The sequence below is a fragment of the Rattus norvegicus genome, chromosome X (assembly GCF_036323735.1).
Source record: "Rattus norvegicus strain BN/NHsdMcwi chromosome X, GRCr8, whole genome shotgun sequence".
In the NCBI taxonomy this organism is placed as follows: domain Eukaryota; kingdom Metazoa; phylum Chordata; class Mammalia; order Rodentia; family Muridae; genus Rattus; species Rattus norvegicus.
The window spans coordinates 104,825,443-104,969,621 of NC_086039.1; the positions used below are offsets into that span (position 1 = coordinate 104,825,443).

The 144,179-nt window shown below is 41.0% G+C and overlaps 4 protein-coding genes, 1 long non-coding RNA gene and 1 pseudogene across 15 annotated transcripts in view; 3 read left to right on the plus strand and 3 right to left on the minus strand.

Annotated features, from left to right (window-relative positions):
• Positions 1-16,209: 16,209 nt before the first annotated feature.
• Positions 16,210-16,662, minus strand: LOC134484212 (acyl-protein thioesterase 1-like; annotated as a pseudogene).
• An 8,670-nt stretch (positions 16,663-25,332) lies between these two features.
• Positions 25,333-27,282, plus strand: Tceal1 (transcription elongation factor A like 1). Of its 3 annotated transcripts, none has more exons than XM_008773414.3 (2): positions 25,333-25,471; positions 26,203-27,282. In XM_008773414.3, the coding sequence occupies exon 2, from the start codon at positions 26,233-26,235 to the stop codon at positions 26,728-26,730; it is 498 nt and encodes a 165-aa protein (XP_008771636.1). In that variant the 5' UTR covers positions 25,333-25,471; positions 26,203-26,232; the 3' UTR covers positions 26,731-27,282. The 3 variants fall into 3 exon arrangements, with proteins under 3 accessions (XP_008771636.1, NP_001009675.1, XP_008771635.1); NM_001009675.1 differs by having other exon boundaries at positions 25,371-25,467; XM_008773413.4 differs by lacking the exon at positions 25,333-25,471 and adding an exon at positions 25,815-25,846.
• Positions 27,283-49,407: 22,125 nt separating this feature from the next.
• On the minus strand, positions 49,408-60,504 carry Morf4l2 (mortality factor 4 like 2). 5 transcript variants are annotated; one of them, NM_001007714.1, is given in 4 exon segments: positions 49,408-50,973; positions 52,046-52,146; positions 56,520-56,609; positions 60,435-60,504. In NM_001007714.1, a coding segment is annotated over 1 exon segment (867 nt). In that variant the 5' UTR covers positions 50,950-50,973; positions 52,046-52,146; positions 56,520-56,609; positions 60,435-60,504; the 3' UTR covers positions 49,408-50,082.
• On the plus strand, positions 58,217-81,856 carry LOC102555540 (uncharacterized). Of its 2 annotated transcripts, XR_010061546.1 has the most exons (5): positions 58,217-58,669; positions 61,342-61,564; positions 64,250-64,334; positions 79,722-79,762; positions 81,835-81,856. It is a non-coding gene; the product is annotated as an uncharacterized LOC102555540 (long non-coding RNA). The 2 variants fall into 2 exon arrangements; XR_597710.4 differs by lacking the exon at positions 81,835-81,856 and having other exon boundaries at positions 58,220-58,669; positions 79,722-79,782.
• Positions 74,007-97,886, minus strand: Glra4 (glycine receptor alpha 4). Of its 2 annotated transcripts, NM_001191914.1 has the most exons (9): positions 97,807-97,886; positions 94,101-94,231; positions 93,751-93,818; positions 92,822-93,045; positions 92,599-92,681; positions 90,998-91,138; positions 87,076-87,290; positions 82,577-82,726; positions 77,363-77,675 (listed from the first exon to the last, which is right to left on the minus strand). In NM_001191914.1, the coding sequence occupies exons 1-9, from the start codon at positions 97,872-97,874 to the stop codon at positions 77,385-77,387; spliced, it is 1,371 nt and encodes a 456-aa protein (NP_001178843.1). In that variant the 5' UTR covers positions 97,875-97,886; the 3' UTR covers positions 77,363-77,384. The 2 variants fall into 2 exon arrangements, with proteins under 2 accessions (XP_063136253.1, NP_001178843.1); XM_063280183.1 differs by lacking the exons at positions 93,751-93,818; positions 97,807-97,886 and having other exon boundaries at positions 74,007-77,675; positions 94,101-94,211.
• A 10,592-nt stretch (positions 97,887-108,478) lies between these two features.
• Plp1 (proteolipid protein 1) overlaps positions 108,479-144,179 on the plus strand; it is a 59,397-nt gene continuing 23,696 nt past the window's right edge. For 2 of the 3 annotated variants that reach the window (XM_017601913.3, XM_017601914.3), the window contains exon 1: positions 136,003-136,197. The gene's annotated coding sequence lies outside the window, so the exon portion shown is untranslated. Of the gene's footprint in view, positions 108,566-136,002; positions 136,198-144,179 lie in introns of those variants that run through there. The other variant, XM_063279812.1, reaches the window with a different exon arrangement.

The following is a 144,179-nucleotide window of genomic DNA, read 5'->3' on the forward strand; positions in this document are numbered from 1 at the left end:
ACAAAAGTTCTTAATAAAAATGAAAGGGAATTGAATCCAGCAATACATCAGTTTATCCTAACCAGATTGTAAGAAGGGTTTAGTATTTGAAAGTCAATATAATAAACAATTGAGAGAAGAAAAAAGAAAAAAAATGTAACTTTCTCAATAGATAACAGATGCAATTGTGTTCAAATCTCTCAAGACACCTGCACTATAGTTGAATGGTAGATCACATGTTTATATGAGGTTCTGGATTTGTTCCTCATCAGGAAAAACTTTGAAAGACTGCTGAGGAAGCCTGAAGGCCAGCATTGGCTTTGATACACTAATGGACACCACAGATAGCCATTCGTCTTTTCTGCCAAAATGACTTCTTTTAGTAGAGGTAAACCAGCTTCAAAAATACCTGAGGACTACAAGTGCTGGCTTTTATCCAAACACCAAAATTTGGGGAAATGGCGTTTCTTTTGGACTTGACAGTTTATATAGTAAGTTCCAGGCTAACCAGAGCTATACATAGAAATGCTGCCTCAAAAAGATTCATAAATCATATTAATAACATGTAGCCTTGATATGCTGTGTTGTAACACTTTACCTTTGTAACCTATTTCTAAAAAACACATAAATTCAGTTTCACCATGGGAAAAACACCAGAAAGTTTTTCTGACCTGGGACAGTTACAAAACATCAGATCAGTACAATCATGAAGGACTTCAAAAGCAAAAAAAAAATAAAAAAGTAAAATGACAGAATTAAAAGTGACTCAGCACTGTAGAAAGGAGGATCTTACAACAGAAAAAGAATATTCATTAAAAAAGGACATTTCAATAAATTGGTTAAAATGGTAAGATATTAACAATAAGAGAGACATGGTATGATGTACACAGGAAGGCTCTGTACTTTCTTTTCAATTTTTCTATAAAGCTCTAGGTATTCTAAAAAACAAGTCTATTTTAAAATGAAAGAAAAGGCCATAACAAAAGAGAAATGACACAGCAAAACCTTTGTTTTGATACATTTAATGGCTCTTAAAGGGGGAGGGGCTCTATTATCATTTTAAATAGACACAAATTATGGGCCTGGTCCTTCTCCTGTCATCTAATATAATGACTGAGGATATTTGGGGGTGTTTAAGAACCCCCAAGTTGGAGACTAGCAATGAGTTTGCTGGAGCCCAGGAAGATAGGCCAGCCCAAGTGAAGTTCTGTGTTCCAGACTTACCTGGAGTCCAGGAAGTGCTCTGATTGCTTCAATTTGGATAATGCCCCAATTCAGCCAACTTTTATTCCTAAAAGAACCCTGGTTTACTGTGGTGGCATGTGAAGGAAAAGCAGTCTAGACTTGCTTTTACAATAGGCTGACCTGACTTCTAGGGAGGCTCCTCTGTGTGTGTGTGTGTGTGTGTGTGTGTGTGTGTGTGTGTGTGTGTGTGTGTGTGTGTGTGTGTGTGCAGAACCTCCAGTTGGTGCCTAATACCATGAATTCTGCCCAGCCCCCCAGTTTGCTACTGGCTTCCATATGTGGTCCTGTGGACCCACCTTCTCTGGCCCCATGTTTCCAAAAGCTCCAGTTGCTACAACCCTTCTCCAGAGGCCTTGTTCCTCTGGAAACATGCATGTGTGCATGTGTGCATGTGTGCATGTGCTTGTGTGTGATGTGTGTGTCTCCACACCTCAGTTAACAGCAGAAGTAAAATAGAGAAGACTCATGCCATTGCATTCCTGTTTGGACACCCCTCCCCTAAGCCAGGACACAGGGGGTAGGGACGCCAAGACGGACGGAGAACAGGAAAGCCCAAGGCTGGGCAGGGCCTGCTTCAGTGAACAGATCCTTAGTCTGACACAAGAGCTGCCGCCCAAGGCTGGGCAGGGCCTGCTTCAGTGAACAGATCCTTAGTCTGACACAAGAGCTGCCACCATAACGTGTCTTTAGGAGAGATTGCAGAGGAAATGCAGAGGAATTGAGCAACAGAGCAGCCTTGGCTGGAGGAACCCAGGCAGACAGGTCCTGCTGTGTGAAAACAAGGGGGTAATTAGAGGGAGGACAGGCTCTGTTCCTGCCACTGGGGCAGGAAACCCTGGGCCAGAAATTCTCCCTGGACTCCCTCAGATTCCAACAGAGCAAGTCAGGGACCTAGAGACTGTTGCTATGGCAGCAGTTATCCAGGCTGACAGCCTCTTCTCTGCATGCATGGCTGCTCTGTCTGTATTCTGATACCTTTGGTGCCTTCTTCCAGAAAAGGCATTTTATCCTGCCCTTGCTGTGTGTTAACATGGCTTGAACCATTCAGGAGCAGTTTTTTAAAAGTATTTAAGTGCAAAATTATTCCTGCCACAATGCCTAAGTGCTGTGTTTTATGTTGTTTCTTTTCAGTGATTTGTGTCTAACCCTTCACAGATGCTAGGTATGTATTCTACTATTGAACTGTGTTAGCAGCCTCTGTCCATTCTCTCTCTCTCTCTCTCTCTCTCTCTCTCTCTCTCTCTCTCTCTCTCTCTCTCTCTCTCTTGCTTTGTCTCAGAATGTGTGTGTATGTGTACACATGTGCATGTATGTATCCATGTGGGTACAGTTTCTTTCTCCTGTGTAGGTGTACAGCTCAAGCAACCACTTCATGTACTGAGCCAGCTCCCCCAAAACCCCATACCCCGGTTTGACAACACAGTTTTTGGGAGGGGATAGTATTAGATTTTATTTCAAATTTGTATAAGGTATAAAAACAAATAGATTTTCTCACAACAAAGCAAAATTGAATGAACCATTTCTTAGCCCAAATAAGACATTACTAATGTGTATAACTGAAACAAGTTTATATCTTTGAAGCTAAAGCAAAATAGTAGATGAGTGCATTAAAAACTTTACATCCAGACATAAACATATGATGATTTCATTAGCATCCTATTCACCCTATTATTACATTTTCCATTATTAGTTAGCACCCATTTATAATAGATCCACTCTTTTATTCTATTTCTCCTTTATTGAAAATACGTTTTCCATACAATTCTGATTAGAGCCAAGCCCCTAGTGACAGGCTGGCCATAGACACCCCAGAGTTTCTTTGGCTATCATGTCACACTGCACAGGCAGGCAGAGAACACCTAGAGGCCTGCCAGCCAAATAGCCTGCCCCAGCGGGAGCCACTAAGATGTGAAAATATATGGTTGAGAAATGAGAGAGAAAAAGAAGACTGCTTTGAGCACTGTGAAGAGAGGCAGAACTGGAGACTCGAGGGTAAAGCGGAACAACCTGATGCGAGTATCCTGCCCCGCCACCTGATCCACGGTGACATCACAGCCTTGATCCTGCTGAGAACCATATCTCAGTCCCTGGCCATACAGCAACAGGTGTCTGTGTCCATGTCCATGGTTCGTGTTACCTCTAAAGACCATGTGGACATCCCTGGTCTTGGCTGCCACCTGGCACCATGTTGATGTCCAAGAGTTGTGCAGAGCTGGCCCTGCCCCTCACTGCCTGTGACATCCTGTATACCTAGCCTCACCCATTGCCAGCTAGAGCACTCCGGAAAGCAGTCTCTGCACCTCACCTAGGCAGCACAGGAGACCTGGCCCCAAGGCTGTGAGCACAGAAGAGCTGGCCCAGCAGCTAGTTTGTTATGAGGTGCTGTGAGCGTGGGAAAGATGGCTTCCTCCTGCCCCTGGACACCTGTGGCAGGCAGGACAACTGGCCCTGAGGCCATGAGAATGGAAGAGCTGGCCCCATCCCTGCACAGCTGCAGCACTGGGTGAACTGCTGGAGCACATGGAAAGGATGGTCCTTCAGATCCAAAGCTACAGGATCTCCATGACATAAGGCTATCAGAGATATCAGAGGGATATCACAGGATATTAGAGAGGAGGTCTGATGAGGGTCCCATATTGATGATATAGGGAAGCCATAGATCTCAAATCAGACCAAGGACTCATTGCAATGAACAGTTGCAAGTCAAGTGTGGACAAAAGGGTACACTGTGGGACACACTGTGATGCACTACGCTTCCACCGTGAAGTGTGTTTCATGTTTTTGTTTTGCTTTGCTTTGTTTTGTTTCTCATTTTCTTTTGTGAGGAAGGTTGCAAGGGCAGAGGGTGGATACAAAGGGACAGGGAGATTAGTGGGATTGGAGTGCATTATGGGAAACTCACAGTCAATGAAAATTTAGAAAAATCAGTATGCTCTCATTATGGTTTCCTGTCAACGAGGGTGCTAAGGGTACCTGGAAGAGAATGGAGGACAAGAGATGCAAAGAAGGACACCAAGACAAGAGTCTGATCAAGGCGACAATTTTATTTTTTCCCAAGGCTGAATTTATACCATAACAGGGGTAACAGAGGGAGGGAGCAAGTAGGAAACATTTGCACAGGCCTAGGACACAGTATTCGTGTGGTCAGCTGATGTCAACAGGATGTTGGTTTTTCAGAAATGTTACAGGTCATCATATTGGGTATCTTGACATCAGATGTATTTCTCAGCAAGATCAGAAAGTTATCATATCATTATTCATCTTGACCACCAGATTTGTATTAGTCTTCTGCAGCTGGCTGCGGATTTTCCATGAACCCAGTCATACTTAATGCTAACCATAATAATAACATCAATAATGGAGGGTTTCAGGGGCATTGCTCCCAACAGTTTCCCCCTCCTCACCTCCCCTCCCATCTAGATCTTCACCTTTTTTATCTTTTATTTAAAAAACAAAGAAGCAAGCATCTAAAGTAATAAAATAAGATAAACCAAAAGACACAAATTGAAATAGGACAAAACAAACAAACATAAGAAAAAGCACAACAAATATATAAAGATGCAGAGATACTCAAGTTCACACAGAAAGGAATCCTGTACAAACATAAACCCAGAAGCTTCCTCCTGTAGTAGATAGGAACAAATACAGAGGCCCACGGATGAGCAATGGGTAGGGGGAGACAGACAGACAGACAGACAGACAGACAGACAGACAGAACCTGTAGGGTTAAATTAAAAAAAAAGTCCTGACTTCACATTATGAGACAAAGAACCTCCAAGGTTGCCATTGAATTGGTTTCTTTGGCTGGCCCTCTATTGCTGGGCATGAGGTTTGCTCTTAAGTGTGGTTTATATCCCCAGTGAAAATATGTTGGAGAAAAATAAATTTTCATTTGTGAGTGGTTATCAATTTGAGATAGCTTCTGAGTTATGGATTGGAGCTTGTGTCTCCTTCTCCTCTCAGTCCTGGGATTTCATACGTCACATACCTGTACAGGCACTGTACATCCTGCCACAATTCCTGTGAGTTCAGGTATGTGTCAGTCCTGCGCTGTTTAGAAGACCTTCTTTCTTTGGTGCCTTCCATCTCCTCTGGCATTTACAATCTTTCTGCCTCCTTTTCTTCAGAGTTCTGTAAGCCCTGAGGGAAGGGAAGGGATAGAGATAACTATTTAGGACTGAGTGTTCCAAGGTCTCTGTCTCTCTGTCTCTGTTTCTCTGTCTGTCTCTCCCTTTCTCTCTCTCTCTCTCTCTCTCTCTCTCTCTCTCTCTCTCTCTCTCTCTCTCTCTGTCTGTCTCCATTGTCCATCTGTGGATCTTTCTATGTGTTCCCATCTACTGCAGGAGGGAACTTCTCTGATGATGACTGAACAAGGCATTGATCTATGAGTAACAGAATGCCATCAAGACTTGTTTTATTGCTACATTCTTTTCGCAGAACAGTATTTGGTTTTACCCTAAGTCTCTCAGCTATCTAGTACTTGGTTCTTGATTACCTGAGCAGTGTTGTGTATAGATCCCATCTCATGGAGTGGGCCTTAAGTCCAATCAGATCTTGGTTGGTTACACCCACAAGCTTTGCATCACTATTACACTAGCACATCTTGCAGGCCCGTCACCTCTGTAGATCAAAGGGTTTGTATAGCTGCAATAATCTTGGTTGAGCAAATGTCTCTATAATAGGATGAATTGTCCTTTGGGCATATGCCTAAGACTGGTATAGCTGAATCTTGAGGTAGATCTATGTCCAGGTTCCTGAGGGACTGCCAAACTGATTTTCTTCATTTTTTAATGAAAACTTTTTTATTGGATATTTTCTTTATCTACATTTCAAATATTATCTCCCTTCCCGGTTTCCCCTATGGCAACCTCCTTATCCCATCCCCCTCCCCCTGCTTCTATGAGGGTGTTTCCCCACTCACCCACCCACTGCCCCCCACCTCCCCGCCCTGGCATTCCCCTACCCTGGAGCATTGAGCCTTCACAGGACCAAGGGCCTCTCCTCCCATTGATGCCTTACAAGGCCATCCTCTGCTACATATGTGGATAGAGTCATAGATTGCTTTATGTGTACTCTTTGGTTGCCAGTTTGGTCCCTGTGAGCCCTGGGGTGTCTGGGTTGGTTGATATTATTGTTCTTCCTCTGAGTGTTGCAACCCCCTTCAGCTACCTCGGTCCTTTCTCTAACTCCTCTATGGGGACCCCGTGCTCAGTCCAATGGTTGGCTGTGAGCATCCTCATCTGTTTCAGTAAGGCTCTGGCAGAGCCTCTCAGGAGACAGCTATATTAGGCTTCTATCAGCATGCACCTCTTGTCATCCCCAATAGTGACTGGATTTGGTGACTGCATGTGGGATGGATCCCCAGGTGGGGCAGTATCTGGATGACTTTTCCTTCAGTCTCTGTTCTACACTTTGTCTCCATATTTCCTCCTGTGAGTATTTTTCCTCCTTCTAAGGACTGAAGCATCCACACTTTGGTCTTTCTTCTTGAGCTTCATGTGGTCTATAAATTCTATCATTGGGTAATCTGAGCTTTTGGACTAATATCCGCTTATCAGTGAGTGCATACCATGTGATTTTGTTTTGTTTGTTTGTTTTTGTTTTTTGTGATTGGATTACCTCATTCAGGATGATATTTTCTAGTTCCATCCATTTGCCTATGAATTTCATAAAATCATTGTTTTTGATAGCTGAGTAATATTCCATTGTGTAAATGTACCACATTTTCTTATCTATTCCTCCATTGAGAAACATCTGGGTTCTTTCCAGCCTCTGGCTATTATAAATCAGGCTGCTATGAACATAATGGAGCACGTGTCTTTGTTATATGTTGGAACATCTTTTGGGTATATGCCCAGGAGAGGTATAGCTGGGTCCTCAGGTTAAACTGATTTTCATAGTGGTTGTACAAGTTTACACTCACAAGCAGCAGCAATGGATGAGCTTCCCCTTGCTCCAAATCCTTGCCAGCAGGAACTATCATTTGTTTATTGATCTTGGCCATTCTGGCTGGTGTAAGATAAATATCTCAAAGTAGTTTTGATTTGCATTTCTCTGATGACTAATGATGTTGACATTTCTTAAGTGCTTCTCAGACATTTATGTTTCCTCCATTAAGAATTCCGTTTAGATCTGTATCCCATTGTTTAATTGAGTTATTTGCTTTCTTGATATCCAATATTTCACCTCCAATTTTGTATGTTACAAGTTTTAAATGTATTTCCTTATAAGTCTCTGGATTTCCTGTGTCTATTGTCATCCCTAATTTTGCTAACTTGAATATTCTCTCTCCGTTTTTTAGTTAATTTCACTAAGGGGTTGTCAATCTTATTGATTTCTATCAAGGAAACCACTCTTCATTGCATGGATTCTTTGTATTTTTAAATGCTTGTTTATGTTGTATTGATTTCAGTCCTGAGTTTGATTATTTTTGCCATCTCCTCCACTTGGCTGTTATTTCTTCTTGTTGTTCTTGAGCTTTCAGATGTGCTGTTAAGTTACTGAGACCTTTCCAATTTTCTTTTACTGTAGGCATTTTGTGCTATGAACTTGCTTCTTAGAACAGCCTTCATTGTGCTCCATGAGTTTGGGTATGTTGTGTTGTCATTTTCATTGAATCCTAAAATGGTTTTTAACTTCTTTCTTAATTTCTATCTTGGCCTATTTTTCATTCACTAAGAAAGCACTCTTAATATTATCTGGTCAGTTGGAACACAGCAGGAAAACTAACACTCCATACATAACCATAGCTTTTGCTACATTTTCAACTGTATGGTAGCTCTATCATATATATAAACATGTTTATTAACAGTTAGTACGTATAACTTCATGTTAATATTTTCCCACTATTCTGGATATTTTGACAATTGAAAACCAAATGCTTTTCTATTTTAATATTTACATAGGAGACTAAATTTTGAATCATAACTTGAATAAAATGAAAATTCTAAGTTAGTTCATTATCAAATACAATAAAACTGAAGTTTTTTTTGATCCCGGCCCGCAGCAGCTCTCTGCTCCCAGACCCGGTGAGAGAGAGACCCAACCGCCTGGTCAGGTGGGCACTCCTGAGGCTGCAGAGCGGAAGAGACCACCAACACTGCTCACCCCTGCCCACATCCCTGGCCCAAGAGGAAACTGTATAAGGCCTCTGGGCTCCCGTGGGGGAGGGCCCAGGAGCGGCAGGACCCCTGCCGGAGACACCGCCGGACCCTGAAGGAAACAGACCGGATAAACAGTTCTCTGCACCCAAATCCCGTGGGAGGGAGAGCTAAACCTTCAGAGAGGCAGACAGGCCTGGGAAACCAGAAGAGACTGCTCCCTGCACACACATCTCGGACGCCAGAGGAAAAAGCCAAAGACCATCTGGAACCCTGGTGCACTGAAGCTCCCGGAAGGGGCGGCACAGGTCTTCCTGGTTGCTGCCGCTGCAGAGAGCCCCTGGACAGCACCCCACGAGCAAACCTGAGCCTCGGGACCACAGGTAAGACCAAATTTTCTGCTGCAAGAAAGCTGCCTGGTGAACTCAAGACACAGGCCCACAGGAACAGCTGAAGACCTGTAGAGAGGAAAAACTACACGCCCGAAAGCAGAACACTCTGTCCCCATAACTGACTGAAAGAGAGGAAAACAGGTATACAGCACTCCTGACACACAGGCTTATAGGACAGTCTAGCCACTGTCAGAAATAGCAGAACAAAGTAACACTAGAGATAATCTGATGGCGAGAGGCAAGCGCAGGAACCCAAGCAACAGAAACCAAGACTACATGCCATCATCGGAGCCCAATTCTCCCACCAAAACAAACATGGAATATCCAAACACACCAGAAAAGCAAGATCTAGTTTCAAAATCATATTTGATCATGATGCTGGAGGACTTCAGGAAAGACCTGAACACACTTAGGGAAGCACAGGAAAACATTAATAAACAAGTAAAAGCCTACAGAGAGGAATCGCAAAAATCCCTGAAAGAATTCCAGGAAAACATAATCAAACAGTTGAAGGAATTAAAAGTGGAAATAGAAGCAATCAAGAAAGAACACATGGAAACAACCCTGGATATAGAAAACCAAAAGAAGAGACAAGGAGCTGTAGATACAAGCTTCACCAACAGAATACAAGAGATGGAAGAGAGAATCTCAGGAGCAGAAGATTCCATAGAAATCATTGACTCAACTGTCAAAGATAATGTAAAGCGGAAAAAGCTACTGGTCCAAAACATACAGGAAATCCAGGACTCAATGAGAAGATCAAACCTAAGGATAATAGGTATAGAAGAGAGTGAAGACTCCCAGCTCAAAGGACCAGTAAATATCTTCAACAAAATCATAGAAGAAAACTTCCCTAACCTAAAAAAAGAGATACCCATAGACATACAGGAAGCCTACAGAACTCCAAATAGATTGGACCAGAAAAGAAACACCTCCCGTCACATAATTGTCAAAACACCAAACGCACAAAATAAAGAAAGAATATTAAAAGCAGTAAGGGAAAAAGGTCAAGTAACATATAAAGGGAGACCTATCAGAATCACACCAGACTTCTCGCCAGAAACTATGAAGGCCAGAAGATCCTGGACTGATGTTATACAGACCCTAAGAGAACACAAATGCCAGCCCAGATTACTGTATCCAGCAAAACTCTCAATTAACATTGATGGAGAAACCAAGATATTCCATGACAAAACCAAATTTACACAATATCTTTCTACAAATCCAGCACTACAAAGGATAATAAATGGTAAAGCCCAACATAAGGAGGCAAGCTATACCCTAGAAGAAGCAAGAAACTAATCGTCTTGGCAGCAAAACAAAGAGAATGAAAGCACACAAACATAACCTCACATCAAATATGAATATAACGGGAAGCAATAATCACTATTCCTTAATATCTCTCAATATCAATGGCCTCAACTCCCCAATAAAAAGACATAGATTAACAAACTGGATACGCAACGAGGACCCTGCATTCTGCTGCCTACAGGAAACACACCTCAGAGACAAAGACAGACACTACCTCAGAGTGAAAGGCTGGAAAACAACTTTCCAAGCAAATGGTCAGAAGAAGCAAGCTGGAGTAGCCATTCTAATATCAAATAAAATCAATTTCCAACTAAAAGTCATCAAAAAAGATAAGGAAGGACACTTCATATTCATCAAAGGAAAAATCAACCAAGATGAACTCTCAATCCTAAATATCTATGCCCCAAATACAAGGGCACCTACATATGTAAAAGAAACCTTACTAAAGCTCAAAACACACATTGCACCTCACACAATAATAGTGGGAGATTTCAACACCCCACTCTCATCAATGGACAGATCATGGAAACAGAAATTAAACAGTGATGTCGACAGACTAAGAGAAGTCATGAGCCAAATGGACTTAACGGATATTTATAGAACATTCTATCCTAAAGCAAAAGGATATACCTTCTTCTCAGCTCCTCATGGTACTTTCTCCAAAATTGACCATATAATTGGTCAAAAAACGGGCCTCAACAGGTACAGAAAGATAGAAATAATCCCATGCGTGCTATCGGACCACCACGGCCTAAAACTGGTCTTCAATAACAATAAGGGAAGAATGCCCACATATACGTGGAAATTGAACAATGCTCTACTCAATGATAACCTGGTCAAGGAAGAAATAAAGAAAGAAATTAAAAACTTTTTAGAATTTGATGAAAATGAAGATACAACATACTCAAACTTATGGGACACAATGAAAGCTGTGCTAAGAGGAAAACTCATAGCGCTGAGTGCCTGCAGAAAGAAACAGGAAAGAGCATATGTCAGCAGCTTGACAGCACACCTAAAAGCTCTAGAACAAAAAGAAGCAAATACACCCAGGAGGAGTAGAAGGCAGGAAATAATCAAACTCAGAGCTGAAATCAACCAAGTAGAAACAAAAAGGACCATAGAAAGAATCAACAGAACCAAAAGTTGGTTCTTTGAGAAAATCAACAAGATAGATAAACCCTTAGCCAGACTAACGAGAGGACACAGAGAGTGTGTCCAAATTAACAAAATCAGAAATGAAAAGGGAGACATAACTACAGATTCGGAGGAAATTCAAAAAATCATCAGATCTTACTATAAAAACCTATATTCAACAAAATTTGAAAATCTTCAGGAAATGGACAATTTCCTAGACAGATACCAGGTATCGAAGTTAAATCAGGAACAGATAAACCAGTTAAACAACCCCATAACTCCTAAGGAAATAGAAGCAGTCATTAAAGGTCTCCCAACCAAAAAGAGCCCAGGTCCAGACGGGTTTAGTGCAGAATTCTATCAGACCTTCATAGAAGACCTCATACCAATATTATCCAAACTATTCCACAAAATTGAAACAGATGGAGCCCTACCGAATTCCTTCTACGAAGCCACAATTACTCTTATACCTAAACCACACAAAGACACAACAAAGAAAGAGAACTTCAGACCAATTTCCCTTATGAATATCGACGCAAAAATACTCAATAAAATTCTGGCAAACCGAATTCAAGAGCACATCAAAACAATCATCCACCATGATCAAGTAGGCTTCATCCCAGGCATGCAGGGATGGTTTAATATACGGAAAACCATCAACGTGATCCATTATATAAACAAACTGAAAGAACAGAACCACATGATCATTTCATTAGATGCTGAGAAAGCATTTGACAAAATTCAACACCCCTTCATGATAAAAGTCCTGGAAAGAATAGGAATTCAAGGCCCATACCTAAACATAGTAAAAGCCATATACAGCAAACCAGTTGCTAACATTAAACTAAATGGAGAGAAACTTGAAGCAATCCCACTAAAATCAGGGACTAGACAAGGCTGCCCACTCTCTCCCTACTTATTCAATATAGTTCTTGAAGTTCTAGCCAGAGCAATCAGACAACAAAAGGAGATCAAAGGGATACAGATCGGAAAAGAAGAGGTCAAAATATCACTATTTGCAGATGACATGATAGTATATTTAAGTGATCCCAAAAGTTCCACCAGAGAACTACTAAAGCTGATAAACAACTTCAGCAAAGTGGCTGGGTATAAAATTAACTCAAATAAATCAGTTGCCTTCCTCTATACAAAAGAGAAACAAGCCGAGAAAGAAATTAGGGAAACGACACCCTTCATAATAGACCCAAATAATATAAAGTACCTCGGTGTGACTTTAACCAAGCAAGTAAAAGATCTGTACAATAAGAACTTCAAGACACTGAGGAAAGAAATTGAAGAAGACCTCAGAAGATGGAAAGATCTCCCATGCTCATGGATTGGCAGGATTAATATAGTAAAAATGGCCATTTTACCAAAAGCAATCTACAGATTCAATGCAATCCCCATCAAAATACCAATCCAATTCTTCAAAGAGTTAGACAGAACAATTTGCAAATTCATCTGGAATAACAAAAAACCCAGGATAGCTAAAGCTATCCTCAACAATAAAAGGACTTCAGGGGGAATCACTATCCCTGAACTCAAGCAGTATTACAGAGCAATAGTGATAAAAACTGCATGGTATTGGTACAGAGACAGACAGATAGACCAATGGAATAGAATTGAAGACCCAGAAATGAACCCACACACCTATGGTCACTTGATTTTTGACAAAGGAGCCAAAACCATCCAATGGAAAAAAGATAGTATTTTCAGCAAATGGTGCTGGTTCAACTGGAGGGCAACATGTAGAAGAATGCAGATCGATCCATCCTTATCACCCTGTACAAAGCTTAAGTCCAAGTGGATCAAGGACCTCCACATCAAACCAGACACACTCAAACTAATAGAAGAAAAACTAGGGAAGCATCTGGAACACATGGGCACTGGAAAAAATTTCCTGAACAAAACACCAATGGCTTATGCTCTAAGATCAAGAATCGACAAATGGGATCTCATAAAACTGCAAAGCTTCTGTAAGGCAAAGGACACTGTGGTTAGGACAAAACGGCAACCAACAGATTGGGAAAAGATCTTTACCAATCCTACAACAGATAGAGGCCTTATTTCCAAAATATACAAAGAACTCAAGAAGTTAGACCGCAGGGAAACAAATAACCCTATTAAAAAATGGGGTTCAGAGCTAAACAAAGAATTCACAGCTGAGGAATGCCGAATGGCTGAGAAACACCTAAAGAAATGTTCAACATCTTTAGTCATAAGGGAAATGCAAATCAAAACAACCCTGAGATTTCACCTCACACCAGTGCGATTGGCTAAGATCAAAAACTCAGGTGACAGCAGATGCTGGCGAGGATGTGGAGAAAGAGGAACACTCCTCCATTGTTGGTGGGATTGCAGACTGGTAAAACCATTCTGGAAATCAGTCTGGAGGTTCCTCAGAAAATTGGACATTGAACTGCCTGATGATCCAGCTATACCTCTCTTGGGCATATACCCAAAAGATGCCTCAACATATAAAAGAGACACGTGCTCCACTATGTTCATCGCAGCCTTATTTATAATAGCCAGAAGCTGGAAAGAACCCAGATGCCCTTCAACAGAGGAATGGATACAGAAAATGTGGTACATCTACACAATGGAATATTACTCAGCTATCAAAAACAACGAGTTTATGAAATTCGTAGGCAAATGGTTGGAACTGGAAAATATCATCCTGAGTGAGCTAACCCAATCACAGAAAGACATACATGGTATGCACTCATTGATAAGTGGCTATTAGCCCAAATGCTTGAATTACCCTAGATCCCTAGAACAAACGAAACTCAAGACGGATGATCAAAATGTGAATGCTTCACTCCTTCTTTAAATGAGGAAAAAGAATACCCTTGGCAGGGAAGGGAGAGGCAAAGATTAAAACAGAGACTGAAGGAACACCCATTCAGAGCCTGCCCCACATGTGGCCCATACATATACAGCCACCCAATTAGACAAGATGGATGAAGCAAAGAAGTGCAGACCGACAGGAGCCGGATGTAGATCGCTCCTGAGAGACACAGCCAGAATACAGCAAATATAGAGGCGAATGCCAGCAGCAAACCACTGAACTGAGAATAGGTCCCCTATTGAAGGAATCAGAGAAAGAACTGGAAGAGCTTGAAGGGGCTCGAGACCCCAAAAGTACAACAATGCCAAGCAACCAGAGCTTCCAGGGACTAAGCCACTACCTAAAGACTATACATGGACTGACCCTGGACTCTGACCCCATAGGTAGCAATGAATATCCTAGTAAGAGCACCAGTGGAAGGGGAAGCCCTGGGTCCTGCTAAGACTGAACCCACAGTGAACTAGTCTATGGGGGGAGGGCGGCAATGGAGGGAGGGTTGGGAGGGGAACACCCATAAGGAAGGGGAGGGGGGAGGGGGATGTTTGCCCGGAAACCGGGAAAGGGAATAACACTCGAAATGTATATAAGAAATACTCAAGTTAATAAAAAAAAAAAAAAACTGAAGTTTTTAACTGATTGCTCATCATGTACAATAGGTAGTTTTTCAAAAAATATATATACAGGAAAAAGCTTTTTAAGTTTCTTTATTGATGTTTTGTGAACTTCACATCATGGGCTAGAATCCCACTCATTTCCCAGTCCCTTCATATCTGCCCTCCACCCTTGTAACTCCCATCAAAAGAAAATAAAAAATAAACATTTCACCCAGTATATACCCTTTCATCCAAACATCTTACTTGTTGTTTATTTCAGCCAGACATTGGTCTGGTTTGCAGCCTTTGGTTTCTGCTACACCATCAATACTAGATCCTCACCAGGACTCCTCTCAGATATCCTGTTGTTGCCCTGTGTCATGAGATCCGGCAGCTTTGGATCTGCAGGACCAGGCCTTTCTTGCATTCCACAAGCTCATAGATAGTGGGTGGGTCACCTCAAGCCCAGAATTTGGGCCTGGGTGCTAGCTGAGTTGGTGAACCTACCAGCTCTTCCATGCCCTCGCCAACAGATCCAGCTCTCCAGTGCCCACACCACCAAGGCCAGTTCTGTTGAATTCACACCACCAGGGCTAGCACTCCTGAGTTAACCAGGGGAGCAGCAGCAGGACTAGAGAGATAGCTCAAAACCAAAATAAACTAAAAAGCCCTTTCTAAAGGAGATCTAATCAATTTAGAGCCTGGTTTTTAAAACCTCCTGCACAAACAAAAATACTTTTGAACACACAAAAATATTTAACTTTCAGTTTTTTATAGAAAAATAAGACCACAGAATTATTACCTGGACTGAAGATTCTGAAAACTATATAGGTCTAAATATGGGCTAAGATGTATTTATTTGAAATATGTAATGAACTTAAGCAATATTTTTCTTCTTTTGAAGTTATACTGATTTGAAATATTATATGTCTGTGGATAGTAATATAAAATTATAATATATGTTGATAAATTTCTATAGCAGAGAGACAATATTTGATATGTTAAAGGAAAAAAATCAAAAAGAACATAATAATTTTCCTTGAGAAGAGAAAAAATATTAAATAGAAGTATTAAAGAAAAGAAAAGCATGATCAAATAAAAGACCATTAACTGAATAGAGCAAATGGCCTTTTTGGTATTTGAATGCATTTTTCCTTGTACACTCATCTAAGGCATTACAGTCATCATGAGTGCATTTTAAAATCTATAGACACTGGTGACTAAGCAGTGCTGAATTAACATCTCAGTCTAAACCACATAATTAACAAGTCACTTACATCTTAACTCATTGTTTATTCCTGAATGATTTTTCAGTGAACTTTCTAGTAATTTTCAAATCATGTAATAAAATCTCTGGTAGTAGTATTTTATTTTCCTGACTTGTATTTGAAAGGAAGAACTTAGCTATTTCACCTCCTTTGATCCTAGTATATTTGGGATTCTATAATACAAACATATGTATAGAAACTTAAAGGATCATATATTCTCCATAGAGATACATCGTTATCATTTAGTCTGTATCATTGGTATTCATTTGCAAAATGTTTTAACACTGTAAACATCACAGGTTTTAAGATTGGGTATGGGATATGTAGTAAGATTATGTATTACTGCAATGAAGCTGGTATAAGTCTACACAAGGCCTTGTAATGACAACAATCAATTTGAGGTACAAGCATATCAATAAAATTGCTTGACATCCATCATTTCTTGCTGACATGAATTGTGTGTCATGCCTCCATAGACTTTGAAGATTGCATTGGCTGCTTTTACCAGTGGTTTTAATTATAAAACAGTAAGAGAAAAACTCTTAGGAGAACTAAAAGGTCACAATCTCTATGGCATTCGAGGATAGAAGTAACTCTATTATCATCAGTAAGAGGGCCCTGAGTAGATTCTCCTAAAATGACTGTTAGAAGAATGCCATTTTTCATCTCTTGATCTATCAGAGCTTTTCCATTTTCTGATGTCTATTTAATTACAGACTCATCTTCTTAAAGATGTGGCTAAAGTCCAATATAATCAAACCAAGAAGGCATAGTCAAATTCACATTTAATGTAACCGGTCAAGTGGACAGAACATTAAGAGCTGTTATATCCCACTTTGCAAACTTATTATCATGAATATTTTTATGGGAACAATTTGTTCCTAGAATTTACCATTCAAACAAACACATTTTTCCTTATCGTACCCTGCAACATACCATGTGCTAACTAAGTAAATTTTATAACTTTGGAACTTTTCTCAGACAATTATATATTCTTGTATTATATATTTTCCCCTCTACCAACTCCTCCTAGGTACTCCCCACCTCCCCACACATCCTACTCCATGCCTCTTTTCTCTTTCACTTTAGATAGCAAACAAGCAAATAAAACAAACAAATCAGATTTTTGTTTTAGAAAAAAAAGAAGTGTGTGCATGCACAAACCTCCCCCACACACACACAAGCCTAAAAGCACTACATCAGAAACCACAGTGTACAATAGACCAGTAATATGGTTTTTAATGCTCAAACAAAACAATATGAGACAAAAACCTTCAAAAAATACCATTGAGTTAGCTTTAAATTGGCCATCTACTACTGGTCATTGGGCCTGTCCTTAAGTATGGTTTATATAACCAGTGAGACAACATTGGAGAGAAAGAGTTTTTCCTTTATTACTTCTAACTGCAAAATCAGAAAACAAGTGTCCCCACCCTGAAAAACTGCACTTAGAAATAAGAGGATGCTGCTCAGCCATTCGATATTCCTCACTTGAGAATTCTTTGTTTAGCTCTGTACCCCATTTTAATAGGATTATTTACTTCTCTGGAGTCTAACTTCTTGATATATAGATATATAGATAGATATAGATAAGATATTAGCCATCTATCAGATGAAGGGTTGGTAAAGACCTTTCCCCAATCTGTTGGTTGCTGTTTTGTCCTAATGACAGTGTTTTTTGCCTTACAATTGCTTTGCAATTTTATGAGGTCCGTTCTTGAGCTTAGAGCATAAGCCATTGGTGTTCTGGTCAGGAAATTTTCTCCAGTGCCCATGTGTTTGAGGCTCTTCTCCACTTTTTCTTCTATTAGTTTGAGTGTATCTGGTTTTATGTGGAAGTCCTTGATCCACTTGGACTTGAGCTTTATACAAGGAGATAAGAATGGATCGATCTGCATTCTTCTACATGCTGACCTCCAGTTGAACCAGCACCATTTGTTGAAAATGCTATCTTTTTTTCCCACTGGATGGTTTTAGTTCCTTTGTCAAAGATCAAGTGACCATAGGTGTGTGGGTTCATTTCTGGGTCTTCAATTCTATTCCACTGATCTATCTGCCTGTCTCTGTATACAGTACCATACAGTTTTTATCACTCTTGCTCTGTAATACTGCTTGAGGTCAGGGATGGTGATTCCCCCAAAATCTCTTTTATTGTCGAGAATAGTTTTTGGTTATTCCAAATGTATTTTCAAATTGTTCTTTCTAACTCTATGAAGAATCAAATTGGAATTTTGATGGGCATTGCATTGAATCTATAAATTTATTTCATCAAGATGGCCATTTTTAATATTAATTCTGCCAATCCATGAGCATGGGAGATCTTTTCATCTTCTGAGATCTTCTTCAAATTCTTTCTTCAAAGACTTGAAGTTGTCATACAGATCTTTCACTTGCTTGGTTAGGCACACCAAGATATATAATGTTATTTGTAATTATTGTGAAGGGAGTCATTTCCCTAACTTCTTTCTCAGCCTATTTACACTTTGAGTAGAGAAAAGCTACTGATTTGTTTGAGTTAAGTTTATATCCAGCCAGTTTGCTGAAATTGTTTATGAGATTTAGGAGTTCTCTGGTGAAATTTTGGGGGTCACTTAAGTACTGTGGGAATCAGTTTGGCGGTTCCTCAGAAAATTGGACATTCCACTACCTGAGGACTCAGTTATACCACTCCTGGGCATATACCCAAAAGATGCTCCAACATCTAACAAGGATACATGATCTACTATGTTCATATCAGCCTTATTTATAATATTCAGAAGCTGGAAAGAACCCAGATGTCCTTCAACAGAGGAATGGTTACAGAAAATGTGGTACATCTACACAATGGAGTACTACTCAGCTATCAAAAACATTGACTTCATGAAATTCATAGGCAAATGGATGGAACTAGAAAATATTAACCTGAGTGAGGTAATACAGTCACAAAAGAACACACATGGTATGCACTCACTGATAAGTGGATATTAGCCAAGAAGCTTGAATTACCCAAGATACAATCCACAGACCACATGAAGCTCAGAAGAAGGAAGAAGACTAATGTGCAGATGCTTCAATCATTAGAAGGTGGAACAAAATACTCGTGGGAGAGACAAAGAGTGGAGTAGAGACTGAAGGACAGGCCATCGAGAGAGTGCCCCACCTTGGGATCCATCCCATACACAGATATTAAACCCAGACACTATTGCTGATGCCAAGGAGTGCTTGCTGACAGGAGTCTGATATGGATGTCTCCTGAGAGGATCTGCCAGAGTCTTATTGATACAGATGAGGATGCTTGCAGCTAACTATGGGACTGAGCGCAGGGACCCCAATGGAGGAGTTAGAGAAAGGACTGAAGGAGTTGAAGGGGTTTACAACCCCATAGGAAGAACAACAATATCAAGGAGCCAGACCGTCCCAGGGTCCATCAATCAAAGAGTACACATGGAGGGACCCATGGCTCCAGCTGCATATGTAGCAGAGGATGTCATTGTCTGGCATCAATAGGAGGAGGAGCCCTTGGTCCTGTGAAGGCTCATTTCCCCAATGTATGGTAATGCCAGGGTGGTGAGGTGGGAGTGGGTGGGTGGGAAGGGGAACATCCTCATAGAAGCTGGGGGAGGGGAAGAGAGAGTGGAGAGGGTGGAACTGGGGAAGGGGATAACATTCGAAATGTAAATACATAAAATATCCAATAAACAAAAAGAATTAAGAGGATGGAAACCAGACTGGCAGGGGTGAACTATTGGATCACTCACATAATAAGCAAAATATATTCTTTTTACACAGAGTCAAAATTTTATGCTGATATTTCTCCTGAGCATTTGGGCTTTTTCTTTTTGTTTGGTAATATTAGCAGGCTTTAAATGAATACTGTGTGTCTGGTGTTTTGGATAACAGAATCTGAATTCAAAGAATGAGAGAACATCTTTAACAAGATATTTGCCCCACTTGCAACCCCATAAGAACAACAAAACCAATCAACCAGAGTTCCCAGGGACTAAACCACTACCGAACGACTCCACATGGACAGTCCCATGGCTCCAACTGCATATGTAGCAGAGGATGGCCTGGTTGGGGTACCAGTGGAAGGGGAAGCCCTTGGTCCTGCCAAGACTGGAACCCCCAGTGTAGTGGAATGCCGGGGGAGGGGGCGGGAAGGACGGTGGTTGGGGAGGGGAAACACCCTCATAGAAGAAAGGGAGGAGGTTGGAATGGGGGCTGATGGCCAGGAAACTGGAAAAAGGAATATCATTTGAAGTGTAAATAAAAATGGCCAAAAATATATATTATATTATTATATACAAAATCATATTATAATATTAATAATCATTAATAATTATAATAACAATATTATATAATAAGATTAATATATTAATAATATTGTAGTTGTAATATATTATTAATATTGGTAATTATTACTATTATATCATAATATTATTATATATTGTGTATATATATATATATTTGACCCAGAAAAATGAAAGCTTCTATATTTAAATAATAATTTAAATGGTATACAAAAGTGTATGAATGTGTTTTTAAAGTGAAGGGGGATGGCATTATACACTACAGTTTGAAGGGAATTCCTTTGTATATTTTGGTATTAACAAAAATATCCTTCCTATAAGCTATCTTCAATTGATAGACATCTACAAATGAAAAATGAGTTTTCTCCAAGGGAGTCTCACTGGGGGAAGCAAACACTTTTAAAGGTACACACCATGTGCAGGAGTAGATGGCCAGCACAAAACAAACTCAGTAGCAGCTTTGCAGGGCTTTCCCCCTCATAATATTAAGTCAAGGCATTACTACTACTACTACTACTACTACTACTACTACTACAACTACTACTACTACTACTACTACTACTACTATTTTATGTTTTACCTTACCTTGTGTGTATATTATGCTTCTGGTTGCATTTTTTATGGGATTCCTGTGTGTTCAATCCTGTATATTTTTGTGTATATATGCATTCTTTGTGTTTTTTCTTTGACTCTTTTTTTCCCAAATTGGTTGTTCGGTCCTATTCAAATTTGGTTTGTTTTTTATTTTATGTTAGTTTATTATTATTCCTTAGAAGCTTGTTTGTGTTCTTAGGGATACAGAAAGGGTGTGAATGTGGATGTGGGAAGACGTGGGGAAAACTGAGGAAATGGAAGGCATAAAGATGGAGAAAATATAATTAGAATATATTGTGCATAAGACAACTATTTTAATAAAAGAAAAGATACTGCTAACTAGGCATTGACAGGTATGTAGTGTCTAGACTAGAACAAAGAAAATGAAGAGGATTTTTGCTGTGTGTTAAGCAGAACATGCAGTAGTGTACAGAGAGCTACAAATTCAGGGGGATGTAAAAATCTGCTACTTCCTCAGTTCCATGGGTTTATTCAGTTGATCTGACTGGCTAGGTAGGAGTAACTTTCCTCACCATGCCATGTGGATTCCTTCCTGAAGTTCTGCACTCAGCAGAAGAAGGCAACCTTCCATAACAGACGAAGACTGTTCTTTGGTTAAGACCACATGAGTACCTGAGTACCCCTGCTAGAACATCCAAACAAGCTCAACAACTCAGGAGCCCATAGCGAACACCCTTGAGCATACATGTAATTTTAGAAATAACCGAAATGATTAATTGGGGGTAAATTAACTCCTTAAAATGAGGCCTTGGAGTTACCATAATCATATAAGGATTGCATAAAATATTACATGAAGTAATATTGTTACTCAACCTGAGTCCATTTCTCATATCTGAAAAGGGACCAGAAGAAACACATGGTCAGGGCTAGAGAGATGGCTCAGTGGTTAAGAGCACTGACTACTCTTCCAGAGGTCCTGAGTTCAATTCCTAGCAACCACATGGTGGCTTACAACCGTCTGTAATGGGATCTGAAGACAGCTACAGTGTACTCATATACATAAAATAGATAAATCTAAAAAAAGAAAAAAGTTATTGGGAGAAGAAAAAAAGATTTATTTGTAATACCAACAAAATGAGAGCAGACTAGCACTTTGCAGTCCATGTTTCAAGCTTTTTTTTATCCTTAGAAAAGAAGAAATAAATGACCGGAGACTGAGGCACCCCTTCAGTGGTCTAAAATGGGGTATTGTGAGACCGGCTTTGGCACACACATAAGCACAGAATTGTGATGCTTCTGTGAATATCGTAAATATTTTGGTTGCCTCTGCCTTGTTGTCTTCTACCTAAGAAGGAGCAAACACCAGACCGAAGAAGTTTCTTTGGCAGCTAACGTGACTCTGTGCTGAGTTGAACAGAATTCAAATCCAACAGTTGAGATAGCAAAAGAGACATACAACATGAACATAGAAGTGACAAGCGTAAAAAAAACCCCACCACCACCACCACCACCAACAGCAACAACAGCAACAAAATACCCTTGTTTTAGTCATTATCTGCAGGCTCAGGCAAAGAATTACTTTTTTTTTATTAACTTGAGTATTTCTTATATACATTTCGAGTGTTATTCCCTTTCCCGGTTTCCAGGCAAACATTCCCCTCCCCCCTCCCCTTCCTTATGGGTGTTCCCCTCCCCATCCTCCCCCCATTGCCGCCCTCCCCCCAACAATCTAGTTCACTGGGGGTTCAGTCTTAGCAGGACCCAGGGCTTCCCCTTCCACTGGTGCTCTTACTAGGATAAAAGAATTATTTTTCAGCAAAGAATTACTTTTACTAAAAGTGACCTTCATGTCCGTAAAAAGTATCTTGAGCAATGGTTATTATCAAACTTCACTCGTCAGAGGTGTTATCTACACCAACAATAGTGGTAGAGTCATACTCTTCAGCAGTGTGACCTTCAAATGTAGTGACTTTTAAAGTCAACCAAAAGCAAGTGAACCTAGAGAGATTATTTGGGTTTTCTTTTGGTTAAAATATGTATTGCAAATCCTTTCCTACCTTCACCTCTTTTCCTCTTTTGACTGGGCCTTTGTATGTAGATCTAGTGACCCAGAACTCTCTATGTGGACCAGGCCTGCCTCTCTGTTTGCCTCACTCAGTGCTGGGATTAGAGAGTTGCACTGTTTACAACTGGTTAACGGTACTTAAAGTAAAAGAAGAATTAGATAATATGGTAATATGTCATGTTATTATAATTACCCATATTATATTAGAGTTAATAACTTACAGAACATGTTCTATATGCTAATCACTATGTCAGTTGGTATAAAAGTACTAATTAATTAACTCCTTCACTCCTCTCACGGATCCAATAGGGTAGATAGTATTACTGTATTTACTTTTATCAATGAAGAACTGAAGTCTACTAAAGATTGCTCACTGTACCTCAGAGATGGAAAAGGAAAAGAACCAAATATAAATTCTAGCAGTTTCCACAGCATCAAGTGCACCTACCAAGGCTAAATGTTATTTTTGTTACTTTATGCATTTTTGTAACATTCTGGAAATGAGAACAAGAGGCAATATTTGTGAACAACTGGGAGTCAGATTTCAACTGGAAGCAAATGAAAGTAATCACTAATGTATGAACATTGAATGTGAAAAATTCAGTGCAAATGTTTTATAGGCTGTCCGGTGTTCATCACAGGATGTCAGAAGGAAAAAACAGGAATGAAGAAACTAATAAAACTGGACTTCCCTAAAAAAAGAAACCACAAAAAAAAACAAAAAAAAATCCCTTTATGGTAGATTAAATAAAGCATGGGTAAACTTTGTTTTAAAGTCACTTGTCACAGAATAAATGGAAAAAATCTAAAGAATTTTGGGTAAAATATACAGGTAAACTAACTTCTATCTCAATACAAACTAAATCCGATGCTGAGGAAAGTGACTATGTCACATATGGATTTCTGTTCACAGTCAATAGTCAAGGTTTTAACAAAAGAATTCAAAATCCTTGCAGATCTGATATTTCAAATATGAATCTGTGTTCAGAAACATCACAAAAATGCCTTAGGTTTAGAGCAAACGTAGATTTCATAATCCTTAGAGACCTGATGGCCACTTACCCTGGAAGTATAAAACTGAAAAAAAGTGTTCCCTCTCTGCAAGAAAAATCTGTCTGAGAATAGCATTCATCCTTTCTAGATAGATGAGAAGTAGGCTAAAGGTTAAAGATAATAAAAAGGCACATCCCAAAACAGGTACCGGTTATGATGACAACAAAAGATGTATACATGATTTGAATCCTACTACTAAGTATGTGGTGAGCAGAATTATTACATACATAGTTTAGTATGCAATGTCCTATCTGATGCACCTATGTTTTGAGGTTCAGATATCTCAAGACCCAAATATTTGTTGATTTAACAAATTAATTTAGGCCTTTTCACCACAAAATCAAGAGCTGGGTACTAAGAATTTGGGGTTCCTATGAAATACGTTCCTTCTCCTATGAATAGTAACTGTTGAATGATAATGATATAGGGGAGAAAATAGTAGGTGCTATAGTACCTACTATTGCTAATAGTAGAGCAAGTGCTCTCCTACTTTACATAATACGAGAGTTCTCTTGACTATCTTGAATGTAGATGGACACATGAGTATTTTAATTTAGGACAGTACCAAGTTATTATATTTACATAATTTACAGACTTAAATCTTTATAGAGGTCTAGAACCGGACGAGCACTCATTTATCCCAGAGTTTCTATTTATGACATAGTCAAGGAGTAAAATAAACATAAATAAGGGATTGACAAGAAAAAATGAAAGTAACTACCAAGGAAATGACAGGAGATTAAAAACATGATGTGATGAGGATATGGATTAAGCACAAATATTCGTACTTGAGAGTTTTTTAATTTATTTATTTTATTTTATGTGTATGTTTTACTGCATGTGTGTCTCTGTGCCATGTGCATGCCTGCTCCCTCTGAAGGTGGAATCCCCTGAAACAGAGCTACAGGTGACTGTAAGCTACCAGGTGAGTGCTGGCAATCTCACTGATATCCTCTGTAAAAGCAAGTTCTTCTAACTGCTTAGCCATCTCTCCGGGGTTCAAAAAAAGTTTTGTTTTGTTAATGGAATATTGCTATGTAGTTCTGTCTGGCCTAGAACTAGCTGTGGAGAACAGGTGGCTCTCCCACTTGAGGCAATCCTATCTTCTCTATATGCCTCCCCCACCTCAACCCCACCCTGAGTGCTGGGATTACAAGCATCTGCCATGTTGTCTGACCTGACCATGTTGCCTTGTGAAACGGAGGAGAAACAGTGAAATTTCAGGGCAGGGTCTCAAAGACGGGAGGGGGCGGGGGAAGGGGGCGACCTGTAGCCTCAGTAGCTGAGCGAGAGTGGAAAGTGAGAGGTAGGAGAAAAGAAAGATAATCCTGGGGAACAAGGGAGCAGGGAAGAAGGAATAATCCTGAGGAACTGGATGTTAATCGTCTCTAGTAAGCAAAAAAGGCAAATAGAAACAAAGAGAGGTGACTGAAAATTCCCGTTGTGTCTGAGGATTCTGGCAAGTGCTGGCAAATGGACGCCAAAGTGGTTACTAGGGATCTGAGCCTAGCCGTGACGCGCGCCCCTCACGTGACCAGGAGCCTATGTCTGCCCAAGACCCTCTCTGGTCCCGGTCCTTTTTGCCTGTCCAGACACCGTCTTTCTATTACCGTTTGGTCGAGAAGGAAAGCAGAAGTAAGTAAGTTCCCTGGATCCTCTAGGTTTGGTGATTGTCAGAGGTGCCTTGTAACCTGCGGGATCGGACCTGCAATGCAGAATCCTGATCTTTCACTATGCTGCAGCCCCGCCCCCCCGCCCACGGTTTTAGTACAGAAAATGGTGGTCCTGGGAGTGGGGTGAGGTACAAAGAACGATGTTCCACGTGAGGTCTGAGGAAGGTGAACCCCAATGGAGCGGTCTTTGGGCGGTTAGCTGGTCCCCACATAAAGGGGTGTGCGTCATTGCTGCTGTTTCTCTTCCCTATCCCCGCCCCCTACCCTGCCTAGCGTCTAACTGTAGATTTGCGGGTCTCACTTAGGCGACTCAAAGGGGAGCACACCGGCCGGAGGTTGGGGTAAGGATGATCAATGGGACAGGGTCGGGGTCTGAGAATGAACACTTATGGTATCAGTCTGTGGACTTTACTGCTCCGCCCCTGTCACTGCAGGAGAGGCCTGTGGCAAGGCCTGCTGGGAAAAATGGTGGTCTTTCGGGAAGGAGGGGGGCTTGCTGCACAGTAGCCGGCCTAAGGGCCCAAGAGCTTCTGAGTGAGCTAAGATTTAAAGACACCGGTCTCAATCAGGCAAAGGCAGAGATTGAAACGCGTAGCTGGGGTGTTGATTCATCCCGCCAAGTATTGTGACTCTGTTCTGTTTTTTTTTTTGTTGTTGTTGTTGTTTTTTTTTTTTTTTTCTGTTTTCTTGTCTCAAGAATAACTGCTTGGAGAAGAAACTTCTCAACATGGAAAACTCACACAATGAAAGTGAAGAACAACCACAGAGCACTCCAAAGGTCGAAGAAGAGCAGCCTGCAGTGGAGCAGTCTCCTGAAAATCAGTGTTCTGAGGATGATCAATCCTCAGAGGATCTGTCATCCGAGGAGCAGTCCTCCGACGAGGAGTTCTTTCCTGAAGAGCTTCTGCCTGAGCTGCTGCCAGAGATGCTGCTATGTGAAGATCGTCCTCCACAGGAGTGCCTCCCACAGAAGAACGCGTTCGAGGACCGTATTCCCATGGAGCAACCTCCCTGTGGGATAGGCAAACACAAGCTAGAGGAAGGAAGTTTCAAAGAAAGGCTGGCTCGTTCCCGCCCTCAGTTTAGAGGAGACATCCACGGCAGAAATTTAAGTAATGAAGAAATGATACGGGCAGCGGATGAGTTGGAAGAGATGAAGAGAGTACGAAATAAACTCATGATAATGCATTGGAAGGCAAAACGGAGCCGTCCTTACCCTATTTAATGTGCCCCACTTTTCATTGTTTTGCTTGCTAATAGCATTTGCTACCTGGCCCTTCTGTTTGCATCTTCTAATATGCCCTGTCCCATCTTAGTTGTAACAGTTGGTATTCAGGTTGTGCAGTTTTATTTCAGGTGTTTGACTTGTAACTGGCACGGTTTTGTTTGTTTTTAATCCTCTAAAATCTGTGTGATCCATTTGCATGGAAAGACAAACATTATATAGGTGAGGTGATAAAAGCAAAAGGTATATACATAGCATTCCATTTTTGTAAAAGGAAAACACATTTATATATTAATATGCAAAGAAAAGCTAAAATCTATATACTTAAAGGCTAACTAACATTGGTTATCTGTGTAGTAAAGATAATAGGTGATTTTTATATTTTTTAAATTTTGCTTTATCCAAAGTCTCATTTTTCATGATGAATACATTTTATTTATGTTGCACAACAAACAATATAAAGAAAAATGTGAAGCAAGTCTAAAATCAAAACTTGTTCATCAGCTTATAAAGACAATGTGCTCCTTAATAAATATTTATCAGAACTTAAAAGTTGATCCGATGTTTCTTCTGAATCTCTTTTCTAAGATTGATCTTATTTTTTTAATTTGTATGAGTATTTTGTTTATATCAGGTGTGTGAATAGTGCCTGCGGAGGACAGATGAAGGTGTTGGATCCCCTGGAACTGGAGTTACAGATGGTTGTGAGCCACCACATGGATGCTGGGATTTGAACCTAAGTCCTCTGGAAGAGCAGCAAGTGCTGGTAACCACTGAGCCATCTCTCCAGTCCCTCTTCTGGATCTCCTAAGCAGAAATAAAAAGCGGGATGTTTATTATCAGTAGGAGTAATATTTTCCAAGTTAAATAGGACTAAGACATACCTTAGACTGTGGTGGTGAAACTAAATGAGAAAAGGATCCTTTGAGCTCTTTCTTTTTTGGTAGGCCCTCCCCCAACCTCTACAGACTTGGTTGAAGCATGGGAAATTAATAGCTGAAGAATATCTCACTTGTGCTCAACAAAAAATTCCTGTGAGATTCCACATGGGTACCACATTCTGTTCCTGTTCTGCTGTACTCTGCCTTACCTGCCAGGTACAACTGCCCCTTCTATGTCCTGCAGTTTTCACTGTTCCTTTTGCAATCACTAGTGAGCTGCAGCTTGTAGTGCAGCTCCTCTCGACCTTTGGAGAATGTCCCTTCTTCCAGCTTTACTGTTAAACATACACAAGTATATATAGTCACAATGCTGTTAAGACTTTGATATAGTAAAAGAGTGCTCAACATTACTTTTAAATGCTAAGCAAAATGGCCTTTTTCCATGATTTTTATCTTAAAGTCCCTTTTTTATCCTCCCTAATTCAAGCATGAGGTCACTGAGACCTGGGATAGGAAGCCAAATTTGTAAGATGGACATCGTGCTGTGTAATTAGAATAGAAACTCCCTTTCCAAATATGAAAAGGGGGCTTCTATCTTGTCTAGTCCACTCGTGCCTTTGAGGCAAAGCTTCCATGCTCATGCTCAGGTTTCTGCATGTGTCTAGCATGCCTTTCTCTCTTCTGTTCAGCAAAATCCCATACAATCAGTCCCAGAAGATGTTCCTAACTGTCACCAAACCAAGTTGTTAGATGTCCTTTCCTGGTGTGTCTAAAGTACCAAGTGACTTCAACTTTTATTGTAGAAGCAACAGCAGCAGAAGCAACAGCAGCAGAAGCAACAGCAGCAGAAGCAGCAGCAGCAGCAGCAGTAATAGTAGTTGTTGTTATGTGTGTTACAATTATTTTAGGCATCTACTTCTGTGAATTGGGGAACTTCTCAAAATAAAAACCTGTATCTTGCTCACTAGCGCATCTAAAAGAGCGCAGAGCAAATACTCATTAAATATAATCTTCTTGAGCCAGATAGCCAAGAGGCTGGTGCTACCTCCTCTACTCCAACCTCTGTTATTCACAGCTAAAGCTGAGGTTGTGTCCATTAGTGAGCTCTTGGTATGAACAGTAAGCTGCTTAATGTGCAAGGCCACAGCAGTGGAAGCCTGGCCGGAGCAAGTGCTTTCTTTTGGGATGATCTGGGTTCCAGGGAAGGTGCTAGCGGCCTGTCTGGAGGCTGTTTCCATAAAGAGTAACTGATGGTTCTGTTGCCTCTCAAAATCTGAGGCATCTTACCAAATAACAGAAGCCAATTATTGGAAGGTCATGGTGGTGGTACAGAATAGATTTTAGTGTGATGAGCTCGGTGATCAGAACTGGCTGCATGATCATCCTAAGGACCACACGAGCTGACAACTTCCAGTGAAGAGCTTACAGAAGAACTCAAAATCGCTCGTTTTTACTTCATATACATGAGTGTTTTGCCTGTGTGTACCACATACATGCAGGGACTGCTAAGGTCAGACGAAGGCCTCAGAACCCCTGGAGCTAGGATTGCAGAACATTTTGAAGTGCCATATGGGTGCTAGGAACCAAACCTGGTTCCCTCTGCAAGAGCAGCACAGGATCTTAACTGCTGAGCCATCTCTCCAGTGCCTTATTTAAGGACTTTTATGGCACTGGACTTCAGCAACAGATGAGTCAGTACCAGGGCACGCATTAATCAGGCAGTAATCCATTTCCGAGGCACATCCTGATATTATCTGAAGGTCACCAGATGTTCTGGGTCCCATAAATTTGAAGGAAGATTACAGAATATGAAGTTTTATGATCAATGCTTCTCTTGTCCCTTTTTTTCCTGGAATCCTTGACCCTAGAAACTAATCTTTTAATCATTTAGGGGCAGATTTTCTTCATAACTTAAAATATAAGCAAAGGTAAAGAAAACAAGCAGTAAGTTCATAAAGGACAATTTGCAAAGGTCAAGTTAACTTACTAGACTGTTTTATTACCAAAAGAGGCCTCTTTTCGGCATGTTGGAAGTGCGACATTTTATACTAGAAGGCACTTCATCTATGCTTCTGCTACAGCTTCATTTTAGGGAACAAGAGGCCATAAATAGAGGCAAAAAGAGGGGTTGAAGACTCTCATGCATTCATTCAGAACCCCCACTGAGGGAATAACAGGAATTCTGTCCAAGCCCCACCAAGATGTACACCACCTTCTCTGGCCCCATGTTTCCAAAAGCTCCAGTTGCTACAACCCTTCTCCAGAGGCCTTGTTCCTCTGGAAACATGCATGTGTGCATGTGTGCATGTGCTTGTGTGTGATGTGTGTGTCTCCACACCTCAGTTAACAGCAGAAGTAAAATAGAGAAGACTCATGCCATTGCATTCCTGTTTGGACACCCCTCCCCTAAGCCAGGACACAGGGGGTAGGGACGCCAAGACGGACGGAGAACAGGAAAGCCCAAGGCTGGGCAGGGCCTGCTTCAGTGAACAGATCCTTAGTCTGACAGCAAGAGCTGCCGCCATAATGTGTCTTTAGGAGAGAATGCAGAGGAAATGCAGAGGAATTGAGCAACAGAGCAGCCTTGGCTGGAGGAACCCAGGCAGACAGGTCCTGCTGTGTGAAAACAAGGGGGTAATTAGAGGGAGGACAGGCTCTGTTCCTGCCACTGGGGCAGGAAACCCTGGGCCAGAAATTCTCCCTGGACTCCCTCAGATTCCAACAGAGCAAGTCAGGGACCTAGAGACTGTTGCTATGGCAGCAGTTATCCAGGCTGACAGCCTCTCCTCTGCATGCATGGCTGCTCTGTCTGTATTCTGATACCTTTGGTGCCTTCTTCCAGAAAAGAGCTGTTCAACCCACCCTGCCTGTTTGGCAATGTGACTGGGGCTCATTTACTAAGGATCAGGCTTAGCAGAATACCTCTGTACCATATTTTAGATTAAAGTCTAGAAGATGAAATGTAAAGAGAAATGTCTTCCTAAATCATACAAATTAGTCATAATCTAGCAGAAATAGCTTATAGTCCACAGACCTTGCTTACAGCTTTAGCTCTTTCTATGTCTTTCTAAGCGAAACTAGCTATTTATTTGATCATTACTTCTGTTTTCTCATTGGCAAACGAGACAGAAGCAGATTTAAAGTATACTGTCCTCAGTATACTATCTTCCCCCTAAATAAAAGGGAAGTGGGTCCTTATAGCATGTGTAAAAATATATTTGTAAATGTTCAGAGTCTAGTCTGAATTCAGAAATGTGCACAAATAACAGTTTGAACTGCGTTAAAATGAGTGTTAGTTTGATTACTAGTAAGATAACAAATATGTCGTGCAAACAATAGAAGGTATAGCCTGTATTCTCAGTAGTGTATGTAAGTAACATGACATTCTCACCAGATCAGAGGAACAGAAGAATTTTAGAGGAAAATCAAACTCCCCCCTTTTTTTCTGTGCTAGACATTCAACCCAGGCCTTGTCTTGGGTGTACTGCTTTTTAAACTCTCAGCCCTTTAAGGTCTCAAAAACAACTTAGATACAGCTTATAAGGGAATTCATCTGTTAGGTATTAAACCATTTCATGAAGGACTGGTATACAATTTCTTGGTCTACAGCTTCTTTCTCAGACCAAACTTGAACAGCATTCCTTCTCTGGTGTTTGCTCTACAAGAGAATTTTCCATGCCTACCACCTTAGGGGCTTTTTATAACAAGTTCACCATAATCTACTGCAGTGGGAGGATGGTTCTTTTCACCTGTGCTCTGTCTGGCAGAAGAAATGTCATAGGGCATTTATTTTGGAGTGGCTAGAAAGAAATGAAGACACTTATAGCTAAGGATCCATGCCAGAATGGGGGAAGAGATCAAAGGTGTTCCAAGTAAAGATCCGTGTGTACCCTTGCAGTGATGAAACCACATACACAGAAGCAGCAACAGGTCCACAGTGTTCTGCAAAAGTATTTTTTTCACAAGCCTGAACTAAACTATCGAGTTCCTCCAAAAATATGTCCATGTTATCACTGAACTGGGTACTAACGGCTCTCGGCCTGTGTGGTCTATTTTAATGCTTTAGAAATGTCCCCTCAAAGAAGCCCATTTGTGTGATGCTGACCTTTAGAGTGCCAGGCTTAGGGGAGCTCCTTATTCTAGAGGAAAGGGTCCAGACAAGAAATGCATAAAATATGTTTGGGTCACACCAATTGGGTGGTCGCTTTTGGCTGGAGCAGAGGAAAATCCATGACAAAGCATAGAATTTATGATTCAATCTGGATTGTTAAAAGCTTTGAGAAGAAGAGGATGACAAGATACAGGAAAAAACACATTTAGTCATTTGTATGGCTTTAAAATAAAAACCTGACTTTAGTAAATCCAGTCTACACTGGCACTAGTTTCTTCAAATTTTTCCTGGCCTGGTAATTATTCGTATTTCACAGATTGATGAATGAGGGAGATGTAAGCTAGCCCCTATGCTCTGCATACAAGAAAGAAGCAACTATCTATCTATCTATCTATCTATCTATCTATCTATCTATCTATCTATCTATCATCTATTTATCTATCTATCTATCCATCCATCCCTAGGCCAGCCACATGCTAAACCCACTGTAATGGTGAAGTTCCCAGAGGTCTCTAGAGGAAATAGGCTGTTCTCTTGTGGTTGGTTTTCGTACATCTATCAGCCTGACATACTCAGTGTTTATATAAAAAATCATTGGGACATTTTGTTGAATGACAAAAATATAAGGATCTACTATCCCCATCTCAGTGTTAGAGCACTTGGGTTCCATCCCCAGCACTGTAAAAGAAGACAAAAACAGTATCCGTCAATTTATAATGTAACATCTGTTAGAATGATAAGCACTAAGTAATCCACAATTATGTGGGACTGAGAGACTGCATATATAGAGAAGTGGGAAAAAAGTGAATGGCTGGTGGGTAATGAACAGGTGAAATTGCCTTGAAATTAATGAAGTATAAGCATAAGCTGTTTGATTTCTACAAGCAGCTAGATGTTAAGTTGTACAGGCCTTTATGAAGGGTTTTTAAGACAAAATATAAGCTGATGGACTCAACTTATGTATGTCTTTACATTGCTATTAGACAGAATCTATGAGTATAACAAAGTATCACACCCATAATCACATTACTTCGCAGGAAGTATTTTAAAAATACAATCAAGGTTCCAAGGGTTATTGCTATATAATCTTGACATAATTATCTTCTTTATTTAATTATTTTTTTTACTTATTCACTTTACATCCCAATCACTGCCTCACTCCCAGTCACCCACTCCCACAATCTTCCTCCTATCCCCCTCCCCTTCTCCTCTGAGTGGGTGGGGGTCCCCTAGGTATCCTCCTCCATGCCCTGGCACTTCAAGTCTATTCAAGGCTAGTTACTTTCTCTCCCACTGAGGCCCAGCTAGTAGAACATATTCCACAGGCAACAGCTTCTGGGATAGCCTCCCTCTCCAGTTGTTTGGGACCCACATGAAGACCAAGCTGCACATCTGCTACATATGAGCAGGGAGGTGTAGGTCCAGCCCGTGTATGTTCTTTGGTAGTTTGAATAGCAATAGAAAATCGATGGACAATGCACTATTGTCTTGCATATTTTTATTGTTAGCAAGCTATGGAAGTGGCTATGAGAGAATGTTAGGAGGAGAGTAGAGTTTCATGAACAATAGTGCCCACAGTTCCAGGGCATCTCTATTGTAACCTTTCTGTTGTTTTCAATAAGATGGATATAGGCATATTGGCGTGAGGGGAAGCTGATTTGGAATTGTGTTTAACTTAGGCTTAGTTGGGTAATTTAGCCCCGTGTTCCTCAGTTCCTTCCATGTACAAACAAATAACTATAAGTTAGGAAGAATTACAGGGTAAAGCCATATAATTGAAACTAGGATCATCTAACTCCAGTGCTTTTGAGCCTAACTACTCTTCAATTGCCTTTCTTGGACTTAGTAAACGATTGTAAATTTTATGCCTCAGTTAGAATCATGGTGGTCTATCATCAGCCTTTTGCCAGCATTTGATAGTAGGTCTTACTTCCTTACCTGATTCCAAGACATCTTTTTAGTCTCAGTGAACACTACTGTCAATATGTACCATCAGGCCATCAAAAATGGAGTCTTGGACTGGGCATAGTGGTGCACGCCTTTAATCCCAGCACTCACGAGGCAGAAGTAGGCAGATGTTTGTGAGTTTGAGGCCAGCCTAGTTTTTACAGTAAGTTCCAGGACCTCCAGGGCCACATGGACAGATCCTGTCTCAAAAACACTCCTCCAAATTATGGAAATTTGTCCATACATCATATCATCTATAACTTTTCCTAGTTCATCTACATAGACTTAATTTTGGTGATGTGCCATGAAATATTTATATTTACCAAGGTAGTATAAAACTCAAAACACATTACCACAAAAAGGCATTAATGTCAAACTGGATTATGAACACTAAGAATATTTCTGATCTGTTGGTTGGGGCTGTAGCTCACTATTCTTTCTTATACATGAGACTCTGTATTACATCCCCAGTATAGCACATGCGCATGTTCTTATGCAAGCACATATGCATGTATAGACACACAGTTATTTAGCATTAGCGTATGCACAAGAAAGCCTGAAATGCTCTGAAATCTTAAACATAAGAAACTTCACAGCAGTTGCTAATAGTGTCCATAAATTTGGCAATAATAAAAGATTCAAATATTAAAATAACAAAAATAAACCTATCATCATTAATGAAATATAAAGCTGAAAATTTTTCAAAAATCAGTAACAAATGACTGTGCAAAAGGAAATACTGAAGTACCTTTTAAGTTTTTTTGTTTGTTTGGTTGGTTGGTTTGGAGGTTTTTTGGGGGGAAGGGAAAGAAATATTACCAAAATGTCATAAGAAGAGAGAATCTAAGTGTTTTCAACCAAAATTTCCTGGTGAAAAAAATCATTATAGAGGTGTGAGAGGCAGTAAGGAAATATATTTTTCCACTTTGAATTATGACATTCTGTATGCCATTGTTAAATTCAAAGTGTATTACTTGTAATGATTTCTCGTTATAGATATATGTTAGCGTGGTTGCCTAGTTGTTTGTATTGCCCATATCATTTATTCACTCATTCATTGCCTTAACCAGTTGGCCATCCTAATCACTTACCCATTGTTTTGAAATACCCTTTTGCTTAAAGAATCTCTTTTCAATTGTAAGTGTTAAACTCCTTAACCTGGGTCTCACCCTTAGTTGGTAAGCAGTAGGGGTTATATAACTGGAAAGAAGTTGTGCCTGCTAAGGTTTGTTTTTATTGCCAATGTGACACAAGAGGATCATCTGAGAAGAAGAAACTTCATTTGAGAAATTACTTTCAACAAACCAGCCTCTGGGCATGTGTGTAGGGAATTATCTTAGGGATGATTGATATGGAAGGGTCCAGCCCACTGTGAGTGGTGGTGCCATTCCTAAGCAAGTAGGCTTAGACTGTGTGAGAAAGCTAGGAAAGAACAAGAAGCAAGCCACACTTTTGTTCAGAATTTTCTATCATAACATCAGAAAAGCAGACTACAACAGGCTGACTGACTGATTAGAACCTCAGTCATCTGGAAAGGTTGGAATGCTGCAAGTCCCCAGCCAGATTTTCTTGGGCTATCTTTAGCCTCTTTAATAGCTATTTATTGCCCTCCTTTGTATATCTTTGTAGCATCGTTGTAATCATTAGGTAAATCCTTTGGAATGTACAAACAGACCCCTGTTTTTTTCACCAAGTGAAAGGCTAAGCCCACAAAAGGAGGCCTACAACTGAGATTTCCCTGCTTTTCTGGAACTTGTCTAAGTAACATGCCCACCAAAATATTTGAAAGCTCTCTTGATTTACAGTTTTCTTTGTTCTGTTACTATAGGATTTCATGGAGCTATAGTCATGCTGGAACATGGCATCTTGGGGAAACCCGAATCTGTCTTTCTGGGCCATGGCCACTGATCTTTGGCTCCAGACTCAACTATTTCTTTTGTTTTTTTGAGTTTTGAGCAGGTCCTTTCATCAACAGTAACAGGCTTTTAAAATCAAAAAACTCACGTTACTTCTGTTCTGTGGCATCATGTGGTCACAAGAGCTGACTTCATGGAAAAGCCTCTCACATACTCAGGGGGACCCCACGGGAGCACCAGCTGCTCTGTACATTTCAAACTTCCAAAATAGTGGCAGCTTAAGAGGATCTATATTTGTATGATCACTGAGCAGCAAAAACAGGTGGCTAAGTTACTTGCTTACCCACATGGACTCTTTTATCCACCTCTTGCTTCCCAAATGAAGACAGATCTTTTCTATTTTCTAATGACAAACAGGATGTAGACTGGTAATAACAGTAAAAAGAATTACTGTAGTGATAAGGACAAATAGTGAAAAGAAGTAGCAGAAATACCTCTCTCTCTCTCTCTCTCTCTCTCTCTCTCTCTCTCTCTCTCTCTCTCTCTCGCTCATTTCCTGAGCCCTGCTTTTTCAGTGTTTATATACGACTGTGTTAGAAGCAATAGACCTTAGGGTCTTGGGGGTGGGGAAAGGAAGAGAGTCTTAGGGAATAAGAAAGAAAAAGGGAGTCATTGTCTATTTATCCCAAGTGCTGATCCTCCCTGACAATCTGAGAAGAAAGGGAATAGAAATTCTAGGAATATAATATACTCTTAGTGTCTCCAGCAGAAACAGAAAGGATTAACAAGAGGGAGGTGGAGAGGGGCGACTGGGCCCCTGATGAAGTGCTGTTGGGTTAATTGAGAACCTAAGCTTACTGATAACACAGACTTCACTGAACAAAGAAAGCACTGGTGTGCATTAAAGTACCATGTAGTCCCAGTCTTCTTTTGTACCTGAGTGTCCTTCGTCTCCCTGTTGCCTTGGAGGCAGACTAGACAGAGTGCATCCACTAGACAGAAAAGGGTAATGCCTGCTCTGGCTCTGAAGTGGTTTTAATGAGCTGAAGGCGCAGGCTAGGATGAAGTCTGGGAGAGGGCTGCTGCATTTCAGAGTAGAAATGTATAATAAAAATAAAATAAAATAATGATAATGCTTACCTTACAGACAAAAGGGGGCATATCTGGGAAAGGGGTTGCATTCGGGTCTACTCATTGAAAGCAGGATGGCTTCCGGCTGAGGAAATGGGGAGAAATGCTCTGGCTCCCTGAAAATCGGGGTGAGAATAAAAACTATTTTGCCAAATTCTGGAATGGAAAAAGGTATGGGAAATGGATGCTGCTGGTCATGTGTGTGCAGTTCATGTAGTGCGGTTCTGGCACCACTGCTAAGCCCGCTGTTCATTTTGATTCAGAAAATGGTGGGTACAAGGAGGATAGTTAGGGAAGTGAACTGAATCCTGCAGTGGGTGTTAGCTTCCTTTTGCAGAGGATGTGGGCATGTTGATCACAACAGGGAAAAAGGTAAGCATACTGAATCCCTGAATCCCTGTAGGTGGGTATGAGAATGGCTGATACCTGATACTCCCTGGGAGGGGTAAGGAAGCTGATCGTTTCCTAGAGTACATTCCCTACAATTTTGCCCCACCTCCTTGTTCCTCTTGGAACACACACACACACACACACACACACACACACACACACACACACAGTGACTTAGAGCAAAGGATTGTTTCTAGCTCCGCCCCCCTGCCTAAGATGTATTAATAAAGGTCAGAGGTGAAAGAGCTCTGCTCCCCTCCCCATGGTTTATTAGGGACCTGAGTAATGGACGGTCGCTCACAACCTGAATTTGTATTCATCACCGTGGCAGGGGAGACCAACGTGAAAATCTTTCTCACTGTTCAATAGTCTAAAAAGAGTCTGTTCCCACTATCCATGGTATGTTAGCTAAGTCTAAAAAAAGTGTCTTCACCTAACCCCAAAGTCTAGAGGGTAGGGAACTACGAAATGCAGGAGAGGTAAAGTATAAAGTGAGAAAAATAACAAAATATCCATGTGAGTTCAAAGGAAAATATTTTTCTAATGAATTTAAAAAAACCTGAAGACAAAATCATGCTTCTATAAAATAAGTAAAAATATGCCCTTTATTCATGCATAACCCCTCCCTTTTCCTTTCTTTTCGCTCTCCTCTCTCATGCCATTCTGGGATTTGTTCCGGTCTCCAGGTCTCTCTCTAAGACTATTGCAGCCTGCTGCATGCTGGAGGGGTTGGAATTTCTTCTGAAGTGAGGTTAGGTTTCTGGGCACGAGTGCCAGGTTTATAATAAGAAAGGGTAAATCCATCCCCTCAGCATTTAAAGGGAGCACTCTCGCAGGGAAGAGCTTTTCAGTCCTGCAGTCCTCTGTGTGCTAGTTCTACCCTTTGGTGCTCCACCCTTCAGGAGGCATCAAGTTCTCCAAGGCTGATGGCAGGGCTGTTCCAAACAGATTTACTGAGAGGAGGCCAACTGTCTTCTCTGATGACCACAGCATGCTGTCTTTCTCCTCATTGCCCTTTCTGCTTTGGGAATTGTTTTATAGGGGAGGAGAAATGCTCCCAAAAGTCCCTCACTAAAAACAATGGTTGAAACTGTCTTCAGATCAAATTGGTGTCTCACTGAGTCTGACTAGACCACTTGGGGTTGCAGCAGAAGTAGTTAGCCCTTCCTTCCTCGGAGTTCAGTAAAGTAGCCTCTAGAGTAACTGGGCTAAAAATTAGCCAGCTGACAAGACCTCGCCCATTCCTCTCCTATCCATCTTGCTCTCAATCTCAGAAGAGCTTAGGATATGCCTGGCCCATTTCAATGACTCTCTGATGACTTATCTCTATGTCTGCCTGGTGAAGACCATCTTCTGTCTATCACTGACTCACAAGTACAAGAGACCCCAGAAAAGTGAGCTCGCCTCTAAATTAGTAGGAAATGCTTGTTACCGCTTGTTCAAACAACACCAACCCTGTGCACTGTGTGTAGCACTTGACTTGTAAACCAAGGCAATCAGACAATAAATTCAATAAATTGGTATTTGAAATACTTGTTTCCAGTTCGCCATCACTTCCTTTCCTACACCAAGTACCCAATCACATGTCCAAGCACTGATTTGCCTGGCCAAGTTCTTGATAGGAGACACTGAGATCTCAGGATCCTAGAAAGGGGAGAGGGGAAGCCATATATGAACTACAATCACCATGCTCATACAAGACAGTATATAGAGAGGAAGCCTCTATGGTGAGGTAGCATAAGACCAGATAGGACTTATGCTCCTAGCCTTGCTCAGCAAGAAGAGTCCCCTGTAACTACCCTTACATAGATTACTCATGAGGCTATGAATCCCTAGGCTCTTACCAATACCGTGACTGAGCACTACTAGATTATTAGAACTAGGGCCTTTATTGCTCGATCAGTGGTTTCTTTCATATTTGCTTACATTTTCTCTAGTCTGTCCCAAATTCTCACTAACGCACTGTTGTTGGAAGCTCCTTCTGCCTAAATTCTTCCTTCTGCCTTTCCCAAGTGTGAGCTATGTAACAGTGCCTGAATGCTTTCCCCATCTTCTCCTGATCTCCCTTTGTTTATCCATGAAAAACATCTCCACTTCTCTTTGGTGTCTGTAGAATTATATCTTGGCCTGTGTCTTTAGGAGGACCTGAAATGTAGAGGGTTAGGGTACTTTCACAGATAGTTTAATATTTTCCATTTTCGTGTAGCTGTGCAAGGTTTCAGGGGCAGGATAGTGTAGTGGTTAAAAGTATTCAAACTGCGAACTGGATTTAAGTATTAAATACTCTGCTGTTGGCTGTGTCTCTTTGGCCTCTGAGTTGCTGTTGTCTTTGGTGGTGATGATTGAACCCAGAGCCTCACCCAAGCTAAATGTGTGTTCTACCACTGAACTATACCTCCAGCTGTTTGGCTGCATTTGAAGTGGTCATGATTACAACCCCTTAGGGTTGTTATAACATTTACATAGATCACTTAACGCCGACCTACAATGTGCCATGTACATCTTCTAGATAGATGATGAGGTCAGAGAGGGAGAAAAAATCCTACTGAGCCTTAAAGCTTCTGATGCGTTTGGAGCTAGAGCTCGTTCTAAATCTATGGAGCTCTAAGTATACATGCTTCAATGTTCTTTTAAACTTAGAATTTAAATTAAGGTTCAGGAAAACACATGAAACAAATACAATGATTGTCATCTGCTATTTTTAACTCTCTGAATGAAATCTTAATGATAATGTTTCTTTGTCTAAACATAATCCACCATAAAATGTATTCTGGAATACAGAAATGCCATGGAAGATCATATCTGGGCTTTCCTTCTCTTGTCATATCATACTAACCATTGGGTCACAACCCCTTTGGGTGGTCAAATAAATGGCCATTTCACAGGGGCCACCTAAGACCACCAGAAAACACAGATGTTTACATTATGATTCATAACAGTAGCACAATTACAGTTATAAAGTAGCAATGAAAATAATTTTATAGTTCTGGGTCACCACAACATGAGGATTGTCTTAAAGGGCCACAGCATTAGGAAAGTTGAGAAGCACATAAAGGAAGGGAAGAAGTAAGTTAGGGGGAAACACGTGCTTTAGTGCCCATCTATGGGTACCTGCATCATTTCATGTTCTATGTTGCTTTCCCCTTTAATTCTTGTAAAAAAATTTCTATAAAGTGGTAATAATTGTGTTAAACAAAGAATGAATGGAACTCAGAGAACTGTCTACATAAAAGTCCTTAATCTAGTAAATTGTAGATCTTGGATTTTTTTTTTGCAGTTTTTTCATATTTCAAAAGCCCATACTTACCCCTCTACTTGGTCTTTTAAATATCACTTAAACACTAAATGGTGACTTTCTAGGACCAGAAGCCTAGTTGGCTTAAATTCACATGACAATATGTCAAATCTGAAGTTTCCTCTCATGTATCAAGATGTAACAGTTATAAAATTAAATCCACATTTAAAACAGCAAGCCTTTGTGTGATCTAAAACCCACAAGGAGAATTTGAAGGGCCAAGAACAGAGCTACGAAGAGGGATGCTTTGATAAGTTTTTAATTTCCCTTCCTTGGGGTTATGTTGGATGTTGGGGATGACATCTGGGGCAAGTCCCCCATTGGGATATATTCCCAAACCATTCTGAAGAGGATTTCTCTTGGATAGGTCTTCAAGGCTGAAGAGTTGTGGTGCTTTCCCCTTAATCCCACAGGTTCGGGTAGACATCTTGAAACTGAAATTGAGAGGCATAGCACATTATGTTTGTAGCATGAGAAATCTTATTGGCTAAAGAATAGGACTGTGTGGGTGAAGTATAGTGGATGTGCCTGTATTGTGACCTGCCTGCATCTCCAATTCATCAAGAAAAAGATACATGGCTTTTCCTGTGTGCCAGAGATGGATCATGGAGGAGAGCAAACTGCTTGGTACTGAAGACGTCCAGAAAAATGTCTGGGTGTGCTGTGAGTCTCAAGAGAGAAACTGTTGGGAATGCATAGGTGACTGGGGAACAACAATAGGTTTCTCTGTTGGTATACTCAGTCCAGTATCCTGTAATGAGAGTCTGCCTTAAATAAAAGTAGAACCAATAACCAAGACAGTTTTGCTGTGTCTTAGGGTTTTACTGCTGTGAACAAACACCACGACCAAGGCAACTCTTATAAGGACAACATTTAATTGGGGCTGGCTTACAGGTTCAGAGGTTCAGTCCATTATCATCATGGTGGGAACATGGCAGCATCCAGGCAGGCATGGTGCAGGAGGAGCTTAGAGTTCCACATCTTCATCTGAAGACTGCTAACAAAAAACCGACTTCCAGGCAGCTAGGATGAGGGTCTTAAAGCCCACACTCACAGTGACACATCTCCTCCAATAGGGTCACACCTACTAATAGTGCCACTCCCTGGGCCGAGCATATACAAACCATCACACTATGCTACAAGGCAAGAAGTTAACAGTCCCTGTCCTGCTTACATTCTCTTCACTACAATGGTACACAGTCCTGAACTCAGTATCAGTCCGCTAGGGAAGGAGGATGGGCCAAGAGAATGGCGTCATCTAAAGTTGGTGCAAGCTTAACAGAGAATGTTTGATCCTAAATCAAGTTCAGCAGGCCCTTTATTATTCAACACTGTGTATTCTAATCACTTCAGGCTCAATTTGTAATTTAAAAATAAGCAGTTGTATATAGCTCTTTGGAGGACAGAAAAGCCATGAGCCTGAGAAAAAAATTCAGTTTAAATGTATCATATTTGACAAGTTTGAAGCTGCACTTTCATGACATCTTCTCTGAAGTGTTTTTGTTTATATGGTGACTGCATTTGCTTGATACATTATCCATCACATGCCATGCTCCCGTGGATGAATAAATACTGTTAGCGATTTAACCATGAGTTTGCCGTTTCAATTTCTGCCTGCTTACTTTTGCTGGCTATATGTTTTTCCATCTTACTTTTTCTTACGGTGCTAGGGACTGAACTCAGGGCCTTGTACATGCTAGGCAAGCATCCTTTCACTGAGCTACACTTCCATCCCCTTTCCATCGTGTTATTTTGAACTCTTCTGGGTGCTTCTAATTATACCTTAAAATTAATAACCCTGAACTCCATGTCTAGTAAAATAATCCGGCCCGAGGTTTTCTTTTAATGAGAGTTTAATTCACATGGGTTATTGACTTATTATTGATCTATTTCCACCTTCACGGTTCTTTGTGGTTTTTGTTTTTGTTTTGTTTTGCCATGTATTGTCTTTGCATCTTTCCATCCCTTCTCTTTCTTGCCTTTTGAACCAATGGACATTTCTTTGAAATTTTGAAACCTTTTTTTTTTCTTTCTTTCTTTTTGTTTCTTGGTTTCTCAAGACGCGGCTTCTCTATATTAGAATTGCACCACACCACATCTTATTTTGTTTTCAAAAGTAGGAAGCTAACTTTATTCAAAGGAAGCAATAGTGTAGATTAGAAAAGGATACACTGTCAAAATTGACAGTAGGCCAAGTTGAGTAATGGCCCCAGGTTACAGCCAGGGGTTTCCTTTTATGAAGTCTAAAAAAAAGTTTTGTTACTTTGGACATCTGTTTTTAATTTCCAATAATTATTTAAGAGTTTTCCATATTGTTTTTCTACCTATATTTTTAGCACATCCTAAAGTTAAATATTTCCCAACCCTATTCTTCCTTGTACAGATATTTATATTTTGGCACATATATATGTGATATATTAGTGTATGTGTTATATAATATGATATTAAATTGGATACTTCCATAAGAAGCTCAGTGAATTATACAATTTAAAAATATATCATTTGGCATAACATAGGCCCTCTGCATGCATGTTTGAGTTGAGTAGTTTGGTCTTCTTGTGGGACTCCCTACAGTGGGAGCAGGGGCTGTCTCTGACTCATTTGCCTGCTATGGGACTGCTTTTCTCCTACCGAAGGAAGGCCTTGTCTAACCTTAATTTGATGGGACCTTTTCCTTCTATTGGGTGGCCTTATCTGGCCTTAATAGAAGAGGAGGTGCCTAGTCTTACTGCAACTTGATATGCCATGGCTGCTTGATGTCCCTTGGAGGTCTGCCCTTTTCTGATGAGAAACAGAGGGGGGGAAAGGGATCTTGGGGAGAAGGCAATTGTACATGGGGAGGTGACTGGGAGGAGAGGAAAGGGGAAACTATTGTCAGAATATATTATACGAGGGAAAAGTAAAAAGCATACATCATTTAATTTTAAGAAATTCTAAACTAATTCTTACTTTAAAAATTAATTTAAATGACAAAAATAAATATAAAGGGACTCTGCAATTTTTTGAGACAGAGTCTTTTTATGTAGGTCAGGCTTGAGCCTCCAGCTTCCTGAGTGCTGGCATTACATGTTTGCACCGTTATGCCTGAATTCCTTCAAGTCTTCACATTATCTTTATAGATCCCTGTGGTCTGGAGACCCCAGACTAAGGACGGTATCTCGTGGGGATAGAACTCTCACACGTTACCTTTTGGAAAGGGAGAAAAGAGAGAGAATAGGGGTTGGGGATTTAGCTCAGTGGTAGAGCGCTTGCCTAGGTAAGCGCAAGGCCCTGGGTTCGGTCCCCAGCTCTGAAAAAAAGAACCAAGAAAAAGAGAGAGAGAGAGAGAGAGAGAGAGAGAGAGAGAGAGAGAGAGAGAGAGAATAGTCATTTCTGAACATTTATTCTGTGCTAAAAACTATGCCTTAGACAAAGTAAACTATTGTTTTGTTGTTGTTAGTTTGTTTTGTTTTGTCTTTTTGAGAGAGGGTTTCACTATGTAGTCATGGCTGTCCTGGAACTCATTCTGTAGATCAAGGTGGCCTCAAACTCACAGAGATTCACCTGCCTCTGCCATCTGAGTGCTGGGATTAAAAGTATGTGCCACCACTGTCCCAGAGTAACTATACTTAATAGCTACCTTTTCTGTTTTTTAAAATGTATTTTGAGGATCATCTGAATTATTTTACATTAATCTTTCCCAATCTACATACATTCTCCTGAATGGAAGACAGGATTATTTGTGCTTCTGTTGATGTTAATGACCATAATAAGTAACAATAGCTTTTTTTGTGGGGGGTATCATGTTAACTAAAAGCTGAATGTCATGGGAATAAAGGGATTCTTACAACTCTGATTCACTTTTAAAGCCATCTGGCTAGATAAAACTGTATTATCTATATAATTTCAATATAGTAAAACTTGTTAAATTGGGATTTTTTTAATGAACAGGATGGTTCAATTTAGGATCAAATAAAGTACACTGGGCCTTTCCTGAAGTTTCACTAAAACTTAAATAAAGAAGACGCAAGGTATCCAAAGTAACAAGAAACTACCATGAATTAAACTACTTTGTCTGGCACTGATGTTGGCATCCATGCTGTTTTCCTTATAACTCCTCCCATTTCAGGATAAAAATTCATTGATGAAAACAAGCCCCATGTCTCTGGATGGGAATGGAGGCACTGAAACAGCAGGTGAAGAAGCCAGGGTTCATATGTCATTTCAGTAGCAGAGGCATGTAGGACACAAGAAAAACTGGTATAGCCCAGGGAACTAAGGGCACCCACTCTTGACAAAGTGCCCCCTACTCAGAGAGTTGGGAGTAAGGAACAAAGATCTAAAGATATGCCATTTCAGAAAATGTGAAATTTATCACCAACTACCATAGACAGTTAATCATAGCAGGAATTCATTATCCCAGGTTTCTGTGCCTGATAAGATCATAGGATGGTTTGTGTCACTAGGAGAAAAGGGAATCAACCAATAACAATGAAATAGATTTGCCACCATTGCATAATTTATTTATTTATTTTTAAAGATTTTTTTTGGAGACATGGTATCATTATACTGGGCTGGTGTGACATTTTCTATATAAGCCTAACTGGCCTTAAACTCACAGAGATCCTACTGCCTCTGCTGAGATTAAAGCCGATTTATTTTAGTTATGCATATTAATGCATGTCTGTATGTGGGTATGAACATATGAGTACAGGTATCTGTGGAGACTAGATAAGGGCGTCAGATTCCCTGGAACTCGAGTCATGGGTGGGGTTGTAAGTCTTCAGGCATGGGTATGGGAACTGAACTCAGGCCTTTTGCAAAGGCAGATGAATTCATACTGCTGAGCTCTCTTCTCTGGTCCCTAAAAGCAATTTAAAAATGTAATACCCCTTACATGCTTAAGTGTGTGAGATTAAACCCCACTCCTGGTAAACCTCTCAACCAAAGTTTTAATAACAAATTATGTGCATCCTTTAGGAACTTTCATGAGTATCATTCATATAATGTTTTCTGCACTGGATTAGAGTCTTTCTTAAGACCTCATGTGTTTGGTCTGTTAGCATATACTTTTGGCAATTTTATTGGGCTCTTATATCTCTACTTCCAACCCTTCCAACCCTCATTCCACCTGAATCCCTTCCAACCCCCTAACATTAGGGAGGAGAGAAAGGTTAGAGGGAAAAGGTGGCATAGAACTCTTTAGACTACTTCCTGCTGATTAGGGATGTTTAGTTCCTTGGGGCAAGTCCCATCTTTGTCTTTTTTTTTTTTTCCGGAGCTGAGGACCGAACCCAGGGCCTTGCACTTTAGCTAGGCAAGTGCTCTACCACTGAGCTAAATCTCCAACTGCACCCGCCCCCCCCCTCTTTGTTGTTAGGATGTCACCAACTTCTTCCAGTCAAACTGCAACAGAAACTAGAAGCAGCATGGGAACAGCAGCCTTCACAGGCCCTCTCAAGCTCTTTCACTTATACCCTCCCCAGAGTCTCCAGAATTAAACTATCTGCAGCTGGCAAAAATCATGCCCCTGGCTAGTGCAGGAGGCAAATCATAATCACCTGCTGTGAAGCAGCCTCTTATCCCATACCTGGGATTCAAACAAAAACCTATTCACATAAAATAAGTGGGATTTAAAGAAACCAAAACTCTCACTAGTCTAACCCTAGATCCCATAGAGGATGTGAAGACAAAGGGTCTCTAAACCTGCCCATATAGTCACCCTTCAATCACCAATTCAGAATTTGAATATCTTAAGTCATCTGATCCAGAGAATTCACTAACCTAAATAAGGCACTTACTATGCCACAAAGACTATATACTCTATTAACAAACCATTCACATGTTCTATGCACCAGGGTTAAAGAGTGATAGTAATTAGGTAATCAATACAGTACATTGAATTATCAACAAATCGTGGACCCCATAGATGCATGCTTTGAATGCTTGGCCCACAGGAAGGGGCACTATTAGGAGGTATGGCCTTGATGTAGTAGGTGTGGCCTTGTAGTAGATGTGGCCTTATTGGAGGATTATTACATATAATATATATTATAACTGCTCAATTTTTTAATGAACAAGGTGGTTCATTTTAGGGCCTAATAAAGTACCCTAGGTCTTTCTTGAATATTCTTTAGAACCTAAAAAAAGGAAACTAAGTATCCAAAATAACAGAATCAAAGAATCCAGTAACGAAGTATCCAATAGAACACAATACCAGCAGTCAGGATGCAGGAGTAGGCAGATCTCTGGGATATCAAGGCTGTCCTAGTTAGGATTATTACTGTGGTGAAGCACATGGCCGAAAGCAGGTAGGAGAGGAAAGGGTTTATTTGGCTTATACTTCCACATTGTAGTCTGTCTTTTAAAGGGCAGGAGCCTGGAGGCATGGGCTGATGCAGAGGCCATGGAGGGTGCTGCTTGCTGGCTTGCTCCTCCTTGCTTGTTCAGCCTGATTTTTTTATCTTTAATTTTTAAATTATTCTTCTCTCATATACTACATTCCAACTACAGCCCCACCCCCACCCCCAAAGTCCTCCTTCTCCACCTTTCCTCCCTCCATACATCCACTCTGTTTCCATTTCTCTTCAGAAAAGAACAGGCCTCCCATGGATATCAAACAGGTCAGCCTGCTTTCTTACAGAACTCAGGACCACCAGCCCAGTGGTGCCTCAACCCACAATGGGCCCTCCCCCATGAATCACTAATTAAGAAAACGTGCTATAGGCTTGCCTACAGCCCAATCTTATGGAAGCATTTTCTCAATGGAGAGTCCTACCTCTCAAATGACTCTAGCCTATGCCTAGTTAATATAAATCCAGACAGCACAAAGGCCATCCGAGTCTGCATAATAAGTTTCAGGTCAGCCAGGGAAACATAGAGAGATGCTGTCTCAAAAACTTATGTCTAGAATAAAGAAAAGCTACTTTTAAAAATCAGCCTCTGTTTAGCTTTACTTTCCTAGTTCACTATTACTTGGAGAAAAATCATAAAGGATATAAACTATTTTATGGATATGTAACTGTGCTACAGATATAGAACAGGTTATTTATGTCTCACAATTTCCTCAATGTCGTTTCCTCATGGAGATAATGTAAATATTTATATATTTAAATCTACCCATTTTGATGAGCACTTGGTCAATAATTTAATATACAGAAAGGGCATATCTGAGTTAAGGATATGAAAACCTCTAGTTTAGGGCAGCATGCTTTGGTCCCACCAATGAAATGTCAACCATTAATCCATTTAGAATGTATTTTGTAGTAAAATGTAATGCAAAAACATTCTAACATCATCACTCCCAGAAATATTTTCTTAGCACGGTTCTTGACTATATTACTCTTTCATTTACCCAAATGTTCCAACTTATGAAATAAATATTCAGACATTTATATTCTGTTCCTCTCTTTTGGTGGCTAGAATATATGCTACAGTTAATGTGGCAACTTACGAATTTTGCTCTGCAGCAACTCATTTTTTTAAGGAAGTTTCTTTTATGTGTATTCTGCTTGCACGTATGGCTTCCAGAACCGAAGTTAGGGATGGTTGTGAGCCACTGTGAGTGCCAGAAATCAAACTCAGCTCCCCTGGGAGAGCAACAGGTGTTCTCAACTGCTGAGCTGGCTCTCTAGGCCCCTCGTTACCTTTTTTTCTTTTTCTGGAATTTTCCCGTTTGACATTTTATTCCCATTCACTCATTTTAAAGCAATGAGAAAAGACCATGAATTTGACAGCAAGCAAGGGGTACCTGGGAGGGTTTGAAGGGAGAAAAGGGGGAATTTTTTAATTATAGGCTCTAAAAGAAACAACCTTTTAAATAAATAAATTTAATTTTACTTAATAAATCTTTTAAATAGAGAAAAGCAACCCCCACCAAAAAACAGAGTCCTTTTCCTATTAATCTGGGAAAAAACACTTAAACTAGATGTATATTCTGATCTCACCTTTATAAACACATGTATTCATAATTCTATGGGTATACGGTAAAAGAGTAGCTACGGTTATTTCAGGTATGCTAGACATCCTTGTGTTATACCTCACCTCCTTCACCCAGCTCTCCTTGCTCTGTAAACCCCAGGCTTCCCAATATACTACATGTAAGGTCTTACTTCTCTGGCCTTTAGTTTGGCAAGAGGGAGGACTACTGTTACATACACTTCTGATACAGAACTGAAACACTGAGGTTAGCAGTTTCTTTTTATCTTGTCATCTCTTTTCAGGGTTCATGTATGCATCACACCTGTTGTCAGACGGCCCTTCTCAACCCAGGTGTACACCATTCCAAGGTAACCTTTGCCTAGGGATCCTAAATCCCATGGAACGGACTGAACTATAAGCCACTTCTTGTAGAATTGAGGAAATGTGTTTCTGTTTACCCGTCTATAGCACTTTGTTCTACCTGTACAAAATGAATAGAGCCTCTCTGCAAAGAACTTGGGAAAAGGCTACAAGGACTCTCATTTCCTATTTGTCCTTCATAACATATTCCTAATTTCAACAATTTGCTAAAAGTAAAGTAGTTGGGGGTGGGGCATGACTGGGAATTCCATGGTAAGATTTAGAGAAATCCACGTTATTTATGATAGAAACGCACAGGGTGTGCTTCGCATGTTTCCTCTGCTAAGGATTAAAGATTTGGGACTAGTACTGGACATAGTTCACAAAATAGTAATAAGGGGCAATTATGACTATGCGTACTTATCCTGAACATCAGGAACAAACCAGGCTGTTACGAGTGTCACTATTAATCTGCTCAGAGAAGCCACACAGAACAGGGGAAATGACTTGCTACAGCAAGAATTTTTAAAAAGCCTTTTACTTTTAACTATGTGTATGTGTGGAGGCATATACATGTCCACAGAATTACCTGAGATGGCCAGATGACACCAGATCCCCTAGCTGGAGTTGGGTGCTTGTGAGCTACTGGGAAACAAACTTGGGTTCTCTGAAAAAGAAGAACAGGCTGAGCCATCTCTCCAGGCCAAGAAAGGAATTTCCCCTTGAGAGCCAGTTTTCTTCTGTGCCACCCAAATATCTCATGACCTTGTATTTGCCAGTCTCAGGAACATAAAAAGAACACCACACTTTTTTTTTCTTTGCTTTGAAATTTAGAAACAAGTTTTATTTAAGATCTGAAATACAATTCCTAAAATATCAACTTTTCAGAAAACTGTGGCTACACAATAATGCATTGCCTCTATCATGTTAGAACGTGCATTAGACTCAAATACAAAAACCAGGAAACAAATCACCATCCTTCAACAATTTGAGCAAAGATAGAATGAATGCCTAAGGAACAACAAAGATGGACTTGCAGAGGATGGGCTGTTTACAGACGTCAAGCACCATAAAAAAAAAAAAAAGAAGCACAAATGCGTGGGTTTCCAGGTATATACAGTAAGTTGAACCTTTGGCACTAGGAACCAGGGCATCTCATCACGTAGCATTAACACATATTAGAAAACTGTGTAGTGTCAAAGGGATAGAACCACCAGCATTCAAGCAATGTTGTCAACTAGGCAATAAAATGGTCTACTGAACTTCTTCTTTGTCTAATTACTGCATACACTGGTAGCAACTTTGAAATGAGGAAAGGAGCTGGGCACTCCTTTTATTTTCTGTCTACAACAGAACAGGAAACAAACTGAAACATAAGCCCTGTTTTACATCGACAGTTTTAAAGAACATCAATTATACAATGAGAGGGACTAAACAGAAGTGTTTACAGATACCAGACAATAGTGAGCGGTCAGTAGACCTTCACAGGGCTTTGCGATGATAGTCAGCAGAAGCCACTTTGTAATCACTGGCAGTAAACAGAGAGGCAGAATTCTTTGCCAGATACTTAAGGAAATCATGCAGATAGCCCAGCAACAGTGCCAGGCTTTTCTCATCAAGGGGCGTATAGGCCAACATTGCCCCAATTCTCACAAATAATCTCAGCAGGTGTGGCGCCCCATAGATCTGCGACATTGGCGCATCAGGGTGAGCCAGCAGAATCTCAGCATACTGAGGCCTCTCAAACTTGTACAGCAGCTGAGTGCCCAGCATCACATTGAAATACTCTTTTATCCCTCCCACAACCTCATTAACGGCATACTCCTTATTATCAACATTTCCCTGTGACTTCTTGCAATTGGCATACTCCTCAAGAATGGCATCTACATTCTTCTTAGCAGGGAGCTGGAACAGCTGCTTCTGCCTAGTAACCAAGTCCCAATCTTCCACCAGCCATGGTTTTAATTCTTCAGGGATCTTCACCTTCACCTCCATCCTACTCTTGAATGCTTCCTCGCTCTCCACAGTGGGGTCAGCCCGTGCCCTTTTCTTCCGAGGAGGCTGGGGGACTTCACTGGTACTGCCACCGTCTCCGTTGCCAGGAGTCTTCTGCTTGTTCTTCCTTGTCTTCCGCACAGAACCAGAAGGGGGGTTCTCAGCAGAGCGACCTCCCCATCTTCCTGGGAGGGCTGGATCAAGATTCTTCGGCTGCGAACCAGCTGACTTCTTTCCTGAGGCAGCTCCTCTCATCTTACTTCTCTGCATATTGCTGCGAGTGGGTTTCTTAAAGTTGTCTTCTTCAGCAGATTGTTGTCCACGAGTTTGAGAAGCCTGCTTTCTGGAACTCATTCAACCCTGTTTTTATTCCAACCACTGTAATACATAAAGTATTGTATTTGGTTGTTTACTATGGTGATTTTATGACCCATCAGACCACAACATATGCTAAAGTCTGTTGGAATATAGATTTCAGGTCCTATTTCAGAGGACCATTTATAAATGCTTTTCTGTTTTCTATCTCAAAATTCTATCCTAATGCCCACAACTCTTGCCTCACCTAATAATTCAATAAACACGCCCACAAATATATCTCTTGATGCTATTTAAAAGATAGGGATTTAATTTTAGAGAAATTTTAGAGATAGAAGGAAGCAGAGTTGAAATGCAAGACTTTGGAACAAGAATAAGAATTTGAAAGGAATAAGGAAGTTGGAGGTGAATTAACAGAAAAGGTTTGTGTATACAGGTCTAGGTAGGCCTTGAGTAGTTCGATGGCACAGAATTCACACAGAGGAATGCAATGATCAAAGGTTAGAGTCAAAATGGGCTCTGCACGACTGAGCCTGGGTAGTTTTAGTAAAGCACAGATTTTTTTTTAAGGATTTGTCTGACACTGTCAGAAAACAAGATTAGTCCACTGATAGTTACATGCATAAAAGATCTCTTTTAGTAACTTTAGAAGAGATGAGAAACTGAGAAAGGAGTTACTGACAACTTTCAGGCTTTAAGGATGGATGACCATCACCATCAAATGAGATGGTATTTATATAAACTGCTTAGAGGAGAAAGGTGATTAGTTTTGGACTTTTTATTATCTTCAGTGTGCACTCAAAGAGAGAATGTTCAAACTCAGAGTAAAGAAATGGAGATTTCTTATCGTGTAGCTTATAGCACACACTATGAACCAGTGAACCTCTTCACTGAAGAAAAAACAGGCAGAATTTCAGACATAGAATTCCAGAAAATGTAAAGAACAAAAAAGTATTTGAGGAGTTAGCAAGAGACCACAGATTAAATGGTGAGCCCTCCATCGGAGAGTAAGAAGATATGTGACTTTGGAAGATAAAGAGGTTGAGTTTCAAGAGAAACAATATTCAGTGAAAATGAATTAAAAAACAAGCCTCCTGCTTCGATGGCTGACTCATTCGACAACCCCTTGACTTACACAATGTTCCTTCTCTCCCTTCCAAGGATTCCTAGTAATCTCCCAGATGGAATCTTACAGATCTCCTAGGATGGTCTGGAAAGATGAAGTGGGAATACAACCTAGAAAGGAAAGTAGGGATATGCAATGAAGATGAACTTTTACAAAATCATGTAAGAAAAAGTTACAAATGTGCCTTACATATAGGAAGGAAAATAGTGTGTGATCTGCAAAATGGAACTGAAGACATGTATATTCAAGCACAAGAAACTATTCCTAGTTGCTATAGGCTACTATAAGAATGTCATGTTACTGAACAGCTAGCATAGTACCGCACATGACCATTTCTACATGTGAATGAGGGCGGTTCACTAAAGTAGCACGAGCAATGAGGAACTGCAGACATTTACAGCTTCAGCAGGGAAAGGGTGATACAAATTACACATGCACACTACAGAATACCCAAGTGACTTAAGCAGAGGCCTATCTACATACTGACACTGAAAACTGTTTAATGTCCTTAGGTAAATGGGTTAGTAGCACAGCTCTTATTAACAGTGTGATTCCATTTGTCTTAAATGAGTGTGCAAATGTGTAAAACATGAGTCTGTTACATATTCAGGGTACCCCCTTCCCCGAGTAAAGGATGGCATTCCAGCTTTAATTTACCAAGGACCACCTCAAAAAACAAAATCCATGTGTGAATGGGGAGTGGGTTTCTGTTTACAGTGCTCTGGAGGACCATAACCCATTTTTCTTAAGAGATCAACACCTACTAAAATAAGCAGGTGTTTTGGAGGCTGCTGAGGTCTGGGGATGTAAGCCAGTAGTAGAGCATTTGCCTTGGTCATCAGTACTTCCTTACCAAGGAACTTATTAGCACATAGTGTGGTCCTAAAATTTTGAATCCACTTTGTGGGTCCTTCCTTCCAATCCCCCACTACTAAACATTGTTCAGTTCAGTTAGCATACCTACTCTACTCCAGACTTCCTCTCCCTCACTTAAATACAATAAAAGTCCTACCACAGGGCTTGTGTTATAACCTTGGATCTTCTGCAGAAGCACAGAGACTAGTAGAAAATTTTTCTAATCAATCTCTAAAGTTAGCTCAAGAATAATCCAGAAAAGTATCATTTTTTAGGTTTGTGAGGTAAGCACGTATTATTAAATCTTAGCTCTCACTTTAAAAAAAAATCATTGAAAGAAAACTATGTTCCCATAGTTATGTTAAGGTTATGAAATACACCTTTTAGGCCATGACATTTGTTTCACTCCTGGCTGATTTATTTAGCGGAGCAAGGTATAAACACATTTAAGGCTTTTACCCTGGTGCTAAATTGCTTACCCTTCAAAAACTCTAACTTAAAATGAGCAATCACACCACAGCACACCCTTTGGTAAGCATCAGCAAGCTAACCTTCATTCTTTTCTGCTCTACCACTGAGTTACATTGCCAACCTTCAATAGCTTTAAAAGACACTTATTGTTGTCCAATTTGCACCTGTGTTAACAGAAATCTACCCCCCCATTTGTATATGCCTTTGTCCTTTTGAGTTGGCTCTTGGTAAATTTATCATTTTCTAGGATCTCTTCAAATTATTTTTGACCAATGCTTTCCCTTGGAGGGCTCTTTAGTGTCTGATGTTAAAGGTTTTTAATGCTCCCAGCTCCACTGTTGTAGACAGTGTTCCAAATGTCATTATTACAAAAAGAACCAATACTAGACATCAATGCATAACTATATTAAGACCACTAGGTAAGTTATCTCTGAAGGATATATTCCAAGAGGAATTAAAGGTAGTTGCCTACATAGAAGCTTTTGTGATGTAGCCCAATTTATCTCAGAACTGTTTTAATATGTATTCCTAGCCAAAACCATGTTAAGTTCATTCTTCCATCTTCAACCACACTAAAGATAAGCAAGCATTTTACTAATTCAACTATACCTCAATCTTCAAACACCCCTTTCACCACAAAAAAAACAAACAAAAACCAAAAAACAAAAACCAAAAAACCCCAACTCACTTGCTAATCTAACTTGTAGTGGGGCATCTTTATTTGAATATGTATGATTTCAAACCACTTTTTATACAATCACTGGTTAGATCTTTTGTTCTTCCATGGGTATTTTTATTTCCTTTTCTATTAGGGTGCTTCCTGTTTCACACTGATCCATAACAAACACCATGGTTTTTTTTCTGTTGTTGTAAGACTTGAAGTGTGCGCTCTTAGTGTCTTATGGACTGGGTACACTTAAACACTTCAGTGTTACAAAGCTGGCAGGCTTCTTTGTAACCCTTGGCTTCGTTTTACTCAGGAAAAACGCTAAACAAATGCTATAGAAATGAATTCCTATACTATCTTTTAGTATGGTTTTAGTTTCCCCCAAATTTATAGCAATCTTTTATCAATGTTCAATACTAATGAGTTTATCCTTTTCTCAATGAGAAATGCTATTTTATAAATATATATGCCTTAGAAATTTATGTTCTTTTTAAATTGCTCTCTTTCTGAGCCCAGTTTGGCCTGGAATTGACCTTAACCCTCCTGCTTTCCTACCACTGGAATTATAGGCATGAGCCACCACACCCATTTCTGGGCCCTTCTGATGATTCTGGTTGTTCTTGCAACAATATCATAATGGTTCCATTATATGATTTAAAGATATTAATGTTGCTCTAGAAAACTTGTCAATGCATATAAAAGGTGGGCAACATAGCATTATTTTAGTGGGAAAATACTGGTGATTTGATGAAATATGATATACTCATAATATGGATTATCTTAGCTAAAGGAATGTCACTGTGAAAGAAATATCACAAAAGTTAGAGATCTATGAAGGAACAAAGACATTCAAAGACCATTTGTTAAATAAACATAGCTAGTTGTATATTGACACCATAGTTTATACAAAGAAAATCATTAAACATAAAAATCTGTACACATTTTAGGCAAGGTTTTAATTAGGTCATCTAGAAGAGAAAATGATGAAAACTGTCGACCGACTGCAGAGAGAACAAGGGGAAAAGAGAAAAAACAAACTTGAGCCACACATCTGATTCATGACTTTGTGATGTGGTCATTCATGGATTTTACATACTTTCATTTTTTACTTCAGTACCACAGTACACTGTGCGCTTTACAGGCATACTACTCAGAGTCCCAAAGGTCCAAGGCAAGGACCTTCTCCTTTTTGAGGCTTTCCCATTTCAGATCTCTCTGGCCCTTGCTTTGCCAGTTCTATGGATCTACTATGCTTCTCTATCAGGAAACTGCCTTCTGCTCAAACACTGCCTTCCAAAGGAGAGAAATTAAGGCCATTATAGAATTCCTTTTAAAATGTAGCTATGAAGAGACTGAGACACACCCCTTCCTTTCATAGCTTCAGGAATCCAGACTCCAAATGTACATTTGTGAGTATGTGGCATAAACACGTGTATTTAATGATTCCAACAATTTGTTGGTGTAAACCTTTTAGTTAAAGGTGATGGGGGCCACATTAATTACATCATGTTTTCATCTCTTAAGTCTCTGGCTAAAATCAAGTATATATCAACTTTCTCATTTGGATAATGGAACATTCCCCAAGTCTAAAAATACTCAATTTTTTTTTTGAAAAAAGGATTTCATGTCCAAGGCTATATTCAAGCTTCCTATATAACTGAGGAAGACCTCGAGTTTCTGAATCCTCTGCCTCTATCCCCTAAATCCATAGATTGTAGCCACGTGCCACCATGCCTGCTTTGGGCAGTGCTGGGATCAAACCGGGACCTTCATGTCCGCTAGGGAAGCACTGTACCAACTGAGACCCATTCTCAACTCAACATACTGTTTTCACTCTGAACAAAAGAGGAAAATTACATAAAAAATGCTTAGCATGCTGGATATGGTAGCTAAAATTATAGTTCTTGGAAATTCCCTTGGAAGTAAATATCCTTAAACCTTTTTTAGGTTGATTGGAAAAGCCAGAAGTCTTAATTTCAGAATTCAGTTCTAGTAGTTAATGGCTGCTTCTGGAAAAATGAAAGAAACCAACAATATTAATTAAAAAAATAATTCCAAGAAAATTATATTCATTACTTTACAAAAATGTGCTTACATACATACATAAAATGTTTCATGAGTATTAAAGCCAAATTAAGTATTACTATAGAAAATACTTAAATACTTTTATGAGGACATTTTGGAACAAAGGAAGTTTTTTTTGCTCATGATTACACAGAAAGTGGCAGAGCCAGTAATCAAATCCATCAAGTCCATATTTGTTCTCAAGAAAAATAATGTAATATTTGAATCTGTGAAGCCTTCACATAGCACTAATTTTTAATGAAGAGACTAGGATTACACATGCCTATATTGTTTATTCTTCCCCTTTCAGAATATAGCATACTTTCTCAGATGGCAGCTTATTAATCTTCAAAATATTCCTACACATCTAAAAATGTTATGTGATGTAGCTGGTTTGTGAAACGAGGCCAGAAGGAAGGCACTTACCCTGTATTCTGCAACCAGGAATGGTTCTGCAACCAGGGTCAGATCTCCTGATCCTTACTGTATAGCAAACTTAGCTTTTCTGATGATGACCTAGAAGGTCAAACAAAGAGATGGAAAAGGACAAAAAAAATATGAGATGGTGATTTTCTTTTCCATCAGTAAATACAATTTTATCTCACACAAAGAGCATCAAAGCTAATAATGTACAAATTTTATTTTCTTGTGGTTTTATTTTCAAATAAATGTACTTTATTGCATGTTTATCAATTTTAGAAAAAAAATAACTAATTTCTATTAAGGATAATGTGAAATAAAAAAATTGTAAAAGAAGAGCAGTACAAGCGGATGCGAATCCATCATCCAGCTCCAACAATTACCAACTGAAGGCCATCTTGTTTCATCTGTAACCCCACCCACTGCTCCCCCCCACACGTTTTTTTAAGCTATCGAAAAAAATGACTTCAGAATTCAGAAAAATTTCAAATATATACCATGGGAAAAAGACAAATACAAGAAACCCCATCTGCCCACCCCTCAGTTTAAACAATTATTAATCTAGGGTCCCAATTATACCCCTCCCATCTCTCTCTCTACCGCTGAAATTATTCTGAAGCAAATCCTAGTCATCCACGTATTTTGAAGCCATTTTGACATTATTTAATCCCTAAGCATTTATATTTATTTCCACAAAATAGAGCAATCTAAAAACACAACCACATCGTCACCATAAGCTTCTAAAAAATAATCTGGCACTGATTTCATTGAAGAATATTAATCCTGCATTTAAAAATTCCCGATGCGTCTTAAAGAAAATTTTACAATTGGTTTGCTCGAATTAGGATTCAAACAAGGCCTACTCCTCGCATGTGCTTCATAAGTAGCTCGTTTTCGTTCGCGTCCCCCTACCTTTCTCTTTTTGACTTAATGTGGGAAAATTCCGACCCCCAGCCATTCTGAGGTAATTCTGGGCTATCAAATTATTTTATTGGTAAGGCTTAATAAATGCCTATCGTCATAATTTCTTCGAAGAAAGAGGATGATGTACAGAAAAAGATATGATATCAAGCAAATTTGCGTCATTTAAAATTTTTCTTCCTCAGAAATATCTATCTTTAGTAACAATTGTTCCTGTCTTTCGGAGACAGGCTTCACGTCGAATGCCTTACACGCACTATTTTACTAGGCACATCTGAATCCGCGACCGAGATAGCTACTATTATCACCATTTTACAAACATGGAAACCGAGACACAGAAAGGAGCCTTGCCCAAGTTGGGCGTTGGCGAGCAGGAATACGCATCCAGTTTTGCTTGAATGTGAAGGCACTAGTTAATCCTATCTACAAGTCAAGAAGGAAAGAGGAAATCATCGACCCTTCCTCCCCACCCCCACCCCGAAACCTGAAACGAGAATCCAGTTCTTTCCAGCAGCCGACGTGTGACCACCGCTGCTCCTCCAACCGCCATAGTAAAGCCAGGTTTCTCTGGCAACTGATATCCATAGGCAGACACGTCACCCTGGAGGCGGGCTTAGCCCTTCAGCCAATCCTAGCCATCTTGTCTAAGTTTTAGAATGTTCCATACCCAAATGATTGGACCACCGCCCCCACGTCAGCAGTGACACTCCGCCGCAGTAAAGGCGGGTGCTAGCAACCTGCTTCTTCATGGTTAGGGCCCAAATCAAACCAATGAGCGTCCTTCTTCAGTGCGGGCTCCGACCAATGACGGTCGCCCTTTTAGGTTCTTAGCCCGCCCTCCAAGTGCGCTACAGCCGTTGGGTCAGAAGTCTATAGGGCAGCGTGTTCACGTGGCCCGTTTTCACGACCCAGAGTTCCCCTGGCCGTGGGTTTTTTTTTTTTCCCCCACCTTCTTTCCCTCGCGCTCTCCTTCTCTCCTGCAGGGAGGCATTATGGGTTTGTGGGTCCGTTCCCCCTCCCCCGCCCCCGCACCACAGGGAAAGGAAGTGCCGACGTGGCCTGCGGAAATAGGATAGGCGGAAATGAGCTAAGGTTCCCGGGAGTGGGAAGAGCGAGGTCAAACCAGCGCCACGCCCCCGAGCCTGTTGCGCAACCCTCAGAACGGGAGAAAAAAAAAAAACCCAACCAAACCAAAAGGAAAAATGAAGGTTTTGAGGTGTATGCGTGTGAGGGTGGTGAGTGCCATCGGGCGGATGCCCGGATGCCTTGAGAACTGGGGTGTATGCGCGCGGGCACGCTCGCGTGGCTGTGGAGTGTGGGTGTGGGCGAACAGCCGCCCTCGTGGCGCCGGGGATGATGGGTGTGCGCAGGCGTGCAAGCTCTCGCGGTGGCGGGAGGGGCCCTGAGAGTGTGTGTAGGTGAGGTCCCTCATTTTGGTGCATTTCTGCCTTTTGATGTTTGCAAACTGCATTAATAAATAAGACCCAAGAAAGTACTAGTACAGAGGTAAAGGCCTTTTGTTAGAAAAGCCTGCTGATTTAATTTAATCCCCCCTTTTTATCTTTCTTTGCTCGCTCTTTCTTTTTTATTTTATTTTATTTTATTTTCTTTATTTATGAGGCCTGTTCTAGCTACGTAGGCTTGGCAGGCCTGGAACACAAGAGACCCACCTGTCTCTTCACGGCCTCCCGTGCGCTGGCATTGAAAGCATCGGCCACCCCACCCAGTCTGATTTAATTTTAGACCCTAAAGATGCTTATTATTCCCACAATTTAGTCCAACAAAATAAACTTCTTCCATGGTGAGCATTCAAAACTATATTAGTAACGTAAAAGGGCGTTTCTTTTAAGTTTCCAAGTGTACACCCCGCCCTCTCTGTCTCCAAGGCCTCACCTTTGCCCCTCACCAAGATTACTGAGAACCTCCCTTTTGCCCCCCACCAAGTTTATTGCTAAATTGGTAGAAATAATTCTAACGAAAACAAAGACAATTAAATTCCCCAGGGGTTGGGGATTTAGCTCAGTGGTAGAGCGCTTGCCTAGGAAGCGCAAGGCCCTGGGTTCGGTCCCCAGCTCCGGAAAAAAAAAAAAAAGAACCAAAAAAAAAAAAAATTCCCCAGTGATACAGACTATGCCAATTTCCCGTGGATGCTAAGCCTCACCTACCTTTTGTCCTAATCTCCAAGCGTAGCGATCCAATATACATTCGGTCAGTTTTCCAGAAAGTTCATTGGATGAGCATTATACCTCTTGAATCTGCCACTAGATGTCACCAAATCCCAGCAAAGGATTTACTGCTGGGTTCCCAGGGATTGTGAGATTTAATTTTTTGCTCCACCCACTTCTTACAGGATCCGTAATCTCTGGATGACTCATATATATATATATATATATATATATATATATATATATATAAAATTCTTAAGAATAAAATCAAGTTCTGTGAAGTAATAATACTAGGCAAGGAATTACATATCTGAATATTTTGGTTAATTTCCTTAAAGAGAAAAAGTCATCTGTTCTTCTTGCATTTCTTTCTCCCTTGCCTTTTGATTTTACTCAGGATTGATACATGGGCCTAAATTCTGATGCTAAAACCCTTTGTGAGCTGTATGAGCACTTGAGCAGAAGGAGGGCCCTAGATTAAAGGCCGCATAGATTATATATTGAGACCCTGTCTCTGCATAAATAAATCCATGAAAGAATATTCTTTTTGCTTTTTGCCCGCTTTTCAGTACTTAACAATTCCTCTAGTCAGTCTGTAAAGGTAACTCGGAGGTAAAGTTAGACCTCAGCATTGCGGATTATCTTCCTCTTCAAACTTATCAGGTATGGGTGTTTACACCCCAATTTTATGTGATGGTTCTGTGCCCTCCTAAGCAAGTAGGTAGAAGCTTAGTATACCAAAAATTCTATTTTATCATGGCGAGAGTCATCACACAACACTCTTGGTTCTTAACTACAGTTTTCCCAAGGGAGCTCACGTTTGTGACGCCCTTACCTGAAGATCAGGCCTAGTCTCCGATGCAGGAGCCCGAGGAGACTCTCTGGCTGCAGGGCAGCTCAAGGTGTGTCTCCAGGTGTGCAGCAAAAGACCGATGCGCTCGATCTTCCTGCTTATATACTCGCTGTGTAGCGGGCGTCATGGGATTCTTGTCCTGTGTCTGGTTATCTTAGTGACTGATGTCATTGGGGGCTGGTTATCAGGTACAGCCTTGGGTGTCCTGGACCTCCTCCTGACTAAGCTGTTTTTGTAAGACAAAGGGCATTTCTTTTTACTATTCTCATTACATTCCGAAAAACTCGGTTGTGTTTTTAGAGTCAGATAGGAAATAGTAAAACATTTCACTTAGGTTTCAGAGCGCATAATAACATAGCCCTGAGGTGTGTGTGGTTTTTTTTAATTTATGTACCTGTGTGGCCTGTGCATTTTGGGGCTAAAGTTCACCTTTCTTTACGTCTTTTCCTCTATTGCTGTTCGCCTTATTTTTTTACAGAAGGGTCTGAGTAAACTCGGAGTTACTCTATGTGCTATTCTGGCTTGTCACTGAACTCCCAGGATCTGCCTGTCTCTACCAACAGCCCCCCTTAAAACACTGGGGTTATAGATCAGTGCCCTGTGTTCAGCTTTTATATATATGCTGGGGAACTGAACTTAGGCCCTCCTGTTTGAGCAGCAGACATTTACCCCTCCCCGGACATCTCCCCAGTCAGACCATCGATTTTTTTTTTAATATTTTCTATATTTCAGATGTATTAAATTCCTTCCCATAGGTATTTCTTTTTCTTAACAGAATTGTACTACATTATAATCAGCCAAAAATAGGTTTCAGGCACTAATTATATGTATTTATCCACCCGAGGGTGAAGGTTTTTTAAAAGATTTTAATTTTACTGTTTTTAATTAGGTATTTCTACACATGTGTATGTGTTCAGAAGTCAGAGGCACTGGATCCTCCGGAGCTGGGATTACTGGCTGTTCTGAGACACCTGACATGGATGCTGGGAACCTAACTCGGGTCTTCTGGTAGAGCAGCAAGTGGTCTTAATGGCTGAGCCACGTCTTCAGCTGCAAAGGGGAAAGGTTTTTTAGAGCGGTTCTCCAAAAATCAGAAGCATCAGTAAAACTCGGTAAGTTATCAGAATATTAGATTCATAGGCCCTGCTTTATGTCTCACAAATCAAAGGTTTTCTGGATGGAGCTTGGCCATCCACTACAAATTGTTCTAGTAAATCCAATGCACTCTAAAATTGGAGAACCACTGCTTTGGAGGGCTACAATTCAACACTCGTTTTTGGACACCACTAGAGGGTGCCATAGAACGTGTAGCAAAATATTTTGCGATATACCCTGCATTGTATCTGTCTTGTTTTGCTGATTAAGAAATTGCACATTAAGTGTCACCATTAGTATTCCTCTTTCAGAGTCTGAAACTATACGTTATATATTGTTTCCCACTTTGACTACTGTTGACTGAACCATTAAAAACACCATTAGGAAAGCAAATCAAATATGGAAAAATAGCTTGATGCTTTTCATATGTTGTCTCTTCTCCATTCTGTAATAGGGCATCACACAAAAGCTCAGGAGTAGTCTCTTTATTTCTTATCTCTCAGTGCTCTTTCTATTCTGTAGTTACCATTTTTTGGTGCATGTCATATGTTTTATGTATGATAAACACAGTTTTGAAAACTCATTTATGAGTTACTCTATTGCTTTATACACTCTAGTCCCACTAATAACTTATAGCTTATATATAGCTTATATACACTAAGTTATAGCTTATAACTTAGGTGACTGCATCATTTTATAGTGGTGACAGCGAGTTCTTACTAGAATAACTTACCAGTTATTTTCATTCATATGTAATTTACAAGTAATAAATGAATACTTTTACTGAATTACTAGATCATTCATGGCATTTGGGATTCTAGTATTGAGCTTTCAAGTTCTCTGGTTTACATCCTATTTAAGTGATTTTTCTTATTTTTTTATTTGTGAGATATTGATGCTTTTGATCCAAGAGGAAATGTGGAAAAGTTTCTCTGTTCTATTTTGACCAGTTTTCAACCTGACACCAGACATGTACTCTTCAGGCTCCCTCCTCTAAGCCATTCCAGTGGCAGGATTTTGGCTCATTGAGCACTGTTAGTACCAATTCAAGGAATTCAACCTTGAGTGAGGCTGACCAAGTACTATGACACACCACATTGTGGTGCTGTGTAGAATAACTATGTGCTTGAAAACAGAAGTGTTTCAGATTTCAAAGTTAAAATTTAAATTATTTCTTAAAACAAGTTCTCCTAAATTTTCTAAACTTTAGTGTCACCACCTATTACATGGAAACAAACATTTCATGTTCTTATCAGCCACCCTGTATAATACAGTATCCAGCTAACATATATGGCTATTTAAGTTAAAATTCATTAGGATAAAAAAATCGGTGCAGTTGGTTGTTCTGCCTATATAATGTTACTAAACTGTTGTCTAAATTTAGATATAGATCATTTTCACCATCACAGAATGCTCTGCTGGGCCACTCTGATTTAGATGAGAGAAGGTATGTAAAGGGCCTAGCATAGTGCATATCTCTTGACAGATGCTCCTAAAAGGTGGTTTGTTTTTTGTTTTTTGGTTTTTTTTTTTGTTTTTTTTTTTGTTTGTTTGTTTTTTTTTTGTCTCTGCTCTTCTCAAGATCAGAGCTGGGGTGCTTCATTTTATTGCTATGTTCAGGAGACAGAGGCAGGTTACCTGAGGTACTTTAAGAAGGGTATGTCTGGCACTGGAATCTACATTTTGACTGCTGGTGCTGCAATGTTCTAATAGATTTATCCTTGTGCTTTACTGAGTAGGATTGTAAGAACAAGAACGTGAATAATGGGAATTAGTGTTAGAGTCAGAGTGGTAAGGAAAAATGGCCTAGAAACAATGTTTCCTGTTTTCAAGATAGCACAAGACTCAGACTTTTCCATCTCTTATCTTAGCAAATCCTTGCAGAAGCCCAGAGAAGTTAAACAGTCACCTAAAGTTGCTCAAGCAGTGGATTGCAGAGCCAGGACAGACTTGTTCCTGACTTTGAAGGCCAGGCTTTTTCCTGTTATGCTGTGTTGCCCCATCAATGCGAATATCCCCCGCGTAACCTTAACTTATTAGTGGGATAAAGCCTCAAGTAGATTCCTGATTTACAGTCGGTTCTCAGAAAATAAGAAATATTCTTTAGAATTTACAGCTGCACTGTTGTCTTTACATGATTTCAACTGGAAAAGAAAGATAGCTTAATTTAGTTTGGTTCTAAGGCCTAAGGCCAGACAGAAACTATTTACGGTCTCAGCCTTCACAGAAAATTCAGTGGCTCCATGAGCCCTGTATTAATTTGCAAGGCCACCATTAGCTCATCCAATGCCTTTGTGGTAATCAGAGTCATAGGTCACCTAAGGGCAGACAAATTGCAGAGATGTGTGCACTCCAGTGGAACAGTGAGGAAAATTCCCCTTTCTTACCCCTGCTGATAACCTCACCAAGGCAGTTAGTTGAAAAAGACATTTTGGCCAGGAATTTTGCTCTTAGTTGAGCACTACTGTGCAGCATATAAGTTGCCTGTTGGTATACATGATTCTTATTTGTATTACCTTGGGAATAATAAAACCTTCCTTAGTCTGAAAGGTAGTGGTCAGTGTTGATCAATGTTTTGTTGTTTATACCCAGTGTCCTCCCATTTCTCATGGGTACTAAACAAAAGTGCTTTTTCCTAAGCTTTTTTTGTTATCCTATCACATGTGTATGCGTGTATAATTTTATTTATTTTACTTGTATAGGTGCTTCATCTACATGTACGTACGTCTATGTATCTTGTATGCGTCTGCAAGAGGCCAGAGGAGGACATCAGATTCCCTGAGACTGGTAATGTAGACAGATGTTAGTCAATATATAGGTGTTCCAGTCTCAGAGCAGAACCACACTTTCAAAATATCAAGTAGAAGCTGGACAGACGGCTCAGCAGTTAAGAAAGCTTGTTGCTCTTGCAGAAGACTAGGGTTCAGTTCCTAGCCCCTTTATTGTGGCTCATAAGCATCTGTAACTCCAGTTTTAGGGGACTTGACACCTTTTTGTGAACCCCTGTGGGCACCAGGCACACATGTGATGTACATACATATATGTAGGCAAAACACTCATGCACATATAAATACATAAGTCTTAAAAAAAGTTTTTTTTAAAGACTGGTTCTGATTATCTTATCTAATTTCTTAAAATGACTATTTAATATACAAGTTAAAAACTAATCCTAATATTTCAAGGCTAAACACAATGGCATTTCTATAATAAGGATATCTTTCTTTTGTTTATTCATACTGCCTCAGTCTATGGGAATTTCATAAAGCCAGTCCTACAAATTTCTCTGGATTTGTATAGCTTGTTAGCCTATGGCAGAAAAGGTTTGTCCTTTTAGTGGTATCTCTTTTCTGTAATTAAGCTACCACCTCATGGCTTCATTTGACATCAAAAAACTTATTTCAAATGACCAAGCTGAGAATTGAACCTTGTCAGTGATGACCTTAGATGACCTTCAGATTCCAGACTTGCACATGATCCCTTGTTTTTCTCCCTCTGAGTTAATAGTTTAGCTTGAATCGTGCCAAAATTCTCGTTTTGTCAGCAATACACTTTACTTAGAGGGATCATGTAAAGCCACCCACAGTATACATTAACTCAGAAAGATAAAGACGATTTTCGCCAGTCATTGTTGATGCCTGTGGTTCAAACTTTGCCTCAGGTAGTTGTATTGAATCATGTTTTCCCCAGCTAAGTCTCTTATGTTTGTAAGTTTATACCTATAGTGTTCAGTTTCCTAGAAGTGATAAAGTTATAGCTTTTGAAGCTATAATAGCTGCCATGTTTAAAAGGACAAGCCAGTAGTACTTGAAAGTACATTTCTAAGTTGTTTAATGGTAGATATAAGGTGGCTTGTACTATTTCCTTACTTTAGTTCTGAATATTCCCTTGATAAAATTATTCCTTAAAGAAGAAGAAATGATCAGTTATGGTTTAGACTATAAACATGGATTTAGAAGAGTACTTATTTAACCAAGACATTGAGTGAAATGTATATTCTTTAGTAGGGATGGACCATGTCAGATTTAGGGAGTGAGTCAAATTGAAAAAAAGAAACAAAACTCTTTTTACTGGAGATTGATAAGGTCCCCTCAAAGGATAGTCTCTTCTCCACCAGGCACCATGGGGAGCCTTGCTGTAATGAGCTCTCCCAATTATCAGGAATTTAGGAGCAGAGAGAGGTTGAAAAGCACAGAAAGAAACCAGCGAATTGGCTAAATTACTAGCCAGAGGCAGAAGAAACACAGGCAAATGGAAGCTAGGGGCAAGGAACTAAGAATGTACTGGAGCTTTTTAGCTTCCAGAAGGCAAAGCTCGTGTGGAAACAGGTCAGACTGTGGAATGTGTGACAGAGGGTGTCGTTACCTATTTGTAGATTTTTTTCCTACCTTGTTTACAGTTTTTAAGAGTAGGACAACCATCAGAAAGCAAAGGCTGTGTGTGAGCACATGTGTGTGAAAGTGCGAGCCTTTAAAGACAAAGTATCTTTCCACTCGACTTGGAAAGGTAGATTCTACAAACCACACACTGAAACAGTGGTTTTGATCTACTTGCAGCAGTGTGCTACCATATGGTGAATAAGTGTTTAAGGGTGTTTATACACTACAGCCAGAGAGCAGATAGGACTTAGGGTATGGGGACTTAGGAGGACATGTTCCTTCCAGACCATGAGGTTGAGATAAGATGGTTAGTAATTAAGGACAGAGAAGAGAGTAAGAACAGCTCCTAAAAGGTACAAAGCTGAGATCCACTCAGCTGCTTCCAGCCTAGGGTTGCGGCTGGGACATTAGGGAGATCCAGGAGGTACAGCCAGCTTTCAATAGAGCTGGTCTGTGAAACTTGGCTGAGAGGACAGAGGAAAATTGATGTTTGCTCCAGAGTGGGGCTGTCAGCTGTGCTTACCAACTCATCAGGCTCCCAGCTGTAAACAAAAGTCCTGGCCCTTCATGGCACTGCAGAGCAGTCCAGGCTGGTGTAAGTCTCTGAGGACAGCTAGACCATTTTCTCATCCTGGCTGACAACCAGGAGACAGAAGAAACAATAGAAGGTAGAGTGGGGGAAGGGGCAGAATTGCAAGGGGGTGAGGAGCAAAGACTATTGGGAAGGAGTTGTCTATTTTAGATCTTAGGTCTTTGGATGAAATTAGTAGAATTCTTTTGGGGAAAACAGACCCCTTTACTTGTGTACATGTGCCGTGTCATAGTGAATTATGAAGGAGGTTTCAGAGACTCCCGTGTATCATCCACCCTTTCATTTACAAACATACATACATGCGTATCACCATTCTATATATCCTGGGTGATGCTAAAATAATAGAAGATAGTTCACATATTCGAAGGTTTGTAAGGAATTTAGGGATATGTGTGAAGTTGAGTCTTAATAATACCAAATAGAATTTTTGTTTGTTTGTTTTTGAGACAGGGTCTCATGTAGCCTAGGCTAGCTTTGAACTTGTTATGTAGCCAAGGATGGCCTCGAATTTTTTACCCCCCTGCATCTACCTCCACAGTGCTAGGATTACAGGCATGCACCACTCTGCTCAGCAAATAGACCTTCTAAAATACTAAGTGACAAATTTGGAATAGAAGTATTGAAGCAACGTTTCTGGCTATGATCCTAGAAGGTGAGATTTGAGAGAATTATAAGTTAGACATGATTTGGCTATGAAGAAAAGGTATCTGGAATTGTGGACAGAACAAAATTATTAGTAAAACTGAGACCTCCTTTGGCCGAATCAGTAAGTTAGTGTGCCACATTTCTCACCCTCTTAAACTCCTCATGATGTCTACTCCAGTATTCAAGTCTCCCTTTAAGTATCACTCCCTCCCAGTAGATCCTACCTTATCTCCAGGACCAAGTTAAGTATCTTGCTTTATGTTCCTATAGCACCCACTGCTTTTGCCCTTTCAGGATGCCACCATTTTTACTTGATAAACTAAGCTTTTTTCAGTACATTTGTTCTCTATACTATAAGCCAGGAAGGGTTGTTTGATTGTATCTTCTCCTGCTTCTCCTCTTCCTCTTCCTCTTCTTCCTACTCTTTCTCCTCCTCCCCTCCTCTTCTTTCTCCTTTTTTGAAAAACTCGTGTATCTGTTCCCTCCCTTTTAAAACTGCTCTACTCCTGCTTGGCTCTGGAGGTAGAGGTAGGTGGATCTCTGAGAATTTGAAGCCAGCCTGGTCTACAGAGTGAGTTCCAGGGTAGCCAGGGCTGTTTATGTAAACCATGACAACAACCAAACAAAAACTGTCTTACTCCTAACTTCTTCATTTCTTTGGATGTTTTTCTTTTTGTTCCTTTCTCTTTTTGCAGTTCATAAGTCTCTGTACTCATGAAAGACTTGTAGGATGTCCGCTTTTCCTAACTTCCACCACAGATAGATTGTCTATAATACCCGAAACATTTTCTCTATTTTTCTACTTTTCTCTCTCATGCCACACTATAGGAGCTCTGAGGGGAGGAGGTTTTTCTCTTCACAATGGAGTCTATGTATTTTGTATAGTACTTAGCATGTGATGGCAAGTACTTCATGAACATTTGTGAATTAATTCAGAGGCGATGACATAATATTGGGAGGTGAAAGCTAGTCTAAAGGTTGATTGTATTCCTATGCATGAAGAGAAATCTTTGAAAATTTTCAACTGTAAAAGGAGAAAAATATTTTAAAATTGCTATTTTATTTTGATACTAGAAATTCTTACATGTTAGGCAAGCACTAGGCTACATTTCTAGCTCCTGAAGGACCACTGACCTCTGCAAAGAATAACATGAATGCAAACCTTAGCATACATACTCCAGACACTTCCTCCCATTGTCTTGTGGTTTCATGTTCTCTACCTCAGTTATTCCTATGACTCCTTGCCTGCACAAAGTAAGAAGATTTATCTCTTGGTCCTCTTAAGCAGAGAGATTTGCAGTATTACCGGATGCTCATGTTGCTATAGCTGCACTTGCTCAGTCAGCTGCGATTTCTTTTGCCTTCCTTCATTTTCCCAAGCATTTTCTGATAGCTACAGATGAAGACCTTCTGTCTGTCTAAATAATGCTCCTAAATGCATGAATACCTCTCACAGGTCACTCAGTGGTAGCTGGAAATTACTGGTGAAGGGTTTAGTGAGGGAGATTTTATAATACTAGAGCCTGCAAAGAAATTCAGTCTCATAAGTAGACCTTCTGTGTAACGGGGACTCGGAGAATTAATACTTACGCCAGTGTACAACACACTTTCCCTCTTCTTGTAGATACAAAATGGCATGGTACAGCATGTCTAGAAGGGCATTCAGGCAGTAGCTGTTCCTTGTCCTTCTGAAAATCACCTTACTAGGCAAATGGTCCAACAAATTTTATCTTTTAATCAAACACAGTAGGGGAACTTACGGGAAAAATGCTTGGGTTTAACAATAGATTATAGGACCTCCCTTGTACTATGAGTAAGTCTAAAGCAAGAGTGTAGTTTTAAAAATAGCTTCCAAAGACAATTAGACATCCTTACACTGGGGTAGGAATTAATGCTAGGCTACGGAATTGGACTGTTTTTAAACCATGCGTCCCAGGTGGCTAAGACACTAGCAAATGGGGTTGTCAAAGGGGTGATGCTTACCTATGATCTTTCACAACATGCCCGTCACCCCGAAGATGAATAGAGAGCATGTAGTAGTGTAGCTAAACTCCTTATTGGTTATCACTTCGTTGAAGAGTAGCATCAGACTAGCATTTTCAGCAAATGGTGCTGGTTCAACTGGAGGGCAACATGTAGAAGAATGCAGATCGATCCATGCTTATCACCCTGTACAAAGCTTAAGTCGAAGTGGATCAAGGACCTCCACATCAAACCAGACACACTCAAACTAATAGAAGAAAAACTAGGGAAGCATCTGGAACACATGGGCACTGGAAAAAATTTCCTGAACAAAACACCAATGGCTTATGCTCTAAGATCAAGAATTGACAAATGGGATCTCATAAAACTGCAAAGCTTCTGTAAGGCAAAGGACACTGTGGTTAGGACAAAACGGCAACCAACAGATTGGGAAAAGATCTTTACCAACCCTACAACAGATAGAGGCCTTATATCCAAAATATACAAAGAACTCAAGAAGTTAGACCGCAGGGAAACAAATAACCCTATTAAAAAATGGGGTTCAGAGCTAAACAAAGAATTCACAGCTGAGGAATGCCGAATGGCTGAGAAACACCTAAAGAAATGTTCAACATCTTTAGTCATAAGGGAAATGCAAATCAAAACAACCCTGAGATTTCACCTCACACCAGTGCGATTGGCTAAGATCAAAAACTCAGGTGACAGCAGATGCTGGCGAGGTTGTGGAGAAAGAGGAACACTCCTCCATTGTTGGTGGGATTGCAGACTGGTAAAACCATTCTGGAAATCAGTCTGGAGGTTCCTCAGAAAATTGGACATTGAACTGCCTGAGGATCCAGCTATACCTCTCTTGGGCATATACCCAAAAGATGCCTCAACATATAAAAGAGACACGTGCTCCACTATGTTCATTGCAGCCTTATTTATAATAGCCAGAAAATGGAAAGAACCCAGATGCCCTTCAACAGAGGAATGGATACAGAAAATGTGGTACATCTACACAATGGAATACTACTCAGCTATCAAAAACAACGAGTTTATGAAATTCGTAGGCAAATGGTTGGAACTGGAAAATATCATCCTGAGTGAACTAACCCAATCACAGAAAGACATACATGGTATGCACTCATTGATAAGTGGCTATTAGCCCAAATGCTTGAATTACCCTAGATCCCTAGAACAAACGAAACTCAAGACGGATGATCAAAATGTGAATGCTTCACTTCTTCTTTAAATGAGGAAAAAGAATACCCTTGGCAGGGAAGGGAGAGGCAAAGATTAAAACAGAGACTGAAGGAACACCCATTCAGAGCCTGTCCCACATTTGGCCCATACATATACAGCCACCCAATTGGACTAGATGGATGAAGCAAAGAAGTGCAGACCGACAGGAGCCGGATGTAGATCGCTCCTGAGAGACACAGCCAGAATACAGCAAATACAGAGGCGAATGCCAGCAGCAAACCACTGAACTGAGAATAGGTCCCCTATTGAAGGAATCAGAGAAAGAACTGGAAGAGCTTGAAGGGGCTCGAGACCCCAAAAGTACAACAATGCCAAGCAACCAGAGCTTCCAGGGACTAAGCCACTACCTAAAGACTATACATGGACTGACCCTGGACTCTGACCCCATAGGTAGCAATGAATATCCTAGTAAGAGCACCAGTGGAAGGGGAAGCCCTGGGTCCTGCTAAGACTGAACCCCCAGTGAACTAGTCTATGGGGGGAGGGCGGCAATGGTGGGAGGGTTGGGAGGGGAACACCCATAAGGAAGGGGAGGGGGGAGGGGGATGTTTGCCCGGAAACCGGGAAAGGGAATAACACTCGAAATGTATATAAGAAATACTCAAGTTAATAAAAAAAAAAAAAAAAAAAGAGTAGCATCAGACATGGTATCAGTGACATTTTGAAGACATTCATTCGTTTTTGACCTGTTTTTCTTAATTGACTCCTATTCTCTGAGCATGACTCCACCCCCAGAATATATCTAAGAAAGCTTTATGTATATAACAGAAGCAAAAGAACTTAAGTCTGTGATTAATTGCTCTTCTCTATTAGGTCGCTTTTGGGTGAAGAAAGTTCATAAACTTGAAATTTGAAATCCTAGTGAGATAAGACAGGTAGTCAACAGTGTATATTTCATAAGAGGATAATGATATTGAGAAACTACATTGTCTCCTCCCTTAAAGGAGCATCCTGAATCTCAGGCCTATCAACTGGTGGTTCCTACTAGAAGAAAGCTAAAAGAAGTATAAATATCATGGATCCCTAAATTCATGAGGAAGCTTTGGTGAAGAAAACTTTGAATTTCTATAAGTAGCGCTCAGTATGACCTTTTTATATCCCTAATATTGTCCTAGATCATACCAAAATTATGTTCTCTTTTTCTTTATATTGTATCAGGCAAAAGATGAGAAAGGCAGAGGTTGGGGGACTAAATGGTCATAAATCACCCCTACAAATTACCATTAGCCAGGGCAGATCCAAAATGAACTTGTGTAGGTAATAAGTGATACTTTGTTGGAGAACAAAGGGAAGTTAAAAGGAGGGCCTGAGCTTTTAGTCAAGCCCTCAACAACCTTATGTTTGATAAAGAGACAAGATTAAATGATTACGGAAGATCCTTGTGTTGTGTCAGGTGCTAGAACTAAAAGGCATTGTGATGTGTTGATTGGGGGTGTCTTACAGGAAAGACTGTAAAATACTAGTTTTCTAAAAGAGTCAGATATTTGTTACTCTGTGAAAATGAGATGAATGTCAAATGCATTGAAGATAACAGATGTATTACACTGACCAAAGTCACAAGCCTTCTTGCTCTTAATTGTCTGAGCTGTATCTGGCAGTGAGTCTCTTACCTGAAGTGGCTCAAGAATAGTAAGAAACTGAGGACTGATATGTCAGAGATTAGCCAGTGGATGATGTTAATACATGTAAAGGAAGGTACGTTAACATAGACTTTGGAATTCTATACATTGGTTGAAAAGGACATTACAGTAAGAAAGATACTGAATTATTGGGCTTCTTTGGCACAGCTGTTTTTCACTTTAGCCTATTTCTTCCCATGGTGAGGGCACATCTGGATGTGCTTCTGTGAAGGCAGTGTCAGGGAGGACAGTCTACTCTTAATGTGGGTGGCACCATGTCATGGGTGAGGGTCTCAGACTGAATCCAATGGGAAAGAAGAGAAAGCCAGCAGAGCATCAGCAGTCCCCTCTCTCTGCCTTCTGTAGACTCTCCAGTGAACACTTCCCATGTTTGTTAGTCATGATGTGAAGTGCTCTCACGGTTATCCTCAAGATACTTTTCTTAAGCACACATGGGACAGTGAGACTGTGGACTGAACCCACTGAAATTATGAGCCCAAATAAATCTTTTCTCTCTTAAGTTGTCTGTGGCAGAGATTTTCATTATGGTATTAAAAAGGCCAAATAATATATCCTCAAAAATATACTTGGAGTACCCCTTGACATTAAATGGCTTATCTCTGAACATCATAGACAATACAGTTTTGATTTTCCTAAATTTAAAGCAACAGTAGAAACAGTATCTCCTTACCTCCACCAAGCAAAGTGCTGTATAAAGCAATTTGTATAAGCAAATAGTAGAGTCTCTCTGCGTGGATGTGTATCAGCATGTGTATGCGCAGATATGTGAGAGTGCCTGTGTTTTCTTTCCATAAGACCTCGGGACCTATAGATGATTTGAAAATCTCTTCTTGTACAGTTGGTAAAGCAATGTATTGAAAATAGCCCCTGTTGTGAGACTAGAGTAAGCTACTTAAAGTTTTTGAACCTCTCATCCTTTCCAGGCATTTCCACCCACTATGAGGTAGTTATTCTCATTTTCAGTTAACAGTTGTGACAACTGAAGTACAGAATAGTTCAATAATTTTGTCAAGGTCATGTAGTTACTGTGTTCTGGATTTCTCCATGCCTTCAAATGAGCTTTTAGAAGAAGAAACTGAGGCCCAGGTAATTGTCATTTAAACCTAGACCCTGTCCAGAACTAAAGCACCACACTGACTTAAAACCAAACTGTCATGAATGGAAGCTAGTAAAAGAAGGAGCTTATATATTTTCTAGATCTATTCTGTAAGAGAAAATGGTTCCTAGGTTTAGGTAATAGCAAGATTTCCCCCTTATTCTAGGAAATTAATAGTGAGGTCTGTTTTTAAATAACACACCACAGACTATAACACAGTAGGGCATTTTAATAAAACTTTTCAAGTGAAAGCAGAGGGTGCAAAACAGACCTACTCATGTGACTTCTTTGAGTGGCTTCATGTTAGTAGACTTTGTCTTTCCATGTGGAGAATTCCTTGTTTTGGTGAATTGGCTGAGAGGCCATTCTTCCCCTTGTTTTAAGATCTGCTAACAAGCTGTTCTGACTAATAAACCTTCAGCCCATATTTGTAGCCTATAAACATTAGTCTAGCTGGAGACTGATAGAGCAGAATGTGAGGCTGGAAAGAACATACTAATTACTTTCCCTTCAGAGATGACTGTCTCCTCAGCAGAACCAACATGTAGAACAGTGAGGAAGCAGATGGCCGTGCTGCTTAAATTCCTACTACTAAACTCACTTGTCACTGACAGTGTTTATCTAGTGCTTGGGATCAATTATAACATGATCCCAGTCTTAATAAATGGTATGTTGTTAATTTTTAATAAGAACATTATAAATTTTTCAGTGACGTATGTAGCTTACAAGGTTGTTTTAATTATGTTTCTGTTGTACCTGAAGTCTACATTGTGTGTACATACCTGTAAGGACTCTGATTTTTTTAAGATTTCTTCTGGATTTCTTTTTTTGTGTGTGTGTTCAATTAACAGAAGGGAAAGAACAAAACATATGACACAGGAAGTGGGAAGATAGGCTTTTATTCTAATTACACATATTGTGTATTATTAGGTACCAGGAACTGTGCAGGGTAATGAGTTGTATAAAATGCATCTCTTGCCTTCAAAAATGTATTCTACATTGCTTCCATTGAAGCAGTGAGTAGAACCTTGCTTGCTGATCCCAGGGTGATTCCTGATCTACATCGTTTAGTGTTCCTTAACAGATTAATCCCAGCATAGTCAAGTACAGTGTTTTGAGATTTTAGTAGACAGAGATAATGAGATAAGACTAATAATGCTAACAGTGATACAGACACTAAAGAACTGTAGGAGAAGTCATTAAAAAAATCCAAAAGAAGTAATATATTCTGGATACAATTGAAGCATTTACATTGCTCAACAAAAAGAGAACTTTCAATCACCCTAACAGTTTAAACAGAAGAGCCTGTTCTTTATGATAGGTGAAAAAATGCTTTTGGAAATGTTGAAGGAATAAATTTTTCAGTACTTTTCTTCCACTTAGAGAGCTGCTTTTACTTGGCCTGTGAATTTGGAGAGAGCAAAAGGACCTATGTAGATTAAAGAGAAAAAGTAGGCAAAACCCCTGGTATTCCACAAGGGACACACCAGTAGCCTTAACAACTGAGTAAATAAAGCCTTTCCTCTTAAAAAATACACCTATAAAATATTTATCTAATATTAAATATTAACAAAGAATTAATGAAAATACCTGAAATACTTTATCTTTATAGGAACCCCCCCCCCCCCATGCCTTAAAACACCGTTTAAATCTTAGAATCGTAACAGATTGATTCAGGTAGAAATAGTATGGGTTTCTGGAGGGGTAAGTACTCCAAATGAGACTCTTATATTACCATTTCTCAATCCACTGGTAAGGATCCAAGTTTAACAATTTTGTGATTGAACAGATGGCTAAATGTCAAACCCCTTCAGTGAGACCTAGCACTTCCCTAGTCTCTGTACATATGTGAGAAGAATGAAGAAAATGAAAGCCATTTGCTCTGGATCTGAGGTTGGCATTATACAAATACTTCTCTGCTTAAGGGCTCCAGTGAGAATAGTACCTTCCACCTGGCATTTCACTCTGAGTGGCTTTGTGAATTCCTTTGCTCTATTATGTTGGTTGGTACTTTGGCTTCTTTGGCACCCAGCACCAGCTGATGCCCTGATCTGAGGCCCAGTTGGACAGCCTTTATTGCTCAGTACTGTAGCTGTCTCCAGGGCATTGTTCTTGAGACTTCCAACAGGGCAGATTTGTGCAGTTGGCCCATCTGGACAAGATCTGTAACAAGTAGAGCTCTGTGCAGTAAGCTCATCTCCATAGTCCACCCTCACCATCCCCGCCTCCGAGCTGCAGCAGCCTGACACCCCAGCCCCATCAGGGACAGTATCAAAGAGATACTCTCTGCTGCTTTCAAAGGGGTATTGCTTGTGGCTTCTCATTGATTGGCACTACCTGGGCAGAAATAGGAACATAGGAGCTCTCTTCCCTTTCCAATGTAATCTCCTCCTGTAAACCAGTTTTTAATGTTTGATTCTTGGTATGAGAGTGCTCAGATGGCCAAGTAATTTCTAGATCTGAATATGGTAGTACACACTGTTAATCCTAATCCTGAGTAGGGTAAGACAGGAGGATTTTGAGTCCAAGGCTAGCCTGGGCTGCAAGTAAGTTACAGGCTAGGTTTGGATATACAGCAAGACCTTCTCTCAAAAACAAAACAAAACAAAACAAAAAAACTAGGCCAGCTACCTTGATCATTCCAAAGTTCTTTCTTCAAAATCAAGGGAGACAAAAGGATATCCCAATGAATAAGAAAGGTCAGACACTTCAATATGTAAACAGAGAAATAATGCAGGTTTTATCCTTGCACTGCAGCATTTACATTGACCATTGGACTTATTGACTTTGAATTAGAATTCTATGCGAAATGATGAAGTTGGGAGAAAGACATGACATAGAGATAGAGATGGGAAAACAGAAGGAGGATAGTTAGAATGGGTAAGTGAGAGCTCCGATTACATAGTTAATTATTTTTCTGGGTCCAGAGAAAAGGACACAATGTTTTAAGATTCTAATTGTTTGTGTATTCCAACTTCAGTTCTCCCACTTTAATCTTTCTTATTTTTGTGCTCTTCATAGTCAGATCACTTCATAGAACTCAATGTACCAGGCCCATGCATCCCCACAACTTACAGTGACACAGCAGCCCACTCCATCTGACCTTTTCTGTAGCTTTCCTGACTAATCCTATGGAAGAAAAAAGGGAGCACAGAAGGGTAAAGAAATAACTCAAATTATGGCTCTCTACCTTCTACAACTACTACCCCAGATAGGTTAAGCCAATGTTTGTTTCCCTAGAATCCTAGATGGGGACCCTGTCCATGCCTAGTTCCTCCTTAGGAATCCTAAGGAATCCTACTCTGTTCAGAACAAGGTTGCCTGGCACCATTATTTGCTTGCCAAGAAGAGGTGAAGGAGAAAGTTAGAAGGTCCTGCAAAGTAAAGAGATTGGAGAGAAACAAGAGTAGCAATCTGTCTAAAGAGTGTTTCTGTACTCTACTTCTTAGATTTTAGTACCTTTCTTTTTTTTAGTACCTTTTATATCACCTTTCCTAGATAAATTTTTTTAAAATAAAATTCTTAAGAAAAGAATAAGCCCCTCCCCATTCTCCAACCCAGCAGCATAGCAAAATATGTGGCTATGCTATTTGATTAGGGACTGTAACACATACGTCTGAGACCAGGAAGCTTACATAGAACTGGAAAGGTACACTTTCTGAGAGTCCTGGGTTCTTGCCCCAGTTCTGAAAATATTTCTTTTTCTAGGAGAAGTGAACCTATCTGTGTTGGGCCATATAAAATTGTCCGAGCCCAGTGCAGCCTATGACTACCACATCATTGTTAAGAGGTTCAAACCTGTGCCTTTGTCTTCCTAGCAGTAAGGATATGTGGACAGGATAAGCAGGGCAGGATTTGTGGACTGACAGTGGGATGGAGAGAAGTGTCAAGTAAAAGCCAGGCTCTGAAGACAAGTAGAAAAATGCAGATGACAAAGCCAAGAATCCCACAGTCTAGCTATTCTTCACAGAGGAGTCGTAGCAATGACAGAAAGTCATTTTGGCATTAGACACATGGACAAACAAGGAGAAAAGGCCGAGTAAGCCATCAATCTGAATGAGGGTATATAAGCCATGTTTGTAAATACAGCTACCATTGGCACTAGGCAGTCACCACATAGCTTGGGAACTGGTAATTGAAGTTATGAGTGGGAGGTCAAGAAGGAACTGTTGAAGCTCCTGATACAGTCTGATGGAAGGGAAAAGCCCACCTGGATGAAAGCAGGAAGCCAGCAGCTGTACACTATAGCCTCCACCCTGTTCACAGTGCCTGGTGGATATCTTCTGACCTTAGCACTTTATACACAACCCAATAGAAGATATTGAAGACAAGAAAAGTAAAAGGGAAGACAGCTCTGGAGATGGTGTCAATTCTCTTGGCTCGGTCCACATAGACTTTCCTCATGGTTTCTCCCTCCTTTAGAAGAGTGGTTGGAGGTTGGGGACTGTAAATGCTGGAGCCTTCCATTGGACCTCCATCCCTTGCTTGTAGGCAGTGTCCTAGGCCATAGCCACGAAAATAGAAGCGGCCCTCTCTTATGATGTCTTCTTCCTATAATTGCAAGAGATAAAAGGTGGTGTTTATATATATATATATAACATATATATTAAGAAGATATATGCAATGGTTTTATTTATAGCCATTCACTGAGTTGCCTTTTGAAAATGTGTAACATCATTTGGAGTCATCTAAAACCTACTAAAGTACCAACATCTCAACGTCAAATTCTGTGACAGGTAAACAGAACAACAAAACCACCAGACAGTGAAGCTGTGATATTTTGACTTGGTAAATTCATCTAAATGAATTTAAAAAAGCTAGCTGATTTTGGCTTAAAGCTAAGAATTCCAAAAGTTTTAAATGACCAAGTGAGCTAGGCAAAGTAGGTTAAAGTTGACCACTCTTCTGAAGATCTGTATTTCTTTGCAAATTAGCTGAGTGGATATGGGAGTCTGCAGTAACAGTCATTACCCAATGCACATTATATTCCTATACAATTGGCATGTCTTTTGATAGCCTCAATAGCATGGAGGGGGTACATTTTAAATAAGCAGTAGATTGCAGAAAGGCCATTACTATAATAGTTGACACATTGAGTAACTGTGACACAGCTGGGAATCAGGAAGTAAGGATAGAAAGATAGAAATAAAAGAAATTGAAGGGCATAGGAGGAGGAAGAGGGAAGAAACATCCACAAGAGCTTTATTTATATGAGAAGCCCTCAGTCCCTCTATCCCTGAACTTATTTACTCTATTTTCTCATTTTAGAGCAGATTGGAGAAATATGTCCTTCAAATGGAAGATGATTATTTATATTAAAAGCATTGAATGCTCTGCAGTAAAAGCTTCAGCTAAGAGATTGCCTGAAATGAAATGTCCTTTTGTCTGATTTCACCTACCAACTCAAGTGTGCCCAGAACTAGGAGGATCTAGAGACTACAGTCTCTTATCCCCAACACTGGAGAAGTCCAAAGTAAAACAGAAAGAGTAAGCCACCCTGGCTACCTGATGTAGTTCTTTAAGTTATAGGAACAAGAAATATGTGTGGGTATGTCATGCATATGTATATGCAAAATGAGCACAGAGGTGTTAACCATTTTGTACAATTGAAGGGACACTGTAGGATGTTTATAACAAGGCCTCTGCTGCTACAGAAATCAGTTAAAAAGTAGTTTTGTAGATGAGATACTGGCGGTTGGTAATAGTAACTCCTTAATTATTTCATCACCCAAAACTGGTACCTGTTATGAGGGCAAGCCTGGGCATCAGTGGCAGACAGACTCGGGCCAGAAATTCACAAACCCTTTCTCTGCTCTCTGTTAGTTCATATATAGACAGGTTCACCCCCTGCATTCCCAGTGACAGGAACCATGCTTGGAAGCTAATAGATACTCAGTAGATGTCTGTTGAATGGACAACTGGGCTGATGAACTACATGCTTCAGGATATGAGGAGTGGAGTGGCTTTTTGTTCTTGGATGCCAATATCTTGTCAGGGCCCTAAACTAAAGAGTCTACTCAGAAAAGAATCTTGCTCAGTTATGAAATACTTGGCAGGAGAAACAATTATTTGCCCCCACTATACAGTGGTTCAATAGCCTATTGCTTCTACAAAGGGAGAAACGCTTTTTAAAAATATTATTTTTATTTGAGGCGTATGGGCATTTGGCCTGCATGCATGTCTATGCATCATATGTGTGTGCTGGTAGGGGCCAGAAGAAGGCATCATATCCCCTGGAACTGAAGGTACAGACTGTTAGCGGCCATGTGCATGCTGGGGAGTGAACCCAGGTCCTCCGGAAGAACAGCCAGCCAATGCTCCTATCCACTAAGCCATCGCTGCAGCTGTGAGGAACACTTTGAACACAGAAAAGAATTAACATCTGTCCACCAGACAGCTTTGCTGTCCTGTTCTTGATGTATCGGGGGTCTTCATAGAGAACTATATGTCAGAGGTGGTTCCCTCTCCTGGCTTGTCAATCTTGAATGGTTTCAGTTGGGCAGCCTGAAGGCTCTGCTCATTTTGGCCTTTTTGTAGTCAGAGGTCTTTATTAATCTCACATGCATTCTATAGTTAATTTTCACATTCTTCCTACAGGGAAGGTTTGCTGGGCCCATTTTACAGATAAAGAACCAGAGGTAAGCAAAACATCTCACAAGGAATTAAAAAAGTGATATGGGTAAGTAAAATTAAAAAAAAAATCTTCCTAGCATATCAGTATAGGATCCTGTACCCCGCTATTCACCTATCCTCCCAACTAGAAGATACAACTACAGAATATAGGTATTGAGAAAAAGTTCTGAGGGAGAAACTTAAATCCAACTGTAATTTCTGTTTTTATAAATCCTATTATTTCTCCTTTTATCCAGTAAATCTAAGGAAATTATGTGGAAATATTTCCCAGGCTAGAAAAAAAAGTAATTTTATACAAAAGAGAGCATGTATTTAATAAAGTAAGCTGCTCTTGGCTCTTTTTAATATCTATCTTTTTAGCTTGCCCAGCAAAGATTAGTGCCCTAAAATACAAGGATCAAAGAGGCCTGGGTTTGGATATTAGGTAAGTCCTGAATGGTGACTGTCTACATGTTGGGAAGGGACAACACGCCATTAAATATCACTTGCTATTTCCATGGTTATTGAACTACAGTTGAATTTTTTTCTACTCATCTAGGAGCCAAGTGCTGAAAGGCTAGAGAAGGAAGCTGGGAGATAATGCTCAGTGTAGAAGACAGGATAGAGTAATATAAATATGGAAGTGAGGCAGTCAGGGAGAAAAGAAATTGGAGATGGGGCAGAGCATTCAGTGGAAGCTGGAGAGGTGAGCAAGGTTCTGAAAGTAAGCCCCTGAGAGGATTTGTTGGTATTTTGTCAATTTTCTAGTTCTCAAGTTACTGTATTAATAATACCAAGGATTCTTGTCTATCCAGTTCGACAGTCTTTGCCTTGGGCTGGTATGTTTAGAGCCAGGAGCTAACCCTGCAGGGATGATGAGAATAAGTGTTTCACCCTTTCCTCTAAATCACTTAGACCATCTGGGAAGGTAAAGTACATGCACAAAACATCATTTCCTGCCACAGGAACCATGCAGGGGAGACAAGTGGTATAGGAGGTAGTACTAGGGTCAAGATGAGAAACATTGTAGTAACTAGTAATCTTTTTTACTGGGACATCAACACAAGCGTTTTAGGTAGGAAAGGGTCTGCAGTATTTGACAATCTGTTCTTCCCTAGGATTGTAATATTAAAAAACATTTAAAAAACATGCGAACTATGAATTGAAGATTTTGGTTCCTGGAGACAAGTTTCATACAACTAAAGACGAGGCTGAGATGGTTATTTTGTGAAAAGGGGCACCTTGTTTTTTTTTTTTTGTTTTTTTTTTTTGTTTTTTTTTTTTTTTTTTTTTTTTTTTTTTTTGTCTTGTCTCCCTCCTACCCCTATTATGAGGCAGGAAAATCTTATAAGCAGGTCTCTGAAGAAAGAGTCTTATTCAAAGACATGTAATTGTAGATCAGTCCACTAGAGGGCTCATCCCTTGGGAACCATGAAAGAACTAAAGAGAGGAAAAACTAGGAATTCAGAAAAATCTGGGAGCCCTGTCTTCCCCAAAAAGGAACCATACCAAGAAATGTGAAGTCATATAGATAGTTTGTGTGATCATTGGAAGTTATAATAGTGGAGTGCCAGGAGCAACTGAGGTAGGAGTTGACTTAGGAAGAACAAAGAATCCTTGTATTAGTATGTCTCAGATAGGCTCGAGTCAGAGTGTGTGTGTGTGTGTGTGTGTGTGTGTGTGTGTGTGTGTGTGTGTTACTGTGGATCAAACCTAAGATTTATAAATATATGCTTGCTTGGCAAGCACTCTGCCGCTGAGCTATAACTGCTGCCCCCTAGAGTCAGGATTTTAGCAGTGGGTTCAGGTAACTTGTTTTCTGTCCTCCAAAAGTAATTATGTGCTTTGCCTTTTGATTTTGAAGCCTCTGGATTAGACAGAAAACATGGAGTGAAAGCTCGAGACATTGTGTCTCTAAAGATTAAGCAACCAGTACCAAGGCTTTCTACCTTGCTCATAATTGGAGCTTGCTTTTCTCAGGGTAGCCTAGGCACTTCTGTTGTCATGACAACTTACCTAGTGTCTATTGTCTGGGCAATTGAGGGAAAACTGCTTCTGTTGTCATGACAACAACTTCCTCTTCTATCTCCCCTTGGAGATCACTCTGTTCTGGAAGAAATGGGGCTAACAAACAAGAGTGAGGAAGAAGACCACCTCAAGCCTACCAACTCTGAAGTGCCTGATGTTCAAGACCAATTCCACCAATCAGAAGAGGCAAGTGGTGATCTTTCAATTCCAGTTCAAATAGGAGGACCATCTTACAGTGCTCCACTTGAAAGGCACTGGTGTCTAACACTTAGTTCTTAATAGAGGATGACTTAAAGTACCTTCCTTCTGGATGTGAGGAAAACCAAAAACAACTATTATTAATTCTCAAAGCAATAACATCAGTGCTAAGCCAATAAGGTTGCAATACTGGCAAATATGGTTTTGTTTGCTTGTTTTGAGACAAGGTCTCTATGTAGTCTATCCTGGAACTTGCTATGTAGTCCAGGCTGGCCTTGAACTCACAAAACCTCCTGTCTCTGCTCCCAAGTTCTGGGATCAGGAGCATGTGCCACTATGCCTCTCTTGGGCTAATATATCTTAAGTGTTTACTGTATGGCATTCTCTTAATTTCTCTACTGCCTTATAATGGTTAATGTCCCATTGGATAGAAAAAGGAAACAGAACCAGAAAAACTAAGTATTTAATTTAACTGTCACCAGCGTAGGACTAGAATCTAGGATTCCCGATTGCCCAGTCCTAGAGTCCTGGGTTAGATTTGTGGGAGCAGTAATAGGAAGGAAGGAAGAACTCCAAAGAAGAAGGAAAGTGGGCCCCACCCCTTTGGTACTCACCATGTGTCGACGTCTCTGCTTTCTACGAAGTCTCATAAATTCCTTATGCTGACGAGAGACAAAATTGACTGCAGCATACTCAAGCAAAGCAGCAAATACAAACAGCAGGCATACAGCCATCCAGATGTCAATTGCCTTCACATAGGACACCTGCAACATCCATGAACAGAGACGTTATCCTTTCTGAGTCCTTGCATGGACTCTCCAGGGGATTTCTAATTCATATTAATTGCCCTGTTATTGCTCAGTTTTATCCTGAAACTTCTGTGGTTTTAAAAAAAATCTGTCATATGTATCTTTATCTGAAAGCCTGTGTCAAAGAGATCAGGCTACCAATCATCCTTCATCTTTCTGCAGTCGTCACCGCCCACTGTTAGGAGCCTTTCCCATTACTCTTCACTTTTCTTCTTTGTTATTCTTTCATGTCTATTTTGCCTTCTGTCTCTTCCTCAGTTATTTCTTCTGATTCTTCTCTTTCAGTAAATAAAAATGATCAAAATCACTTTTGCTTGCCCTCTGGTATGCCCTGGGCTTTTATAGCCATGTGAGTTGTGTGGAGACATTTACTACTCAGAGAGAAAGGGTTTCAGCAGAGGTCACTTAGTTAAAAGGTGATATTAGGACTGGAAAATTCTGAGCTTTTGAATCTGTGGCCTTGACATTTACTTTGGTTACAGCCTGACTGGCAGACTAGAAGCTTCTCCATTCCTGTTCGGTTGTTGACCCTGTGGAGTTTTCTGCTGCCTTTGCAAGAGTCACTGCTGAGGAATGGAGTACAGTGGTAAGCTAAAGCTTCATCGTTCACCTTGGAGAGAACAGGGCAGAATCCTAAGAGAGTGCTACTTAGCCCTTGTCAGGACACTTCAGTAATTGCAAGGCACTCTTGGCACCCACCCATCTGTTTCCTACTGTGTTCCTCTTATTACCTGCCTTTGGTAGCTTTGAAGAGCTTTTCTCCCACTTCCCTGGTAAAGGCTGAACACAAACCTCCTCAGGAACAGGGCACAGCTGGAAGGGGCTAAGAGGAGGGATGGAACTTCAGTTTGTTGAGAGCCTCTGTGTAGTTTTGCGCTCACTCCATATAGCTTCATATCAAGAGTAGGATTCGGGAAAAGTGATTCCTTTTATCAACTTGTGTATTATAAAGCACCTAGAGTGCTGCAGACCCCAGGTATAGAAAAGGTTTCATTGGATAGATTCTTTGTTACTGCCTTTCTCTGTGATAGTAGAGGTTGATAGTGGAGATAGAATGCATGGCTTTGTGTTACAGGCATAATGCTTTACCAGTAAGCTATATCCCCAACCTCCCGTCTTAGTGCTCCTTAACTGAAAAGAAACTGTTCCACCCGAAAGAGCTTTCATCAATGTTCACAGGAAATTTTGGCAGCACGATTTTAAAGTGGTCATAGCTCCTGGCATCTTATGGGTAGACGACAAGGGTGCTATAAAATATTATAAAGCGCATATCATTCCTCCCTCCAAACACACACACCAGAATTATCTGCTTTAACCTACATGTGAAAATTGGCAAACTCTTTTACTTCTGGGCAATTCCACTGAAAGTGTAGTAATGGGTTACTCACATTCAAAATTCCTAGGTGCTATCTCCAAGTCAACACCTGTGAAGAAGGTATCCCATTTAACTGTCCATCACCCAGACCCACTGGGCTCTCAAAGATTTCAAATACCTGCTATGAAGATCAGTTATGAGGCAATAATACGGGATAGTCATGAAGGGCTTTAGACTATTAATGAAAAGAACACTCACCTTATATATTTGTGGCTTGTCAGTGATAAATGAGTCACTAATAAGTTTTAAAAAGATCACTGTGATCATATCACAACCCATCCCCATACAGCTCTTTAGAGGTTCCCTGTTAACTTTGTGGTCTAGGTGTGCTACACTCACCGTGATATTTGATCTCTGACTGCCTCTTCAGGCTCAGTGTGCCTCTTGTCATCTAAGATTGTGCTATAGTGAAGTGTTTCAGTGTTTTTAAAGAAGCCCTCCTTTCCTCTTCTCTCTTTGATTTGGCTAACTTGCTTCTTAGCTTCCATATTAGATATCATATTTTTGAGAGGCCTTTCCTGATTATTCTAGTGTGTATTTTATTTCTTATGAACCTGGGTTACCCATATCTCTTTAGCATTCATCACATACCTGGCCAGTTCTTCCACTAGACTGAGCTTTTCCATGCCAAGAACTATTTTTATGTTCTTCAGTGTTCTGTCCGAAATACCTGAGTAGTTGGCACACAATAGGTGTTCTGTTTTGTTTTTCGAATGAACAGATAAAAGGTTTAGCAGTGTATTTGTCTCTGCTGGTTCCTACTTGCTGTCTCTGCCCTTCGTTCCTTTCTTTGCCTCATGAGCTAAAGGTATAGAGAATTGGAGCCTTCCTCCCTGGTGCAGCTTATATCTTGTCATCCATTTGGCTTTTCCTGTCTGCTGAGCCTCTTGCAGCTATGGAGATCAAGAGCTTGGCAAAGAGACGGAAATCAGTGCCTTTAAGGGGGTGCCACACAAGGTAATGAAGACTAAGGGGAAAGGCTACCCCAACTGAGTTCCCTTACAAAGAAATCTCTTATACTCTCTTCCTAGACAATAGAGTTGTGTTTTGGGTGAGAGTAGTGTTGCTATCAGATGCCTCTGGCCTGGCCTCATCTCTTTCCTTAAATCCTCAAGCAAACATAACGTTGCCCAAACTGAAGGGTGAGCAAGAGCTCCTTGGCTTGCTGGTCCCTTTGCCCCATGGCTCTCCTTAGGGAGACTATTCATTTCAGGGTAAATGCTTGGCTATGTGGCTTACTGGCCAATGAAGCTATTAAAAAGTCATGAAAATATGACAAGAAGGCCCTAATGTTTCAAACATCCTCTTAACACAGTCTGTTTTTCCAAGTGAGGAAACAGTGATAATTAGGAATAAATGGATTGGGCTTACTCACAGGAGGGACCAGAAAGGAAATTCTCTGCGCAAGAGTCATAAGTGGCATCATCTTCTTGGGTTATGAAGACTCTTTTTGCTTGCCAGAGACGAAAACTTGGGGCACAGCTGTTAATACCATGATTACCATAAAAAGCCATTATAGTAATACAAGTATCATAATCTAGGCTATCCTATGGCTCACCTCTAAGGACAATCTAAGAGCCTCATTTATACCCCAGTGCATTTAGAAAATACATACAGGAAGGGATCCCTGACTACTACTTCTCGGGTGCTTGAGGCTGATCTGGACTTGACCACTGTTTATCTCTATAGGGGGATTTAGGGTAACATTTAGATTTCTTAGCAATTGAAAGCTTAGTAGGGGAAATACCATCTGCTGTACTCCTAGATCCAATACTTATTCTTTTTTTTTAACTCTGACGCCTGATAATTATGAAAATAATTAATATTTATTAAGTAATTATTATGTGCCAAACACTGTCCTTGAATTTCAATACATTAATTTATTTTTCACTGTAACTGCACGGGGCGGGGGGTAGCATTCTTAGTCTCATATTACAGGCAAAGCACTAAGAGACAATTTACTCAAGGTCATACTGTAGTAAATAATGAGGCTGGGATTTAAACCTAAGTCTGCCTGACCTATTCTCCTATTAGCAGTTTCATAAACTTCCCCTTTAGCAATTTCATAAACCATTAGTATCCACATTATACACTGTTTAAGTCTCCAATAAAAGAAGTCTTACATGGAACGAGCAATGAGAGATAGCATATCTCAGGGCAGGGTTCCCAACAAATCAGAATAAGAGGGAATATAAGAGGCAAGAGTCATTATTCTTTCATGACCAAACACAGTACATAGTATGTGCTCAGTAAATATTTGTTGAATGAAAAAGAATGGCCTCACTCCCTGATTTGCTCAGAGCCTTGCTGACCATAAGGACTTTGAGGTGACCTTTAAATTCCCTACATGAATACACAATGCAGGGAGAACTGTTCTTAGTCCCATCAGCACAAATTTTTCTGCATAGTCAAAACATAAACAGGCCCCAGATGATCAGAGTCTACTGTCTTTACTTGCTAGTATATTTGCAACCTCAAAATATTGTCCTTCCCCCCCCAAATAAACACTATATTTAGAGCACTTTGTAATAGTACCTTATTGGTTATAGAAAGAGTGCAGAATTGAGTTCAAAACTATTTCTTTGGTTGCTTCTGGTTATCATTCACCTTTAGAAGGTCAGTTAACCTGTGATGTATCTGCATTCTCCCCTGTACTGTGAAAGAATAGGACTTTCTGTGTGATAATGGTCTTTTGCATGCTTGTGTTCCCCAAAGAAATTAAGGAAGGCAGGATCTCCAGTCATTCCCTAGCTAGGAGCATTCACATTGTTATGCTATTATGGCAAAGAGGAAATATTTAATGGCGGCCACTGCTTATTGCAGTTAAAACCCAAATGCAAGGTGAGAGAGAGGAGCATAGCAGGGAGCATGCGATGAGTGGGAATAGGGGGCTTGATGTCAGGCAGGTTCTGTTTGCATAGCTCTTCACCTTAGGCAAAGAGGCCCTGGATCCAGAGCTCTGAGTTGTCATGGTGAGGACAGTGGTGATACCAAGGCCTACACGAGCAGGGGCGGCATCCATGTTGATCCAGAAGGAGACCCAGGACAGGATGACAATGAGTAGACTGGGGATGTACATTTGAATCAGATAGTAGCCCATCTGCCGCTCCAGGTGAAACTTTACCTCAATGCAAGTGAATTTTCCTGTAAGAAAGAAATGAAGTATTTGGCTCTGAGTCCCCATACTACAGCTTAGCCTGTATAGGTCAGGAACAGGGCAGCCTTGCTGAACCAACCTCTGAGATGCTCAGCTGGCCCCAGATAGGGCCAGATACATGAACCGTGAAAGCTCGCTCTCAGCTCAGCCCTAAAGTTTAATTGCCTTCTTGCTTCCAGAATTTTTACTTCCGGAATAAGATTTTTCACATAACAATTAAAAAAAAAAGAGGACAAAGAATAAGAAGACTCTCTGAGGTTGAATCTCAAGTTTTCACTTAGTAGCTATATGATCTTGACTAAGTCACCAAAGCTTTTGTTTGTCATGCCTTTTGTTTTTGAGACAAGGTCATTTTATGTGGTCCAGGGTAACATCAAATTTGGAATTCTCTTCTGAACCACCATGCCAAATTCCACTAGTTTGAACTAGTTTTCTAGCTTAGAAACGGAGTAATTAGCAATATCAGCTCCATTGTTGGACTGTTAGAAAAGTTAAATGAAATGCTGTAGTTGAGGTGCTGTTTGCAGTCACTATTTCACTTGTTAAAGTGTATTAAGAATAAATTAGTTTGGACTTCATTAATAATCATACCACCCTTCCTTGCACTTGCTCATATCCCAGAATCCCAGCTGGAATAAACTCTGTGTGAGTCTTAAGAGAGAACACCATCTAGTATACAACTGGACAGGATTCACAACCAAGATCAGCTCTGAATCCTGGAAAGCGGGCTCCCATAGACCAGTGGTTCTCAACTTGAGGACCGAGACCAATTTAGAGGTCTAATGATCATTTTGCAAGAACCACCTAAGACCACCAGAAAACACAAATATTTAGATTACAATTCATAGAAGCAGCAAAATTACAGATATGAAGTAGCAATGAAAGTTATGTTTTGACTAGGGAGTCACCACAGCATGAGGAACTGTATTTTTAGGGTCACAGCAGTAGGAAGTTGAGAACCACTGTCACAGAATATCAGGTATCACTCTTCTATTCTGCCATACAACAATGCCTCAGTTCTAGGTATACATCTCAGTGCTCTTCTTATTCCCATACCAGTACCCTTTACTTTATCCTGATTCCCATGGCTCGGAAGCTAAGAAAACAGTAGTTACAGCTTCTTTTAAAACCAGAAGCTTTTGATAACACAAGAGGAAAATGAGATAATTTGTATAGCGATCTCTAAGTATCCACTGGGAGATGGCTTTCAAGATTCCCCTCATAATACCAAAGTCTGTGGATGCTCAAATTTCTTATATAAAGTGGCATCATATTTGTATTTAAACCATGCATACCTTCCATATACTTTAAATTAGGTCTATATCATTCATTTAAACTGTTTGTTTGTTTATTTAATGTGTGTGTGAGTGTGTGTGATTGCGTGCGCATGCATGTGTAAGTATGTGTGTGTGTGTGTGTGTGTGTGTGTGTGTGTGTGTGTGTGCATGCGCGCGTGAAAGTTAGAAGACAACTTTCAGTTGTCAGTTCTTCCCTTCTACCATGTGGGTCTCAGGAACTGAACTCAATTCATTTATCCACTAAGCCATCTTGTCAGTTCTATGATATAACATAATAATGATATGGAAAGTCTGTACATATTCAGCACAGATCAAATTTACAATTAATGCTTTTGTTCTGAGGTTGGATGGACATTTGTATGTGGAACATGTTAACATGGAAAGCCAACTCTGTGTCTTGATGTTATTCTGAACAAGGCCTCTTAACTGATTGCTCAGGACTACTGATTTGAATTTACTGCTTGGGCTTTGGCATGCAGCATGACTCTGACCTCCTACTTGTCCTGGAGTCTACTCCTACTCAGACCCACAGGCTTCTTCCTGTGACATACCTCTTACTGTGTCCCCTATATCCTTTCCATGATTCCCTTCATTTTTTACTATAATAATAGTTTGGGTTTTAGTTATTAGGTTAACAGTAGTTTAATATAGACAAATAAGAGAGAAGGAATAACATTCTTAAGCTCATATTTATCAAATCACTACTAAGTGCCTGGACTTTTTATAGTTTAACTAAGTCCTATAGCACTTTTTTAAGTGAGTTAAATGATTATCTCTCATATTACAGATAAGGCTACTGGAGCATAAATTAAACTGTATTTCTCCAGGGTAACCAACCAGTATATAAATAAGCTAGAATCTAAATTCAGCCTTATTGCAGAGTTCGTACTTTAATCCACTGTATCACACTACTTGAGAAATATTTAGTAATACTATTTCCTTTCAGGGATTTTTAAATACATATCTTTGCTTTGTTCTTATCACAATATAGTCATACTCTGTACATAACACTGAATCTTATCCTTTTTTTTTCTATTTGTACTTTTCCCATAAAGCTATAAGAACTGTGAAAGTGTCATGTTCATGACTATATATTATTTTACCAAGTAGATACACTAATTTACTTATAACGTATGGGTGGATATTTAGAACAATTTCAAGTTTTGCTAGCATTAATAGGAAAAATGTGACTAAAGTCAATGAGATATTTTGTAATATTTTCTTAAAATATATTCTAAGGAGGGGAAGTCCTATATAAATAAGCAGGAAAAAATTAGCTTCTAAACTAGTGTCAGTGTTTCCTGAACTACCTACTCACACCGTAAACCTCATGATACTTATTAACCATGCAAAGTTCTGGGCATTTCCTCTGGTATATGTAATCAGAATCTCAAAGAGTTACAGCCTAGGAATTAATATTTTTAAAAGACTCCCTCGGGGAATGAATATATTGAGTACAAAAAGCTTGGAACCAATTCCTCTACATTCAAATTGTTATCCCCACTCCCAAGTCTCTACCAATTTCTACTCCCAGCTGTAGTTTTTAAATTCAAGGAAGTATTCCTCCCCCATTCCCACAAAGCCAAGTTGCTAAAGGAAATGAGAACCTAGCAACTCTGAGGAAAGCGGAAGGATTGAGCTGTCCAGTTTGGGCAAACAGTTCCTCTCCACTTCCATGTTCCACATGCAGAAAAAGAATGTCTCCTGACGTTCAGAGAGTTAAACAGTGGAGGTGACTATGGGAAGTGTGCATGCTCAGCTGGCTGCTCCCTCAGGCCTGTTTCTTCTATTCCAGCACAACTATTGACAACTCCTAAATATAGATTTCCTAGCTTTCACACAAAACTGACCCTAGGAAAAAGAGGACATTTTTGCTGTTCCTTGTCACAGGTCCCTTTAATGTGCAGTATATGAGGGATATACAAACATGCGCTTTGGCGTTACATCTGTATTTTAGTTCTGATTCTGACAGCTATTAGCTGTGTAACACCTAAATCAAACTCTCACTTCCCCCTGTTAACTTTCTTTTAAAGGTGTATTTTACAGTTCTGTGGGTTTTTTTCTGTGTTTGTGTGAGTATGAGCATGTCACATTGCATGTGTGGAGGCCAGGGGACAGCTTGTAGGAGTCAGTTATCTTCTTTGAGTATGTATGTCCTGGAAATTAAACTCAGGCTGTCAGTTTCACCTACTGCGCCACCCTATAGGCTCTCTGTGCTCTCTTTTTGAAGGTGGTGTTGATAGCATCTTCTGCGATGAAATACAGTGTAGAAAACCTGTAGCATCATGTGTCTAAGCTGCTGAGACTCTAGTAGAACCTGGTTGCTTTGTCCCCTTGTCCCGCGTCTTGACACCCTCTAGTACCTCACAGCCAATAAAGACTTGCCTGATTCTTACCTGTGTTGTAATGCTTGGTACAGTAACCTAGATCCTTCTCATCCCGCAAGATAAATTGGGGTAGAGTCAACCCCTCAGCCACTTGGACAGCAGGAGCATCTTCTAGCCACTCAAACATGAGGTCATTCATGGTGTAGCCAACTGCAAGTGACAAAGACATCAAAGAGTTTCAGAGTATATGTTTGGGGTGAGGAGACAGGTGGAGTTAAGATTGGCAAGGGTATATACTTGAGGGACAATGTTTGGGTTTTAGAAATGACATGCTCAGCTTGGAAAAGGGAATTATAACTGAAGAGGGAATTTCCTGTACTAATTGAGCAAGTGAGAAAGATCCCAGACTCCTCTACTCTATGAGTCTCAAGCTTGGGAAATGCTTAGAGAGAAACTGCTCTGGCAGACTTGGGATGTAGGACAAGAAGGTTGGAAAGATGTCAAGGACCCCAGCTGGGAACCTCCTGCCATATCTTAAGCCCAGAGGAGTAAGCATGTGTACCAACCACATGTCCTGAGCTAAGCCTCAGAGCCAGGGCTTCTGCCACTTTTCCTCAGGGAAGAGAGAATTATTTCTGTCCTTCCAGCCATGCATGCAAGAATGTGCATACCACAGACTCCTAGCCAGGGACTTGAATTGGAAAAAATAGAGTTAATAGCTGAACATGCCAAGTTGCTTACAGATTGCTTGAAGTTCATGAAGGCTCATGTCACAGACATGGCCATATTCTCATGTGTAAGACTGGAGTTTACAGAATGTAATGTAAGTCCTACTGTAGCTGTATGACTTCAGGTGAGTAATCTACTCTTCTGTAAAATGAGGGATTAGAGGCTTCCCCAGCTAGGTTTGTAAAGTTGTTGTGAGGGATAATGGGAACATGTCTGTGCATATGGTATATGAATTCTAGAGGGTAGACCAAAGGGCACTTTCTTTGCACCTCCGTTCCCATATGGTAGAAATAATGCTACAAGTTTTCTTCTCTGAGGAATGTCTCTTGATCTCACAGATTTACCTCATGAGCCAGGTGATAGGTAAAGAGTAAATGATAGCCCATCCTTGCCATCCTTTATTGTCTCTGCACATTTGGCAACCCAAATAGTGTGACGCCTTTGCCATAAAGGAGACTGGCTGAGTTTACCTCTCTAGGTATTGACCTATACCTGAAGCTGCCCTCTTATTCTCTGCAATCATCATCTGTATTCATAAAGAATCAGTTCCAGAAGTACTTCCGTCTTGCCCAAAGATGCCATATATATGGGCATCTTCAATGTCTTAATTCTGGGAAAGTAATGGTGAAGCTACTATAGGGACTACAGGAAGAAATTTGGGCAAAGGAGGCACCCTTCAGATAGTTTCCTGTAGCCAGGAGCACATTTCTGTACATGGCTGGGAGTTATTTTGTTCCCCAGCCCTATGGAACAATCATCCCAGCAAGTAATGTGGAAACACAAAAACCACACTGGGTTGGGTGTCAAGGAGCCTTGGCTATTAGTCTCACCCACAACAAGAATTGATTGTGTGTGCTTGGGAAAAATGCCTCTCCTGTCTAAAATGCCATTAACTAGCTGTTACTCCAGGCCTAGCCTTGTGATTCACTAGAAATACTTACAACTTTCCAGCTGCATCGTGCAGGTCTGGATGTCCATTGGGAAGTTCTTGAGGTCCATTGGGCAGGACAAAATGAGGGTCAATCTGGTGGGAGCAGTGAAAAAGTAATGACATCAGTTTGCTGGGTTCCAGCACTGTACAGCACGGAACATCTTCCCACCCTTCTACCTCTGTCTGGCTTCTTCCTCTTGATACAGAATCTCCTTGCTATATACTAGGTGCACCTGATGCTGTAGAGAACATTCCCATTCTTGAAGATGCGCAGTAACTTGTTGTCTGTGGTCACCTCATGGAAGTTGGCCCCTTTCTCATTGGCAAAGAAGAGGTCTGGCTTCCAAATAGAATCGAGCATGGATGGGTCTAGATCCAGAGAGTCATCTGGATATTCTCGGTAGGCCAGACGTGGGTCATTCCACTGCTGCCGCAAGAAGACATTTACCCGGTAGTCCTGGAAGGGTGGAAAAGGGGGCTATCAGATAAAGTGCTTTTCCCAGGAGTCCAATAAAGCCAACATGAGCAGAAGGTCCATGAGCAGGAAATGCTGGAGATGTATCTTGAAGACCAGTAGAGAAAGCCCACTTTGTGTAAATATGGCAAAGATGAGAAGGGATAAGACATTTATTTAAGTACCTACTATGTGGCAAACTCACTGCCAAGTGCTCATATTTTTTGGTAGGACTGGAGGTTGAACCCAGGTTCTTGAGCATGCTAGGCAAATACTTTATCACTGAGACACATCCTCAGCTCTGAGTGCTTTCCTCATACACATTATTTTACTTAAGCCTCACATCTGTCTTGTGTGGAGAATAGTTTCATGTTCTTCCCTTTACATATGAATAACAAAGACCTGGGGAGATTAAAATAGATACTAGGTGGAAGAGTTTTAATTTGAACTTTGGTATTTTTCTAATTCAAAAGCCTGTGCTCTACATCAGGTTACTTCACTTATTTGATGAATTGTTCTTAGGCTAGTTTGCATTTAGCTAGGAAAACCCTGGACTAAGAATAACCTCTCAGTCATCAATTCAGAGGTCTCATGGCTAAAGCTGTGATAACAAAGCAAGAAGAGGGCAGCAGAAAGGAAATGCATGAGATGTGATGAGCTTCTCCTATTCACACTGGAATGGAAGTGGGGAATAGGAAGACCCCTTACCATGGTGGTCTCAGTGACGGAGCCAAAACTGTTGATGAAGATGTTGCAGGTCACATTCACAGGTGGACCTAAGGGTAGCAAAGCATTAGCCCATTGACAGGGCATTCCAGAAAGCTGAGTGCAGGTTCTTCAAGTCCCTCTCTGAGCTTCAGATCAGGCCACTGCTGGGAAAAGACTGATAGCTACACAGACTCATAGGCAGTGTGGTGGAAGAGGCTCTTTTGGAACTGAAAGATCTAGCTTCAGACTTCAAGCCTCTTTCCTTAAGGGCAGTGAACAAGTACCGGCTAAGGAATGTGCCACCCAAAATAGTAAGCGTGGAGGGGACTCAGTATATGGACCTCTCTTACCTTTGAAATTGGGCCTAATCCTAGCATCATATCCAGATGTTCGTCCCATAAGCTTGTCCAAGAAATCAGAGGGGGACATGGGCTGGGATCCTTTGGGCCCAGATTTGACATCCTCTTTTGCCAAAGCCACACTGGATGGGAGAAGAAAGAAGTTTGAGGATAATTGCAGTTTGTGCTTTTCCGCCCCATCCCCCCTTTAATGGATTTGCTCATCAGACAGGGAGATATGAGAGAATGCTGCTCTGGTGTACTAAATGAGAAGGACAAAACAGTTAGGAGCCAACATGGCTGCCCAACAGTAGTTCTGGGAACCATGGCTTTCACATAGGTTAAATCTTTTTGCTTGTAATTCTCAGTATATGATGTTAAGGCTGTTGTCTCCATTTTTCAGGCAAAAACACAGGCCTAAGAGGTACAGAAACAGAGGAGGAGTGGATAGAGAGGAGAAGTAGGGAGGAAGACCAGGGAGGAATGGATGGAGGGGAAACTGCAGTCAGGAAGTAAAGTAAGAAGCGAAGTTAGTTTACTAATTAATTTTTTAAAAGATAGTTACTTGCCCAAAGTCTCAGAACTTCTGAGTGGACTAAGGACCTACTTAATGTTCTATTCCTGAAGGCACTTTGAAAGCATTCAAAGAAGAATGACATCTCACCCAGTGTGTTCTTAATGTGGCCTAGCCAAGGATGGGAGGAGCTTTAGACCAGGCAGCTTCTCAGAGACCTGCTATCAGTTACTTGGGCTTCCTGTGAGATTTCTAGGTCTTAGGACCCAGCTTCTTTGGGAGTCGATTTGCTTTGTGCCCTCCCTCCCTCCCTCCCTTCCTTCCTTCCTTCCTTTCTTCTTTTCTTTCTTTCATTTTTTTGGGCGGGTGGCAGGAAACTATGTTTAATTGTAGTGTCATAGCCATTACAGGCAGGCAAATTCAACTATGGTAATTCAGCAGGGATCTATAACCATGGGAGAGTTTCCCAATAGAGTGATCATACTGAAGTAAACTCTCATCTTTCTCTACCCTAAGACCTTGATTTGGGGGAAAGACGCGAGTATGTTTTGGCCTGGCATAGAATCTAGACTCTTTTCTTTTGTCAGTCTTCCTCCTAAGAGAACTGAGGAGATGCATCAGTGGATAAAATGCTTGCTTCACAAGCATGAGGAACAGTGTTCAGGTCCTCAGCACCCAGGTAAAACTCTGATAGACATGGCAACAACACACATGTAACCCTACCACTGGAAAGCTTAGCTTTTTGTGGCAAGCTGGACTGTTAGATTCAATGAAACTGGCTAGATACAGGTTCATCAAATGACCTTACCTCAGTATATAAGACAAAGAATGATCAAAGAAGACACGAGATCAACCCCAGGCCTTTACAGATGTATGCACACATGCATGTCACTGTACACCCACATGCATTTGTGCCTATACATATACAAACATGTATGCATACATACACATAAATTGCCCCAATAAATCTGTGTTCTAGTCAGTGACTGGTATAATCATTAAAGGAGCTAAGGTACCACATTAAATGTTTCACAAGATTTATCTAGGTTAGTTCTCATGTCAGTCCTCCCTGAGTATCTCTATTAAAATTGGTTCTTTGTATTTATGGGACACTGATTCAGATTTTGAGATGCTCAAATCTTTCATATATATAAAGTAGTATAGTCCTTGCATATAACTTGTGCACATCTTCCTGTATACTAGTAAAACATCTCTGGGTTCTAATTCCTAATTCACTTTAAATGTTATACAAGTAGTTGATTAGGGAATAGAGACAAGAAAAATCCAAATATGGTCAGTACCAGTGCTAATAAGTATTTTGAGTCTGTGATGTTTGAATTTGAAGAGCTAACTGTATATAGATTATGAGCCTAGGGATCAGTAAGGTGATGATGGTAAAATGACTTCGCTAAGGGCCTATAGCTAGTGGTAAACCCAAAATTCAGAGCCAAAGCCAGTAACTTCAAGACTCAATGTATCTATCCCAATACTATCAGAAAACAAGCAATTCAGGATGATCTATTGAAGAACCAGAGTGAGGAAAGGCTAAGACCTGTCACACTATGACTTCTTAGAGTTAGATCTTGGATTCTGAAAACAGGAGGAATCCCTTGCCCTGGGGACAGAGGCTACCCCCCTGCCCACTGGCAGGAGTAGCCAGAGCAGGTGGCCTAAGTATGCTGTGGAAATCCAAGGAGCTTGGTGGTGATGCTGGGGCAGGCAGAAGTCTGGCTTCACCACAGGATGTCCACACCAGCCAGGTGCTGCTTCTGCTGCTGCTGCTGCTGTTGCTGCTGCTGTTGGCCATTTGCCACCTGCCTGCTGGGAGGCCACATGGCCCTGCATACAGAGCAAGCAGACCTCTACTGTCCTCAGCCTTACTCAGGTCACCTCTCCACTGGTCCCTGTCCTAGAACTCTAAGATAGGCTGGGAATCTTCTGTCTTCAGTCCCAAAGCCTGTTTTGGTTACCTGGATTCTGAGATTATCTTGTCAAAGGAACCAAGACTAAGAGTGACTTTGTGAAACCACTCTATACACCCTTTAGTTTCTAGAATGTTCCTAACACTGACAGGACCTAGAAGGGTCAAGAACTGACAGTCCCCGTACAAGGCCCTGGGTGATATGAGGAAACAATTTTGACTAAGCTATGGGCTACTTGGTCAACCTTTGGAGGGTCACTACCCTGCTCTGTGATCCAGTTTCTATACATAGAACAAATAGCTCAAACTTAGAACTCTCTACGAGTCTGTCTTGCTCTAATTCCATCTACTTGTTCTTGGATCTTGAGGCAGTCTCCCCTCAACAAGGATTAGCAAAGCCCAACCCAGTGAACCCTTTCTGTTTGTATACTGTCAGCTCCCTCTGTGCTGCCAGTCCACTTTTAGCTGCTTTTTCCTTCTAAGCATACTATCCCATTCTGCGCCCCTTCCTGCTTGCCATCATGTGCCTGCAAGGAATGGGGCTGAAAGTACCTAAGAAGCGAGATGCTCTGGGACACTCCTTGTGTTAAGAGGGAGAAGACACAGCTCTGGCATTTACTCTTTTTACTTTGTGAGGCATTCCTTTGAAGAGCACTGTACCTGAGCCATAGCTATCTTGTCCATTCAGCATGCCCTGTCAACCTATACTAGCTCTTGTTAAAATGCAGAAGGGGCAGATGGTCAGGGGACATTCAAAAGGAACCCCAAGAATCCTATACTTGCAAAGCGAGGAAATAACTGCTACCTGGTATCTCTCAAAAGGACAGTGAGCAGCCATGTGTAAAAGGGGAGGGTGACTGCAGAAAGCTAAGGTTTGGGCATCCCAGCTCCAACATGCTGTGGTCCTGTGGCAATCCTGTGCCACCTGCAGGCTATTTGGCAGGCATCTGACAGATATTTCTGTCATTTTTAGAGATCCAGCTGATATGGAGATAAGGTTCAGTTACAGGATGAATGACCTCCATTTTAGGGATCAGCTACCTAGCCCCTACCCAGGCCCATGCAATTCACCCATACAGATGCTCCTATACCAGCACTGGGGCTGCACATCTGTACTGGACAGCTCCTGAGTCCTGACTGAGTAGGGTGGGTCTTCCCCCAATACCCTCCAGACTAGGTTTGTTTTTTCAAACTTAGAAGAAACTATGGCAGCTGCCCAGTCTGTTACCCCCAGCCCCCAGGTTGTGTTTGCATGCGCCTCCTTCTCACCCCTCCGAGCTCACCTGAGGAGGACCTTCCCTGGCAAGGTCCAGAGAAGAAGGAAGAGGCTTGCTGGAACAAGAGTTGTCATTCTGCAGGGACCTTGGAGTCCTTTCTCAGCTTGACTGCCAAGGTGAGAGCAGGTATCTCTGAGGGAAAGCCAACAGTATAGAGCCCTTCTCCAACTTGGACTGGAATAAGGAAGGAGCCTGTGTGTCTGGGCTAGGAGTTGAGCACTCTTTCCTTTCCTGCCTCTTTGCTGCCCTGTCCTTAGCAGTCAGGGTCTAGAACTATTCCCCTGAATAGATCTGGACCTGACACAGATAACCCTACCAGTACCGGCTTGAGCTTATCTTATACTGAGAAGGGCCTCAGCCTGCTGGTCAGGGAGCCAGAAAAGATTCTCTTTGGGTAGCAATCACTCTCCAAACCCTGGAGAGTCTTGGAGGGGAGGGAGGAACGAGACCGGTAGAAAGATGTTTCTCTCCCTCCCACATCCCCCTAGATGCACCCTCTGAAAGCAGCAATTTAAAGGCACAGTCGCCAGTAGCTGGAATGGGGTTCCCAGCTTGTCTGAGTACTGGGGAGGAGCTTGGGCTGCTCAGCTGCCACTTGGGGAAAGCCTGAGGTGTTAGGTCCAGCCTCCAACTCAAACAGGAGGAGTGCTAGCTCACTCGCAGTCTGTGCTCAGCCTTGTTACTCCTCTATCCAGCAGCTTTGTTTTAGCCTGGAGTCAAAATGGGGCCCTAGAGAATAGTATTAATGTTTTTTCTAAGGGAGTAAAGACTTGAGAGGGGTCATGGAGCAGCCACAGGGTATCCTGAAGATGAAACAGGTCAAACAGATGTGTGGAGGCTGACTTCAGGGGGCTGCTTGTTTATACCCTCAGGATTAGAGGAATGGAGGATGACAGCCCACAGCCTGACCCCCTCTTTACCTGCCCAGCTCTATTGTTTTCCTATTCCCTTTAACCTGATCACATTGTCTCCCCTGCTTGGTTCCCCTTGGTCGGGTACTCTTTGTGGAATCCTGTGACCTGTTGTAGCTCTCAAAATCCTTCCTCCTCAGTGTCTGCTCCCCAGGGCTGCTTGTGGGAAGGGACACTATCCTGAGTGCTTGGCTGGGACATTGGCTCTGTCAGCTTTAGAGGAATCACAAGTGGGAGGCAAGGCAGAATGTGACCTTCCTCCCTTGCTTTCTGCACATCTGCCCATGGCATCCAGATGCTTAAGCAGCTCCATTTTCTCCTGTCTGCTTGCTTGTCCAATTTTCCCTGTGTATCATAAAGCCCCAGGACTTCCCCGAGTACCCCTCCTACCTGATTTGCTCTCTCTTCACTGAAGTTTTCCACTGTCCACCTTTTTGCATCTTAGTTTTCCTCTGTTCTTTCTCTGTGTTTCGCCTCTCATGTCTGTCTCCCTCCTATATTCCCATCTCTTTCATTGTTTCCTTTCTCTAGCTTTCCTGTGTCTTAAATCTTTCACACTCTCCTCCTAAATTATAGCAGTGAGGAACCAAGGGCTTTCTTTTCTTCAGTGGAAACTCTCCTACCAGCTCTGCAGAGTGCTAGGGAAGGAATCAGTACCATTGTATACTGGTTAATTTGTTGTCTGGGTGGCTGTAACCTGTCTAGCTTCATCAGAAAGAGGTTGGCGAAGATTGCTCAGGGGTTCTTATTGCCTATATAGAGTGATTAATAACAAGGCATTCATGTGTAGATCTTATTCAGCATCCCCTTCCCTTTTTTGCTATGTTATTAAGGAAGAGGATTTTTCAAATTACAGATGAAAGCCAAAGAAGAGAATTTTCAAGAATAAATGCTAAAATATTGATGAGTAAGCTCAGTCTTTGGAATTTGGACTGAGAATGCTATATGCTTCAATGTTTACATGGTGGGCAAAAGCAAAATACTAATTACCCTGTAACATCTTTAGCCTCCCTTTTACTTCTTCATCCTTTGTCCTTATTTCCCTTAAGCATCACATACCCCACTTTTAGGCAGGAACCGAACCTGGAACCTTTCAGGGCAGTGGACCGGGGAGGGGGGTACTGAGAACACGGTTCCACTTGTCTCCTTTCTGTAACTTCCCCATCCTTGATAAGCATGATCCTGTCTCTTTCGTTGACCAAACAAGTACCACCACTTCTTTCAGGTTATAGGACAAGACCCTGCAGAAATATCTGGTCATATTTTTCATTCTACTGATTGGTCTGACACTGTCTATTCTGTTTCACAGCTCAGTGGTATTTTCACATGTTGTCTACAGAGTACCCTTCCTTATATTCTTACCTGTCCGGACTCAGTGTTCTTAATTTTTGTCAGACAAGACTATGGAAACACTGCCACTGCCCTTAGGTCTGAGTTAGGAGACCCTTTATGTATTCTCTAGATCCTTCCTTTTCGATCTCTCAGCATACCACTTGATGATTTCTTTGCTTCTTTCCGACTCTGTCGAGAGCTTCCTGAGCAGAAAGATATTACCTGCCAAATCTACAGCACAGGACTGGCAATTAGGGAACATGTTTGAAAAGACGAACCCTTGGCACCCAAATCCACAAGTTTACCACCTATGAATCACTCTCTGTCAAGATAGAATGATAAGTTCAACATGCAGAGAAAGCACCAGCATGAGGCAATGGTAATAAGGAGAATAAGAAAGCAGTTTTTATTCACTTGCCCCTTGGGCCTGTAGCCTCACATTCAGTCATCTGGAATTCTTCCTAATGGAAGGCATAGTCCCCTGGAGACTGGTCTATTGTTGTAGGTCTCACCTCCTCTGTGCCCCATGGGATCACTGAGAGCTGAAAAGCATGGCAGGGTCAGCTTCCTGGGAGGACAGACTCTTTCTTATGAGAGGCTGCAGCAATGAGCAAATGTCTGGCTGGTCTGATGAAGAGGCACGCTTCCTAGGGTGCCCAAGGGCAGACTCTGGATAAAGAAGGGAACCAAAACCAAATAAGCTGCCACTTGGTTTTGCCAAGAATCAGCTGAGATACTAATTCCAAATTTGTTCTACTGAAAAGAAAGCCATTTCTTTGAAATGATGTGGGGAGAAAGGTACAAAGTTGTGACTAGCCTTGACCTGTAACTGCTTTTCCTTCTCACTACCACACTAGGAAGCACCACGTTGGAAAAAGTACTGTATCTTTTCCAGTTTAGCAATTGGATGATACATTGTCATGAGAACTGGCTTCTGTGTGTCCTTGAGGTGGTATAGAAGTTACAGTAAACAACCTGTTTTTTATATTTTGTCTTGAAAAAAATTACTTTCCTAAGTATAGCTTTGTAAGTGCCAAAAGTGCATTAGGCACATTTTCACAAATGTATAATTCCACAAAGGGAAGCCATCAGTTTCAGTCCTATACAGTGAGAATTGCAGCTGCACCCTGCTGACAACCAGACTTGCAGAAACTTCAATGTAAAGAGCAGCATTTCATTATTGGAATGGCTATTGTTTGTGAATTCTGTGACTTCTGGGCTACACTTGAGGAGGCAAAATTGGAGAAGGGTTTAGCATAATTTCCTGGGCCTATTCTAATAACTGGGGATGCTATAGTTCTGATACTGTCCATTTCACTTACTGATGTAGAGAATGGACTGAGACATAAGTCAAAAAGGCAGGATGTATTCACAGTCTGAGAAAACTCCCAGGCTTAAGCAAGTTTTGGAAGCAGGGGGATAGGTAGTTAAGAGAGGGTGTGTATGGAAATAAAAGACAGAAACCATTTAAGAAATCTGTTGCTGCTGCTGACCAGAGCATTTCCTTTAGATCCCCAAGGAACAAGGCTATATCTATTTTCTATATGTGAAATTTTTCTTTCAGAGTCATTTTTAATTTCAAAGGATGTGACAGTTTACTTGAAAGTAGGAACTCCACTTCTGGTACTTGGGGGCCTTGGCAGCAAAGGTAGGAGGCCCTTAAGCCCTGCGGATATCAGAAGATGGGCTGAGAGTACGCAGAGTACAGCATCAAGGGTACCTGGAGTCTCACTGTGATAGATTCAGTTGGGGCAAGGAAGAACACAATATGTTCAGTGTTCTCCCTACGCTTTAGAGAGTGACTGGCTCAAGTTTGATGCTTCAAAGATTGGACCTGCTTTTTATGAAACATTTTAGACAAGGATTTTACAGGGATAATTTGGGACTACAAACTTCTGGGAGGCGCATGGAAAGGTTAACTGAGATTCCTTGAGTCTTCAAAGAGAGTCCATCTCTCAGCACCAGAACCAGGGAACAACCCCTGCCTTTGTTGCTGGCTTCTGTATTCAGTGCCCAAGATATAACAGTGTGATAGTGCTCTAGCTAGAACATACGTATTTACTAGTACTGAGGTGTACCTCATTTCTCCCCTGCTACATCCTCAGGATCATCATTCTCTCCCTTAGTCACATGAGGGCAATTTACTGCCTGTAAAGAAGTTTTCTTGAGATTTCCCACAGAGCTTGCATTGACTATCCTATTTCTTTCTTTTCTTTTTTAATTAACTTGAGTATTTCTTATATACATTTCGGTTTCCGGGCAAACATCCCCCTCCCCCCTCCCCTTCCTTATGGGTGTTCCCCTCCCCATCCTCCCCCCATTGCCGCCCTCCCCCCAACAGTCTAGTTCACTGGGGGTTCAGTCTTAGCAGGACCCAGGGCTTCCCCTTCCACTGGTGCTCTTACTAGGATATTCATTGCTACCTATGGGGTCAGAGTCCAGGGTCAGTCCATGTATAGTCTTTAGGTAGTGGCTTAGTCCCTGGAAGCTCTGGTTGCTTGGCATTGTTGTTCATATGGGGTCTCGAGCCCCTTCAAGATCTTCCAGTTCTTTCTCTGATTCCTTCAACGGGGGTCCTATTCAGTTCAGTGGTTTGCTGCTGGCATTCGCCTCTGTCTTTGCTGTATTCTGGCTGTGTCTCTCAGGAGCGATCTACTTCCGGCTCCTGTTGGCCTGCACTTCTTTGCTTCATCCATCTTGTCTAATTGGATGGCTGTATATGTATGGGCCACATGTGGGGCAGGCTCTGAATGGGTGTTCCTTCTCTGTCTGTTTTAATCTTTGCCTCTCTCTTCCCTGCCAAGGGTATTCTTGTTCCCCTTTTAAAGAAGGAGTGAAGCATTCACATTTTGATCATCCGTCTTGAGTTTCGTTTGTTCTAGGGATCTATGGTAATTCAAGCATTTGGGCTAATAGCCACTTATCAATGAGTGCATACCATGTGTGTTTTTCTGTGATTGGGTTACCTCACTCAGGATGATATTTTCCAGTTCCAACCATTTGCCTATGAATTTCATAAAGTCGTTGTTTTTGATAGCTGAGTAATATTCCATTGTGTAGATGTACCACATTTTCTGTATCCATTCCTCTGTTGAAGGGCATCTGGGTTCTTTCCAGCTCTGGCTATTATAAATAAGGCTGCGATAAACATAGTGGAGCATGTGTCTTTTTTATATGTTGGGGCATCTTTTGGGTATATGCCCAAGAGAGGTATAGCTGGATCCTCAGGCAGTTCAATGTCCAATTTTCTGAGGAACCTCCAGACTGATTTCCAGAATGGTTGTACCAGTCTGCAATCCCACCAACAATGGAGGAGTGTTCCTCTTTCTCCACATCCCCGCCAGCATCTGCTGTCACCTGAGTTTTTGATCTTAGCCATTCTCACTGGTGTGAGGTGAAATCTCAGGGTTGTTTTGATTTGCATTTCCCTTATGACTAAAGATGTTGAACATTTCTTTAGGTGTTTCTCAGCCATTCGGCATTCCTCAGCTGTGAATTCTTTGTTTAGCACTGAACCCCATTTTTTAATAGGGTTATTTGTCTCCCTGTGGTCTAACTTCTTGAGTTCTTTGTATATTTTGGATATAAGGCCTCTATCTGTTGTAGGATTGGTAAAGATCTTTTCCCAATCTGTTGGTTGCCGTTTTGTCCTAACCACAGTGTCCTTTGCCTTACAGGAGCTTTGCAGTTTTATGAGATCCCATTTGTCGATTCTTGATCTTAGAGCATAAGCCATTGGAGTTTTGTTCAGGAAATTTTTTCCAGTGCCCATGTGTTCAAGATGCTTCCCTAGTTTTTCTTCTATTAGTTTGAGTGTGTCTGGTTTGATGTGAAGGTCCTTGATCCACTTGGACTTAAGCTTTGTACAGGGTGATAAGCATGGATCGATCTGCATTCTTCTACATGTTGCCCTCCAGTTGAACCAGCACCATTTGCTGAAAATGCTATCTTTTTTCCATTGGATGGTTTTGGCTCCTTTGTCAAAAATCAAGTGACCATAGGTGTGTGGGTTCATTTCTGGGTTCTGACACAAGCCTGTGTGTCAGGAGTGCTGTAGACCTGTTTTCCTGTTTTCTTTCAGCCAGTTATGGGGACAGAGTGTTCTGCTTTCAGGCGTGTAGTTTTTCCTCTCTACAGGTCTTCAGCTGTTCCTGTGGGCCTGTGTCTGGAGTTCACCAGGCAGGTCACTTGCAGCAGAAAAGTTGGTCTTACCTGTGGTCCCAAGGCTCAAGTTTGCTCCTGGGGTGTTGCTTACGAGCTCTCGGTGGTGGCAGCAACCAGGAAGATCTGCGCCGCCCTTTCCGGGAGCTTCCGTGCACCAGGGTTCCAGATGGCGTTTGGTGTTTTCCTCTGGCGTCAGAGATGTGTGCAGAGTGCAGTCTCTTCTGGTTTCCCAGGCGTGTCTGCCTCTCTGAAGGTTTAGCTCTCTCTCCCAGGGGATTTGGGTGCAGAGAACTGTTTATCCAGTAGATCCCTTCAGGTTCTGGCGGTGTCTCAGACGCAGCGGTCCTGCTGCTTTTGGGCCCTCCTCTACGGGAACCCAGAGGCCTTATACAGTTTCCTCTTGGGCCAGGGATGTGGGCAGGGGTGGGCAGTGTTGGTGGTCTCTTCTGCTCTGCAGCCTCAGGAGTGCCCACCTGACCAGGCGGTGAGGTCTCTCTCCTCCGGGGTTTGGGAGCAGAGAGCTGCTGCGGGCCGGGATCCGCAGGTTTGGGACTCCCCGACTATCCTATTTCTTGACTTTCATAACTTTCGCATCCTTATTCAGCATTGATAGAACCATGTCATGACTCTCCTCAGAGCTTATTTTGTGTATGTGTGTGGCCATGCTTGTGAATAACTTTTTTCTGTCATTTGGGCATTGTTAACAATCTGTGGCTATGTAAAATGAGAAGTCTTTATATAACAAAAGCAACAGAACCTGGGAAAATAAATATTTACTGTATCAAATGGATTTCATTTTTACTAGTTCATGCACTTGTTCAACCATGATGTATTGAGTGCAAATCATACGACAGATGTTCTAGGTGCCAGAGATATGATAGTGAACAAAGCAGAAGTCTGGGTGTGCTCTTGTGTAGTTTGTACTCCACTGGGTTGGAATATAATTCCTTTCCGACCAGGAGGGCATCTCCATGAATTATCATTCCGGGCCTGAGAGCCTCTCCTAGCATCTGAGCAGGTTACATATTACATGATATAAAAACAAGCAGCTTTTCAGCAAGCAGTAGTGAGCGTCATTTCCATCTAGTGTGGAATATGCCTGCCAGAAGTGACAGAGCTCGTCACTCTCCAGAAATCCTCCCGAAATGCTTACTCTCTCTTCAGTAATCCAGCCCTAAACACATGCTCCTCTTAAGAGAGTTCAGTGAGACTAGCAGCATTGTTTGCTGTGGGACCTCTCTAAGTGGTTTCTAATAACTCATGGTTTTGGCTCCCTTCTCTTCCTCTCCTTTTCCACCTTTATTTTTAGTTTTTCTGTCTCTTTTCCTTTCTTTTATTCCACCATGATGTTGCTGGTACTACAGGAGTAGGTGGCAAGGAAAACCTTGTTTGGTGACTACATAGAATTATGCACAAAATTGAATTTGCCGTAGCTTCACCAATATTATAGATAGATAGAGCTAAGTCTGAAAAACTTACCTGGCAAGAATAAGAAATTTAATTGAGTGAACATTGTATTAGCCTAACCTTTACTCTTGTTGGGCTCATTGTGTGAGTATGCACATGTGTGTGCATGCAGACTAATATATACACAGTCCCCTCTTTCATAATCTGAAGGTGATACTCCTGCTGCTAGCAATTATCATCCAAGAATGACTTGCTGTAGCCAAAGAATTTGGATTATGATGAGCAGACCTTTTGATTTCTAGCTGTGGTTTCTATATATACTGTGCTAATGAAGCCCTTTTAGCCACAGTTACTTAGAATAAATAGAATCCTTAGGTAAGATGCAAAATTGAACCACATTTTGTACCAGGAATGTTTATTCATTTTGTGAAGTTATACTATATATGGCTCCAAATGAAAATTTTTAATAAAGATCAAGCCCTTCAAAAAATCACCAGAGATGCTAATCAGACAACAGGCTACTCGAAGCCTCAGCAGGACACACATCAGCTTTTGCTGCCACCACCTCCTGCAATGTCAGCAACATTGTCGTTAGACACCGAGTTTTGCTCTGAGGAATCTGACTTCTTTTCTCTCCCCATTGTCAGTTTCTTTCTGTCACCTTCACACTGCCTTTCTACCATGCATTCCATCCCACGTGGTCTCTAATCCCCTCACTTTCCACAGCAGTGTGCCCACTGCTGAGTCAAAGGCAGGTGCTCTTTCACAGCAGCAGACCCAGTGCAACTAGCCTCAATTATGGTCCGGTTTCAGGAGCGAAAAATAGGATGCTGAGGTCTTGATATTTCCAGGCAACCAGGAGCACAGAGGCAGGAAATCGCTCAGCTGTATTGTGTTAAGCAAGGGGACTTGGGGGGACCATGTGTTATTCATGTATATCTCCAGGTCTATGGAATAGGAGAAAACTGTTTCGAAGGCTCACGGAGTAGAGATGAACATGTTAGCAAGGTGGAGAAGGGCGCAGGAGGAAACTGGCAGTGAGCACAGAGGAGCTCAGTTTATGCAAGTGTACGAGATGAAGGGAATTTTCTTTTCTTTTCCCTTTTTCTCTCTGAGTTTTTAATGCCCACAAAATATTTGCTGTGAATCCCTTCAAAATCAAATAGCAGTCAGCAGCAGTCAGAAGAAAAAGCTAAAGTAATAAGCCTCGGATTGGCATGCATGCCTGCATTCTCAGCACTTGGGAGATAGAAGCAGGAGGTTAGTATGTTTAAGGTCAGCCTGGGATACATAGAGTATGAGGCCTGATTTGGCAATATACTAAGACCCTGCTAACAAAACAAACTAGATAATGAAAACACAGAGACAATCAAAAGCCCACAACAAGAAACATTTCACCACCATCCAAATACCAGAATCCAGTCACCTGGAGAAGCTTTTAATTCTTCATTCATGCCAATTGCATTAATTGAACCTTGCTGCAGAATTTGGTCTACTGTACTCTCCAAAGTATACTCCCCAAGCCACTGTCCTGAGTGGATTATTTTATCCTATAAAGGCTAAAAAGGAAGTGTAGTTATTATAAGAGACATTTCAGGCATTTAATTGTGCTCAAATTATCAAGGGTGAAAAGTCTTTGTTCCAGGTTGGTGGGATACAAAACAATTATCTGATACATTTCAGCATTCTGTTAAAATCTGACATGCTATCATCATCCTAATGTGGTTAGTGAGGAAATTGTCTCAATCCCAGTGAAGATATCCTTTCATCCACAAGATGAACCATCGATAAAATTAACTCAGTTCTTCTAAAAGTCTTCCTTTGTCTTCAAAGCTCCAAGCCCATGATACTCATTCTCTTCAGCTCTGCCTAGTACCTTGCCTTACCTCCAGCCATGACCAGAAAAGTCAGTAAAATGAACTGTCCTCATAGGTGGTTTTGACATGCCTTTTGGCCTTTGTTTGATGGCTGAAACACTGTTTTGGTGATGAGTGGAGAGAAAGGTTAGACTTTCCTGAACTCTTCCAAATCTTCATGCAAAAAATCAAGTAAGATGTGGCCAGATCTTGAAGACCAAATGCAAGTCCTTTTTTTTTTTTTTGAAGGACACAGGTGTACACACTAGAATCACTGAAGTGAAAGGCTCAAAGTGATCCAAGGATTTAGTGAAGATGTTAGAGGAGATCTCTGATGTTTTGGTTTCTGCATTATGTTTCTTGTAATTGTTCCCTCCTAGCAAAAGCTCAAATTAGTCTGCTTTATGCTGACTGGCATGGCCACTGTTTCCTTCCCCAGAATACACGCATGTGCACACCTGTGCTATGTACTGTATGTACTTCATAGCCGTAGCCTCCTGTTGGTACAGCACAAGTTCAGGAAATCTTGCCATCCTGACTTTCTAGCTCTTAGGAACAGGCCAAAGTAGGTATTTTATAATTGAGCCACAAGTCAGTCAATTATACATCTTCTACCATTTATGAAGTAACGTGTTCTCAAAAAAAAAAATCAGCTGAGGCAAGAAGAGAGGAGAAAGAACAAAAAAACAAAAAACAATTGGATCCATTTCCTGAAAATTTCTTGACAATCTTTCCATTTACCTAAACTACAATGTGTGTGTGTGTGTGTGTGTGTGTGTGTGTGTGTGTGTGTGTGTGTATGAGTGTATATGGTAGTTTGAATGAGAATGACCCCCCCATGCTTATATATTTGAATGTTTGGTCCCTAGTTATTAAAAACTGTTCTAGGAAGGATTAGGAGGTCTTATGGGAGGAAATGTGACAGTGGGGATGGGATTTGAGGGTTCAAAAGTCTGTGCCATCACCAATTAGCTTCTTTCTCCACCTTGTGCTTCCAGATCAGATGTAAACTCTCAGCTACTACTCTGATGCCAAGCTTGTCTGCTTGTTGCCATGCTCCCCATCATGATGATTATGAACTCACCCTCTGAAACTGTAAGCATGCCCCCAATTAATGCTTTGAACATGGTGTCTCTCACAGATAGAAGGTAGTGTAGTATGTGTATTATATGTGTGTTGTGGGGTTTTCTTTGGTATATTCACACACAGACACAGACACAGACACAGGAAGACACCAGATATCTTCCTCTATGGCTCTCTACCTTATCTGGACTGGGCATATACTGATTTGGCTAGGCCAGAGAGATCAAGGATTCCCTGTCTCAGTACCTAAGTGTTGGGGTTACAGATACGCACAGCCGTGTCAGACATTTTATGAGGGTGCTAGACATCCAAATCAGGTCCTCGTGTGTACAAGCAGTCTTACCTACTAAGCTGTATCCTTAGCCTTCTGAACCATTCCTTTAAACTGTATTCTTTGGGACAACCATCCTTTGCAGTGCTGGCATCCATTGTCTCAGTACAGTGATGACAAAAATGTCTTGGTAATGTCTTTATCTACAATCCTCCTCAGCATGGTTTTGGAATTTAGTATCCTGCTCCATAGTGGGCAGACAGGCTCTTTAGCAACAAGAAGTAAGCAACTTGTAGTGATGTGCTTCTTTCTCAGAGAGACAAGTAGGTACATGCTATGGGCAACTTTTGAGTTTCCCCCTTTAAGAAAGTACAACCTTACTAGATATGGTGGTATAGGCCTGTAATCCTAGTATTTGGGAGGTAGAATCAGGTGGATCAAGAGATAGGAGCTAGCTCAGCTAGATAACAAGTTTGAGGTCAGCCTGGACTACATGAAACCTTGTCTCTAAAAGCAAAACACAAACGAAGAAAGCCTACCCTAAGAACTTTGCTAGATGGCCCAGTGTTAGGCCTTGCTCATTAAGGTCGAAGTCTACCATTGTCCTGACCTTTCTCTTAAGCTCAGTGTGAAATAGAGGACTCTGTTACCAGCAGAGCTTCTCCTTCTCTGACCTTCAAAGGGGAGGCTGAAACCCCACCCTGTACCTGTGGAATGTTGTGTCACCTTGGTGAGATTACAGGTTTAGCTTCCTTTCTCGCCCACAGGACCCTGTCCAGCAAGCATCCTGGAATTCCTGGAATGTCTCACCATGCAAAGCCTATATCCTAAGCAGTAGCCAATGATAAATACCTACCCACGAAATTCCTAGCTCCTTTTCCCAAACGATATAGCCCTTGATTCATTTCCATCATACTCCCCTGTTCTGTCAACTCTGCTCCCTTTGTCCTCATAGGACATAGTACCTGGGAAAAGGAAGGACCACAGCCCAGTACCAGAAGATCTATCTCTGGGAGAATACAGCACCCCTGTTTGTTATATTGAGAAGTTTCATTTTTTCCTTCTTTTTTTTCTTCATTTTTTTCTTTTACTGAATATCTTCCTTATTTACATTTCAAATGTTATCCCCCATCTCAGATTCCTTTCTGCAAACCCCCTATCCCACCCCTCTCCACTGCTTCTATGAGGGTGATCCTTGACCCACTTACTCCTACCTCTCTGCCCTGGCATTCCCCTACACTGGGGCATTGAGCCTTTACAAGACCAAGGACCTTTCTTCCTATTGATGCCAACAAGGCCATCCTCTGCTACATTTAGAGCTGGAGCTGTGGCTCCCTCCATGTGCACACACTGGTTGGTGGTTTAGTCCCTGGGAGCTCTGATGGGGCCCAGTTTATTGATATTGTTGTTCTTCCTATGGAGAACTTTCTTAAGCAGAAGGGATTCTGTTCTTACAACGTTGACCTCTGTTTGCTAGACACTTTATATGGCACTTTCATAATTATCATTTTCTTTGACTCATAAATATCCTTATTCCTAGAAACAAGTTCAGAAATGACAACTAAACATCCAGGTCCTATAGACAGGATGTTTGACCCCTAACAACTTCTCAAGAGTTCTTTGGCGTTCTAAGGTCACCAGAGTCTGGCTTATAGGGAACACTAACTGTATTTGTGTTTGGTGAATAAAGAATGAGTGTTTGCAGTAACTGTCTGGAAAAAGAATAGGCTCACAGCTAGGGTTCCTCCACTCCCTTTATGCTCTACTTCTCCATGTACTTAAGCAAAAGACTTGTTGTTTTATGTTGTTGTAGGTGGTGGTGGTGGTGTGTGTATGGGGGCATGTTTTATTTTATTTATTTTTGTCCAGAACCTTTATATTGGCAACACATAGTTGAAATAGTATGGATCGATGTGTTTTCTTTGACCCCATTATTCTCATTAAGTAAGTCAGGACAGTATGCTCCCTAACTGTCTTCAGAAAGTAGACAAAGAGGGCAGGTAGGCTTTGGGTAGCCCACGTGTGTTCAGATCTTTTTTCTGCTACTTACTGTGACCTTTTACAGGCATTTTAACTATCTTAATTTCCTGTATCCCCAGCTTTGTCTTATTTGTTTGGCTTTGTTTTTAGACAGGATCTTGCTATGTAGTTCATGCTGGCCTGGAACATTGTACCCCAGACTGCTCTGGGCTCATGATCTTCCTGCCCTGACCTCCCAAATGCTGGGATTATATGCATGCATCACCATACCCTATTCTCTGCTTCTATTTGTTAAGTGAGAAAATAAACCACTCCATCAGGGTGGTTGTGACTGTCAAGTGGATTAAGAGATAGTAAACACTAGAGCAGGGTCAGACACATATCACTTGGTAAATGTTGATTCTGACTCTCAGCCCTGGAGCCCTTCTTTCCTTTCATTTGCTCTGTGATCTGAAATGGTTTTGCTCTAGGTGTGCATAGCTTAGTGGTGAGAAGATAACAGAACCAAGAAGGTGGACATTATAAGGAATACCATTTAGAACAATTGCCAGTACTTCCTAGGCCAGTGGTACTATGACTGGTAAAGCATCCTGAATGAGGGTGTGGCTCGGGCAGAAAAGAGATAGAAATGATGCTAAGGGTACAGAGGACTAGAAATTGAGAGGACTCAGAGAAAAAGGAGTCATAGTGGGGAAAGGGAAAATGAGGAGGCAGGAAGAAAAGGTTTGTAAATGATAGTGAAGGGGTGGAACTAAAAGATACTAAATTGCTCCTGGAACATGAATCATAAATGCGGGAAAATAAAATTAACATCTTTATTGAAAAGAAAAGGAAGTAGGAAATATCTTGTTTCTGGAAAACTCCTATAGAAAGGAGCAAGAACTGGGACCTTTGGAGGCTGGTTACCGTGGTGATGCTCTATGTCTTCTGTTCTATTACCTTGTGAGTCTGTCAGCAGATGGTTGATTTCTGCTTTAGTTTCTACCATGAGGGGATAGCCCTTGGTGAAGTCCTGGAGTTTCCATCTCCAACATATTTGTTATGCTGTGAGACCTACTGGCTGTTGTTGTCTAGCTCCTTTTTGATAAGTTGCAAGTCTAGGAAGACAATGGAGAAATTATATACTGGGACTCTGGAAGCAGAAGCCTGTGTACCTCTTTTCAGGTAAATGGGAAGGTATGTTTAGCAAGCCAGGAGCACCTCGCGGGAGATTTGAGAAAATTTTGTAACCCCTTCCTTTGTAAGATAAAGTAAGGTGAGTGCTTTCCTAGAAAACACAAACATTTTGGTCAACAAACATTTTGGTTTGTTGAAGACTAAGGGGTTTCCATGGAAACAAAATTTTCGGTGTTGTTATAAAATCGAGCAGATACTAGCCAAACTAGGATTGTTGGACCCCTATGGGGGAAAAACGCTAAATTTCAAGTAGACACAAAGCTTAAAGAAGACTCATGAGACAAATTCTCAGTTTGGCTGTGGTGCACACATGGCCGGTGATTGGGTAGTTCAGTTTTTGCCATCACCCTGTTCTCTTCATCTTACTCACTATATGTAAGGTGATTCTCAGAGTTCAAATACTGAAACCAACTGCAATTTGCAAAACTGAAAACTTCAAGACCCTACTGTGATCTGTTTAGTCAAAGTTTCGGTGACAGTGCAGCCCAGGCATTGTACTTTCTAGGTTTAGTATAAGAGCTTGTCTCAAGAGAATACTGCAGAGAGCTTTAGAGGACACTTCTGGCCTCCACATTTGCACCGCACCCCCCATATTCACAGAGAAGCATACACTACACACATACACAAAGTGGAATAATAGGTTGAAAGGGGACAAAACAAACTGAAGAATAAGACCCAAAGAAAGAAGTACCAGTAGAAAACAGCCAGTGCTGGCCCCCTTCTCTATAGTTCCACTAAAGGACATCCTTATATCTATATCCCACCCAGAAGCACAAAACGCAGCAAAACCAAGGTCTTGGGAAGGAGAAAAGAGGAGACCCACAGCTCCTGCTGGCCAGGTAAATACCTGAGGGCAGGGGATAGTATTCTGCTTGCTGTACCTCTTAGCTTACCTACTAAGCATTCTTGGTCCCTGAAACAATGCTCAGTTTCTTCTCTGCAGTCTGGTGAGAAATGGGAGCACTGGTCCCCATGCAGTATTCCCAAGGCTGCATACATTCTGAAGCGCTGCCTCAGGCAACTTGCAAGAGAATGTCATGTTCCCTCTGCAGAGATAGCTGAGAGTACCTTGAAAGGTGAAGTTCTCCGGATCAAGGGCCTGTGGCCTCTGATGAGCATCCAGCATTTCTGAGTATTTACCAGGGCCCAGCACTGGCTGCTTTATACATGTCTTCAGCACTCTTTGAGGTAGGAGCTACTGTTCACCCTTTTATAGATGAGAAGACTGAGGCTTTGGGAGAGTGAATGGGTTGTCACCATCACACAGTCAGGAACAAGAACTGGACCATGATCCTCATGTTCTATCAATAGAGCTTAAGATCACAATCCTTTTCTAAAAGTGTCTGCTGTCTCATATGTAAGGATAGGACTCAGGCAACGGGAGGCCAGCCATGATCCTGAATTCCAGTTAATGCTAGAGCTGGAGTCAACAATTAAATCCCCCTCTCCTCTTCAGCATCTCTTTATCTAATGACTCCAGTGCTTCTGACTACACTAGTCATAACTTGTCCTTGTGTCTCCAGCCACATAGGGTAGAACCAATCTAGACAGGCCACTGAGATCTTCTGAACAGTAGGGCTACATCCACTGTGTGTGTGCTTGACTCTGAGTCCATGGTGAGAGCAGGCCTTCCAGTTTGGACCAAAGTACTAGAGAATAATATCAGCCCCAAGGAGCACCATGGTCACCACACAGTCACTTTGTGACTGCCACCTTCCAGAGGTTCCTTCAGCTGTCCTTTCTTGCTTAGGAGTCAGCTGCTAGCCCTGCCACCGTTTGCCTTCCTCTTAGGCTTTCTCTTTGGCTGGCTGTGGGACTGGACCTGGATGGAGTTAGTCAACCCCACCCAGGGCTTTTAATGAGAAAAATTTGGTTATATCCAGGCAGCAAAAATGAATAATTCAGCAAAGGCAGCCCAGGAATGTTAGTGTTTCAGAGCAGATTCCCTTGACAGTGGGTGAAGCAGAGCCGCACTGCATCTTATGGGGGCGGGGTGACAGCAGCAGAAGGAAGGAGCAGAGGAGGCTACACCAGAATTCCTAGCAGAAAGCTAAAAGATCCTTGTCAAAATTTCTTCACCATTTTGGAATTAAGCTGATTTAGGCTGCTGTAAAATCTCTACTAATCTTGCCCTATAAATTGGTGGCCTCTTAATGACCATTGTCTGTCTCCAAAGATCAGTGTTGACATCTCTGGGTGAGTGTTAACCTGTTTTCTGACTTCATTGGACTTTCAAGTGATTAAGATCGCTCAGAGGGGAAAAAGTGCTTATAGAAGGGAAGGGCACACAGCGTTCCAGTTTGTCTTATGCTTTGAGAATTTCAGACAATGTTATTTTGAATTCCTCGAATACCACCTTTTCTACCCTCTCATGCTGTCTCACCCAACTTGGTGATTTTGTTCTTTTTACATTCGTTCCGTATCAAGTCTGGTTTGTGGTGCTGACCTATTATTGGGAGTTTGGCCTATCCTGGTAATGTATCAACTTTCCAGGGGTTAGATCAGTAAGGAAACAGACTCTCCCTCTCCCAGTAGCTATCAAATAGCTCCAACTAATGATGAGATTTTACACCTAACTTCCCCTTGTATGCTGTAATTGTCTGACTGGAGCTTCTGTGGGTCTTGTTCATGCTGTCACAGTCTCTGAATTCCTATATGCTACTGTCTTAAAAGCACTGTTCCTTTGATGTTGTGCCTATTACAATTGTTTCCCTCCCTTTTCCATGGAAATTCATATTACAGCCCTTCCCCCAAGGCTCAGTTTCTTGTTTATGGGCAGGGTAGAAAAACAAATGGGGTAGATGCACCTTCATATCTTAGCATAAGCCCCTTCCCTGTTGGGCAGCAGCTACTGAGGTCATTCTTAGACAGCACCTTTGAGGATAAGAAAAACTGTTTCTCCTACAAGGTGATGTGACTGTAATTGAGACCATGGAGAATTTCTTGCCAGTTGACAGCTTAGGACACAGCACTGAGGCCTTAGCCATCGTTTGGATAAAAAGGAGTAGTCTCTTAATGGGGACCAGCCTGACTAAAGCAAGATTTCCAGGTTTTCAATGCCTAGGAGATCCAGTCCAGTAAGTAACTTAGGTTCTGAAGTTCAAGAATCAGAAAAGAATCAGCACTACTACCCCTTAACCAAGAGAATACTTAGGAAATTGGTATAATCTTCCTAAACCCCAATGATGTTATCTGTAAAACAAGTAACATCGGAACACTGCTGGACTATTCTGATAGCAAGGCAAGGGGTGTGTGTGTGTGTGTGTGTGTGTGTGTGTGTGTGTGTGTGTGTGTGTGTGTGTGTATGTGTGTGTGTGTGTATGTGTATGTTTAGATTTGGGATATTTATATGTAGAAAGGTGCGTTCAACAACCTCAGACTGGTTTGAGCAAAGTCTGTGCCAACCTAACTGGAATGACAAGTTTCCAATTAATGACTTTATTATTAATGGCACCTTCCCATTACCAGAGCTGCATCAGAGGGAAGCTTTAGAGTCTTAGGGACCCAACTTTGGTGCTAGGGTCTGTCATTTATTAGTCATATTGAGTTTGGAAAAATACTTATTATCCTTGAGTCTCATTATTTTTATCTATGGAATAGAACTAATACCTCTTGGTATTTGCATATGTGTTAAATTAGAATGTACATATGTCCTGATGAATAATAATTGCTCAATAAATGGAAGATTCAGTATATAGATGCTATTGCTATTTAAAGTGATTAGAAAATTACTTTATATACATAATAGGCTTAATTATAAAATCTTCACTGAATATTTATTGTGTGCCTAGAATACTAGAGACAGTGGTCAGCCAAATCATTTGCCTTGACAGAATAAAACTGGATCACACACACACTTAGAAAGACACACACACACACACACACACACACACACACACACACACACAAACTGTTGAGGTTCTAGAGGTTGTGGTTGAGAGTTAGTTGTTTTCCAGACTGCTAGATTCAGGTATTCACTCAGGCTATGAGAAGAGTATGTAGATTGTATCAGTCACTGGGGGAGCGGCACAGAGGGAAGAAGATGCATATTTAAGGAAAAGGCTATATCAGTTTACAGAAGACGACATCAACTCTACTAGGAAAATAAAATGAGCAAGTGACCTTTATTAGCACCTACCCCTGAGTTTTTCTTCCAAAACTTATAACCTTCCTCGTTAACTAACTGGATTTGGGAAAGTTAGGAATTCAACCATACCTCTTCAGTATAGGACCAATGGGACTGACCCAAGCATTAGCTTCATGTCGGGTTTATAAGTCAAAGGCCAGGTCATACTATGACTCAATGAATATCTTAACCCAAGCCTAGTTTCACCCTCAATCTCTTGGGCCAGGAGGTTACCTACGCAGTAGCTAGTAAGAATAATATAGCCTCAATGGACAGATCATGGAAACAGAAATTAAACAGTGATGTCGACAGACTAAGAGAAGTCATGAGCCAAATGGACTTAACGGATATTTATAGAACATTCTATCCTAAAGCAAAAGGATATACCTTCTTCTCAGCTCCTCATGGTACTTTCTCCAAAATTGACCGTATAATTGGTCAAAAAACGGGCCTCAATAGGTACAGAAAGATAGAAATAATCCCATGCGTGCTATCGGACCACCATGGCCTAAAGCTGGTCTTCAATAACAATAAGGGAAGAATGCCCACATATACGTGGAAATTGAACAATGCTCTACTCAATGATAACCTGGTCAAGGAAGAAATAAAGAAAGAAATTAAAAACTTTTTAGAATTTAATGAAAATGAAGGTACAACATACCCAAACTTATGGGACACAATGAAAGCTGTGCTAAGAGGAAAACTCATACCGCTGAGTGCCTGCAGAAAGAAACAAGAGAGAGCACATATCAGCAGCTTGACAGCACACCTAAAAGCTCTAGAACAAAAAGAAGCAAATACACCCAGGACGAGTAGAAGGCAGGAAATAAACAAACTCAGAGCTGAAATCAACCAAGTAGAAACAAAAAGGACCATAGAAAGAATCAACAGAACCAAAAGTTGGTTCTTTGAGAAAATCAACAAGATAGATAAACCCTTAGCCAGACTAACGAGAGGACACAGAGAGTGCGTCCAAATTAACAAAATCAGAAACGAAAAGGGAGACATAACTACAGATTCAGAGGAAATTCAAAAAATCATCAGATCTTACTATAAAAACCTATATTCAACAAAACTTGAAACTCTTCAGGAAATGGACAATTTCCTAGACAGATACCAGGTATCGAAGTTAAATCAGGAACAGATAAACCAGTTAAACAACCCCATAACTCCTAAGGAAATAGAAGCAGTCATTAAAGGTCTCCCAACCAAAAAGAGCCCAGTTCCAGACGGGTTTAGTGCAGAATTCTATCAAACCTTCATAGAAGACCTCATACCAATATTATCCAAACTATTCCACAAAATTGAAACAGATGGATCACTACCGAATTCCTTCTATGAAGGCACAATTACTCTTATACCTAAACCACACAAAGACCCAACAAAGAAAGAGAACTTCAGACCAATTTCCCTTATGAATATCGACGCAAAAGTACTCAACAAAATTCTGGCAAACAGAATCCAAGAGCACATCAAAACAATCATCCACCATGACCAAGTAGGCTTCATCCCAGGCATGCAGGGATGGTTTAATATACGGAAAACCATCAACGTGATCCGTTATATAAACAAACTGAAAGAACAAAACCACATGATCATTTCATTAGATGCTGAGAAAGCATTTGACAAAATTCAACACCCCTTTATGATAAAAGTCCTGGAAAGAATAGGAATTCAAGGCCCATACCTAAACATAGTAAAAGCCATATACAGCAAACCAGTTGCTAACATTAAAGTAAATGGAGAGAAACTTGAAGCAATCCCACTAAAATCAGGGACTAGACAAGGCTGCCCACTCTCTCCCTACTTATTCAATATAGTTCTTGAAGTTCTAGCCAGAGCAATCAGACAACAAAAGGAGATCAAGGGGATACAGATCGGAAAAAAAGAGGTCAAAATATCACTATTTGCAGATGATATGATAGTATATTTAAGTGATCCCAAAAGTTCCACCAGAGAACTACTAAAGCTGATAAACAACTTCAGCAAAGTGGCTGGGTATAAAATTAACTCAAATAAATCAGTTGCCTTCCTCTATACAAAAGAGAAACAAGCCGAGAAAGAAATTAGAGAAACGACACCCTTCATAATAGACCCAAATAATATAAAGTACCTCGGTGTGACTTTAACCAAGCAAGTAAAAGATCTGTACAATAAGAACTTCAAGACACTGAGGAAAGAAATTGAAGAAGACCTCAGAAGATGGAAAGATCTCCCATGCTCATGGATTGGCAGGATTAATATAGTAAAAATGGCCATTTTACCAAAAGCAATCTATAGATTCAATGCAATCCCCATCAAAATACCAATCCAATTCTTCAAAGAGTTAGACAGAACAATTTGCAAATTCATCTGGAATAACAAAAAACCCAGGATAGCTAAAACTATCCTCAACAATAAAAGGACTTCAGGGGGAATCACTATCCCTGAACTCAAGCAGTATTACAGAGCAATAGTGATAAAAACTGCATGGTATTGGTACAGAGACAGACAGATAGACCAATGGAATAGAATTGAAGACCCAGAAATGAACCCACACACCTATGGTCACTTGATTTTTGACAAAGGAGCCAAAACCATCCAATGGAAAAAAGATAGCATTTTCAGCAAATGGTGCTGGTTCAACTGGAGGTCAACATGTAGAAGAATGCAGATCGATCCATGCTTATCACCCTGTACAAAGCTTAAGTCCAAGTGGATCAAGGACCTCCACATCAAACCAGACACACTCAAACTAATAGAAGAAAAACTAGGGAAGCATCTGGAACACATGGGCACTGGAAAAAAATTCCTGAACAAAACACCAATGGCTTATGCTCTAAGATCAAGAATCGACAAATGGGATCTCATAAAACTGCAAAGCTTCTGTAAGGCAAAGGACACTGTGGTTAGGACAAAACGGCAACCAACAGATTGGGAAAAGATCTTTACCAATCCTACAACAGATAGAGAGGCCTTATATCCAAAATATACAAAGAACTCAAGAAGTTAGACCACAGGGAAACAAATAACCCTATTAAAAAATGGGGTTCAGAGCTAAACAAAGAATTCACAGCTGAGGAATGCCGAATGGCTGAGAAACACCTAAAGAAATGTTCAACATCTTTAGTCATAAGGGAAATGCAAATCAAAACAACCCTGAGATTTCACCTCACACCAGTGAGAATGGCTAAGATCAAAAACTCAGGTGACAGCAGATGCTGGCGAGGATGTGGAGAAAGAGGAACACTCCTCCATTGTTGGTGGGATTGCAGACTGGTAAAACCATTCTGGAAATCAGTCTGGAGGTTCCTCAGAAAATTGGACATTGAACTGCCTGAGGACCCAGCTATACCTCTCTTGGGCATATACCCAAACGATGCCCCAACATATAAAAGAGACACGTGCTCCACTATGTTCATCGCAGCCTTATTTATAATAGCCAGAAAATGGAAAGAACCCAGATGCCCTTCAACAGAGGAATGGATACAGAAAATGTGGTACATCTACACAATGGAATATTACTCAGCTATCAAAAACAACGACTTTATGAAATTCGTAGGCAAATGGTTGGAACTGGAAAATATCATCCTGAGTGAGCTAACCCAATCACAGAAAGACATACATGGTATGCACTCATTGATAAGTGGCTATTAGCCCAAATGCTTGAATTACCCTAGATCCCTAGAACAAACGAAACTCAAGACGGATGATCAAAATGTGAATGCTTCACTCCTTCTTTAAAAGGGGAACAAGAATACCGTTGGCATGGAAGGGAGAGGCAAAGATTAAAACAGAGACTGAAGGAACACCCATTCAGAGCCTGCCCCACATGTGGCCCATACATATACAGCCACCCAATTAGACAAGATGGATGAAGCAAAGAAGTGCAGGCCGACAGGAGCCGGATGTAGATCTCTCCTGAGAGACACAGCCAGAATACAGCAAATACAGAGGCGAATGCCAGCAGCAAACCACTGAACTGAGAATAGGACCCCCGTTGAAGGAATCAGAGAAAGAACTGGAAGAGCTTGAAGGGGCTTGAGACCCCATATGTACAACAATGTCAAGCAACCAGAGCTTCCAGGGACTAAGCCGCTACCTAAAGACTATACATGGACTGACCCTGGACTCTGACTCCATAGGTAGCAATGAATATCCTAGTAAGAGCACCAGTGGAAGGGGAAGCCCTGGGTCCTGCTAAGACTGAACCCCCAGTGAACTAGACTATGGGGGGGAGGGCGGCAATGGGGGGAGGGTTGGGAGGGGAACACCCATAAGGAAGGGGAGGGGGGAGGGGGATGTTTGCCTGGAAACCGGGAAAGGGAATAACACTCGAAATGTATATAAGAAATACTCAAGTTAATTAAAAAAAAAGAATAATATAGCCAGTGATATCCCCTTAAAGCAGTGGTTCTCAACCTCTGGGTCACTACCCCTTTGAGGGTTTAATGACCTTTTCGCACAGGTGGCATATTAAATATTTGCATCATGATTCATAACAGTAGCAAAATTACAGTCATGAAGTAACAATGAAATAATTCTATGGTTGGGAGGCACCACAACATGTGGAGCTGAAAACTTCTGCCTTTAACAGCTGTCCACCATTGCACATGACCGTCCATCCTTAAAGTTTGGTGCCCTATAATGATCAAACAGAAGCAAACAAGGGCTGTGGCAATAGTGCCATTGGGAACGTTGGTGAAGGCAGAGTTGGATGTCAGAGAAACTAAGTTGTCATGAATATTTCCAGAGGAATGCTTCTTCGTTTCTTATTTTCTTTACTCTGTTTCCTCCTCTTGTTATGGAAGAAGGAGCAAGTGGCTCTATGTGCCACAAAGAGCTGACTGGTCACCAAACATGCATGGCATTTCTCTTAGGCTGTAGGACCGATCTTTGGAAGTTTAGGGAAGAAAAAAGATCAGGGTTCATGTTCATTACCAACACTATTTGAATTTTGATACAAGTTCGTATTGGAGGCCCTCAGTGCCTTCCCAAGAGAATTTCTTGGGGATGCTGCCCAATGCAAGCCTGCCATTCCTTACCACAGTTGTCCCTTTCTTCTCTCTGGGGTTTCCCCTTTCAGTTGTCATATAGCCCCAGACCTGGCTTAATTTTAACCAAGTATTGAAATCATCCCAGGAAAGGCAGAGCAGCCAGCCTCTGCTCTTTACTGTCAACTGGGTTGAAGACTGAGGAAGCCTGGAGGCTTACTGGTTGCCATGGTGAAGAGTGGGCCCTGAGAGTATTCAGAAGCTGGGAGCTTGAGCTTTTTTGTTTGTTGGTTTTGATTAGTTCTGTTTGCTTTATACACCCCCCATTTCTCCTTTTCTGCTCCCCTGCCACCTACCCCTCCAGAGTCACAAATCACTAAGGCGGAGGAGATTACTAGGGGCAAAAATCAGGTCCCAGGCTACACTAAATACAGGCTGCTCAGCTGAGGATAATTGCAGTGTATTTGGCAATGCAGACTCTTGGGAGGGCTGAGTTTGGAATATGAGTTGTTATACCTTTGTGGCATGGTGCAGCATCCTGAGACAGAAAAGGACTCCTGTGGAAAAAGAGAGACAGCTCTGTTCTGGAACTTTTGGCCTTGTGTTTTCTTACCCCAAGGGATTTGGGCTTTTGTTTTGTTTTGACAGCTCCAGTTATCTAGTCCACACAATTTTCCTCAATTATCTTCTCTCCCACTGCTGACCAGGTAGAACATATTTGTAGAGAAAGTGTGGGTTCTGGAAGAACCATGCACATTATGTAATAATTATTGTTATCCCTATTATTATTATTTCATAAATAATTCTCCTCACTTCAATCCATGTTTCTGAAAAAGGGAGAGAGCTGACTCAGGAAGATTTTTGTGGACTGGACTGCAGTGAAAACTGACCTCCTTCCTTTTTAATTGGTACCCTGGGGCTGAAGAAGGAGCACTATGAAGGGAAGGAAACCCTGAGCACACAGCAAAGGCAGATCATGGCATATGTAGGAGGTGCAGTGTCTCCTCTCTTGCATTCACTGCTAATTGCATAATGCAGCCTGGACAGGATGAGATTGGCAGTGCAAAAAATGGCAACATGCTCATATCCCTCATCCAGCCATTTTCCATCCCAGCATAGGAATGGGCATTTCTTTTTAACTCTCAAAATGTGGAGAGTCTTAGCTTCCAAGTTCCTTTTTCCTTTATTTGCACTGTGAATTTTTGTATATAATCTAATCCATTTTCTCTATCCATGATTTTTTTTCTTTTTTTCTATCTTTATTAAATTGGGTATTTCTTACTTACATTTCAAATGTTATTCCCTCTCCTGGTTTCCAGGCCAACATCCCCCTGACCCCTCACCATCCCCTTCTCTATGGGTATTCCCCTCCCAGTGCTTCCCCCATTACCACCCTCCCAGCAACAATCCTGTTCACTGGGGGTCCAGCCGTGGCAGGACCCAGGGCTTCCCCTTCCACTGGTGCTCTTACTAGGATATTCATTGCTACCTATGAGGTCAGAGTCCAGGGTCAGTCCATGTATAGTCTTTAGGTAGTGGCTTAGTCTCTGGAAGCTCTGGTTGCTTGGCATTGTTGTTCATATGGGGTCTCAAGCCCCTTCAAGCTCTTCCAGTTCTTTCTCTGATTCCTTCAATGGGGGTCCCATTCTCAGTTCAGTGGTTTGCTGCTGGCATTCGCCTCTGTATTTGCTGTATTCTGGCTGTGTCTCAGGATAGATCTACATCCGGTTCCTGTCGGCCTGCACTTCTTTGCTTCATCCATCTTATCTACTTTGGTGGCTGTATATGTATGGGCCACATGTGGGGCAGGCTCTGAATGGATGTTCCTTCTCTGTCTGTTTTAATCTTTGCCTCCATATTCCCTTCCAAGGGTATTCTTGTTCCCCTTTTAAAGAAGGAGTGAAGCATTCACATTTTGATCATCCGTCTTGAGTTTCATTTGTTCTAGGCATCTAGCGTAATTCAAGCATTTGGGCTAATAGCCACTTATCAATGAGTGCATACCATGTGTGTTTTTCTGTGATTCGGTTACCTCACTCAGGATGATATATTCCAATTCCATCCATTTGCCTATGAATTTCATAAAGTCATTGTTTTTGATAGCAGAGTTGTAATACATTGTTTAGATGTATCACATTTTCTGTATCCATCCCTCTGTTGAAGGGCATCTGGGTTCTTTCAAGCTTCTGGCTATTATAAATAAGGCTGCTATGAACATAGTGGAGCATGTGTCTCTTTTATATGTTGGGGCATCTTTGGGGTATATGCCCAAGAGAGGTATAGCTGGGTCCTCAGGTAGTGCAATGTCCAATTTTCTGAGGAACCTCCAGACTGTTTTCCAAAATGGTTGTACCAGTCTGCAATCCTACCAACAATGGAGGAGTGTTCCTCTTTCTCCATATCCTCGCCAGCATCTGCTGTCATAGGAGTCTTTGATCTTAGCCATTCTCACTGATGTGAGGTGAAATCTCAGGGTTGTTTTGATTTGCATTTCCATTATGACTAAAGATGTTGAACATTTCTTTAGGTGTTTCTCAGCCATTCGGCATTCCTCAGCTGTGAATTCTTTGTTTAGCTCTGAACCCCATTTTTTAATGGGGTTACTTCTCTCCCTGCAGTCTAACTTTGTGAGTCCTTTGTATATTTTGGATATAAGCCCTCTATCAGTTGCAGGATTGGTAAAGATCTTTTCCCAATCTGTTCGTTGCCGTTTTGTCCTAACCACAGTGTCCTTTGCCTTACAGAAGCTTTGCAGTTTTATGAGATCCCATTTGTCGATTCTTGATCTTAGAGCATAAGCCATTGGTGTTTTGTTCAGGAAATTTTCTCCAGTGCCCATGTGTTCGAGATGGTTCCCCACTTTTTCTTCTATTAGTTTGAGTATATCTGGTTTGATGTGGAGGTCCTTAATCCACTTGGACTTAAGCCTTGTAGAGGGTGATAAAAATGGATCGATCTGCATTCTTCTACATGTTGACCTCCAGTTGAACCATCACCATTTGCTGAAAATGCTATCTTTTTTCCATTGGATGGTTTTGGCTCCTTTGTCAAAAATCAAGTGATCAAATATGTGTGTGGGTTCATTTCTGGGTCTTCAATTCTATTCCACTGGTCTATCTGCCTGTCTCTGTACCAATACTGTACAGTTGTTTTTATCACTATTGCTCTGTAATACTGCTTGAGTTCAGGGATAGTGATTCCCCCAGAAGTCCTTTTATTGTTGAGGATAGTTTTAGCTATCCTGGGTTTTTTGTTATTCCAGATGAATTTGCAAATTGTTCTGTCTAACTCTTTGAAGAATTGGATTGGTATTTTGATGGGGATTGCATTGAATCTGTAGATTGCTTTTGGTAAAATGGCTATTTTTACTATATTAATCCTGCCAATCCATGAGCATGGGAGATCTTTCCATCTTCTGAGGTCTTCTTCAATTTCTTTCCTCAGTGTCTTGAAGTTCTTATTGTACAGATCTTTTACTTGCTTGGTTAAAGTCACACCGAGGTACTTTATATTATTTGGGTCTATTATGAAGGGTGTCGTTTCTCTAATTTCTTTCTCGGCTTGTTTCTCTTTTGTATAGAGGAAGGCAACGGATTTGAGTTAATTTTATACCCAGCCACTTTGCTGAAGTTGTTTTATCAGCTTTAGTAGTTCTCTGGTGGAACTTTTGGGATCACTTAAATATACTATCATGTCATCTGCAAATAGTGATATTTTGACTTTTCCTTTCCGATCTGTATCCCCTTGTTCTCCTTTTGTTGTCTGATTGCTCTGGCTAGAACTTCAAGAACTATATTGAATAAGTAGGGAGAGAGTGGGCAGCCTTGTCTAGTCCCTGATTTTAGTGGGATTGCTTCAAGTTTCTCTCCATTTACTTTAATGTTAGCAACTGGTTTGCTGTATATGGCTTTTACTATGTTTAGGTATGGGCCTTGAATTCCTATTCTTTCCAGGACTTTTATCATGAAGGGGTGTTGAATTTTGTCAAATGCTTTCTCAGCACCTAATGAGATGATCATGGGGTTTTTGTTGTTCAGTTTTTATATAGTGGAGTATGTTGATGGTTTTCCGCATATTAAACCATCCCTGCATGCCTGGGATGAAGCCTACTTGATCATGGTGGATGATTGTTTTGATGTGCTCTTGGATTCGGTTTGCCAGAATTTTATTGAGTATTTTTGCGTCGATATTCATAAGGGAAATTGGTCTGAAGTTCTCTTTCTTTGTTGGGTCTTTGTGTGGTTTAGGTATAAGAGTAATTGTGCCTTCATAGAAGGAATTCGGTAGTGATCCATCTGTTTCAATTTTGTGGAATAGTTTGGATAATATTGGTATGAGGTCTTCTATGAAGGTTTGATAGAATTCTGCACTAAACCCGTCTGGACCTGGTCTCTTTTTGGTTGGGAGACCTTTAATGACTGCTTCTATTTCCTTAGGAGTTATGGGGTTGTTTAACTGGTTTATCTGTTCTTGATTTAACTTCGGTACCTGGTATCTGTCTAGGAAATACTCTATTTCCTCCAGATTTTCAAGTTTTGTTGAATATAGGCTTTTATAGTAGGATCTGATGGTTTATTAAATGTCCTCTGACTCTGTTCTTATGTCTCCCTTTTCATTTCTGATTTTGTTAATTTGGACACACTCTCTGGGTCCTCTCATTAGTCTGGCTAAGGGTTTATCTATCTTGTTGATTTTCTCAAAGAACCAACTTTTGGTTCTGTTGATTCTTTCTATGGTCCTTTTTGTTTCTACTTGGTTGATTTCAGCTCTGAGTTTGATTATTTCCTGCCTTCTCCTCCTTCTGGGTGTATTTGTTTCTTTTTGTTCTAGAGCTTTTAGGTGTGCTGTCAAGCTGGTGACATAGGCTCTCTCCTGTTTCTTTCTGCAGGCACTCAGAGCTATGACTTTTCCTCTTAGTACAGCTTTCATTGTGTCCCATAAGTTTGGGTATGTTCTACCTTCATTTTCATTAAATTCTAAAAAGTCTTTAATTTCTTTCTTTATTTCTTCCTTGACCAGGTTATCATTGAGTAGAGCATTGTTCAACTTCCACGTATATGTGGGCATTCTTCCCTTACTGTTATTGAAGACCAGCTTTAGCCCGTAGTGGTCTGATAGGACTTATGGGATTATTTTTATTTTTCTGTATCCGTTGAGGCCTGTTTTGTGCCCGATTATATCGTCAATTTTGGAGAAAGTACCGTGAGGTGGTGAGGAAAAGGTATATCCTTTTGTTTCAGGATAGAATGTTCTATAAATATCTGTTAAGTCCATTTGGCTCATGACTTCTCTTAGTCTGTCGACATTACTGTTTAATTTCTGTTTCCATGACCTGTCCATTGATTAGATTGGGGTTTTGAAATCTCCTACTATTATTGTGTGAGGTACAATGTGTGCTTTGAGCTTTAGTAAGGTTTCTTTTATGTATGTAGGTGCCCTTGTATTTGGAGAATAGATATTTATGATTGAGAGTTCATCTTGGTGGATTTTTCCTTTGATGAATATGAAGTATTCTTCCTTAACTCTCTGATGACTTTTCAGTGAAAATCGATTTTATTCGATATTAAAATGGCTACTCCAGCTTGCTTCTTCCGACCATTTGCTTGGAAACTTGTTTTCCAGCCTTTCACTCTGAGTGACTGTCTTTGTCTCTGAGATGTGTTTCCTGTAGGCAGCAGAGTGCAGGGTCCTCATTGAGTATCCAGTTTGTTAATCTATGTCTTTTTATTGGGACATTGAGTCCTTTGATGTTGAGAGATATTAAGGAATAGTGATTGTTGCTTCCTCTTATCTTCATATTTTGAGGTAAGATTATGTTTGTGTGCTTGTCTTCTCTTTGTTTTGTTGCAAAGCAATTAGGTTCTTGCTTTTTCTAAGGTGTAGCTTTCCTCCTTGTATTGGGCTTTATCATTTATTATCCTTTATAGGGCTGGATTTGTAGAAAGATATTGTGTAAATTTCATTCTGTCATGGGAATATCTTGGTTTCTTCTTCTGTGTTAATTGAGAGTTTTGCTGGATACAGTAACCTGGGCTGGCATTTGCGTTCTCTTAGGTTCTGTATGACACCTGTCCAGGATCTTCTGGCTTTCATAGTCTCTGGTGAGAAGTGTATTGTAATTCTGATAGGTCTGTCTTTGTATGTTACTTTTTCCCTTACTGCTTTTAATATTCTTTCTTTGTTTTATGCATTTGGTGTTTTGACTATTATGTGATGGGAGGAGTTTCTTTTCTGGTCCAATCTATTTATAGTTCTGTAGGCTTCTTGTATTTTTATGGGCATCTCTTTCTCTAGGGACATTTTCTTCTATGATTTTGTTGAAGATATTACTGGTCCTTTGAGCTGGGAGTCTTCACTCTCTTCTATACCTATTATCCTTAGGTTTGATCTTCTCATTGTGTCCTGGATTTCCTGTATGTTTTGGGCCAGTAGCTTTTCCGCTTTACATTATCTTTGACTGTTGTGTCAATGATTTCTATGGAATTTTCTGCTCCTGAGATTTTGTCTTCTATCTCTTGTATTCTGTTGGTGATGCTTGTATCTACGGCTCCTTGTCTCTTCCTTTGGTTTTCTATATCCAGGGTTGTCTCCCTTGGTGCTTTCTTTATTGTTTCTATTTCCATTTTCAATTCCTTCCCCAGTTTGATTGTGTTTTCCTATAATTCTTTCAGGGATTTTTGTGATTCCTCTCTAAGGGCTTCTACTTGTTTACTTGTGTTTTCCTGCATTTCTCCAAGGGAGTTCTTTATGTCTTTCTTAAAGTCCTCCCTCATCATGATCAAATGTGATTTGAAATCTAGATCTTGCTTTTCTGGTGTGTTTGGATATTCCGTGTTTGCTTTGGTGGGAGAATTGGGCTCTGATGATGCCATGTAGTCTTGGTTTCTGTTGCTTGGGTTCCTGTGCTTGCCTCTCACACCATCAGGTTTTCTCTGGTGTTACCTTGTTCTGCCATTTCTGACAGTAGCTAGACTGTCCTATAGGCTTGTGTGTCAGGAGTGCTGTAGACCTGTTTTCCTGTTTCCTTTCAGCCAATTATGGGAACAGGTGTTCTGCTTTCATGCGTGTATTTGTTCCTGCCCTCTGACTTTCATCTGTTCCTGTGGGCATGTGTCCTGAGTCCACCAGGCAGGTCACTTGCAGCAGAAAAGTTGGTCTTTCTTCTGGTCTCGGGCCTGAAGCCCCTCTTTGGGGCTGGGTTTCTGCTCTCCATGAGGGCAGCAACCAGTAGGGCCTGCCCCTCCTTCTCCGGGGTCCCTGTGCACTGTGGGCCCAGATGGAGCTAGTTGTTTTCCTCTAGTGTCAGAAATGTGGACAGAGAGTAGTCTCCTCTGGTTTCCCAGGCGGGTCTGCCCCTCTGAAGGTCTAGCTCTCCCTCCCACGTGATTTGGGTGCAGGGAGCTGTTTGACCGGGTCTGTTCAGATCTGGGCGCAGTCTGGACCACAGGGCTCCTACAGCTTGACTGCCCCTATTTCCTGTGTCCAGAGGCCCTATACAGTTTCCTCTTGGGCCACAGATGTGGGCAAAGGTGGGCAGAAGTGGTGGTCTCTCCTGCCCTGCAGTCTCAGGATTGCCCACACATCTGTGCAATCAAGTGTCCCTCCCACGGGGTTTGGGAGCAGGAAGCTGTGGGCCGGGATCAGCGAGGTTCGGGCGCCCGGGATTGTGAATTTTTATCCAACCTGTGACAGATCAATTTTATTTCTGGTTATATACACTAGAAACTAAATTTAGATTATACTAAGTGGCTTGCATGAAAATGACTTTTGTAATGCTGTAAGATAGATCGGAATCAACCTAAATATACACCAACAAGAGAATAGATGAATAGACATCCATAGAATTAGCTCAATAATTACATTACTGAAATAAACAGTAAGAGATACACTATGTAATACTATTTATGCAATCCAGCTACATAACAGTATCCCCCAAGAAAGTCAGTATAAATAGGAACAATGATAAGTAGGGAAATAAATGAAATTGAAGAATAACTAGAAATAAAATCAAATAAAATGGACTATCGATAACTAATAGTAACAGTGTGACTCTACCATAATTTTAATAATTGCAAACCTTTGCCCCTGAGGAACATCCTCAATCATGGAAAAAGTCAAGATAGAAAGGAGGACAAAAGGAAAAGAATAGATTAGATACAGTATAGAAAAATATTAAAATCAGTGTCTGGTTACAAGTTTTTGCCCAGCCAAGTGTTTGCTTTCTTCTCCTGCACCTGTTTCCTTACAGCAGCAAGTGGTAGTGAACAGGACAATAAGAGGCAGGCTGTAAAGCCAAACTCCTAGTAGCTTAGTATATTTTATGCTGCTGTAACAGTATATACCACAGACTGCAGAAAATAACAGAAAAATTTCTCAGTTTTCAAACTAGGACAGCAAGTTTAGAAGCAACTGAGTTCAGTCTTCAGCTCTCAGGTATCACACTGTTGTTGCATTCTCCATAAAAGACCATCAATTCTTCCCATAGAAGAAAGCAGAAGAGCAAGAAATATTGTGTTCACCCCAAAAATCTTTTTATAGTGGTATTTATCCACTCATGAATGTCACCTCCAAACATTATGTTCTGTGAAGTTGCTGACACATATATTTGGGGAGGATACATTCAGGCTAAAGAACCTGTATATCTGGATTCAGGGTTCTCTATATTTTTGGATTCAGTTGATCTCTCTGGGGAAAGTGTCTCTGTTGAAGAGCACCTGAAATAAAACAAGGTGCTTTAGCTAAAGATCTTTAAGGACCCTACGTGTGCGCATGCTGTAAGGTTCACTGCTAAAAAAGTTGACATATCATTTAAGGGAACTATTCTCCTTATATAGGGACACAGAAAATGACCCCAAATTGAAGGGGCCCAAAAAAGGAATAATTCAATTGCCTCAGTCTCTGTTGCTGAAAGTTCATCAGTTTAGTGAAGTTTGACTGACCCAAAAGTGGTTCTGGGTATAGAAGCCCTTGGAGACTTATTGGCAAAAAGAGAAGTGATGGGAAGAGCCCTCATTCCAAGGACTTAGTTTAAGCAGACCAATCCCTGAATCCCTGATTCGTGACAAAGGAGGTAACAGATAGTAGTACATATTTACAGTCTGGCCTTGGTCTGTTTTATATCTGAGGAATAACACTGTTGTAGTGGTTCCAAGACAGAACTAAGCCAATTTCTTACAAATTTGGAAAACAGTATAGACCAGAAAGGAGCAGATAAGTATACATACATGGGGGCATAAAAGGCAAAAGCTTCTAGAAAGAACAATTGCTTCTCTTTTTTTTATTTTTTTTTATTTCTTCTGAGTCAAGTGCTCTAGTTAGGATTCTCACTGAACCAGTGTAAGGATTTGACACTGACCTTAACTTTTAGTTGTAGTAACGGAAATGCCCTACCACACAGCAAAGTGGTTACCTGTCTTTCTGCAGGAAGACAAACTCGGTCATGTGGTAAGCATCCATATTATGTCCATGTGTCTCCTTGCTTTTGCTTTTTTCTCCACCTCCTCCCCCAATTCCTAAGCTGTAGGGCCCTCAGTCCTCCTGGCTCTACATCTGTTGTCTTTCTGTCTGTCTTTGCCTCCAAGGTCAAACGATTGGGATTTGCTGATTTTTAAAAATTGTAAATATTTTGTAGGCTGCCTGCCCAGGAACACAAATGGCACAGGGAGTGCCAGTCCACTTTGGATACTCTTTTGTCCAATGTCCTTGGTAGATTAAGGGAGGGAGGGAGGTGGGCTAGCACCAGATGATAAGGGAACATTGCCAGTGGTGTGTTGCAAAGTTCACGGATCAGCTTTTGTTATTAATGTCCCCTCTTCTTCCTCCTCCCCTTGGATTCCTCCTGGAGAGAAGCACTGAGGATAGGAAAGAGCAAAGTGACAGAAATGTCCATTGAGTTATAGAGTAGCTACAATATGTCTATAGCCATGGTGGGAACTTTACATCTGTCTCACTTGATGCTCACCTTGGCTCTAATTGGTCAATGGTATAAGCTTTTCCTGGGCTATAGTTAGGAAAATTGAACTGCTTGGTCATGTGATAAGCATTCCCTTCCAGGTCTCACATGGAGCTGTGATTTGGACCCAGGTTTTTCTCACTCCAGCTACATTGCCATTAGCCACAGGGCATTGTTAGGAGCACAAATATGTTAGGAGTATTAACTTATGTTCTTAGCCATGCCACAAATATGTACGGCAAGTAATTGAAAATTCTCCCTGGGCCTCAGGTCCTCTGCCATAAAATAAGGAGAAATAGCCTTTGTCCTCCCAACTTTGGGGATGATAGTAAAGCCAAAGTTGCCTAAAAATGTGGGATAAGAGTAATTCCTTTGGATAGGAAAGAATAAACACTGGCCCAGATCTGGCTGCCTGAGTTTCAGTGATGTCGTAGCCCTTCACTGTTTCTGTGGTATTTAATGAATCATCATAGGTTTCCAGGCCTCAGCATAAAATGAAGAAAGTGGCTTCAGCGGTACCATCCAGTTCTGTGGCTCTCTTATCATTTCACTTGTTTTGAACAGGGTATCTGATGCTGGAGGAACTTGACCCCATTCAACTTTTCTTGGTGTGCTCGTTATGACTGAGTGTCATGGTTTGCCAGCACTTGCTATGGTCCCTCTTATTACCCTGTCCTATGAGTCTTGATCTAAGTAATTACCCTTACTCAACGCCTTGTTATTAATCAGTGCATTGGCTCAATCTAAATGTAATCGCACTCCTCTATACTCCCTAAACCAAAATGAGTGTCATTGTCTTCATTTGGTGTCACCTGATGCTGTTCTTAGGGAGATGGGAAAGACCTAGTCTAAGGCTTGGATTGTAAAATAGACACATGACAATGGTGTAAATCCCAAAATGCTGTGATTCTAGGCTAATCTTTATATCATGCAACATGATTCTATGGCAAATCTGTATTCTGCTTGGCACCAAGAAGGGAACTATCTTGTCAGGCACTTAAGAAGCTTACTAGTTGGTAACAAAACAAGTGGGTCTCCTGGCACATTGTAGCTGTAATGTCCTGTGTATTTGACTAGGACCTTCAGAATTGTCTTTCATCGCTTTCTCAAAACCTTTTAGGAGATAAAACAGTATTAACTTCATTTTTCAGATGAGTGAGGAAGCTAAGCCACTTGAGTGAAACAATGTGTCTATGAAAGGAAGAGCTTCAAAAACGGTGTCATAATAATATGTGATACAGACTCCAAGCACAGAATGGTGAGCCACTGAAAAGAGAAACATGGGAACAGTTTAATGTTAAGCTATCTTATTCTTTAAGAACTGGGGATCACTAAAGTATGAATTTTTACACAGAAGAATAAAAGGATGCAGAGCTGATGGGGACTGAGCAGGATAAGCAGAGTCAAGAAAGACTAGGACTTCTCCTTATACCTATTGAACCTGACTTAGGGTACCATGATAGAAATGCACCAGGATTCCCACAAAGTTATCCTCATAGTGTTTTGATTGAGCCAGTCCTGCTGAGCAGCTGATGGTTTTCTCAGCATCTGTCCTGTAGGAGGTGTTCTCTGAGCCCCAGGAGTCCTGCAGGTCACCCAGCCCCCAACACTCTGGCTTCTTTCAAAAGCAGAGCTGGAGGGCACATCTGCCAAGTTCCTCTGCTAACAAGCAATCTCTTCTCTGGTAGTTGTGCTGGAATAATTGAGCACAGCAGCATGTGCATGTGATAATGTGCATGTACTTGTATGTGGGGAAAGTGGGGTCAGCTGCTGCTAGCCTGGGGTGAGATGAAGTTTCTGTCTGCTTTCCAGTTACCTTGCAACTGCTTCCTTCTCCAGATATTTGATTTTGCTTCCTTCCTCTGTTTTCTCTCCTGCTTCTTCTCACATTCCTGATAGGGGCTTCCTTGTGCCCCTAAGACCACACTGTTCCAGAACCTTACCAGGGTAAATTCTAGGACTTTCTCTAAAATGGCTGGTACCTCCAGGAAATGGGATAAGTTCCTGAGCAAAGAAGAGTAAGACTAACTCAGAAGGTAGAGGGCATAGGAGGGGCATTCTAGTCAGGTGATGTGCCCAGTCATTAGGGATATAAAGTTTAGAAGCAGGATATCTGAGTAAAAACTGTTTTATGTCCTCCTGGCTATGTAGCTTTATACTGCTTCAATTCCATCTGTCTTTAAATTGGGAGGTAATAACAATAACTTATGTTATTATCCGTATGTAGCTTTCCATTGATTTAAAGATTTTGAGACTGTCTTCTGTGAGTGAGGCCCCGGAGACTTTGTTCCCAACCTCCAAGATCCAGGAGCTTTCATTGGACACATTCCTGCCCAGGTGAAGGGCCATGACAACTCTTAAAGCTTTCTGTCTGAGGATCAGAAACTCAGCTGCAACCCAGTGTGATCAGCATTGAAGCTATGGGGATCTCTAAGAAGTGCTTTCTGGGCCAGCTCCAATGCTCTGATTGTTTGAGTGACTTCTCGTCATAGAACACATAATAGTCTCACTTATGGAAGGGTCTGTAAGACTTGCAGGAAAACAATGGGGGGAGGTAGTCATTGCCTGCAGGAGCTGAGAAGCTGTCTCCTCTTTCCTTGGTACAATCAAGCTGTTCAACACCATCTACAAGAGTAGCTCACACAGAGGTAAACCTCAGGAGATTTTCCAGCTTGAAGTCGAAGGGAAGGCAGTAGCTTTAAATCAATGCTAACTCCAGTATAGAGAGAAGAGGAAAAACAGATAAGAGATCCAGGCCAACTTTGAGAAACAGAAAGTTTAAAATAGCTGGGCCGTGTGTGTGTGTGTGTGTGTGTGTGTGTGTGTGTGTGTGTGTGTGTGTGTGTGTGTGTGATGCATTGAGAAAATACTGGTTGGAGACTAGAGCTAAATAGGTTACACAAAACTTCTTTAGGTCTGTAGTTACAGTGCAATAATATAGCACTTAGCTAATATTAAGATATCTTAGCTTTGATTCCCCAGCACCACAACAAATGTCACCTTCTGCAGATGGGCATCCACATACTGGCAACACTATGTGAACTCAATGTTTTTGTTTTTGTTTTGTTTTGTTTTTTAAACAGAGGGAGTTGAGAGAGAAGGCTGCTGGTAGGAAGATGGGGAGGACTTAGAGAGGAGAGAATGGAGGATAGGGCACTTAATAATTTATCTTTTAAAACATAAAACAAAAATTCTTAAAAGAAAAAGTAAACATTCATTCTGCTCTCTTTACGAATTGGTAGGTGATGTATTCAACCTTATGTACTGCCATCCACAGTGGCTGTGTAGCAGCCTTGATCAGTGTTTTCCTTGCTGCCAGAATTGTCTGTGTTGAATTCTGTTCTTTGCAGGCTGCTTGGGAGTGCCTTTCAGTAACTTTCACTGGCATCTGTTAGCTGACTCCTGAACAGTAGGAGAGCATGAAACTGAAGACTGAGTGGAAGGGAGCAAGCTAGTCTTGGTCTGTTCCAACCATAGGAGTCATATCAGAGGACTCCAGACAATGCAGAGCTGAGAGCCTAAGGCTAGAGAGACAACATTAATCCACAGAGGTTTATAAGGAGACAGGGCCTTTTGTATTGATTGAAACATAAGGAGGATAGAACATTGAGCATTGACTAGTTCCTAAGGATGAGGTAAAGAAAGATACTGCTTAAAATACTGGGATCGCAGTAATTGATATAAGTACATGCCAGGCCAATCACTTTGTTATCAGGGTTGGGGAGGAACAGCAGAAACTACTACTTATTTTTATAAGACCTTAGTATCATTAAACAGCAGACCTACCTTAGTTAGCATTTCCCCCCAATATACTACTTTTATTGCTTATTTGGGTATTTCACACCATACACTCTGATCAGACTCCCCGGCCATCTCATATCTACTTCCCCTTGTGACCACCCCCAAGAAAAATAAGAAAAAAATAAAACAAGTCAAATTTGTGTTACCCATATACTCACTAGAGCATGGTCAAACTCCCAGTGGCCAGCCCCTTAAAGAAAACTGAGTCCTTCCCCACCTACATCCTCTCCAGAAGCTATCAGTTATGGAGAACTACACTGAGCATCCTTATCACAAATTTTAATTGTTCTCTTCAGTGGCTTACTGTTTAGATTGTTGCCTTTTTGGTGTGTGTGGAGATACAGCCAAGATCCTTTTCCCCACAGTGGGATGGGTCCTTCTATAGCAATTGACAATGAAAATAATCCCGCACAACCTTGCCCACAAACCAGACTGATCTGGGAAATTTTTGAAGACTAACTTCTCAGGTATGACTCTAGGCTTTGTCAAGTTGACAGTTAAAAGTAACCAGGACATATACCTACTCTTCATTTCGTTGCGTTATACAAAATTGAAGCAGTTCTGCTCACATTCTGAAGATAAACCAACCTCTCTTTGCAAGAGACTCCAACTTTTTGATATTCTGTGAAGTTGTCATTCTCTGAAACACACCTTGGGAAACTCTTTTCTCTCCAGTGATGGACTCTAATAATATTTATCAGTTCTTTGGGGGATATTTGCATTGGTTTTCATTGATAAATTCTTTTCTATTCATTATCTTCTATTTCTAAGGGAAATGAAGAGAGGTTTCCTTTTAAATATATTTTTAATTTCTATGCACTGGTGTTTTAGTTGCATTCGTGTCAGTGTAAGGGTGTCAGATTCCCTGGAACTAGAGTTACAGACAGTTGTGAGTTGCTATGTCAGTGCTGGGAATTAAACCCGGGTTCATCTGGAAGAGCAGCCAGTGCTATTAAACATTGAGCCGTCTCTCCAGCCCCAAGAGGTCCCCTCCCCGTTTTTTGAGACAGAATCTCACTGTAAACCTTAGCTGTACTGGAACTCTCTATGTAGAACAGGCTGACCCTAAACTCTCAGAGATCTACTGTTCTCTGCCTCCCCCGTGTTGGGATTTAAAGGCATCTGTCAGCATATCTAACCAAAGTTCCTTTTCTTACAAATGCAGACTGCCTTCACAAGATCAAGCCAGCCAAAATCCCAATATGGGTTGGAGAGAGTCTTATGAAGTCCCACCTCTAGCTGAGAAGCTATTGACAAATGGATGTCCATTGAGGAAGAGTCACCTATCTTTGGAAATATGAGCTGAGGTTACCCATTCTCCAGTAGATGGTCCTACACTCATACATACGGTACTACATGAATTCGGTGAGTATTTTTTTAAGTGCCTAAAATTGGTAGGGAAAAATGGTAGAATGGATAAGAGAGGAATTGGGGGGGGGGTACAACTGGGAGTTGCTGAATCAAAATACATTATATGCATTATATGAGTAGTAAATAAAATATTTAAAAAAATGCAAACTTCATAGTCTGGGCTGCTGGAGAAGGGCAATGAAAAGTTGTGTCTGTTGAGATTGGAGCATTCCACTGGAAGGAACAGAAACCAGACTGGTAGCTATATGTAGTGGCTATGAGATAAACAATAGCATAGTAGTCCAGATGGACCAAGTCAGCCCTCAACTCTAAACTCTTATGTCTGCAGTCTGGAGGGTGAGATCTTACAAACATGTAGACCATCCTACCCATCCCATGCTTCTCCTATGTCTGCCATGCTTTTGATTGTTTAATAAAAGAGCCATGCCAAGGAACTGTACTAGACTATGATCTTATGAGGAAGGATGCTCTATCCTTATAACCTCACCATGTGAGATCTACCTAGTGCAAACCTTGGCCCTACAACCACAATGCCTTCATAAGAAGGTCCTGAATGTGGTCTTTTTTTTCTCCCCCTCTTCCTCTTCTTCCTCCTCCTCCTCCTCCTCCTCCTCTTCCTCCTCTTCTTCCTCTTCCTCTTCTTCTTCTTCTTCTTTACTATGTCAAGGCTCGCCTTTAATTATCACAGTCCTATGGTGGAACGGGGATTTGAAAATTACAATATTTTAGAATTGTATAAACAGCATTAACTTGTATGAATTGTATAAATACTAGTAAGCACAAAATAGGAAAGACCCTCACGTCTCTGAGACAGGCTCTGGCAAAAAGCCAAGCATGGGTGAAAAAACACACAGGATACATCCCAACCCCAGTGTTCCTCCTAGACAAACAAGTACCTGCTGCAGTAAGATCTCAGCAAGTGCTCCAGGCCCAGGGACGGCACGCCCAGCCCCAGACACTGCACTATCTGCATGTAGGTGCTGGAAAACACATCCAGATCTGCATACAACAGAGTGCAGATGGCTCCCATGTTGGGGGCCAGTTACGTTGCTGATAAGTGATGAGGACACAGGATCGACTACCACTTCCTTTTGCAGCCTAGCACTGCAGATGCCAGACAGCTGATACGCCTTTTGGTAGTAGGAGATTGCGGTATCCTTGGACATTAGTGGCAACTTCAGAGTCTGACACAGGTGTTTTACTCCACTGAGAGCTCATTGCAGCTGAGACTAACTTGTTCGTTTTCCCCTGTGGCTTGAGAATATGTCACTTCTCTGAAGTTACCCTTATCGCAGAAGGTAGTAGTAAGGACCCCTTCAGTGACCACACAGTCACAGTCAGAATATACCAGCTTGTTCTGAGAATAATGTGAATCTAACATGAACTCAGAGGAGTCGCAATCCAGAGAAAGGCTTCGGTTCAGCATCTCACCATTTATCAAGTGCTGTGGTATGGCCACACACCAACTCCTAAGAACTTATAACTCCCTGAATATGGTCTTAAGGAATCCCCAATAGCACTGTCTAGCCTGAGAAGGATCCTTTGTATCTGAAATAGTTTGGGCCCTAATGGCTCCCTCTCAAGACTCTTGACAGTAGACTCCCTCATAACACCTTTGCCTCACAGTGGGCTGGGGGCAGCTTCAGTTCTACTCTAGTGTAACCCATTACCTGGTAACCAAGCCAATCTAAGCCGAAGAGTCAAAATAAGGTAGTTTGAAATAAATGCAGACCTAGGCAACCCATTCCCCACTTCCCTAATGTACATTTCAGATTGCTGTCACTAAAGCTCTGCTGAATCAACTTTGTTTTTCCTCCCCATGTTTTTTTCTAACCATAGAAGATTTTGTGCGGAGTCTTTATCCTAGGTCAATGAATCTTGACACTTGCCTATGTAGGAAGCCTATAGCTGGGTGTCATGCCTACGTCAACCATCACATCCATCTTCCCTCTTACCAAGAGAACTCCCTTCAGCATTTCAACACTTGTTCCCAGTTGGAAAGGAGAGAAGAAAAAGGTTTGCCCATTGCGGGGGAGTCTAAGAGAAGCTTCTTCGAGGAGAAGCCATGTCTTTTGCTTCTTCCTAACCTGTACTTCTTGTGTCTATTCCAAAGTAGACAGGAGGCTGACAGCAGTGAGGACTCACTCCATCCTTGTTGCAAGACTAGCTGTAATTCTCCTCCATCAGCACTTAATAGACATTCTGCAGTGGTAGCTCTGCCCCTCCCTTCAGTCTCCCTGGAAAGTCCTGTGCTGAGCTAGCAGCTGCCTCACTATGGCCTGCAGAGCACCTAACCTCTATCAGCACCAGCCTTAAAGAGACCTGAAAAAAAGAGAGCTTTTCTTGTTGTTATACTCTGCACCTGTGCTTACAATAATTTTATAAGCTGGGTAAAACCCAGAAGAAATCAAACAGCACATTAGCATGCATCAGAATCCATAACAGGCAAACACAGGAATGTGGGTATCCACCCACAGCACTTTCCCCTTTATACTTTTGTGGTTAGCATACAGAAATAGGTTTCATTGTGACATCTCCCTATCACTGTTCTATCCTTATCTACCTACCTTCCCCCACTGCTGATCTTCCACTCACAAGGTTCCTCCCCTTATGCTTTAATGTCGTATACATTCCATTGCACTCTCTTGCTTTTCCTCTTCCTACATTTAGGGGTTTTCTCCTCTTATAGTTCCTTATCAGTTTATATATCCTGAATGTATATGTTTGGAAGAGGTGGAAGAAAGTACTTTAAAAATACAGACTATATCAGTATCATATATTTAAACCTTAGTTCTGCATATGAAGAAATACAACATTTGTCTTTTTTACACCTTATTTCATGTACTATGTTTTCCAGTACACTACATTTTCCTTTAGATCTCTTAATCTCATTTTTCTTCACTACTGAATAAAATTTCATTGTGTATATGTACCACATTTTCTGCATATGAATACCTAGACTGGTTGCATTTGCAGGATGTTCATACAGACACAATTTAATGACCCACTACGGCGATCAAGGCTAATTTGAGCATTTAAAATTACTGAGGACAGATTTTTTAAATTTTTTTTTAAGATTTATTTATTTGTAAGTACATTGTAGCTGTCTTCAGACCAGAAGAGGGCATCAGATCTCACTACAGATGGTTGTGAGCCACCATGTGGTTGCTGGGATTTGAACTCAGGACCTCTGGAAGAGCAGTCAGTGCTCTTAACCACTGAGCCATCTCTCCAGCCCTGAGGACAGATTTTTAAAATATTTTTTATTATTTAATTTAAAAATATGTGGGGGCTGGGGATTTAGCTCAGTGGTAGAGCGCTTACCTAGGAAGCGCAAGGCCCTGGGTTCGGTCCCCAGCTCCGAAAAAAAAAAAAGAACCAAAAAAAAAAAAATGTGTGTGTACATATGGGAACAGTGGAGGTGCCCACAGACGACAGAAGAGTATGTCAAGTCATCTGGAGTAGGAGTGGCCGGGAAGTTGTGAGCCACCTGGTATTAGTCCTGGGACCTGAACTTGAGTCCTCTGAAAGAGCAGTGTGTATGTACTCTTAACCACCAATCTTTCCAGCTCTTGGCATGGCCAATTGAAGGGTATATAATGTGAACTTAAGATGTAACTTGTCAGAAAATAGAATTTTTTTTGAGGAGCTGCCAGGAACATAGTAGAATTTCATCATCTTCTTCTTCATCATCATCATAGAATGTACTCTTTTAAGGACAGTGTAGCCTAGTGCAAAGATCGAATCCTGGGTTCTTGAGTTTTTTAGTTTATTTAATAAATAATTTGAAGAAGTTATTTAAATTTGGGGGTTTCATGTTTATTATCTGTAAAATGTGAGCAATAAAAGCGCAGTAATATGCATGTTACTCATTGCAGCAAGGGAGAATTAGGTTGTACCTTAGTAAGATGGTGTTAGGGATATCAGATAGGACTTGTCTTAATGTGATTTTGAGGAGAGCGTTTGGAAACAGGACTTTACTCAATGTTGGATGCTCTCAGGCCCCTCTCTTCTATCTCCCTACCTTCTCCCTCCTTCCCTCTGTGTATGTTTGTACTTTATGTTTGTGTATGTGTGCATGAATGTACATGTGTATGCATGCTTATATAGAGGTCAGAGGTTGCCACTGAATGTATTCCTAGGTTACAACTCACTTTATACCTTTGTGTTTGTCTCTGTGTATTGTGTATCTCTGTTCTAACACATGTATGCAGGTACATATATGTGGTATGTATGTGACTGTGCTCACCCACACAGGTGTGTATGGAGACCAGCGGCTGAGGTAAGAATATCTCCTTCAGTTGCTTTGACACTTCAGTCTTTGAGACAGGCTCTCTCACTGATCCTGAAGCTGTTTTGTCTAGGGGGTTGGTCATTAAGCCTTGGGGATCCTCCTGTCTCTGTTCCCTAGTGCTGGGGTTACATGCATGAGTTACCACATCTGGCTTTTCCTTGGGTGTTGAGGATCCAAACAGATCTTCATGTTTGTACAGAAAGAACATTACCTACTGAGCCAATGCCCCAGACTAACTTTTGAAGTAGGGTTTCTCATTGAACCTGGAACTTACTGATTCATTTAGGCTGGCAGGCTGATGAGCTGAAGGGATCTTCCTGTGTCCATTCAGGATGCAGGTATTTCTATAACAATGCATCTTAGTAATGTTCCACTGTAAAGAGAACTATGAAAGGAACAGCAGTTCATATTAGGGAGGGTAGTGGCAAGTTTAGTCATGTGTGTGGTCTAAATACTATTCATATTTTATCTGTGCTCAGATCTCAAGATCATAGTCTTGATCTTTCATGGTCACAGAATGGCCTCATAAAATGTTGATACTCTATGACTCTATTTTAGCAGAGGACTGTAGGAGCAAACTGATTCAACCAGGGAAGTTTCTAGTTTTAGCAACTATTTGTTTCTTTCTTACTTCCTTACATATTCCCAAAGACAAATGTAGACTGCAGGACCTGAATCTGTGATAGTCAGGTTTTCAATACCACTGAGATTTTGCTTACAGAACATGGCAGGGAAGGGAGAGGCAAAGATTAAAACAGAGACTGAAGGAACACCCATTCAGAGCCTGTCCCACATTTGGCCCATACATATACAGCCACCCAATTGGACTAGATGGATGAAGCAAAGAAGTGCAGACCGACAGGAGCCGGATGTAGATCGCTCCTGAGAGACACAGCCAGAATACAGCAAATACAGAGGCGAATGCCAGCAGCAAACCACTGAACTGAGAATAGGACCCCCGTTGAAGGAATCAGAGAAAGAACTGGAAGAGCTTGAAGGGGCTCGAGACCCCAAAAGTACAACAATGCCAAGCAACCAGAGCTTCCAGGGACTAAGCCACTACCTAAAGACTATCCATGGACTGACCCTGGACTCTGACCCCATAGGTAGCAATGAATATCCTAGTAAGAGCACCAATGGAAGGGGAAGCCCTGGGTCCTGCTAAGACTGAACCCCCAGTGAACTAGTCTATGGGGGGAGGGCTGGGAGGGGAACACCCATAAGGAAGGGGAGGGGGGAGGGGGATGTTTGCCCGGAAACCGGGAAAGGGAATAACACTCGAAATGTATATAAGAAATACTCAAGTTAATAAAAAAAAAAATAAAAAATTAAAAAAAAAAAAAAAGAATGTTAGTCTAATCAGTTCCTTAGGCTGCAGGATGAGCTGTTGAGACCCCTCAGCAGACAGTAGGTATGCAGCACCACCACGGTTTAGTAATTACTGGCACTTTTCACAAATGAAATGATTAGTACGTTTTGAAACCTAAGTTTCAATTATTTTATTTACCTCTTAGCATAGGCATAGCAAGAATTAGTTGTTACAGCATAAACTTCCCTTGACTAGTCAAGAGGAAATCCACATTAGTGAGGGCAATGTGACTGCTCATAAAATCCATAAATGCTGAGTTTAGAATAGTTTATTTTGATTGTAGAGTAGAATGTTAACTTATGAGTAAATATTATTTAGGGGTCAGAAGTAATCGTTTCTGTTAGTTGTATTATTCCTACTGTGAGATTCACAGCTTGTGTAGTGGGCATGAAGAAGCAATCAAACTTCCTTTTGGGGAAGTTCTAAAAAGAATCCCATGTGTGCCTTATTTTGGAGTAATTGAGTATTTGGGGGGTAATTTTTTTAAAAAAGATACCCATTTTTAAATAAGATATGGTTATACATGCCTTTGATCCCAGCACTTGGGAAACAGAGCCAGGCATACCTCTAAGCACTTGAGGCTAGCCTGGTCTACAGAATTCTAATCCATACTACATTCCAGAACTACATAATGAATCTGTTTCAAACAACAACCAAAAAAGGTTTGTTTTTGTTTTTGTTTTGAGAAACACTATCCTTTGGAGGTCTGAATTTCTAAAAATATCTACTAGTCTCTAAAAAGTATTCAAAGTATACAGGATAAAGTAGAATGCTGTGTGTCTGATGCCCAAATTTAAAGATTGTATTGGGAGCAAAAGCATCATCTGTGACAAGTTGAATGAACCCATTTTATATTCCTCTAAGTTAATAGATTTCTGGTGCTTGGGCTGGAGCCCACAGCTTTGTACTTGAATGTAAGTGCACTGCCTACCTCAGTTACTTAAAATTTTAACTAGAGTTAACCAGTTCCTGTAAAGCAGTCTGAAGTCTCTGGAGATCTGCGCAGGCTAAGGGTAGAGACTACAGTGAAGAAGCACACTTCTGTTTAGAGCACACCAGCAAGTGTGGAAGAAACACTGATGGAGCGTGAGCGATGAGAGTCAGGAGCACTGAGTTCGCACAGGGTAAAGAGTCAGTCGTTTAGGGATGAGCTAGAACTCCGCCAGCTGAAGCTTTTTCATGCCCTGCTGGTGCTACGCATATATGCCTCTTACTATGTCTCGTTTCCTACATCTGTGGAGAGCCTGAAATACATAAGAACTTCTGACCATTGCCATCAAATAAATACCCTTAGCACCTATACAAAACTTTGTAAACAGAAAAGAAGTAGAGGTTTCTGGTCTAAAACCCCAAGAAACAGATTTGGGCACACAAATGTTTTACAGTCTTTGTGTTTAAATATAAATAAAGTTTTTGTAAGATATGCAGTCACTGAAATATGCTTGTGTTTGTATACTTTACTTATATCTGGTTAATGAATTCTACTTTTTGTTGGATTATCTTGAGAAGGTCATACTAAGTAAGACAGGCACAAGTCTTTGATAGCTAGACTTAATTGAAAGAGAAGCTTAGATGAACCTAATCATCTTTTTACTCATTCTTTAATAGAGTAAAATGTTTAATCATTGTGTCACCTAAATCGCCATTTTAGACATAGAAAATATTTTAATGATTTTATTATTCTGCACTAAGGAAGGTATATTAGTTATGTTTTTGACGATGGGTTACAATACCATGACCAAAAGCAACTTAGAGTGTTGATTTTGGTTTACGGTTACAGGTGGCTAGAATCCATAATGGTGGGGAAGGGATGGCATGCTGGCAGGTTAATGGACAGAATGCTAGACCACAGAAGGTGTTTATGGAGCATTTAATATTCTTTAATGACTGAGCTCTTACTGATTACCCCAGAAATGGCCAATTTCAAATTGAAAAAGGAAAAATTTCAGTTTCCTTTGCACCCCTCTTCCAGTGAAAAGTGTAAGAAGAGACTCCTACTCCACCATTTGGGGCTGATCTTTCCTCAGAGTCACCACCATGCTTCTGTCTATCTATGGTGTTAATATCTCTTCATATACATCTCTAATAAAAAGGACAGTCTGTCTCAGTGTTCTTCGTAAACTCTAAATACGAAACTTTTTGATCACTAAAGAAAAGATCTGGGTCTAAGGTAGAGATAGTTCAGGTAAATGTTGGTCAACTTCCATTCTATCGATGCCTCCCAGCCAAAGGTTGTGTTTGATACTGTTGAATTTGTTACTTCTACTTGAGGGGAAATACATACAGTGGATGACAGTAGGGTGTTTCCTTTGC

Coding starts and splice junctions, on each gene's coding strand:
- Tceal1 (XM_008773414.3), top strand. CDS start 26,233: ATGGAAAACTCACACAATGAAAGTGAAGAACAACCACAGAGCACTCCA.
- Glra4 (NM_001191914.1), bottom strand. CDS start 97,874: ATGACAACTCTTGTTCCAGCAAGCCTCTTCCTTCTTCTCTGGACCTTG. Junction 94,232..97,806: donor CCAGGGAAGGTCCTCCTCAG/GTGAGCTCGGAG, acceptor TCTCCCATCCAG/TGTGGCTTTGGCAAAAGAGG. Junction 77,676..82,576: donor AGCAGAGACGTCGACACATG/GTGAGTACCAAA, acceptor TTGCAATTATAG/GAAGAAGACATCATAAGAGA.
- Morf4l2 (XM_006257296.5), bottom strand. CDS start 50,949: ATGAGTTCCAGAAAGCAGGCTTCTCAAACTCGTGGACAACAATCTGCT.